The 144179-nt window shown below is 43.4% G+C and overlaps 2 protein-coding genes, 1 non-coding gene and 1 pseudogene across 12 annotated transcripts in view; 1 reads left to right on the top strand and 3 right to left on the bottom strand.

The window, feature by feature from the left end:
* The window catches only part of TC2N (tandem C2 domains, nuclear), a 46929-nt gene extending 14052 nt beyond the window's left edge, over positions 1-32877 (bottom strand). Inside the window, exons 1-8 of one of the 9 annotated variants that reach the window (XM_067027882.1) lie at positions 32824-32877; positions 16820-16942; positions 14795-15028; positions 8326-8493; positions 6545-6636; positions 4949-5024; positions 4310-4410; positions 3468-3584 (exon numbers count right to left, since the gene is read on the bottom strand). In XM_067027882.1, coding sequence (XP_066883983.1) covers positions 3468-3584; positions 4310-4410; positions 4949-5024; positions 6545-6636; positions 8326-8493; positions 14795-15028; positions 16820-16886 — 855 coding nt within the window. In that variant the 5' untranslated portion in view covers positions 16887-16942; positions 32824-32877. Of the gene's footprint in view, positions 1-3467; positions 3585-4309; positions 4411-4948; positions 5025-6544; positions 6637-8325; positions 8494-14794; positions 15029-16819; positions 16943-31994; positions 32480-32550; positions 32761-32823 lie in introns of those variants that run through there. The other 8 variants (XM_059056078.2, XM_067027881.1, XM_067027886.1 and 5 more) reach the window with 8 other exon arrangements.
* LOC131752052 (ribosomal biogenesis factor-like) lies at positions 12914-13623 on the top strand (annotated as a pseudogene).
* A 25568-nt stretch (positions 32878-58445) lies between the features above and the next one.
* On the bottom strand, positions 58446-143948 carry FBLN5 (fibulin 5). Of its 2 annotated transcripts, none has more exons than XM_067027880.1 (11): positions 143408-143948; positions 139860-139914; positions 137647-137698; positions 133340-133594; positions 84527-84649; positions 80665-80781; positions 76986-77105; positions 72818-72940; positions 71593-71719; positions 67577-67772; positions 58446-59410 (listed from the first exon to the last, which is right to left on the bottom strand). In XM_067027880.1, exons 1-11 carry the CDS (start codon positions 143422-143424, stop codon positions 59249-59251), a joined length of 1347 nt encoding a protein of 448 aa, XP_066883981.1. In that variant the 5' UTR covers positions 143425-143948; the 3' UTR covers positions 58446-59248. The 2 variants fall into 2 exon arrangements, with proteins under 2 accessions (XP_066883981.1, XP_058912062.1); XM_059056079.2 differs by lacking the exon at positions 143408-143948 and adding an exon at positions 142880-143391.
* On the bottom strand, positions 109854-109988 carry LOC131754177 (small nucleolar RNA SNORA1). Its single transcript, XR_009335210.1, has one exon. It is a non-coding gene; the product is annotated as a small nucleolar RNA SNORA1 (small nucleolar RNA).
* Positions 143949-144179: the final 231 nt, after the last annotated feature.

The raw sequence follows: 144179 nt of genomic DNA, 5'->3' as shown, positions 1-144179 counted from the left end.
TTCACAAATCCTTTTAATTACTTAGTCAGGAATTTAGTCAATATCAACACCAAGTTCACCAGAATACAGCTTTTCCCCTTTTAAAAAATTAGGTTGCTCTCCATCTTTGGTTCTGGAGTATCATTCCTGCTATTCACCACACTGCTTCAACAGTTAATGAGAGTACTTCAAGAATCTCATGCAAGCTCTCACAGTATGCAAAATCTAATCTGTTCACATTAATAAGAGACTTGAATTATTTCTTTAAAGGAGCTATTCTTTGTCTAATGTTCTTCCCATCTAATTTGGGGTTCATTTTATCTTTTAGTGATGTTTGTTCCACTCTTTCCTATCTGAAAATCGATCTCCTTGATAGAGAAGACAAAGGGAAAAGTGAGTTCCAAGTTCTACCTTCTCTCATAATCTTCCACTCCAGGCAGCAAGTCAGTGTTTTCCATGCCCAGACTATTTTCAAATGTTCTTTATATTACTTTTAATATTTTTAAAACCTTGGCTTACTGTGACCTAACATCTTCTTGACACTAGACTGTTTTTTGCTTATAAACTTCCTAACATCAATATTTTAGATACTGTGCCCAAATGTTCACTTTTACTGTAATCACTTATGTCTCTGTAGTCAGAATTGTGTTTCTGAGAGCCTCCCAACCACCTGAGCTTTCTTTTTCTTTCAATCTCAAGCCATAGATCACATCAATAATACAGTATGCATAAAATGTTTAATTTTTAAACTCAGATGCAGTGAGCTTACAAATGAAGTAAGTGTGCTGGTTTACTTGACATTTTGCCATAATAGGGGACTCCTAAACAACTTGATAAATAATAAATTTTAAAAGATTCAAGCAAGTTTTAATACGAGAACATTTTCCCCTAACTTTTCCTAAGTTAGCTTAGTTTTATTTGAAAATCAAAAAGTGAAAGTGTTTAATTCAGTAAGTATTCATCTGTGAGTATCAGGATTAAAACCAGAGTTAAGATTTATTTCCATCTAGACTTTCTACAATGCATATTTTTGTAAAGTGAGATCCTAATATTTACACATAAATTTTGAGTACTGCTTTTTCACTTATTAAGAACATTTTTCCATGTCCTTAGAAACTCTTCCTAAAATTATTTTTCATGGCTGCCTAGTATTCTATCACATGGTGTTATGGTTTGCATTCTGTCTCCCCCCAAAAAAGATGTGTTGAAGTCCTAATCCCGAGTAACTCAGAATATGGCCTTATTTGGAAATAAAGTCATTGAAGATGTAATTTGTGAAGTTAAGATAAGGTTATACTGGAGTAGGCAGACCCCTAATCCAATGTAACTGATGTCCTTACAAGAAGATAGCCATGTGAAGACACAGACACATGGAGATGAAAGACACATGGCCACGTGAAGATGAAAGCCAATGATTAGAGTGAAGCCAAGGAATGACAGGGATTGCTGGCCATCACCAGAAGCTAGGAGAGAGGCATGGAAGAGATGGAACAGATTCTTCTTCAGAGAAGGAACCAACACTGCTGACACCTTGACTTCAGACTTCCTCTGAAACGGTGAGAGAGAAATATTTGTTGTTCTAAGCTATCCAGTTTGTGTTACTTTGTTAACAGCACCCATAGGAAACAAATACACAAATACATGGTATACCAAGAGTTCTCTCAACCATTCCCCTATGGGAAACATTTAGATACTTTCCAACGTTTTCTCTATGAATAAAACTGCCAAGAATACTTTATATACATTGTGTTTGCATCTTAGATTATTGCCATGAAGTAGATTCCAAGTAGAAACACTATGTTAAAAAGTATAAATATTTTAAGGTTTTATTTCTTTAAAAAAAAAATCATTTATTGAAGTATAGTTGATTCACAATGTTGTATTAGTTTCTGATGTACAGCAAAGTGATTCAGTTATACATATATATATTCTTTTCCATTATGGTTTATTACAGGATATTGAATATAGTTCCCTGTGCTATACAACAGTAGGAACTTGTTGTTTATCTATTTTATATGTAGTGTTTGTATTTGCTAATCCCAAACTCCTAATTTATCCCTCCCACAACCCCTTTTCCCTTTGGTAACCATATGTTTGTTTTCTGTCTGTGAGTCCATTTCTGTTTTGCAAATAATTTCATTTGTATCATAGTTTAGATTCTACGTATGTGATATCATATTATATTTGTCTTTCTCCTTCTGAGTTACTTCACTTAGTCTAACCTTATTTTAAGGTTTTAATGTATATTGTCAAAATAATTTCCAGAAAGTGTTATGGTCTAGAGTGTTTGTAAAATCTTCCTAATTTTAATAAGCAAAAAAAGAAAGAAAAGAGAAAGCAATATGTAATTTAAATTTGTATATCTATGAATACTAGTGAGAGTAAATTTTTTCATGTTTATTAGTCATTTGAATTACCTTATTTTTAAATGATATGCTCTTGTAGAAGTTTCATTTGTATGGAAAAACACTAACCATTCAACCCATATCAGAAGACAAAAATGAAGATATAAAGTGAAATCTAGACTCTATAAAACAAATTCAGGATCATAAGTCTTCCAGTTACGATCACTGAAAGTATTCAAAAGAAATTAACTGCAATCATGCAATTATTTCTCAAAGCAAAAGTGGAGTGAGGAGAGAGAGGATGAAAATATAGACACATACATTTATACAAGAAAAGTAAATACAAGAAAAGTAAACAGTTTCATTAGATATTACTCATATTCTATATATTTTAGTGATTAAGGTTTTCTTTTAATATACAATGGAATATTACTCAGCCATAAAAAGAAACGAAATTGAGTTATTTGTAGTGAGGTGGATGGACCTAGAGTCTGTCATACAGAGTGAAGTAAGTCAGAAAGAGAAAAACAAATACTGTATGCTAACACATATATATGGAATCTGAGAAAAAAGAAAATGGTCATGAAGAACCAAGGGGCAAGATCTGAATAAAGACACAGACCTACTAGAGAATGGACTTGAGGATATGGGGAGGGGGAAGGGTAAGCTGTGACAAAGTGAGAGAGTGGCATGGACATATATACACTACCAAATGTAAAATAGATAGCTAGTGAGAAGCAGCCGCATAGCACAGGGAGGTCAGCTGGGTGCTTTGTGACCACCTAGAGGGGTGGGATAGGGAGGGTGGGAAGGAGGGAGAAGCAAGAGGGAAGAGATATGGGAACATATGTATATGTATAACTGATTCACTTTGTTATAAAGCAGAAACTAACACACCATTGTAAAGCAATTATACTCCAATAAAGATGTTAAAAAAATAAATAAATAAAAAATAAATGCATCTTAATACTGCACAATGAAATATCAAGTATTTCTGAGGCTCAAAACGGTCTTTAAAAAAGCAAGGGGTACATAATTTGTAGTTTCCCAAAAATAAAACACTTTCTTATTCCAATTCTTTGCATGGGTTAAAGTGACAAATAGGAGAAAAACACAAAAAGATAGCCAAACACAAACACTTACATTAGAGCCTTCCTTGACTGAAGATTTGAAATGTACTGGTTTGGGCAATGTTAGTATTCCTTTTATAGAAATAGTAGGATTATCTCCATAACTAGAAGGCCAACTTAAATCTCTGCACTAGAAAGATAAAATAAAAATACAGTTTGAGTTTTACAAAGGACTCTGACAATACAAATATTTGACACATTTCTTGAGTTAATGACTTAAATAAAAACTATAGGGCTTCCCTGGTGGCACAGTGGTTGAGAATACGCCTGCCAATACAGGGGACACGGGTTCAAGCGCTGGTCGGGAAGATCCCACATGCCGCGGAGCAACTAAGCCCGTGAGCCACAACTACTGAGCCCACGTGCTGCAACTACTGAAGCCAGCATGCCTAGAGCCCATGCTCTGCAACAAGAGAAGCCACCACAACTAGAAGCCCACACACCGCAATGAAGATTGGCCCCCGCTTGCTGCAACTAAAGAAAGCTTGTGCATAGCAATGAAGACCCAACACGGCCAAAAATAATAAATAAATAAATTTATAAAAAAACTATAAAAGTAAACTTTAGTCTACTGAGATCTTCTGTTTCATTGACATTAAAATAATCTGACAGTGTTTTAGACATCATATCAATTTCCTTCTTGAGGTTAAAAGCAAACATATTTCCATCATACCTATAGATTTATTTTCTTTAGATCCTTTATTAAATACTATTTTCTGTAAAACACTATAGAACCCTAAATTCCAAAAAAGGTATTGACCCATACCCTAGAAGAGAGCAACAGTAGATGCTTATAATTTATAGTCTAAATATTCAATTATGTAAGAAAAGTTTGTATTAATTGTATTAACTTACCTGTAAAACTGTGATCCAGATCTGCTCTACTGAAGAATTATAAAACATTTTCACATTTAATCTCCCCAAATCTCTTTCATCTCCTGATAGAGTAACTGTATCTGAATTGTAAAAGAACAAAGATGGTTGAATTACTACGCAATCCTTCTAATCCAACTGAGCTTTGATACAACCCAATTTTAAGAACACAACTGAAAACTGCTATAATTACTTTTTACAGTTGTCAATTTATTAAGACAAAAATCACACTTCAATGCTTTTATTGAAGTGCTGGGGGAAGATATACTATAAAAAGTACCTGGCTTAAAAACTTAGCCCAATTATAACTTGAAGAAGTTAAGTTTAAACTAAGAAAATCTTTCCCAAATAACACTGATATGGCCTTAATATTGTATGCTTCTGGAAATTCCCTCACTAACATACTTTAAAACAAACGAAAGATATTTCATTTTAAAGATGCCTTTATGCCTGAACACTAAAAAATGGACCATCTGATCTGAATATTCATATGCAGATAACACTGACAACATAGATATAATCATCTAGACTTTTTTTAACCTTATCATAACTACATTCAAAATACTATTGGGCAGAAATAATTCCCTTAAGAATATAAAAGTAGAATATTTTATTCCTTACCCAGGCTTCTGTTACTCCCCTGAGAATTCTTCCTTGAAGAAGAAGTACTGGGCATACTGGACAATGAGTCATGTCTCTACAAATAAAATTCTTCTTTAGTCAGATGTTGCATATCAGACTTTAAGGATTCTGAAACTGATGCCCCAATACCCACCCTAGTATCAAACTGAGCGCTAATCATTCTGACAGTGTTACTGGTCAGAATCTTTCACTTTTAGATAGTAAAGGGGGAAAAGGTTTTCTGTGTGTGTGTCACCAGGAAAATAGTAAATATCTTACTAGGTAATATATGGGAAAGCCTTTGCTGTTTTTGGTTTGGTTTTGTAATAAGGAGGAAGAGATTACTGTTTATATGTCATACTTGCAAATACTAATGAAAATCAGAATATATTTGGAAGTGCCCTGTTACCTAAAAACCTATAAAGCAGCAGTTATCAAAGCATAGTCCCCTGGGCCAGCAGTATCAGCATCACCTGGGAACTTGCTAGAAATACAAAGTCAGGCCCTGATGCAGAGCTACTGAATCAAAAGCTCTGGGGGGTGGGCTTCCCTGGTGGCGCAGTGGTAGAGAATCTGCCTGCTAATGCAGGGGACACGGGTTCGAGCCTTGGTCTGGGAAGATCCCACATGCTGCGGAGCAACTAGGCCCGTGAGCCACAACTACTAAGCCTGCGCATCTGGAGCCTGTGCTCCGCAACGAGAGGCCCACGCACCGCGATGAAGAGTGGTCCCCACTTGCCACAACTAGAGAAAGCCCTCGCACAGAAACGAAGACCCAACACAGCCAAAATAAATAAATAAATTAAAAAAAAAAAAAAAAAAAAAAAAAAGCTCTGGGGGTGAGGCCTGGCAATCTGTATTTTAACAAGCTCTTCAAACAATTCTGATGCATGGTAAAAAAAAAAAACTGGTGCTATAAAGAATTAATTCTGCAAAAAATTAACTCAACTGAAGATTATTAAGAATACATTTCCATTTAAATGTATGCATATACATTCACATGGAAAAATGTCCACAGGTACATATAACAATATTTTCATAGCACTTTTACTCTCAGTTATAGGAACATAGGTAATTTGTCTTTTTACCTTGCTTAATTCTGGTTTCTACTTTTTAAATAATAATCAGTTTACTTTATTTAAAAAAACATTTTTTAAACATCAAAAAACTCAATTCTATTTCAAAAATAGGAGAACACTGTTAATATTAATGAATAATTAAAGTTCTACATCTCAATAGAAATACTCATTTTTACTAACTAGGTAGTTATGTTCAATAAGGAAAGTCAAATCAATAAGCACTTTTAAGTATAACATTTTAAATTCCAACTGCCTCAAGACTGCCTCATTACATACCATGAGAAAAGTAAGATTCATAAAAGAACAAGAGAAAAACTATTGCCTTTTAGTATTCAACTGAGAGAGCTTCCTGAAATAACACACATGGGAAATGCCAAGCGTTTATTCTTTAGCTATTAGGATAGATACATCTACAAAACATACATAACATGTTGTTCCTAATGTAATTCACACATTTCTGAATTTTTAGCTTGAAAATAAATTACTGCATATAATTCAATTCATATAAATAATTTACCTGAATGAACTGCTGAGATGAACTTGTAAGATCAAACATAGACTTGCTTAGTCCAGGGGAACTGGGAAGTCTATTGGTCCTTAAGTCACAAACTACAAAGGGACACGAGAAAATTACTTACTTTTATAGTAAAGAAAAAGAGACTTCCCTGGACATGCAGTGGTTAAGAATCCTCCTGTCAACGCAGGGGACATGGGTTCGAGCCCTAGTCCAGGAGGATCCCACATGCCGCGGAGCAACTAAGCCCATGTGCCATAACTACTGAGCCTGCACTCTAGAGCCCACAAGCCACAACTACTGAGACTGTGTGCCACAACTACTGAAGCCCACGTGCCTAGAGCCCGTGCTCTGAAACAAAAAGAAGACACCGTAATGAGAAGCCCGTGCACCACAATGAAGAGGAGCCCCCACTCTCCGCAACTAGAGAAAGCCCGCGCACAGCAACGAAGACCCAACACAGCCAAAAATAAACAATAAGTGAATAAATTTTTAAAACACACACACAGTACAAAAAAGGAGAAACACTTAATTCTACTTAATTCTACTTAATTACTATATTTCCATAGGAAATATAGCATGAATATTAATGCAAATCTACTTAAGAGACAAAGCCTTCTAATCAAGTTTAAAAATTGCTTTTCAATTATTTTACTTTTGTTTGAAACAAACCAAACCAAATCAAACAACACATTTTCACATCCACATCAAATATCAAGCAGGAAAAATTCATTCTTTTTGCTTACATTATCCAATTCTTCATCCCAGAAGAATAATCTAAGAGGATATAAATCCTCTGTATTAAATGCAATTCAACTATTTAATGAGCACTTATTACAATACTGAATTCCATGTACTGTTATATTTCTAGTCTGTATATGTAGTTTCCTTCGTAAACTATAAGATCACTGAAGAATAGAATTCTGTGTAATAATTGTATAGTCTAGCACAGCGCTGAAATACATATTTAAATAAGTATTTCTACTTTATTTCTAGTACCTCAGCCTGAATTCAGTGGTTGAGATAGCTATATATTTTTCCTGAATATCAGTGAAAATTTTGTGAATCTGATATGTACAGATAGTCTATAATTGATACAGTTTCAAATATTAAACTAACGAAGATTGGTAATCATTTAGGCATTTTCTATTTTCTTTGTTTACATTTCTAATCTCATCATTAGTTTCTAAATTCATCATTTTCACTGAATAGAGCAGAAAATAGAGCTAGTAAATACTTGTAGAATATGAATGGATAGATGTTATATAAAATATGTGCAAAATCTAAAAATAAAATTTCTTTCAAAAAAGAACAAACAAGCGGGGCTTCCCTGGTGGCGCAGTGGTTGAGAATCCGCCTGCCAATGCAGGGGACACGGGTTCGTGCCCCGGTCTGGGAAGATCCCACATACCGCAGAGCGGCTGGGCCCGTGAGCCATGGCCGCTGAGCCCGTGCGTCTGGAGCCTGTGCTCCGCAATGGGAGAGGCCACAGCAGTGAGAGGCCCGCGTACCACAAAAAGAACAAACAAACAAACAAACAAAAAAGGACAAACAAAATGGAATTTGGAACTACCAATATACATAACTCATTAATCTTTCATTTTTACATTAGATATAAACCACAGAGAAGTTACAATGTTTATCATATCACTTCTGAAGCCTGCTTTTCTCTTTATTTTTAAATTGATTTTCATAAGATGAATCATTTCTTCCAGAATTTAGATTTAATTTGATTTCTACATTTGTTAAAGAGAAAAGACAAAGAGGAAAAATTTTTTTCATACCCGATCCATATCGTTTCGTTGTTTCTGAATGAGGAGGAAAGCGCCGACTCAAATCAGGTGACACGTGCTGATACATATAGAATGGGTTATATACATCATAGCTGGGTCCATGCTGAGATGAACTGGAAAGTTCTAACTTTCTAGCTCCAAAAGATGCTCTGGCAGATCCTGAAAGCAAGTGTTTCTAAAGTTTTACAACACTCTTTTCTTAGAGTTATTAGCCAACAAATGGTGTACCCAAGGCAAAGGGAAAAAAATGTCTCAAGTAATACTAAATCACATGCATTTGACATCTCAAATAATGAGCAGATGTCTATTCAGGTCTAACTGTGTGGAGTATTCTCCCAGAAATCAGCCATGAACCTTGCTCTCAAGAGTCTGATACATGTCTGGCATTCCTCTTTACCCTACAGACAATTCTACATTTTGTGACCGGAGTTTCCTTTATTTTTCTACTGCAGAAAGAACATCTTTTAAGTAAAAAGATAATCATTTTTTTGGAGATGCACTCCTTTCACAAGGACAGAACATTTATAAAAACTAACCACATGCTGAGATACACAGAGCAAGTCTCAATAATTCTGAAAGGACTGAAATCAGAGTATGTTCTATAAGTTAGAAATCAAATAATGAAAAGAATAAAAAATATTTATATGTAAACATAAAGAACCAAGAAACAACCAAAAAATAATCTTTAAGAAGAAAAATAAGACTGAAAGATTTGCTCTACTCAGTATTAAGAATAGAATATTTGAACAATAATAAGATCAATGGAACAGAGTAGAAGGCTCAGAAAGAGAAACCCATTTTATGGACACTTGATTTATAATCAATGTGGCACTGCATAACAGTGGGAAAGAATGGTCTTTTCATTAAAAGGTGATAAGAGTTCCCTGGGGGCCTAGTGGTTAGGATTATGGGCTTTCACTGCCATGGCACGGGTTCAATCCCTGGTGGGGGAAGTTCCCACAAGCCACACAGCGTGGCCAAAAAAAAATTAATAAAAGGTGATAAGACAATTGGATATTGATATAGAAAAAAGAACCCTTCATCCCAACAAAACATATTCACAAAATATAAATTCCATGTGGACTGTAGATCTAAATTAAATGTTAAAGGCAAACCAATAAAACTTCTATATTTAATTAAATTTATAAGAAAGTTCTCACGGCCTTAGACCAGGGAAGCACTTCTTAAATGGAACACAGTATTAACCATAAAAACAATTTTAATAAGCCTAACTACATTACAATTGAAAATTCCCATTTGTCAAAAGACTATTTAAGAGACTGAAAAGGTAACCCACAGAGTGGGAAAAGATATGTGTAACATATATAACTGACAAAGGGCTCATATCCATAATATATGGGGAACTCCCACAAACCAGTAAGAAAAAGACAGGCAAGCCCAAATATAAACTGGCTTAAGACTGAGCAGGTACTTCAGAAGAGAGGCTATCCAAATAGCCAATAAACATAACCTGGTGTTCAATCTCATTAGTCATGAGGGAAATGCAAGTTAAAACTCCAATGAGATACCACTCATTCATAATGTTGAATGAAAGAACTCATATAACAAAAGAATATACACTGAACATGTAATTTCATTTATATAAAGAACCCATAACAAAAGAGTGTATATTGTATATGTAATTTCATTTATATAAAAAACACATAATAAAAGAATATATATTGAATATATAATTTCATTTATATAAAGGTCAGAAAACAGAAAAAAACTAAACCACAACATTTAGAGATATGTGCTTAGGTGGTAAAAAGTAAAAATAGCAAGAAAGTGATGATTATTACAACTGGGATTCTGATTACTCTAGAGTGACTGAAAAGGGGGAAGATGGAAGTTTTTGTTTTACTAGTAACACTCTATTTGAGTGGTGAGCATACACGCATTTTGCTTTGTAGTAAACCACTGGGCTGTAAATTTCTGTTTTGTTCCTTTTTTCTATGTGTATTATATCTCACAATTTTTTTTTTTTTTTTTTATATCTCACAATTTTTAAAGGGTAAAACAATAGATCAAATTCCTTTCAAAGTTAAGACTCACATTAGAAATAATAGACATAAAGTTTTTTAAATGTTTAAATCATCCCCATCTTTTAATTCTTTTTATCCCATTTAAAATAGAAACCATAGTATAAACTAATATTTTCTGAAAAAGCTGAACAATAAAACAGGTGGCTTCACACTGAGTTCAGAAAAGAAAAAGAAAATATGTGGTTATGAAGTGAGATCTTACCCTCACACTCTGGTTCAAATAACTATGTGTACAATCCAAGCCCTGTACAAAGGCAGAGGGATGCCAAGAGGGAGGTATGATACCAGAGAGCCTTATAAGGTGCCTGTACACCTTATAAGCTAACTCTTAAATCATTCAGCACATAAATACTGCTACAAAAGTCTGTTTATGGTAATAAGAGTAGCACTGTCAAGAGCAGTAGCACCAAAGATGACTCTCTACCTTTATAGGCTAGCCCTAAAAATGAATATTCTTATTCCATTTCTCCTTTATAAGTCAGTCAGTAAAGAATTCCAATTTTCCCCTTAAAAAGATATCATTTTTAAAGTTCAAGAGGCATTTCTCTCAATGTATAGAATCACAGTGCTATAAAACTAAATGTAAAGTAGCACAATTGCTTATACCTCTCAAAAGCCCAATTAAAAATTTCAATATTTATTCAAAATGCATTCTCTTAATGGATAGGTAGATAGATATGGGATGAAGCAAACAGAGTAAAATGCTAATAATACAATCTGTTATCAAAGCAGTAAGCTGCAGCTATAATCTGATCCATCAGCAAGTAAGCAATGCAACTTAACAAATTTAAAATATCTGAAACATAATTTTAGTCATTATTGATAGTGGTCTGCTCTACCTTCTCAAAATCTCCATATCAGCCCATCACTCACACATTCATGTAAACATACAAGATACACGTTTGACTTCCATAATTAGGCACCAAGAATACTTTCCTGACTCTAAATAAAATAATTTTCTCTCCAATATACTAAAAATTAGATGGCTTTACCAGGTCTTTATTGAGCCTGTAATTTAAGTGTAAACGAATTTCTCACTCATTCAACTCAAAAAGTAATCTTTTCTAGTGATACAATGAAAAAAAAAAAAAGACAAAAGAAGAACTATAACATATTGCCAGGTAAGTGTTTCTTACTTATCTTCTGATAATGAAAATAATAGACAAAATACCCTACATGTCTAAAAACAGAGAATTTATTAACTAAATTATGGTACAGGCATATGATTTAGTACTATGGAGCCATTAAAAAGCTTCACAATATATGATACGAATAAAACAGATTACAAGACCATTTCTATGGTTTAACCCCAATGTTGTTAACAAGTGCAAGAGAAAGAGAAAGATCAATTGATCAGGGTATCCTGTGAGCCAGAACTTTAAAAAACTGTTTTGGAGAGACACTGCTGATATGTGCAAAACAGGGTGGTAGGCCAGGCTCAGGGTTCATCTTTCCTTGCTTTTTTAAAAAAAAATTATCACTCCTACCAGACCCAACTCTCCTGTAGATAACTACAATAAACTCTAAACCAAAACCAAACCAAAACAAACAAAATACCCTGAAGGTACTAGAGAGTGAACAAAAGTAGTGAGGATTCTGAACACTTGACTCTGGGACAAAGGGGAATGGCCACCTGTTTTTAATGACTTTTAGCCTCTGGGCAGGCCAAAACTGGTACTGTGCAGGGTGGATAAAATTTCAGTAGAAAACCCAGTCTTTCTGGCCTGAAGAACAGAGCGCAGAGTTCAGAGCAACCACAGCTGCTAGGAAGTAAGGTGGGACTCTCGGAAAGGAGAAAACCTCAAATTCTATGACTAAAAGTCTGCTCAAATATCTGGCTGATCCCTGAACCACACATGTGTGGGACAGACTCCAACTAAGGATTAAAAAACTAAGCTCAGATAGCAGCTGCCACCAAAGACACAGAATCTGCAGCACAGTACAACCAAGTTAATTGCCTGCTGAAGTTAGGGAGGGAGGGAGGAAGAGAGGGAAGGGAGGAGGGAGGGAGGAAAGGAAAGAGGGAGGGAGGGAGGGAATGAAGAAAGAAAAAAAAAAACCCATCAGAGTAAGGTAACAGGTTCCAGAGTCTCCACAACATAACATCCAACATCCAGAACACAATCCAAAATTACTCCACACAAAGAAACAGGAAAATGTGACTCATTCTCAAAAAAAGACAATCCAGAGAATCCAAACCTAGATGACCCAGATGTTAGAATAGTAGACAAAGATGTTAAAACTCAAAGACCTAAAAGAAAATAGATTCACAATAATGGGGGTGGTGGGGGGGAAGAAATCACAGAAAAGAAATAGAAACCATAAACAAAGAACTAAATGTAAATATTACAACTGAAAATACATCTAAAATTAAAAACTCACTGGATGGACTTAACAGCTGAATGGAAATAATGGAGCAAAGAGACAGTGAACTTGAAAATAGGTCATTATTATCCAGCCTTAAGAACAGAAAGGAGAGGCATGAACATGGTGTCACCTGGAACTTGAGCAGCTGCATGAGGGTATCAGAGACAATGGCCAAGAACAAAGTAAGAGGGCAGAAGTCCAGGAATGTATTCCACATAGCCAACCAAAAAAGCTTAAAAGGTTGAAACTAAAGCAAAACCAGTTACCACTAATCTTAAGAAGATAAACATTGTGAGTGATGAAAAAGTTAACAGGACTTCCCTGGTGGCACCGTGGTTAAGAATCCGCCTGCCAATGCAGGGGACATGGGTTCAAGCCCTGGTCTGGGAAGATCCCACATGCCGTAAAGCAACTAAGCCTGTGCACCACAACTACTGAGCCTGTGCTCTAGAGCCCACAAGCCACAACTACTGAGACCGCGTGCCACAACTACTGAAGCCCGTGCACCTAGAGCCCATGCTCCGCAACAAGAAAAGCCACCACAGTGAGAGGCCCGTGCACCATAGTAAAGAGTAGCCCCTGCTTGCCACAACTAGAGAAAGCCCACGCACGGCAATGAAGACCCAATGTAGCAAAAATTTAAAAATATAAAATGAATAAATAATCTTTTTTTTTAAAAAAGAAAAAATTAACAGAGTGAATAAAGCTTCTGTAGATATACAAAAGAACTTGCAGCTTCTCAAAAGGCCTTTCCCTTGAACCTCTGTAGAAACAGCTTACTCCTCAGCAGTATCATGAAAATGAACCAGTTAATGCTGATGAAGCTACAAGATTAATGGCTCAGTTGTAATACACTGGTGATGCATCAAATTCCCCAAAAAGATCAATAAATTAAATGTCTTATACAAAAAAAGAAAAAGAACAGAGAGGAGAAAACAAAGTGGAAAAAAAAGAAGCCTCACTGACACATAAGACAATATCAAAAGGTCCAAAATATGTGTAATTGGTATCCCAGAAGGAGAAGAGAGAAAGGATGGGGCAGGAAAAATATTTAGAGAAATACTGTAGATCTTGATAGAAGTTTGGATTACGTTGGTATATCCCTTTGCCAAAGCTCAACAAATACATGCTTAAAATTTGGGCAGTTCACTGTGTTTAAAGTTTATGTCAAAAGAAGAAAACTGTAAACAATTGAACTTTAGTAAATGATATATATGCTTAAGTATTTAGAGGGAAGTGTACTGATGTCTGCAATTTACTGTGAAATGCATTCTCCCCTTCTCCCCTAAAGGATTAATAATGGTTAGAGAAATGGATAGATAGGTATGTAACAAAGTATAATAGTAAAATGTCAATGACAGAATCTATGTGGTGGATATACAGGCATTCACCATTAAGTTCTTTCAACTATTCTGTATGTTTGAAATTTTTCGGGGAATAAACCATTGTGAATGACAGTGTTTCAATGAACTAAAATGAACTATTTCTAAAATACAAGAGTTACATGTTGTTCCCTTTTATCCTTAGTTCATTGGCCTCTACAACATCAGCCAAAATTCAGCCAATGAACCTACCTCATTCAAGTGGCTGTTTAGGCTGGGAAGTGTATTTGAACTGAGAAGTATAATAATAAAGAAAGAAGGCAAGGAAGAAAGAATACTTCATTGCTTCCTTATTTCTCTTTACACTAAATTTTAGAAAATAATAAGACTATTTCCTGTATTTACTGACCTAAAACAGAATAATTCCTCTATTTTTTTCTTTCTAGATGTGTGAAGAATAACTGACATATTACAATTATATTATTCCTTTAATAAGGCCAAATCTACACACAAATGTGTTGATTATGAACAGATTTCATAATGGACTTCAAAAACACTGTACAGTAAGTTCCTCTACAGAAAGAGCAGAACATATAAAAAATGAAATGTAAAATTTGTACATAAAAGATATTTATATCTTTACATATGTAAAAGAGCAAAATAACAGCAATAACAGCATTTAAATGATGCATGTTGATTTTTAAATCCTGCCATTTTACTGTTTACCTTCAAGTTCTTCCAAATGTGAAGGCATTCCTTGCATCCTGGGCTGAATATAAGATAACTTAAACCTGGGCACCACAAATGGTACTTCTTTGCCATCAGATGGTAATTTGGAAAGTAAATAATCCTCAGTACAGCCAACCTGAGGCTTTACAGAAACAGAAGTCAATGGAGGTACACAGATAGCAGTATTCTGACTATTTGATACTGCTGTGTTAAAGTCTCTTTCCACAGATACTGCGTAGAAAAGAAAAGAGAAAAAAAATCACAAATATGTATGTAGATTTATATATAATAATCTAAACCTAACATGCTTTGGTACTTATTTAATCATTTTAAAAGAAACTGCTGATACATAAACTACTCTTGGGTCCTATCAAGCACTCTGGAATCTACATTAATTTTGTCTAGCCAATATTTGAGAAGTTAATATACTACTGCCAAAGTATATTAACTTATCATAATGGTAAAAGCAGTTTTTAAAGAGTCTCATTTCCACAAAAGAGCTCATAGACGGAAAACAAGTTTATATGGTAGTTAATTCCACAATGCTTTCAAATAAGTAATAATCTAGTCATTTAAATAAAAATACTGTCAACAAAACAATTCTTGTTGTCAATACTAGTGGTTAATTTCAGTCTTAAATACCAAAAGTTACTTTGAAAAGAAGCTAAAGGTCTTGAAGTCTACAAAAATCTTTACCAAACCATAAAATAAAATGTACTTTGACCCTAGAATAATATCGACTCTCCCTGTACTAGCTTCTATGACCTATTTTGTCCATTATCTTGAAAGATACGTGATTCCTAAGCTGTGTGACTTAGGATGGGGAGGTAAGGGACACCTAGAGCTAATCTTCATGTTAAGTTAGTACCGTCTATAGACTGAAGGGAAGTACAACTACTATTGTGTTAGAGTTTATGAAATGTTTTCAAAAAAAGAAGCCTTCAGGGCTTCCCTGGTGGCGCAGTGGTTGAGAGTTTGCCTGCCAATGCAGGGGACACGGGTTCATGCCCCAGTCTGGGAAGATCCCACATGCCGCGGAGCGGCTGGGCCCGTGAGCCATGGCTGCTGAGCCCGCGCGTCTGGAGCCTGTGCTCCGCAACGAGAGAAGCCACAACAGTGAGAGGCCCGCGTACCGCAAAAAAAAAAAAAAAAAAAGCCTTCATACTCAAAAACATACTAAGAACCTATGCTTTAGACAAAGAAATATAAGAAAGAGCCAGAGAAAAATAAAGTTCCAGCCATAACCTTGAAGAGCTGAGGAAACCATGCAATAGAAAGCGAAATCTCCAGGAGTCCTTGATAAATGTGGGTGTTGATAAAGTTACAGGTCTCTTCTCTATTGGTTGTTCATTCATTCATGAAAGGCACTTTTTTTTTTTTTTTTTTTGCTGTATGCGGGCCTCTCACTGTTGTGGCTTCTCCCGTTGCGGAGCACACGCTCCGGACGCGCAGGCTCAGCGGCCATGGCTCACGGGCCCAGCAGCTCCGAGGCATGTGGGATCTTACCGGACCGGGGCACGAACCCGTGTCCCCTGCATCAGCAGGCGGATTCTCAACCACTGCGCCACCAGGGAAGCCCGATGAAAGACACTTTTTAATGCATTGTTCGTAAATTGGAAATTCTCTGTATTTAAATTAAAACATTTGCCAGAGTATGTTATCCCCCAAATACTTCTCTCCCTACTTTTGCCCATACTATTTCATCCACCTGTAATACTCATGTCTAATCTTCACCATTTCTTACTCCCTTCTTCCCACTCAGCTTGCTAAAATCCTCTTCAGACTTCCATACCACAGATCATCTTCTTTGTGGTGATGTCCTAGAGCGTCTCCTGAGTTGAATTCATCTCTCTCTCCCCTATGCTCCAAGGTACTTTCATACTGAGCTAGTGTGCCTTATATTTATGTTTCTGCCTCCCCCGTGAAGTTAGGAAACATGTCTCATTTACATTTATATCACAAAATGTCACAAATAAAGAAGACATTAAATAAATGTTGACATCAAAACAAAGCAAAACTCACAGTTGTGATTTTCTGTTCCACCATAGAAACATCCTCTGCAGCAACTCTTTATAAATTCTGTTGCCATTACATTCAATCTCCAATATCCAGCAAAAGATACAAATTTCTAATTTTAATATTAATCTGTTGGTAGAATAGAAAACAAGTTAACATGGTCATGCTTAATGTCATTAGATATCATTAAATAAATCACATTATCTGTCTTTCTAACACATAATGAGGGCTCCAAAGCAAAAATGTTTAGAGCAAAATAGATTTTTGTTCATTTATGCAATTTATATAACCTAGGCTCCTTATAAGCTATTAAAATGACATGCTTAAAATTTACTAAATGAACAATCTTAATGTTAAATCTGAAAAAAAAATCCACTCTCAATTTTCTCTTTCAACTAATATATCTAAATCAATGTCCAAATAAAATTTGCAAGAAAATATGACACTCATAGAAAGTGTGAGAAAATGTTCACTTCCTCCAAATTGATTCTTTTGGTAATCCAAAGGCCCTATAATGAATGAGGGCCAATAAACAAACAACTTCATATTTTATGAGTTAGTTTAATACTGAGAATTACACTCACAGAAAAATCTATCTTAAACTCTCTTTCTCTGTCTCTGTCTCTAAACTCTTTCTCTGTATCTCTCTCTCTCTCACACACGCACACACACACACACCAGCTAACTAAACCACAAATAAGATATAGTGGAAATAAAGAGAGCCTGTTTTAAATTTACCAGGAACATAAAATTGTATAAGCAGCCAATTGCCTACCTTGGCTTCAATGACTTTGTTCCAAATGCACTCTTTTCATTTATGCCTACAACCTGTACATTTTTCATGGGAAATTTCAAATGCATACAAAAGAAGATAGAATAGTATAACAACACCCCTACCACCTAAACAATGATCAACTCAAGGCAAATCTTAATTCATCTTTATCTCTCTACTAACCCTGTCCTTCAGATTATCTTGAAAAATATTCCAATCGCATAATCTCACTCACAAATATTTAAGTAATTATCTCTAAAAGATGTGGCTGAAGGACTCAAGAGTTAACTCCAAGGGGTTCTACTGGCTAAACATGGATCAATCTGAGCATCAAAATAAACAGTAACTGTAATGGGTTGTAACATGTCAAGTATTTCTAAAAGGTATTCTCTTTTAACATAACCATAACATCATCACATCTAAAAAGTTTAAGATAATCAACTACCCAATGTTCAAATTTCCCCTACGGTGAAATATTTTTTTATAGTTGTTTTCTTCAAATCAAGATCAAAATTTGGACTGTTTCCAGTCTTTTGCTGTTAGAAACAGTGACACAGTAACTTTGTACACACATATTTTCAGATATTTCCCCGTATATATCTGTAAGACAGATTTTTAGGACTACTGGGTCAAAAGGTAAATTTATGTGTAATTTTGTTTAATGCTGCTAAATTTCTCTCTAAAGTTGTACCATTCTTCATTCCCAGTAGCAATGTATGAGAGTACCTGTATCTATCACCAAGAGAATATTTGTCAAATGCTGGACTTTTTTGCCAATATGATAGGAAAGGAATTATATCTTGTGCTGTTTTAATTTGCACCTCTTATTATAAATCAGGTTGGGCACCTTTTCATATAAAGGCTAATATGTATTTGTCTCTATGAACTCACTGTTCATTATCTCTTGCCCATCTTTCTATAAAGTTATTGGTCCTTTTCTTCCTCAGTTTTAGAGGAATTTCATACATTTGCGAGATTAATGCAATGTCCATAACGGAAGCGGCAAACGTTATTCCAGTTTGTTGTCCTCTTTTCACTTTGATTTACTAGTGAAATTGATTTACTCTGATGACGATGTTTTCTGCTATGCAAAAAAGGAGGGGGAGTGTGTATTGTATATACAAATATGCATACATACACATATACATATATTTAAGTGTGTGAATACCGTACATCCTGGCACAGTATGAGAAGTGAATCCAATCCTAGCTTTTCTCAATTGACTATCCCAGTATCACAAACACCACTTATTAAAAATTCCTATTTTCTTCATTGATTTTAGGATGCTGCTTTTATTATATAGACTAAATTTCTACATGTCACTGGGTTTTGGTTTTTTAATTAATTCATTCATTTATTTTATTTTTGGCTGTGTTGGGTCTTCGTTGCTGTGCTCGGGCTTTCTCTAGTTGCGGTGATTGGGGGCTACTCTTCGTTGTGGTGCGCATACTTCTCATTGCAGTGGTTTCTCTTGTTGTGGGACACGGGCTCTAGGCATGTGGGCTGCAGTAGTTGTGGCACATGGGCTCAGGAGTTGTTGTGCACAGGCTTAGTTGCTCCGCGGCATGTGGGATCTTCTGGGACCAGGGATCAAACCCCTGTACCCCGCATTAGCAGACGGATTCTTAATCATTGCACCACCAGGGAAGTCCTGCCATTGGGTTTTGGTTTTATATCTTCTATTCAGTTGATCTGTATCCCTGAACCAATACCACATTTTAAAAGTTATTATGGCTTATAATATGTTTCATTACCTAGCAGGGTAGCCTCCCATCCTTACTGTTCTTCAGTTTCAAAGTTCTGCTAGCTATGCTTGCTTATCTGTTTTTACAAATAAACTTTATAATCTGACCAGACCTAGGAGGAAAAAAATCTGATGACATTTTTATTGGGATCATGTTACATTTATAAATTATTTTAGAAACACCTGACATCTTTAGGATGTTAAGTCTTCCTATTCAGAATATTTGTTCAAGTCAAGTTTATGTTTATATCTTTGGGAGGTTTTTATTACAATTTTCCTCATAAATTTTGAACTTTTCTTGTTTAGTGTATGCCTATGAAATTTGTTTGGCTAAATGGCACCTTTTCTTCCATTATACCTTGTAACTGATTTCTGCGGTTTTTAAAATTTATACATTTTTCAAAGGCCCTTTTCAGTCTGTTTAGAGGATGCATTCCCTGACCACCCAGATGATACTAATTTCTCTCATCTTTAAACATCTAGTGAATTAAAAAATAAAAAGTTTTACATTTTTCATGACATTTCATGACACCTGTTCTATCTCCCCTACTAGAATAAAAACTTTTCAGAAACAATGTTGTACTCACTTTCTACTTTAAACTCAGAACCTTGTATGATGCTGGGAATTTAGCAGGAACTCAGCAAATATGTAGTTGATAGATAAGGAAACAAAGTATAATAACTAGCTTATATAAAAACTCCTAACATACTCATCAAACAACATTTCTGACCCCAGTAAGCTTGCAAATACTTAACATTAATCATGAGGGGAATGTGAGAGGACTGGTTAAAAATGATTACTACTTCTGGGGGTAAAGTTTTCAAAGCTGACGGCCTTGAGTCATCCAAAATGAATTGGAGAAGATGGAAGAGGGATGCAGAAAAGGAAACAAGTTTATATAAATAAGAATAAGGGAGCTAGAGTTTGTACAGATTACTGGAGAGTAGAGATGTGTACACAGAGAGAAGCACAGACATCAGGAGAGGGTCCCACTTATGTATTCAGCAGAGTGTTGATCAGAGAATGCATGCAAGAAAACTACACGAGACTGGGGGAAGACCACCAGAAAAGGTTAAAAGACCATAACAACACTCACCAAGGTCAGTAATAATGCCTGTCCCCACCAACAAAACTGGAAAAACCTCACACAGGATACTGAGGAGAGGACTCAGAGAGTCTTGCCTCAGTGGTGGGGAATAAATAGCCCTAAACTAAAGACTAGTCTGACCTAACAAATCTTAAAATCAAGACTCAAAAGGATCAAACTATTTCTAAGAAACTTAACTATGTCCCAAAGCAAAAAATAATTACAGAAATCTAAAAATATATAGCATGCAAGGTAAAATTTACATTGCCTGGTAGCAGCCAATAAAAAATTACCAGACATTCAAAGAAGGGGAAAATAATTATGAGGAGAAAAATCAATCTATTGGAACCAACACAGCAATGAAATGAACAGTTAAGGACATGAAAATAGTTATAAGTGATTCTGTATGTTCAAAAAGTTAAATAGAAACTTGGAAGATACAAAAAAAAGATGCAAACCCAACTTCTAAAGATGAAAACTATAATGTCTGAGATGGAAAATACACTGGATGAGATTAACAGCAGATTAGATATTGCAAAAGAAACAATAAAGTACAGTAATAAGAGACCCAAAATGAAATACAGAGAGAAAAAAAGAATAAAAACAAAATGAAAAGAGCATCTGTGACCCACAGGACAATTTCAAGCAGCCTAATATACATGTAATTGAAATTCATGAAGATGGGGGGAGGCAGAAAAACTGTTTGAAGAAATAATACTAAAATTCTCCAAATATGATACCTACAAAACTCAGGTCTAAGAAACTCAACAAACACTAAGCTCAGGAAGTATGAAGAAAACTATGCCAAGGCACATCATATTAACATGGCTCAAAACCGGTGATGAAGAGGAAATCTTAAGCTGTAAAAAAAAGACATGTTACATACATAGGAAAGTGATAACAACAGCAGCATAGTTATCATTGGGAACAATACAAGTAAGGAAACAGTGGAGCAAAAATCTTTAAAGTATTGAAAGGAAAAAACAAAAAACTATCAACATCTAATTTGATACCTGAAGAAAATCTTTCAAAAAAGGAAGTGACAAGAAGAGTTTTTTGGACATAAAAAATTTAATGAATGCACCACCAGCAGATCCATACTACAAGAAGTGTTCAAGGACATCCTTCAGGTAGAAGAATACCTAATGAAATATAAACCCACACACAAAGAATTGAGAGTACCACAGATAAATATGTAAGATTTATTACAAAAGATTATTGATGCTTAAACAAAAATAATAACATGGTGATGTAGGGTTTATAGCATATGTAAAAGTAAAATGCATGACATCAACAGCACAAAGGCCAGCAGGGAAGAATATTCTATTGTAAAGTCCTTTTAGAAGATGTGATGCGGTATATGCAACACCATTTGAAGGTAGACTGTGGGAAGTTAAAAATATGTACTATAAACTCTATAGTAACCACTGAAGTAAGAAAACAGAGGTGCAATTAATAAGCCAACAAAGGAGATCAAATGGAATCATACCCCTAAAATACTCAATTGATATAAAAGCATAACAAGAAGAAAGGGTAAACAAAGAACAGATGGGATGAACAGAGAAAAAAAGCAAGATGATTGATTTAAACCTAACCACATCAATAACCACACTAAGTATGAATGCTCTACATATGCCAATTAAAAGTTAGAGATTGTTAGATTGGATTAAAAAAAGCATGACCCAAGTATATGCTACTTAAACATACTTTAAATATAAAGACACAAATAAGTTAAAACTAAAAGGGTGAATACTCTTCATGAATATAGACACAAAAATCCTCAACAGAATACTAGCAAACTGAATCCAGCAAATTATAACAAGAATTATATATCATAAACAATTGAGATTTATCCCAGGATTGCAACATTGGTTTAACATCTGAAAATCAATTCACATAATACATTATATTGTAGAATAAGGGACAAAAACTACAAGATCATCTCAATGGATACCAAAAAAAGATTTGAAAATCCAACACTCATTCATGATTTTAAAAAGCTGAGCAAACTAGGAATAGAAGAGAATCTTCTCAGCATAATAAAGAGCATCTATGAAAAATCTACTGCTAACATCATAGTAATTGCTAAAAGACTGAATGCTTTCCCTCTCAACCCAGGCAAAAGATAAGGATCCACTCTCACTTCTGTTCAACACTGTAATAGATATTCTAGCCAGGGCAACTAGGCTAGAAAGATATAAAAGGCATCCATATTGGAAATGAAGGTGTAAAACTCTATTTACAGACCAACATGGTCTTGTAAATAAAAAGAGTCAAAGGAATACACTAAAAACCTACTAGAAGTAATACACAAGTTGAGTACAGTAGCAGGATATAAGATCAATACACAACATCAGTTATGTTTCTATACACTAACAATGAACAGTCTAAAAATGAAATTAAGAAATCCATTCCATTCATAATAACAGGCAAAAAAAAAAAAACCAACCCTAACATACCTAGGAATACTTTAACAAAAGAAATGCAAGACTTGCACACTGAAAACTACAAAACATTACTAAAAGATATTAAAGAAGACATCAATAGGGACTTCCCCAGTGGTCCAGTGGTAAAGAATCCACCTTCCAATGCAGGGGATGCAGGTTCGATTCCTGGTCAAATGCAGGGGATGTGGGTTCGATCCCACATGCCACAGGGCAACTAAGCCCACACACCACAACTACTGAACTCACACACCTCAACTAGAGAGCCCGCATGCTGCAAACTACAGAGCCCACACACTCTGAACCCACACGCCACAACTACAGAGCTCATGTGCCCTGGAGCCCACACGCCACAACCAGAGAGAGAAAACCCACACACAACAACTAGAGAGAAGCCCGTGCGCTGCAACAAGGAGCCCATGCACCACAATGAAAAAGATCCCGCATGCCTCAATGAAGATCCTGGGTGCTGCAACTAAGATCCAACACAGCCAAAAATAATAAAGAAAATTTAAAAAAATAAAATAAAGTCTTCAAAAAAAAAAAAAAAAAAAAGGAAACATCAGTAAATGTAAAGACTTCCATGACAATGGATTGTAAGACATAATATTGTTAAGATGTCAATACTCCCCAAACTGGTCTACAGATTCAACACAATCCATATAAAAATCCCTTCCAGCTCCTTTACAGAAACTGACAAGGTAATCCTAAAACTCACAGAAATGCAAAAGACACAGAATAGCCAAAACAATCTTGAAAAAGAAGAACAAAGTTGCAAGTCATGCTTCCTGCCCTGAAAATTTACTACAAAGCTACAGTAATCAAGACTGGTATCAGCATAAGAACAGACATATAGGTCAATGCAATAAAACTGAGAACCCAGAAATAAATCCTTACAGTATGGTCAGTTGATTTTTACAAAGGTGCCAAAAAACTTTAAGGGGAAAAGAATAGTCTTTTCAAACAAGGGGTGCTGGGACAACTGATATCCACATGTAAAAAAAAAAAAAAAAAAAGAATTTGGACAACTATCTCACACTGTACACAAAACTAAGTAAAAATTGATCCAAATCTATATGTAAGAGCTAAAACTACAAAATTGCTAGAAGAAAACACAGGAGTAATTCTTCTTGAACTTGGCAATGATTTCTTAGATAAGACACCAAAAGCACAAGCAATGAAAGAAAAATTTGAGGGCTTCCCTGGCGGTGCAGTTGTTGAGAATCTGCCTGCCAGTGCAAGGGACACAGGTTTGAGCCCTGGTCTGGGAAGATCCCACATGCTGCAGAGCAACTAATTAAGCCCATGAGCCACGACTACTGAGCCCACATGCAACTACTGAAGCCCGTGCACCTAGAGCCCATGTTCCGCAACAAGAGAAGCCACTGCAAGGAGAAGCCCATGCACCACAATGAAGAGGAGCCTCCGTTTGCTACAACTAGAGAAAGCCCGTGCACAGCAATGAAGACCCAACACAGCCAAAAATAAATAAATAAAATAAATAAATTCATTAAAAAAAAAGAAAAATTTGATATATTAGACTTAATCAAAAGTAAAAATGTTGTGCTTCAAAAGACACCATCAGGCTTCCCTGGTAGTGCAGTGGTTAAGAATCCGCCTGCCAATGCAAGGGACGTGGGTTCGAGCCCTGGTCTGGGAAGATCCCACATGCCACGGAGCAACTAAGCCCACACACCGCAACAAACAGTAGGCCCCACTCGCTGAAACTAGAGAACGCCTGCGTGCAGCAACCAAGACCCAATGCAGCCAAAAAATAAATTTTAAAAATGTTTTAAAATTTTTTTTAAAAAGTGAAAAGACAACTTAGAGTATGGGAGAAAATATGTGCCAATCATACATCCAATAAGGGGCTTATATCCAGAATATGAAAACACTATTACAAAAAAAAAAAAAAAAAACACTATTACAACTCAATAATAAAAAGAAAAATAACACAATTTTAAAAGGATCTGAACAGACACTTCTCCAAGTGGCAAAAAAAGTACATAAAAAGTACATAAAAACATATTCAAAACCATTATTCATTAAGGAAATGCAAATTAAAACTACAATGAGATTAGAAATGATGAAATTGCAAAGGCTGACCATTCTAAGTGTTTACAAGCATGTAGAACTAGTAGAACTCTCATATTCAACTGGTGGGAATATAAAATAGTTTGGCAGTTTAAATTAAACATACACCTACCCTATGATCCAGACATTTCATTCCTAGGTATTTACTCAAGAAAAAATAAATCTTATGTCCATACAAAGACTAGTGCATTAGTGTTCATAGCAACTCTAAGTGCAAAAGCCAAAAACCAGAAACTATCAAATGTCCATCAACAGGTGAATAAACAAATTGTGGTATACCTGAATAACCAATCTGTGATTAGTGTCTTTCCACCTGTACTGGTAATTTTTCAGTACTAAAAAATTCTCATTCATTATCTCTTTAAATATTGCTTTTGCCCATTCTCTATTTCTTTTCTTTCAGGAACTCCACTTACTAGACTTTCTCACTATAACTTCTCATTCTGATCATTCTAATTTTCATGTATCTTCACTGCTTTTACATTTTCCATTTCTGTATCTTTGTGCTGTATTCTGAATTATTTATTCTGATCTATATTCCAGTTAATTCATTCTCTCTTGGGGTTTGTTTAATTGTCTTATCTGTGGTTAAACTTAACAAATGAGTTTTGAGTTTTTATTACTGTATTTTTCATTAATAGAAATTACATTCAGTTCCTCTTTTCAACCAGCTTTGTAACTCTGTCACTTTTCAGACTCCTGCTCCCTGCATATATTTTCAAACGTGCCTTTTACTTACTTATATAGAGCCCATCATGGTTATTTAAATAATAACTAGTAATTACAATACATAAGCCTTTGCAAGTTTTCTTCTAAATGTCTATTGTTTCTGTTGATTCTTGTTCAGGTTGTCTTATTTCCATGTGCACTTGGTTATCTTTGACAAATTATCCATTGACCTCAAAACTTTACTGGTAGGACTTTTTTTAAGCCAAAGATGAAAGTATACTCCTACAGAGAATATTTGCATTTGTTTACTATACCATTTTAAATTCATGCCTTGACATATAACCCAATTTAAAAATGAGCAAAGGGGGCTTCCCTGGTGGTGCAGTGGTTGAGAATCCGCCTGCCAATGCAGGGGACACAGGTTCGTGCCCCGGTCCGGGAAGATCCCATATGCCACGGAGCGGCTAGGCCCGTGAGCCATGGCTGCTAAGCCTGCGTGTCCAGAGCCTGTGCTCTGCAACGGGAGAGGTCGCAACAGTGAGAGGCCCTAAGCCTGCGTGTCCAGAGCCTGTGCTCTGCAACGGGAGAGGTCGCAACAGTGAGAGGCCCGCGTACCACAAAAAAAAAAAAAAAAAAAAAAAAAAAAGAGAGAGCAAAGGATGTGAACAGACATTTCCCCCCACCCAAAAATAGACAATTGGCCAATAAAGACACGAAAAGGTGCTCAACAGCATCAGTTATTAGGGAAATACAAATCAAAACCTCAATGAGATACCACTCCACACACAGTAGGATAGCTATAATCAAAAAGACAGACAAAAATAAATGTTGATGAGGATGGAGAAACTAGAACCCTCATACATTGCTGGTAGGAATGAAAACTGATGTAGCTGCTTTGGAAAACAGTTTGGCAATTCCTCAAAACAAACACAGAATTACCATATGACCCAGCAATTCCATTTGTAGGTAAATGGAGAATGAAAATATATTTCCTATGAAAATGGAAAATACATTTCCATACAAAAACTTGTATGCAAATGTTCATAGCAGCATTATTCGCAATAGCTAAAAAGTGGATATAACCATCAGCTAAGGAAAGGGAAAGCAAAACGTGGTATTAACCATACAATGGAATATTATTCAGCCATTAAAAAGAATGAAGTACTGATTCATGGTAAACATGAATAATCATTGAAAAGATTATGCCAAGAGAAATAAGACACAAGACATGTTGTATGATTTCATTCATATGAAATGCCCAAAATAAGCAAATCATACAAACAAAAGTAGATTAGAGTTTGCCGGGGGTTGAGGGAAAAAGGGGAAATGGGGAAATGACTGTTAATGGGTATAAGGTTTTTTTCTGGGGGTAATAAAAATGTTCTGGAATTAGATAGTAATGATGGTTGTACAACTTTGTGAACATATGAAAACCCACTGAATTATACACTCTCAAGGGTGAATTTTATGGCATATGAATTATATCTAAAGAAAAAAAGATTTTTTAAAATTCTCATCTTGAAATTTTTTTAGACCACCAAGGTGATGTGTACTTCCTTCATGATCTGGTAGTTACGGCTGCCCAAGGACAGATTTTTTTTCCCTTCTGCTTTACTTGGCCTCAAGACAATTTTCCTTGCAGATCCTTGAAGGAGGTTGAGTTTTCATCCTTTCCATGACATCAAAGACCTTTGGGATCCCAGAATTACAGGCAGAAAGTCTCTGTTAGCTAACCTTGAATGAGCCCTGGACTAACTTCTAACTATACCTCCGGTCCTACAAATCTACCAAATTCTTATTCAAATCCAATCAAGTTCCCCCAGTTTAGCAAATACCCTCAAAGCAAATAAGACTTAAGGGCTCCTATAGTCTCTCAGATTTTCGGCTCTTAGATTTTGACATATTAAATCCTAAGTACCTTAAATTTTTTTTAAATTCAGCAATTCTTTTTTAAAATACAGCTATATTCAGTGTGAAGGTTTTTCCAAATGTCTTAACTATATTCCAAAAGTGCAAACCCAATATTTACTTTTCAAGTTGAAGTTAACTCTAGTGAGTTAGGACAGGATTTGCAAAAACTAAAGACAGCCTAATATAATCCACAATAAAGTAGCTTTAGAAGTACTTGTGACCTCGGATGAATACAGTAGATATTTAAGACTTAGATAACATACTCCTGTATATTAAGATGAAAAGTTTACTTTAGAAAAAAATTAAACTTTAATTTGAGTTTTAAAAGAAGCATGGGTGGGTGACCTGTCTCTTAGGTATGGAGGCTCTTTTACAACTAAAGTAAAAGTAAGATTGCAGCAAGGATACACCAAGAGACCAAAGAAAGGACAGCCCAGAAACATGAACATATGTATGGAAACTTGATATATGATACTTATAGATTACTGAGAGGAAAAACAGAATATTCAATAAACTATGCTGAGAAAAACTGACAACCTATATGGAAAAAAATGAAACTGGATCTCCACTTCACACCACACAAAAATCAATTTCACATGGACTAAGGACACAAATATGAAAGGCAACATTTTAAAGCTTTTAGAAGAAAATATCAGACTATATCTTTATGACCTCAGGGAAGGGAAAGATTTGTTAAACAAGACGTCAAAAGAACAAACCATAAGGAAAAGGCTGACATATTCAACTACATCAAACTACAGAATGGGTCTATCAAAAACCACTATAAAGAAAGTGAAAGACAAGCTACTTACTGGGAAAAAGATATTTGTCACATGCATAATTGACAAGGGATTAGTACCCAGAAAAAAAAAAAAGATATATATATATATATATATTCTAGAAATCAATTTCAAAAAGACAAAAAAATTAAGAACGGGAAAAAAATATAAACAGCTATCCCACTGAATAGGAACTATGAAAGGTTCAACATCATCAGTAATTAAAGAAATGTAAATTAAACCCTACCATTTCTCATCTACCAGATTGTTGAAAAGAAAAAATTCAGATAATTACAATTGTACAAATATCTCAAATGTTGTTGAGAAAGGGAACAAAGTGAACACTTAATACGCTGCTTGTGAGAGTATAAACTGGTACAACCACTTTACAAAGCAATTCAGCGTTATCTAGCAAAACTGAAGATCCACAACTCTACTCCTAGGCAAAAAACATAGGAAATTCTTGCACATGGACACAGAGAAACAGATTGGACAGTAATAACAAAACAGCTTTCAATGGCAAAAAGTAAAATTAAATTTTAAAAAAGACTGAAAACACCCTAAATATCCATTAACAGGAGGGTGGATAAACAGCTGTAAATTCATATAACAGAATAGCAGAAAAAGCAAATGAACTATAACACAGCAACACAGGTGAATCTCATAAATATAATTTGTGCCCCAAAAAAGTCATGGAATAAACAAAACTAAACACTACATTACTTATGAATACCTATGTATGTAGTAAAACTCTACAGAAAATCAAGGAGCATGGAAAAAGAAAGACACAATCAGGGAGAAAGATACAATTAGGGCTTCAACAATATTATGTATTATTTCTAACACATGATATAGGTACCGGGCATTTATTTTATTTGTATTCTCTAAATCTGTAGATGTGTCAAAAGTATTATTCTGCACATATGAAATAATTTTTCACTTAAAAATTAAGCAAACACAGTAACAACCTAAATGGGAAAAGAATTTGAATAAGAATAGATACATGTATAACTGAATCACTCTGAAACTATCACAATATTGTTAATCAACTATATGCCAATATAAAATAAAAAGTTAAAAAAATAAATTTAAAAAAATTAAAAATAAAAAGCAAATACATGTTGTGGTAGAAAATATGAAAAATACATAAAACTATATGAAGAAAATTAAAATTATCAATAACCCCATCATCCTGAGATAACTATAATATTTAAAAGAAATAAATATACTTAAATGGTATGTCTTCTTCTACTCTGTACTTTGTTTTAGTTGGGTTTTGGTTTTGGCCTCGGCCGTGCAGCGTCTTAGTTCCCAGACCAGGGATCGAACCCATGCCCCTTGTAGTGGAAGCATGGAATCCTAACCAGCAGACCGCCAGGGAATTCACATTTTACTATTTTTATTTACTCTTTTTTTTTTTTTTTACAGCTTTACTGAGGTACTGACTTACAGTGAATTGCACATATTTAAAATGTACAATTACATGAGTCAGTCATATGTATACAGTGGTGAAAGCATCTTCACAATCAAGAAAACTTGATTCATGTACCAATGAATATATCCACCATCCCTAAAAGTTTCGTCATACCCCCTTTGAATGCATCCCCCTTTTCTTTCCCTTGCCACTCCCCCCCTCAGGTAACCACTTATCTGTCTTCTGTTACTTTAGTTTGCAGTTTCTAGAATTTTTTCAGGTATAGTCTGGGCATAATTTATTCATGTTTCACTTTAGTACATACTGCCACGTATTTACACTTTTACCAGCAGAGGACAAGAGTCCCAGTTGTTCCACATCCTTATCAACACTTGATTGTTTGCCTTTTCCATTTTTAGCCATTCTTTTCATATCCTAAGGAACATACAGATAAAACTACTGCCTGAACGACAACAACAAAAATTAAACTCTCAATGAAGACTGGAGTGAAACTCATAAAGAAATTTTCATCTAAGAGCATTTTCCCTTAAATGCATAATAATAATAATTGAAGCAATTATTAACTGATGTATGCCTCATGAATTCTGATTTAGTCAAAATGTCCGATACCTACATAAGATTGTTAGAAGAGTCACTGAGATACACACTAGAAAAATCACATGACAAAAGTAAGTTGGAAGTATCTAAGTATCTGGAACTCAGGTGAAATACAATCCAACAGTTTGTTAAAGTGTGACTTTGACACTGATAAAAACACCTGAACCCAACAGATCGAAATACCACTAAAATAGTGTTCATAATTTGAATTGGGGAGATTAAACACTTATAGTTCTAGTCAATATGCGCAGCAACTTGCTGTCAGCTTCCTATGCTGGGTGATGCACGTTAACATAAAAGTATTCTATTGGCCTTATATTCTTTCCAATCTGACTATACACTCCCCTATCACTCTACCACCCTATCACTGCTCCTTCAAATCTTTGTGTCTCAAAATAAGGATTCTACACTGACTACCTTTATTTCTTCACCCTCTACTTACTCCTCAAAGTCCTTCAAATTTGGCTTCCTTCCTTATCATTTTACTTAAATGTTTGTTGAGTTCAATGACATACTCTTAACTACCAAAACCAATAGGCACTTTATCAGCCCCAATCTTCCTGATTCCTCTGATTCATTTGACCCCAAAATAGATTTCTAGCCTTATGAAAACTCTTCCATCTCCTGGCTTCTAGGACACCACTGTCTGTTAGTTTGCTTCCTTCTTTCCTGAATGTTCCGCCTTGGTCTCCTTGGCTGTCTCTACCCATCACTTAAGTCCTGGTGTTTTCCATCCTTGGTCTTCCTCTCTTCTTACTCTACTTACTGGAATGTTTTCTTCCACTCTCACAAGATTAACTATCACAAATCCATGGGTGGTTCCAACATTCACAACTCTGATCCTGACTTCAGAAAATCCCCCTACCAACATATCTAACTGCCAACTAGGCACCTCAGCCAGAGGCCCTACAAGAAGCACAAACTCATTTTTTCTCAACCTGAATTAGCCCTTCAATTTGTTAGTTTTTATTTGTGAATACACAATTATAACTCAAGTGGAGCCAACAAAATACAAGAGGAACTTAAAATGTTTTCTTCTTCAGGGTTAAAAAAAAAAAGCAAATTATTATGAAGCCTTTTTCCTCCAGTTATGAAGACACTCAAAGTCATCAGCAAAAACTATAAAATACAAAATATATGATAAAAACCCAAATCTCCTCGAATCCCAGCTCTCAAAGGCAAGCAATATAAATCTCTCCTTCCAGAAAGAGCAATCTTTAGCCATGATAAAGTTCCATATTGAAATATTAAGTTGGTAAGTAGGCGGTGGTGTTGCTATTAACTCTTAATATTTCCAGGCTATTTAATTATAACAGTATCAATCAGGGAAAACACCTCTAATAACTGCCTACCTAGAGTGAGAATCAGTATATTTTAAATACGAAAGCAGTCCTTTTACATGCTGTATTTTAAGCACTCTAAAGGAATCAATGTTTTTGGCTTGGCATCTATCTTACCTATACCTGCACGTCCACCTGTGTGCGACATACCCACGATTCATGCACAGTACTTCCTTGATTTAAAGAAAACCATAGTAAAGAAGGAAGAAGGAAAAAAAAATTGGAGGAGATAGATACAAACCAAATCTAAAAACCTAGCTGGGTAGATAATTCATGTTTTGCAAAAACCAAAACAAAGTGATGTTTACCAGCCCTTCGCCGCTTCAAAAAGTTTCAGAAACTTCACAGATAAAAACCATCCGCTAACCGGTTCTCATCAGACTCTCCACGCAAAGGAAATGCGTTCGCTTTCCTCTCAACGCAGACGCCAGAGCCCACCTGGGGCCGGCGGTCGCAAGCGCGCGCTCAGGGCGGGGAGCACGGCGCGCGGCCCTCCCCGCCGGGGCTGGGGTCTCCCCTCCGTCCGACCCGCGGGTCCCAACAAGCGGACCGGTGAACCCAGCGGACCTACAGCCCACCGTACTCCCACAGAGCGAGTATCTGCCCTCCCGGCCTCGGAGATCGCGGCTGTCGAGGGGCCCCAAACCTCCCTCAGGCCTCCAGAGAGCAGGCGTCGCTGAGGAGACTCGGCCCCGCGAGGCTGGGGGCAACGAGGCTACTGTGCCGCCCACGAGTCCTACCGTGAGGGCAGGCAAGCGGCCGCTCGAGGCCCGCGCCACGCTGCTCGCCCGGGGAAGCACCCACACCTGAGCCCCTCTCACCCCCGGCTCCCTCCCCCGCCGTGTCCCCGGGGTCTCCACGCACCGCTCTCGGGGAGCTCCCGCCTCACACAGCGGTGAGGGGGCCAGTTACCTGCTCGAGGCAGTGAGCGTCCTGGCGTTCCCGCCCGCGGGAACCGCGATCCGGTCACCTCGCGCGGCCGCGCCCCGAGGCCCCGCCCCCTCTCCAGGTTTTTCGCCCCCCCCGCCCCCACCAGGTCCGCTCCGCCAGATCTGCCCCGCCCTCCCCAGGTCCGCCCCGCCCGTCGGGAGGTGCAAGCCGAGGGGCGGGACGGGGAGGGGCCTCCGGTCAGTGTACCTGAGCGCCAGGCGCCTGCGCCCTCGTTTCCTCGCCTCCTCGGCTCTCCCAGCCGCAATACTCGGGTGCTCCCTCTAGAAGGGAATAAAATGATGAACATCCTTGAATAGGGAAGGAAGGAGCAGTTTCTCTTGCCAGAAGATAGTTCTGCACGCAGAGAAACTTCTTGGAAGCAGAGAAACTTCTTGGAAGCAGAGAAACTTTTCTTAGTTGTGTTACTGGTCTTTAGTGTTTACATCCTAATGATAAAGTCTTTGAGAATCAGCTCGCAACTCTTCACTTTTGTGACTTTACATTTCCTACTGCTTTGCTAGCAGCAGGTACGTTGGAAGGAATCCCAAAGGTATCCACTACCTGCCCCACCCCCACTGTGTGCTGGAATCCCCTCTGGCACCCTGGCAAGGAGTTGACTGGCCCTTTTTTGCCTTCCTTGCTGGAAATCTCAACACTGTACTTGGAAAGCTGTTGAGTGAATTCCTAGGTTATCTGTTGATGAATGGCTAACCTTTTGAGAGGCTGCTGGATTGTAAATTGAAGGTGATAATTTTCTTCCTGGAGAGTCGTCTTTCCCAAAATGGGTTCTGTTAATCTCCAGGCCCTAGATGCTGGAGTGAGGGTTAGGGTGGTTGGCGGGTGGAGAGGAGGCCTAGATCCCGAGAACAAATTAATCTGGGGAAAGAGGCACAATATAGTTACTCCTTGAGCTGATAAGGCATTCAAGGCCTAAAAACTGTGTTTTACTTTGTATCATCCTCTATTTCTCAAATTTACTGAACCTGAGGAGTGACAGAATATGCCACCCCAAAATATGCCACTTTGGCATAAAGATTATTTTGAGCTAAAGGCACTTGAGAATCAGATGGAAGAAGGACCTCTGATCTTCCTTTTTCTTCCCCAAAGCAGGAGATGGAACTCCCAAGTGAACGATGTCCCCCCGCTACCCTGAGGAAAGAAACAGTCTTATCACCAGAGATGAGAGTCCAGGATGAGGGAAATCTATACAAACAAACCTTGTTAAACTAACCCTTATCTTCATAGCCACTTCTCCACTATTAACTGCCCTAGCTCAAGCCCCTTTGTTTTGTCCCATTTTCACTACTTACTACTTTGTCCAACTTAGTATGTGTTCGGCTCTAACTGCTTCTTTGGTCTTCATTGTCTTGTGGGTGCTCCCATGTACATGTAAAAAATCTTTATGCGTTGCTGCTATTAATCTGTCTATGTCAATTTATTTTATTTTATTTTTTTTTTGCGGTATGCGGGCCTCTCACTGCTGTGGCTTCTCCCGCCGCGGAGCACAGGCTCCGGACGCGCAGGCCCAGCGGCCATGGCTCACGGGCTCAGTTGCTCCGCGGCACGTGGGATCCTCCCGGACCGGGGCACGAACCCGTGTCCCCTGCATCGGCAGGCGGACTCTCAACCACTGCGCCACCAGGGAAGCCCTGTCTATGTCAATTTAATTCTCAGTTCCAGGCAGAAACCCTAAGAGGGTTAAGTTTTTGCCTCTCCTCCAGACCATACAACTCTCTTCTTGAGAAATGCCAGTTACCATCCTGGGGCCTTAATGTTTCAACTAACACACTTTGATAAACACTGCTTTAAGTCCTAGTATATTCACGTTCAATAATTTTTCACAGTATTACAAATGTTTGCAAAGTTCTGTACTGTTTACACAAAGCTTTCACATGAGTCATCTCATTTAAGCCTCACAATTGTGATGTAGTTGTTATTATCCTCATTTTACAGTTGAAAATATTGAGGGTCAAACAAACAGTGGTTACCCAAGTATAGAATCAAGATTGACTCTGGACTTAAGACTCCAAGACTTTAAAAATATATATTATATAAAGTATGTAGATAATGTACTTTATTTAAGGGTCAAATGACTCTGTGATATATATATATATATATATATATATATATATATATATATATATATATATATATATATATATATATAACCGAGTCCAAGCTTGCTCTGCTCGCCACAGGACAGGCCAATAAATCGGAGATGAGGTGTTGAGACAAGGAATACGACTTTATTCGAAAGCCCGCACACCGAGAAGATGGCAGTCTAAAGTCTCAAAATAACCATCTTACTGGGGTTTGGGTGCCAGTTTCTTTTATAGCACAGAGAGGGGAAGGAGATGAGGAAGTAAAGTAAAAGGGCCATAAATTTTGCAAATATCCCCTGGAATGGCCAGCCTCGGGGAGGGGATGTGTTAATTTCTTCTTTTGTGTAGCCATTCACAGGTGGACAGGGTCTGGATGGTTCCCTCAGGCTGAGGGGCAGGGTTCCCCTAGGCAGGCCGTTATGTATAGACAGTATCCTTTTAGTGAACAAAAGCAGCGGAATGCAAAGGTTAAAGTAAAAGAAACAGATCCAACATGTAGTCTGATTTGGCTCTTCCCTGTTACATATATATATATATATATATATACTTTCTCTCTCTCTCATTTGACCCTTAAGTACAGCACATCCTTGGTTAGAAACCTCTAGATTCCTGTATTGTTTCTCCAGCGCAAGGACCTTTGCCTATCTTTTACTCCCTGCAGCACCTGACATCATAGTGTAGGGCACAAACGTGTCACTCAGATGCGCTGGGTGAACAGAGTGAATGAACGCTCAAGAGTCCTTATTGAACTGGACTGGGTGCTTGGTTCCCTGACTGAACAGCCTTAACAACCTGCTCACTGATGCAGAAGTCCCCAAACAAGAGCTTCCCAAATTGTTCCTAATTTTCTTCCATCTAAAAAGGCTTCTTGGACTTCCCTGGTGGAGCAGTGGTTAAGAATCCGCCTGTCGATGCAGGGGACACGGGTTCGAGCTCTGGTCCGGGAAGATCCCAAATAGCGCGGAGCAACTAAGTCCGTGTGCCGCAACGACTGAGCCTGCGCTCTAGAGCCCGCGAGCCAGAACTACTGAAGCAAGCACACGTCGAGCCTGTGCTCCACAACAAGAGAAGCCACCGCGATGAGAAGCCCGCGGCACCGCAATGAAGAGTAGCCCCCGCTCACTGAAACTAGAGAAAGCACGCGCGCAGCAACAAAGACCCAACACAGCCGAAAATAAATAAATAAATTTATTTTTAAAAAAAGAATCCAGACAAAAAGGAGCCAATAAATAAATAAACAAATATTTAAAAAATAAAAAGAAGTAGATTCTTAGAAGAATCTACTCTGCTGACAGATATAGTTCTTTGAAAACAATGAAACCACTTCCTTTGTTTTCTTCGAAATGTCCCTCCTTCCTGTTCCACTTTCAGAGACAAGGCTACATTGATACAAATGGAGGGTACTGTGCACCTTTCTTTGTGCCCTTGTGTTCCCTTTTCCCATAGAATGATGGTTGTTGCAACATGCTGAGTGGGTTTTTGTTTATTGTTTGTTTTTTAATGTTAAACATTAGTGTTTTTAATGTTTAGTGTCATTATTTGAGGCAGATCTAAGGAGAAAAAGAAATTTGGGTTGATGTGGGTAACACTGCTGCTTAGATTTTGCCGTGTGTATTATTTCATTTGATGGAGACAAATAACTTAATCCCTGTCCTAATCCCTTTTCATTCTTCCTTCATTTAGAACAGTTTGTAAATGCGTTGTGACTTATCCAGCCCTACCTCTCCAGCCTCCCCTGCAACTACCCACCACCACACATTTTTGACCTTCTGAATTAATTGCAATTCCCAAAGGTGCCAAATTTGCACTACTGGTCTCTTTACCTCCATTTTATGCGTATCAACTGGCAAGTCCATGTTCATTCAGCTGCAGTATCACCTCTTCTGGAAGATGAAACTTCACAACACCCAGCTGAAAGTGAATGAGGTGCTCTTCCTCAGTATTCCTGCCATAATCCACCCATATCTCCATCATGGCACCTACTCAATAACTGCGATTATTGGCTTTTTTTCCCTCTTTCTACTAAACTCATTCCGTGTGAGTTACCAATAAATAGGAATTATGACTTCCACCTGTTCTCTGAGCACATACCATAGCCCCTGACATGTAGCAGCACTCAAATATTTGTTGAATGAACGAAAAACAAATCTTTAAAAGAATACGAATTCCTGGAGTGCTTGTGAAATAATTTTACAAATATATATGGTCCTATGAACACAGTGGGTGTGGCATACAGATTTCAGCTTCCCTCCAAATGATTTCCTTCTCATTTCCTGCCTTAGAAAAACAGGACAGCAGAAGCCTATACATAGGCATTCATTCAATCATTTATTCACCTGTTCAACAAAATTTTTGAGTGCCTATAGTACATCAAGCACTTGCTCAGAGAGAAAGTGACATTTCAGCAGAGTCATGGATGCCCACCAAATCTTAATTCTTTTTTCTGGCCTCAAAGCTAAACTACATTGTCCATTCCCCTTGTATCTAGGTAAAGCTGTGGGACCAGTTCTCATCAGTGGAATATGAGTATGAGTAGAGTTTCACTTCTGGACCTATGCAGTTAAAAACTTGGAGTCTCTCGCCCTCTTCCCATTCCTTGACCACCTTGGACCATTGCTAAACCGTTGTTAACCATTGCTAAAGCTAAGAATGCAACCAGATGGAAAAAGTCCTGGTTTCTGATTGACTTCACCCACCACCCACTAATCTTGATTGGATTGTGTTGTGAGTGAAAAACAAACTTTTTTGTGTAAACTACTAATATTGGGGCATTTTCTTCCCCAACAGCTAGCTTTACTTACCTTGATTAACATTGCCGTAAGTGATGACATAGAGATTACACAAAACGCTAGAAAACATCTTCTCTGCTCTAGGCATTGCATGGGAAACATGAAACATGAAAATTGATCAGAGAAAGTATTAAGATCATAGAGACTTTAAGTTTGTCCCAAAGGGATAACGAAAAATCTTTATGGATATGCAGCTCTTTTCTCTCTCTCTGATGGCCACCCGATCCAAATGCTGACATCTTGACATGAAAACAAGCATGGCGTCACCATCACATCATCATCATCTTTATCAGCCCTTGTCAGTCACCTTCATGCGCTCTGAAGGGTTTCCCTGTGAGCCTCAGGAAGTTCAGTGTTACTCAGAGTATGTACTAAGGAGTGATGGAAGATAGGAATACAAAGATAGGCTCTGAAGGCTCTTGAATATCTTACCAAGGAGACTGTATATTAATCTACAGGACACATAGTTGAATAAACTAGGGAATATTTGTGGCAGGATGAGTTTTTTTCTTTTTTTCTCCTTTACTTCCCAGTTTCTCCCATAATTCTGTGAGATCTTATTCCCATATCAATAATATCTAGCGGTTCTGCTCCCCTGATTGAAGCCCTCTGGTTCACCATGCATGTGCTTGGCTGCCCAACAGGAGGATTATGTGAATTGGACCTCTCTTTCCTTCCATTATTAAAAGCAAAGTGCTGGGGTTATATGTAGGAACTACGGATATCTGGGCAAAAAATTACACCATGGTAGAAGTGTCCCCAAAAAGGTTGTTACTTGCCCACTGGTTTCATAGTGTGAATTTATCATAGTATGGAAACTGACTTTCAGCTTTTCAAGCTCAGAAACTTGTTTCTCTTCCCCTGCAGCTTACTAAGTTAAACTCTGTTAAAGAGGAAAACTCAGCCAGGCTCACTAGAGGTTGTACTAGACAATAGGGCCTATTAATATTAATAGGGCCTGTCTATTAAAATAACATAAGAAATAGAATTATTCTAGGTCCCAGACATTTGTATCTAAAGGTGAAAATATGACACCCTGCAGAAACAGCCATACAGGAATCTAAATGATAATCAGAATGTTCTCTGGGGAGGGATATGGAACCAAAATTAGAAGAGTTAGGAGGAATACTGATTGATTAATAGCATCAAGTTATGATTGCCATCATCAATACCACAGAACAGAGTGGTCTGTCACAGTTGCAGATAAGCTGTGTGATTCCACTCACCAAGTGTACAGTCAGAGTCACAGGCCTTCTTCTCTGTAGTAGATTACAGTACTGGCTTCAGCCCTCACTGTATCCATACTCTTTGCCATGACTTTGAAGTCCCTTCCACTCAAGGAGTGGAATATATTTCCCTACCCCTTGATTATGGGTTCAGCCATGTCACTTGCTTTGACCAATAAAATGAGATTGAATAGTGTTCAAGTTCTGAGCCTAGGCCTAAAGAGGCCTCAGATGTTTCTGCTTGCCTTCTTGTGCTTCTGCCAATGCTGTGAGAAGGTTTTGCCTGGGCCAGCCAGCTGGTCCAAGGAGGGTGAGGGACACAGAGCATCCGAGATAAGCCCAGACTAGAGGAGCTAATCCCTAGCGGACAAGTAGACAGGTGAGAAATAATAGATGATTGTCATTTTATATTATGTCATTTGGGGACTATTGGTAACACAGCAATAATTGCCTGACATACCCTCCAGCTGTGATTTTCTGGGATGGAGTGGAGGAGGTGCTTTTACCCCACTGTGGCCCCAGAGTTCCAGACCAGCATGCCCAGGATTCCCCTCCCAAGTCACTTGGGGTCACCAACTGGACCAATGGTAAGTCAGAGGATTCAGTTTCCCAGCCTCAGTAAAATCCTGTTTGACTTTTTCTGTTCTTCTGGTTAGATGTAAAATCTAAATATTTGCCACAGCAGAGGAGAGAAAGATTTTTAACTCTTCAGAAGGCTACTTCTGAATATTACTGGTTGTTTACAAATGCAACTCAAAATCATTATTTGAAATAAAATTGAAAACCTATCATTTGTGAGTTTGCTTTCATCAGAGTTTTAGGAAAACTCATACGCCCAGCAAAATCCCCAGGCAGCTTAGAATGCCAAGACTTTCTTCCCCTCTCTTTAAATCCGCTCCAAGTCCATAAGGAGACTTCATGAATAAACGTGGTTGGCAGAGGAACCATATTTTTATGATAATTTCCATTTAATCTGTTAGTTTGAAATATGCATTAGTCTTTATACGAATTAGTAGTGTGTGTGTGTGGGGGGGGGGGTCTCAAAACACTTTACAATCCCATTTTTTTCAGACATTCCTTCCTCCCCCACTACTCCCTGCCTTTCTAGTGAAAGGCACCCTGCTAGTTTATGATGGAACTGAAAATGTTGGGATGTTTTTTGAGGAAATGTGGGAAGTCGGCAATCCATTTCCTACTTGATGCGGGTTTCATTTACCAGAAGGAGAAACAACAATAGCAATGCAAGCGCACTTCCAGCACAGCTGGACAGCAGCTCCATGCACTGGCTTTTAAAGAGTTATCCTATCGCCCCGTGAGGTGACAGCACTCAGGGGACAGGACAGGATCTGTGAAGGCCAGTGAAGCATACCCTTCCATTCCCGAAAAACATCCCCTCAGGAAACAACTTGGCGTTTCCTGCAAAACATGAACTTGCTTGGCAGCCTGACCAACTCATCGCCCCTGTTCATCACATACTGCCTGTCTGATTAATAACAATAACTAGTCCAAGAACAGAGTGACTACATTTTCAATAGGAAAGGGGGAAACAGGAGATAAACAGTGCCGTCGCCAAACAAACACATGTGCACACAGGCTCACACACCCCCCCCCCCCAAACATAGAAAGTCACTTTAAAAATGTCGAGAAATACAAAATGACTCAATCAAAACCACTTTACGTTACTGGAAACAAGGTTGAAAATTACTTCTCATCTCCCATCCAAATATGTTTGGAATGATACTGGCTGCCATTCTTCATTGACTTATCATGTGCCAAGCACTGTGTTAATGGTTCATATACATACACTTTTAAAAATTCTTGTAAAAACCCCGCAGAGAAGATCTCTAAACTTTACAGATAAATAACCTTTCCAAGATCACAAAGAAGTGATCAAGGAGCCAGGATTTAACCCAAGGTTGTGTGTGACGCTAAAAGTCAAGCTTATTTTATGAAATCACAGGCTTGATTGGTAAACTGTGAAACCCAGGCCTAGTTGTTTTCACATAAACCCAAGCCATTCCTCGAGGCCCATGGAAATTACCACCTCATCTATAAATACTTGACTTGTTCTAGACAAAGCTCTGATGGGTATAAGTAATAGAAATCCACTCAAATTCATTCAACTGAAAGTGTTTGGGATCCTAGTCCCAGCCCTATCCTGGTAAGAGAACAATGGAAACGTATAGGAATTAAGGATCTGAACAAATGGACCTCAGAAAGGTCAGGACCTGAAGCAGCCCAACACCCTCCAGCCCCTCGCCTCAAGGAGACTGCTTCTCTCTCACACCTACACATCCTGTCCAGCTTCTCTGAGTCTCCAGTCCCTCCAAGCTGCAGTCTGCACACAATTCCACGATCACTTCCTTGTTGGAAAATCTACCAGGTCTTTGAGCTCAGGGCCTACCACCTAAGACAAGTAACTGCTTCTCCTTTTCCAGATTCCTGGGAGGGGAATCTGATGGGCCCAGCTCATATTTTCCAGCCAGTTTCCACACAAGGCACAGGTTATTGGCTGGTCTCTGGTTGGGCATCCCTGGGTCAAATGTTCACCCTGGTCTAGTCATAGCTGGCTGAGGAAGGGAGGACCAAGTGATCTGGGACTGTACCTTTTGATAGGGAAGCACCCTGAAATCCAGTAAATGCTCGGCTCTTCTTCACTCCCTTTTTCTTTATAAAGCTGGTTTACACACCTGGTTTAGCACTTAATTTTAAATAGCCTCCTCATGCTCTCCAATTGCCTTCTATTTATTTTCTAGGTTTCTAGAAAACCACATCTTATCATCATTATATCTGCAACGCCTAGCAGAGTGCTAAGAACACAGTGGACACTTAAAAATGATTTGTTTTATTAGAGTTCATTGTGGGGTAGAACAATGCAGATGATCAAGAAGAATTCCTGAGGGAGGGAGACGCAAGAGGGAAGAGATATGGGAACATATGTATATGTATAACTGATTCACTTTGTTGTAAAGCAGAAACTAACACACCATTGTAAAGCAATTATACTCCAATAAAGATGTTAAAAAAAAAAAGAATTCCTTTATTCCTTCCTTTGCCCACAAAAAGATCTTTGGAATTAGAAAGAGAATATCAAACGTGATCCTGAGTCTTGAACCTCACTGGCTTAGCTACAGCATATGCAGAGAAGGAAATGAATTTGACCCTTTAGTACACAAACTCCAAATCTCCTTCCAAATCTTGCTCAAAGAGTCATCTAGGCCAATAGCTCTCAACCTGGAGTAATGCTCCCATGAACTATATCCTTGCTCTGATGCCATCCTCTTATCACCCATTCAGAGAAGTCTACTAGAATTAAAATAAATGACTCTTACACTATTATAGTGATAAGCTTGATTCTGCTCTGCTTTGCAAAAAAAAATTAGCTTCAAAACCTAAGTATTAAATTACTAGTAACTAATTATTAGTAAACATATTACAATTGGTATTGTGATTGAGAGTGGTTAATGTAAGACATTCTGCTGCCCACAGCTGAGATGACACTAATTCTATCAATAAGAATGTTTTCTGCCATTAATAACAGAAAACCCAACTTGAATAGTCATAAACATAAGGAAATGTATTGGCTGGTGTGGTGGCTTGAATCATGCTCGTAATTCTTTGAAATTCCTCTCATCAAGGTTGGGATCCTCTCCCTATGTCTAGGGTAACCATAGTGACTGATTGATAAAGAGACTACTGTGGAAATGACAGAATGTGGAGATAACAGAATATGACATCCAAGGCTAGGTCATAAAAGCAATACAATTTCTGCTTGGTTCTCTCTGTTCGCTTACTCTTGGAATCCAGCCACCATGATTTGAGGAAGCCCAAGCAGTTTGTGGAGAGGTCCACTTGACAAGGGCCATGACTCTCACATTGACTGAGCCAGCACCAACTCTCCAGCTATGCGGGTGAGCCATCTAGAAGTGGATTCTCCAGCCCCTAGTTGAGCTGCTCCAGCTGATACCTCACAGAGCAGAGACAAACCTTCCCCACTGAGCCCAGCTGACATTGCAGATTCATGAACTAAATAATGATAACATGTTATTTTAAGTCATTAAGTTTGGGGAAGGTTTGTTACACAGCAATAGGTAATTGATATGTCTAACCTAAAAGGAAGCCCAAAGGTAGATCAGATTTCAGAGTCATTGATTCAACAATTCAATCATTTATTATTGACTGTTTTTTTTTTCCCTTTTGTCTGTTCTAGATTATGTGAACATCATCCTAAATCTAGTTCCCTCATGTTTATAGAATGGCTGCCAGGAACAGTTAGACCTTCCTCTTTTTTAAAAAAAAAAAATTATTTAATTAATTAATTTATTTATGGCTGCTTTGGACCTTTGCTGCACGTGGGCTTTCTCTAGTTGCAGCAAATGGGGCTACTCTTCGTTGCGGTGCATGGGCTTCTCATTGCATTGGATTCTCTTGTTGTGGAGCACGGGCTCTAGGCACACGGGCTTCAGTAGTTGTGGCTCACAGGCTCTAGAGCACTGGCTCAGTAGTTGTGGAGCATGGGCTTACTTGCTCCGCGGCACATGGCCTCTTCCCAGACCAGGGCTTGAACCCATGTACGCTGCATTGGCAGATGGATTCTTAACCACTGCACCACCAGGGAAGCCCTTGCTTAGCCCTTCTTGGTCACTATCTCCCCATCCTTCACTAGTTTCCTTTCACTGGTCTGGACCATCTCCAGATTCCACCTTACTTCTTCACTTCCTGGACTGGCTAAAAGTAATGAGGACTCAACTTTTCTACCTGGCATTTTCCTGCTCATCACTTTTGACATTGTGCTGACCCCTTTAAACACAGCACAACATTGTGATGGAGTTCAGCAAATATTTCATTTCCCAAAATTAAATAGGATAGTTCTGTAAAAAAAAATAACTAGGTGGATTAAGTTTAGGATGTCCAGAGTGGACAGCTATTCAGAGTCTGATCATGAGAACCACACCTCCTCCTACTCCAAACTTGTACTCCTAGGAGAAGCTACTATATCTTCCCATGATTTCACTCCCCTAATCAGTTGATTGGTTCATGAGAAGGCATCTCACTTGAGCAGTGTCAATCACAATCTTTCTCTAGAATCTTTTTTTCAAACTATAGCCAGGAAAAAACAGTTAGTCTTCTCTTTTTTTTGGCGGTACGCGGGCCTCTCACTGTTGTGGCCTCTCCCGTTGCGGAGCACAGGCTCCGGACGCACAGGCTCAGCGGCCATGGCTCACGGGCCCAGCCGCTCCACGGCACGTGGGATCCTCCCGGACCGGAGCACGAACCCGTGTCCCCCGCATCAGCAGGCGGACTCTCAACCACTGTGCCACCAGGGAAGCCCACAGTCTTCTTTTTAGAAATAGAAGACACTTCGGTGGCCATGTCTCCTAGGAAGAAGTCATTATATAATAAAAGAAAGTGAAGTTGATATGCTTCCAAAGGCATTAGACTTCTTGGTTCCATTCAGTCCTGAGGGAAGATGCACCCTGTTCTTCCTTGTACTAGTACATAAGCCACATCAGTTATAAACCCATAAATGGCATCTTTTGCCTAAGTTAATGCATGTTTAGTTGCTGACCCTTAAACACAAGAGACTTGATATGAGTTCTCAAAAAACTAGGTCCCTGCAAGATTCTTTGAAACTGGGTCTTTGGCATTTTCATCCCATTGTGATTTGCATACATTTTCATTTGCTTTAAGTGCTCACCTCTTAGTATTTTGTTTATGACATGGAGTACTGGAAAAAAAAGTATGGTCTTTAGAGACAGAAAATCTGAGTTTAAATTCTGGCTTTAACCCTTTTTTGTGATAGTGCAAGGGCCTCTCTGAGCCTCAATCTCTTTTCTATAAAGTGGGGATAAAAATAATCTTTGCCCTAGCAATATCTTGGGGTCATTATGAGGATCAAAATTAGAAACGAGGAGGGATGGGGCCATACTCATCTTTGCACTCCTAATGTCTACCATAAGGCATGGAACAGTGGTGTGGATACTGAACAAATACTTGATGAACAAAAGAAAAAAAAAATGAAAGCATTTTGTACATTTCAAAATACTATTTAAATTAATATGATTAAGACCACAACAGTGGAGTATATATATAAATATTTTCATTGGCAGGTTGAGTTGATCTTGGGCTGAATGACAATTTCAGTGTTGTGAACAAAACTTCCTATAAACAAGATGTGAAGTGAATGGAACTTTTGTCCACCATCCCTCCATCCCCTCCCTCTTTGGTTATGCTCCCTCTGGCCCAGATAATGTGTCAGAGTGTCTCTGATGCCAAGTTCTAAAAGTAGCCAATGCTCTGCAGCTGCTGGATGCTGTTGCAGAAGCATCAAGATGGAGGCGATGGCAAAAAAAGAGGTTATTAAAATGATCTAAGGCCCTTTCACTTATAATTAGCACATAACCTTACTTCTCCATTTAAAGCAGAAACACAGCTAAGACTCCCACAAAAGTCTCAGGATGCAAATTGCCCATTTGTGACTCCTTTTTCCCTTCCTAATCACCCATGTAGAACTTTACAAAGAAGACACAGGGACTCAAGAAGCACAGTTGCCCGGGGCCATTCAGTATACGGACAAACAGACCTACACACTGTATTATAATACAGCAAAGTGTAGTCACCAAGGTTTATAATGATAATTCTGAATCATCATCAAGTAAAACTTTAAACAGGCAAGGAAGTGGTCAATACTTCATTTTAAAAATCCATCAACATGACTAAAATTATTTTAAAGGTTTATTGCTTCAGAAAGTATGTTCGGAATTATCTGAAACACATTGACAAAATGATTCATTTTCCAATTATTCAAAAGAACCTTAGTTTTTGGAGATCACTGTTTATCCAATGGTTCAGTAAGTTAATTGTAAGCATTAGATGCCCATAACATAAAAATCCCAACCCTTCATGTTGTACAGTAGGTGAAAATGAACAATCTCCCAACAATAATAAGTATATTTGATTGGGATAAAAATGTTTTGCCTCACTAACCTTGACTTTTAATTTGTAAGGGAAATCTGTCTTTGGTCAAATTTCCTACAGTTAAAGATTGTTGAAAAAACTGAATTATCATGGGCTTTGGGTTTTTCTTTTATCCCCACCAATAGATCACTAAATTGTTGTTAATTGTTTGAAACAAATCATCTCCCACTTTCCTACCTTAATAGATGTAATATAATATGTAAGCCATACAAAGAAATGCATGTTTGCATTTCTCACTGTTCTCTCAGAACAGTGAGAGGGCCAGAGGGACTGGGTGAGAGAAGAGCAGAAGAAGGGTAGAAACTGGGGACAGAGGAATATGGGGTGGGATTCGGGGTAAAGGAGATAGTGTGGGCCATTGTAAAGACATTTGCTTTTACTCTGAATAGACTGAGAAGCCATTGGAGGATTTGGAGTAGAGGAATGACATGAACTGATTTAACATTTATATAGATCAGCTGCTGGCTTGAGAGTAGGCTGTAGAGAGCAGGAGGAGATGTGGAAGCACAGAAACTGCTAGCTGATGAACTACAATAGAGGTGAGGGAGATGGGTCGCTGGGACCAAGGTGGTAATATGGCAGTAGTGAAGATGTGAGGATTAAATGATATAACACATACACAGAAAACAGCATCATGATTGGCACAATCAGTGCCCAGTAGACACTGGCTAGTATTACATCATTCTGAACCCCAAGACTCATCAGTAAATGGTCGGTTGATTGAATGGCAGAGCCAGGTGAGTGATTACAAATTAGAGGGTCAATAGCAGGATTAGAAAAGGAACTTTTTTTTTTTTAACATTTCGGCATAGATCAACCAAAATGAAGTGGAATTGAATCAAACCTAAAGAATTCATGCTCCCCCTCATTGAACTATCTGCTTGGATTGTTTTTTTAAATTACATACACACACACACGTGAAAAATCAAAAAATCTGTAGTCAAAATTGTTGTTGAATTGCTGTCATTGCCCAGAATCCAGCCTGACCTTGCAGCACTCCTAGATATTAAAAATCCTTTCCATGGTCTTACATTTTTTGGTTTAACAAGCATAAGAGGCCATGAACTCCCAATATCTGAAGCAAACGTGTTAAACATCTGGGCTCTGGCACAAGTTTCGCCTGTGGGATGCTTTGTTTGGGCAAACTTTTATTGAATTGAAAAATAAGTAAGGACTGAGTTTCAAAATATTCGTGTAACCTAGTAAAACTATTTCTCTGAAGCCCGAGTCAAAATACAGAGTTCTTCAAACCAACTAATAAACTTAATTTAAAATCAGGCTAGAAATCAGTTCTTAAAACACAGAGTGATGTCTAAAGGGAATCAAGCTGACATATCCAGAACTCTTGCTCCAACAAGAAGATGACTAGTCTGAATTAAGTGGATTTTTCTAGACTAAAGGCTGCAGTTCACAACCACTCGAAGAAAGTCCATGACACTTGCAGGAAGGGCACCAGTCTGCAGTTTGGGGCAAGCTCTGTCACTTAAACACAGATGATCTTGGGCAATTTACTTTACCTCTAGACTTAAGTTTCCTGTATATCCTATAAAAATGGGAAAGAACAACTGCCCCATGGGTCTTAGAAATTTACAAGCATAAAAAAATAGAATAATACGGGTGACAGAACATTTAAAAGCTCTATACGTATAGGTACACAGGAGAAGAGGAAATATTGGGAGGAGGAAATAGAATGCAAGAGATTATTATTAGAAGATGGGAGAGATCAAACAAGCTGTACAAAGCTTTTAAAGAAGAGAAGCCAAGGGTGGTCTTCCGGAGTGTTCTTCAGGGCTGGCTTGTATTCTTTTAGTATCTCCCCGAAGTGCCAGGGCAGCATCCACTAACTGACAGACAAACACATCCCTCTCAGCTTCCACCATCTACAGCCTGACATTCTAAAGGGTGGGGTGACGGTTAGGGTTAAGGCCAACAACCTACCCCATTGTGTCTGGCAGGCAGAAAGATGGAAGTAAAGCAGGAACATGTCTTCTGAAAGGGGGACAGAAATCATTTTTAAAACCCACCTTTCCCTTTTAAGAGGGACCGCTAGTCCCTGCAAAGTATTTTGTGCAGCTGAGCATCTGGAGGGGTTTTGGCCTGAATGGTGAGCTGGGAGCTGAGTTTGAGAGTACGCATTCTGCATCCTAGAGCCAGATGAATTTGGAGTTTGTGGACTTCATGGGAAGGAGGGACAAAGAGGCAAGTTGAATGGAAGAGGAAGAATGGCAGAGGACCTACTGAAACAGCAGGGATGGAGAGCTGAAATGTAAATTACTCTCTGTCCCAGCCTCCACTCTCAAACCCTCAGTAGATGTTGACTCCATGCACAAATGAAAACAGCGTTTGTGTTAGTTTCCTAGGACTGCTATAACAAAGTACCACAAACTGGGTGGCTTAAAACAACAGAAATTTATTCTCTCCCAAGTCTGAAGGCTAGAATTCCCAAATCAAGGTTTCAGCAGGACCATGCTCCTCTGAGGCTCTAGGGAAGAATCCTTCCTTGCCTCTCTCCCAGCTTCTGGTGGCTCCTGGACATCCTTGACATTCCTTGCCTTACAGCTACATCACTACACTTCTGCCTCCATATTCACGTGGTCTTTTTCTCTCTGTATATCTTTGATATGCCCTCTCCTCTTCATATAAGGACGTTAGTCATTGGATTTGGGGCTCACCCTACTCCAGTGTGACCTCATCTTAATTTGATTGATTATCTGTGCAAAGACCCTATTTCCAAATAAGGCCAACTCTGATGTTCTGGATGGGTATGAATTTGGGAGGGGACACTATTCAATCCACTACAGTGTTGTTTCATCTTTTTCTGTGTAAAAATCAGAGTTTCATGTCAGAATCAACTGGCAAGGGACTGGGGGTCGGGGGACCGTGTTGGCGGTGAAGTGGCCCATGAAGCAAGTAAATTCAGAGAAGTTCAGAGTTTGAAGTCAGAGGTGACCACCTCCCATGAGAGTGTTCAGAAATCTGGAAAGCCTTTGGAATTCTACAGGGCTTGGAATGAGGAGTTCAAGGCAATATTATCTATATCTCATGGACCAGGAGACCACAGCTGACTTCCGGGTTATCAATGAAAGAAAGATACCCGAAAGAGGGGAAAACAAGTGGAAGAGAAGGAAGAAGAGGAAAAAAGGTGGGGAGATGAATAAGAAAGACAGATGCGTTTTTAAAGGGAGACCAAAGAAAAAGAAAGCAGGGTTAAGGAGCTAATGTAAGATCTGGTGTATTAAAAGTGCTCAAGATAAGTTTGGAGAAGAAAGAAAAGGAGAAAGAGAGGGAGGGAGGAGGAGATGTGCATGGGAGGCCTCATACAGTGTCACCAAAATTGCCTCCACTGTCACCCAGAGCTGTCCATATCGTGGTGGCTTGCTCATGACCCTGATCAATTTCAAAGACGAGAGCACCATATGGGAACCCTTATCGCTTCTCTCTCTGTATCAGTGTTCTGTGGACTAAAGAGGTCGCAGTGCATTTTCCATCCAAGGGCCCTGAAGTCTTTTTTTCCGATAATGCGTATTCTGTCTCAACTCTAATTTGGGTTGCTGCATACTTGTGGATTTTGCTGTCCCTCACTGTGCCACAGTTTACCTTACTGAATTCCCATGAAAGGACATGACAGTGGTCTAAATTAGTGAGTGTCCTTCAGCACAGAAGGGCAAGGAGAACCCTTGTGGATATAGCAAATAGCTTTCAGATCACTTGAGATACAAACAGTTTAAATAGCTCAGGATTGGAAAGATTCTGTGGCTTAGGGGAAAGAGAACTACTAGACCAGGAATCAGGAGACCTATAAGCCAATCTACCACCAGGTTACCTGGAGCAAGTCAATCCCCTATTCTCAGCCTCGGAATCTTCATTATAAGGCAACTGGACCTCATGACATGATTTCTAGATCCTTTCGGCTGTCATGGTCTATATGGAAGCATTATCAATAAAATCCAATTAAAATGACCTCCTTAGGACATCAACAGTGTATTGGAAGAGTGAAAATGTTGCTGGAAACCACATTCCCACTTTGTACAAAGTTGAGATGAAATGGACCTGATTTCAAGTTGAAATGAAATGAGAAGGAAACTGCTAAGAGTATGCTGAGAGAAGTGAGGGCACTTTGGTCCTTCAGGTTCCAAGAACTGTTTATAAACTGAGTCGTTGCTCGGGTGAATGGCTTGGATATTTGGAATATTTGAGGTGAAGAAAGGCATGGGGCAATTGCTGCTTGCTAGGATAATAGGGAAGAAAATCACCAAGCATTTCCACATACATCATCTTATTTCTCAAAATAACAAGGAGGTGAGTACCATTAACCCCATTTCACAGATGAGGAAAGTAAGGCTCAGAGAACCCAGGCAACTTATTCCAGGTCACAAACTGATAAGTGGCAGAACTGGGACCCAAACCCAGGTCTATTCAACTCCAATCCCAGTGTTCCCTCTGCCTCCCCAGATTGACACTGTTATACCCAGTTGTCTGAGCCAGAACAAAATTCCTGTAAAGAACCTGAGTTGTGCATACATCACTTTTTCATCCTCTAGTGTAAAGAACACAGGCATGCTTTCGAATTGAGAGTGATGGCTATCTGGCCAGAGGCCAGAGCAAAGAACTGTTTGAGCAGGGATTCTTAAGCAGGTCAAATCCAAGAACAGAGTAGAAACTTGAAAAATATTTGTTGAGGAGTCAAGTGAATACAGGGTTCAGGGTTAACATTTTTTCAGGTTACAAGGAAAATCTGAGGCTCAGAGAGGCCAAGGGTCTTGCCCTAGGTCAAGAGAGACCTAGAAAAGTTCTCTCTTTTTCCAGAGAGAGCTGGAAAAAGAACCAAAGGTGTCTAGACTTCCAGACTAGAGATATTCCCACCACATCACCATAACTCCTAAGGCCAATAGAATTTTTCCTATACATTTAATTAAATGCAGTATACTTTAGGGGGAAGTGAATGCTAACCTCCAGCCAAGAACATTTATTTGCCTAATGGGTTATTAAGAAAATGACTCTGCTGTTTCGGAAGCTAATAGATGGCATGGTTAATGTAATTTTCAGTTTTGATATTGGTTCATGAGTCATTTTTGTTTATCTTAGCATTCTTTCCTCAGGTATGGTATGTACCGACCATAATTACTGGGAATAGGAGCCCCGTCACTCACTCAGGAAGCAATTGACGGACTCTCAGGGAGCAGATGACTGCTTTCATGAGTGTATTTGGTCTTTTAGATCAAAAAATGGATCCTTGGGTTTCTCATCCTCAAGGAGCCACCTCATCTGCATCTCCGGGACCACTTCTCAAAGGACCCCAGAACTCAACCTCTAGCGTCAAACTCTCTCCTCCAACACATACTTCTGACCATCTTCAGAATACTTCCACCTGCATATATTACAGCCACCTCAAAGCCAGCAGATTCTACCTGTCCAAGGCTATCTAACTGTGCAATTAAGACCTATGCACTTCCCTGTATGTAAATTATACCTCCACACAAAAATTAAAATAACGGAGCAAGTTTAAAATGGAGTTCATCCTCCCCTACTTCCCAAACCCCTCCTCCTGAGGTATTTCTGGGCTTGGTTCAGGGTGTGCCTTAGCTCCATAAGCCTCCACACCCAGTACATCAGCAAGACCTACTGATTCTGTCTACTACAGTTCTCCTGATTCTTTCCCCTTCTCTCCATTTTCTCTTGACAATTCCCATCATCATATTCACTTGAATGACCCTGACCCCCTACTTTGTGCCAGGTGCTATGCTAGCCCTTAAACCTACAGTGATGGCAACATATAAATGGTGTCTTAAGGAGTTTGCATTTTAGAACTCTGCACGGTCATCACAACCACAGGAACACAGGTAACAGGAGTGTTTCATTCTACACAGGAGTAGAGGGTGGAGTTGGCAGTGTAGTTGCAGGGTTTCAGGGATGGGTCTGGAAAGCTCAGAGAGGAGCTGACCTCTGAGGGGAATACTGACAGATGAAGAGGCATCTGGCAAGTGGACAAAGAGAAGCGCTGCCAATGAGAGGAGCTCTAGCAAGAGCAGCTGGAGGGAATACATAAGCCTTTCCGATTGGCGGAGAGGGGTGTTGTTTGTTTGAGAATTTGTTATGGAGGGGAAAGTGATTGGAGATGGAACTGGAGAAGAAGGCAAGAACCAGAACATGGAAGGCTTTGTCAATCACGTTCAGGAGTTTGAACTTTACCCCATGGGCAGAGGGGGGCTGGGTGTCAGTAAAGACTTTTAAGCAAGGAGCTCATCAGCCTTCTCTTCAGAAAGATCAACTTAGAGGTAATGATCTTTTATGTGAACAACCTGCAGTGTTTTGCTTGACTCCCATTTCTCCCATCTCCATACACCACTTCCAAAGTGATCTTCCTAAAAATAAGACCATGTCCCTTTCCTAATTAAAAAGCAAAACAAAATAAAATACAAACCCTACCATAGTCCCCCGCATAGCAGATAGCAGCAATTCCCAAACTCTAAGGAAAATCATTGCTGGAGATGTTGATAGTTGTTCTGGGGAAAAACACATTTCCCTTCCGAAAAAGTTTGATTCGCCTTTATACAAAAATTAACCAGGTTTCCTTTTCATTGTAGGACTTCTCAGAGGCTTTGATTTTCTAATATCAATTGTGAATCTTTCAAAAAGGGACTCAGAATTCAGATTCCCCAGTCTAGTAAACAAGCGAACTCTTCAGTCTTGGAGCACTCGTTAGCATCTTGGTGGGCTAGTGTTCTGTGAAATTCTGGTCTCTACAACAAAGTCCAAACTCATTTAGATGAAGAGGGCCATCCATAATGTAAAGATTCCATTGCTCCCTGCCGTACACACACCCTTGAATCCTCTGCTCCACCACATCGGTCTTCTCAGCGTCCTTTCCTTCCTATGCTTGAGGACTTCATGGTCATCCTTTAAGTCGCAGCTAAACCTCAATTCCACTGTGAAAAAGGGGTGTACGGGTGAAGGTTGCCAAGATATAGGTGGATCTGAGTAAAGGTTACTATCCATAAAACCACAGTATGTTCTATTAGGGAATAGTTTGGATGAATAATTCTATAATCTGTGAATTTATGAAAAGTGTTAGACTACATTTTACAAAGAAAGGTAAGGGTGATTTGTTACTGGTAGAGAAACCCTGGTCTTTAGAGACCGTGCACGGTCCTGAGTTTAAACGGACTCCAGTTTTTCCCAGCCTCTGCTCCAGATTACCCGAGGACCATAGGCACCGTGTCAGGCTGCTAGATGCCACGATGGACTAGGGACAAAGGGTATTGGAAAGATTTTTGAAAGTGCATTTCTGGTAATGAGTGGGGGTAGCCTGGCTCCTGACGAAGGGGTGTTGGAACGAAGGAAGTCGAGCCTGGAAAGGAGAGACTGGAGGTCAGAAAGGACTCTGAGAGTGAGTCCTCAGGAAGGACAGCCACAGGGAAGACCCAGGGGCAGAACGCTGGGTAATGATTCTTTCTTTTTTGAGCAGGGATGACAGGAGAAAAATGAGAAAAGGGAAGTCGTGTCTTTGCTCAGGAAGGGATGTTCTGGAGACTGGGGAGAGGTTCTGTGTGCTTGGGAAAGAAGAGGAGAGGAGGTGGAGGGAGAAGAGGTCAAAATGCATCCATAGTCTTGTACTTTGCCCCTCAGACCCAGCTGTGCTTTCACGGGACGGGACCCGACCACCAACTCGCAACTTCGGGATGGAGATCAGGCAGTAGGGGTCAGGGGACAGTGAAGAAAAGGAAAGAAGAGAGAGAAGAGAATAAAGGGAAGAAATGAGAGGAGGAAGAGGAGGAGAAGGAAGGAGGCTCCTAACCCCAAGCCCACAACCTTACTCAGAAGTAAAGCAAGGAAACGGAGTTCACATTCCTGAGGAGGAACAAGCGAAGCTCCATCTCTATCCTCGTCCTTTTCTTTCCCACCTCAGCCTTCAGCAGGTTGTTGAGGAATCAACAAAGGAATGGGGTGGGGCTAAGTGAAATCTGGTGAAAATTAAGAACCAGAGTAGCCTTGAGGCAATCTCCCAAGATGGAAGCTTGCAGCTGGAGGGAATGAGTGTGAAGAGCAGAATATTTATTAGCTGAGTATTAGCAGAGTACTGGCTCAGTATTAGCTGGAGGAAGCAACCTCCTTTCCTTCCAGAGCCCTTCTCTACAGCTGCTCCAAATGAGGCAACCAGCTCCTTTTCCACTCGCCTTATCGTCACAAAATTCTTGCAGTACACCTGGGAGCTCTTCACCACCTACTTGAGAAAAGTCCTGGCTTTTATGATGGAAAATGATGCCACAGTCTTTTAAAAGTTGTTCTGAGGGCCCTAAGAGGTTATACATTGAAAGTTCTAACAGGAAAAAAGCAGGAAGCGAGAGGGCCTAGCCCTCCCCCAGTGTGCATAGATTCTGAGCTGAAAGGATCCTCTTGACTAACTGCGGTTTTACTGAAAAAAGTCAATTAAGATTTCAATAGTGCCTTTGCACTTAAAAACGCTGCCTTTGCAGCAGTGTTATTGGCCCACATATCTGCTTTTCCGAAAGACTGGGAAAATGCTGTGTGGAAGTGCCAAGCTTGGAGTGGACATCTCTGTGGGGTTCTTTTTCAAAGTGGAATCAGAAGAAAATGAAACAAAATAAGACAACACAAAATTGTAAGACTAGAGAATCACTGTAAAGAGCTAAGTTATTTGCAAACACCACAGCTTGGTTTCAATAACTTTTTTTTTTTTTTTTTGGTAAAACTTTTAAGAGCAGAGGATGGAGGACGTTAACAAATATAAGAGCAATCCATGCTCCTCTTTAAGGACAAATTGTAAGTGGTTTGTACATTAAAGCTCAGAAGAACTCAAGGCATGTGTTTGAAGTATAGTAGCTACCTTGTGATAGAAGCCAGTTCTGCAACATCAAATGCATTATCAGTAGAAAGTAGGATAGCAAGAATTGGAAAAAAGGCTAGGTAGAAACCAAAACAATCCTCCCCAAACAAAAACTACTTTTAAGTGTCATCCAGCTATCCAATGACTCTCTGGTAGCCCTAAATCAGCATTAAATTAAAAACATCAAATCTTGATAAATAGGTATCATAAGGACCTTGGTGTTTGCATCCATGCACAATTTACTCCTACATTCATCTTACATTATTGCTCAAGAACACTCCAAATTCCTGAAAAAAATGTTGCTAGTCACTGCCTGTCAACATGTCATTGCCTCTTTGAGAGAACACCAACAATGACAATATAATCGATCATTCCTGTGTTGACACCTATTTTCTTACCCTAATGGTCTGTTTCACTGATTGATGCTGGTGAAGACTCATTACTAGGAAGCATTAGCAAGTCAAAGATTCTAATTGGATGCTGTCACTTCCCCCGCCTCCCCCCCACCCCCCCGGCAAAAAAAACCCTACCAAAGTGATAAACCTTACCTCAGTGCACTCCTTTTTGTCCTGAAACTTCTTGATTATTTTTTTAAAACACATCTTTTAGGGCTTCCCTGGTGGCGCAGTGGTTGAGAACCCGCCTGCCGATGCAGGGGACACGGGATCATGCCCCGGTCTGGGAGGATCCCACTGTGCGGCGGAGCGGCTGGGCCCGTGAGCCAGGGCCGCTGAGCCTGCGCGTCCGGAGCCTGCGCGTCCGGAGCCTGCGCTCCGCAACGGGAGAGGCCCCAACAGTGAGAAGCCCGCGTAACGCAAAAAAAAAAAAAAAAAAAAAAAAAAAATCTTTTAGTTACTTATGTTAGGGATTCTAATGAAGCTATCAGCCATCTGCTAAGTAAAGGCACTAAGAAACTTGAGAACAAAAATATCAACAAGAAAGAACAATCTGTATATCTGTATGATAGTTGATGAGCATTGGCCAATTTCAAAATAATGAAGAGCTTTACTAAAATTTTGCTTTTCTTTTTCCATAGAGATTAAAACATTGCATTTCAAGGTACACACAAACAGTATCCAAAAGAAAGAAAATTTTTAACTAACATTGATTTTGTGTTTCCTTTCAGTGTATTAAGTAAGCCTAAGCAGAGACATCTTATTCTAAATTTCAAACATGTTTCTGAGGATGTTCATAAGAATTTTTGTTGTATGAAATAGACATTCAATAATTATGAAAATCTAACCAAAATCATTGTGTTCACACTGCTAAAATGCACCCACCACGCTGTATTCCAGTTTTGTCTCAGAAGCTACATAAACCCTTAGATAAATGTCTGATCAGGGGCTTGTATCTATCTTGTTCATCTCTCTGAATCCAGAAACTGGCCCAACCAAAGTGGGGTGGGTAGGTGCTGAACCAAAGTGTGCTCTCCTCTTACAATGAAAACCTTCTACAAACAGGATTTCATGCGCTGAGAGGAGAGAAAAGAATAGTTGCTCCTTTATCGTGTCATCTCTCTCTGGTGACCCTGTTGGCTCACCCAGATGAAGAGTTTGTACATATTACAGTAAACACTCAGTCCACAAGAATACATTGAAACCACCGAAAATGAAGTAATCAGACCCGCTGAAATGTTTTTACCATCTGGGAAAATAACACCCCAAGGGCCAAGACAGTTACCTAAGAAAATTTCGAAGTACGTTTTCCAGGCCTGAGAGGCTACAGGTAGGTGGATTCTGTGCCAGTTAGAAAGTGTTATGATTGGCAAATGGCTGTGAAACTCTCAAATTGCAGTTTAATGGAAATGTTGGCTGTCATCCCCAAAGAACATTTCAAGAAATCACAAAACTTTAGAATTAAAGGCAGCTGAATGGAAGGTTTCATCCACATTGAACCCAGAAGATTAGGTGGTAACACAAGAACTTTTGCAGGTGTCCCAGCTCTTAATCTGGCACCTCTTCTACCAGAGTCCTTCATTCTTCCAGCCCTGATGGAACAGAACGGAGCGGGGTTCATGTGACAAGCTCTCAGCCCAGCTCGGAGATGGGGCAATGCTGATGAGGGGGGACAGGTGCGGAACGGCCTGACACCTCAGGGTCTAAGGGGACAGCCAGCCCCGGCAGACTCCAGCGGAGGGGGCACAATGCTGAGATTTGAAGAGCAGGCTTATCCCCAGTCTTGTGAAAATAGTAACACCCGACTATTCCCAAGGGGTGGCCGAAGGCAACAGCTTTCCGGGTTCTGGGAGCCTCTGTATCTGTTTCCCAAATGTCTGGGGTTTGGCCCTCCAGTACATACACGCTTAGCCCCAGGGCATTTTTCCCTTAAGTTTTTAGTTTAGGGTATTTTAAGGTAAATTGATCCCACATGCTTCTGATTCATTTACACTGAACTCATCAGACTATGTTTGGAAAGAACGATCTGCAGGCCAAGAAGCCCTTTGAGGCTGCTTTTATGAGTCTTTCTGTGCCCTTTTTCTTAGAAGTAGGAAGCCACGTCCTGACATGAACAAATAAAATGCAAGTCCTAGAGACTCAGGTCTGGTTCCAAATGTGGCACCTCTGAAACCCATGGGTCCTCAAATCACCAAGACAAGGCTGCCCTCCTTCTTTTTCAGAAGTTAAAGGAAACCTTACCCTCGAGTCTTGTTGAGCCTGAGTCAGTCATTTGGAGCGGCTCAGTGCAGAGCTCACATAAGCCTTCAGCATTCTAACTCCACACCCAGTCGCTGACACCTAAGCCTCCCCACCCAGGGGGAGCCCTGGGCTCAGGGCCACCTCTGCTCTCTGCTCTGTGGATCTGGGTCCGCACACTGGCAAGTCTGTAGGAAATTGTCCTTTCTCTTCTGAGCTATGAAACTGGGGCAGTGTGTAGTTGATTTGTTGCTGGTGTTACTGTTAATATCACTTGAACCTGACGGAGAGGGCACAGTGGGAAATGGTTTGGGAGAGCTTTGTTTTAGGAAGGAAGAATTAACATATCCCCTCTGGAGGCTGACTGGAACCAGGAAATGTTTGACTTTACTCCTTCCCCTTTCAGTATAAAAGAAGCCTGAGGTCTAACTCAAGCAAGATGGTTCTTCAGGACATGAGTCCACTGTCTTCTCAGTCTGCTGGCTTTCCAAATAAAGTTGCTGTTCCTTGCCTCAACTATTAGTTGCTCAATTTATTGGCCTGTCATGCAGCGAGCAGTACAAGCTTGGACTCGGTAACAGGGCTGACTCCTGGGATGGGACACAAAGATAGTTGTCCCCACCTGTTCTCCCATCTGTGACTTGCACTGTTGACTCTCTCTGTCCCTGCCTGGGGTACCAAGGTTGAAGGGAATTCAGGTCCCTGACCAGGAAAAGAAAAATGAACCCTACACGTAAGAAAAGATGTTGAGGGCAAGGTGACCAGGGCTTGGGCCACATTTGTCTCCCTCTCTTTATGCAATGAGCTCTCAACTCCACCTATGTATGAAAGGTTTTAAGATTCCCCATGCCTGGGCCCTTACCTAAGACTGACTAAATCAGAATATCTGGGGGCGAGGCCCAGGAAGTCAGGTTTTTTTCTAGAAAGCTCCACTGGTTATCTACTACTCAGTCAGGGATGACGGCCACTGATTTAAAGTAACTTGATACATTCCTATTCCGGAAAATTACCTGGAAATAATCTACATCAAGGGGCATTGTTTGTTATCTTCCAATTGAAGGGAATAAGATTCAGGCTTGATGCTCTCCCCTCCCTCCTCCACCACCATTTCTCTCCCCACCCTCACTCCTTATCATGTTGTTGATGATCTCACTCTCCAGAGAGCTTTTCAAGCCAGTACACAATAAACTAAACAGAACGAGAACCAACCCCAAATGCTGAATCATCTATGATGCCAAAATGAACCAAACACAAGATCTCTTCAAATATTTAATCAGTTTGGAGACCTCTGCCTTCCAACCCAGTTGTGTAAAAATGCTAAAGAAAGCATGATGAAGGGGTCCTCAAAGAAAAAGTTGGGCTAAAATGCAGAGGAGACTGGGTTTGGGAAGACAGAACATAACATGTGCCTTAAGGCCTTTTGAAGGAATTCTACCGCGGATTAAAAAAATACTCAAATGAACAAGAAAGGATTAAACAGTTATACAGATTTAAGGACAACTAAAACTTCTTTTATGGCTGAAAATACCAGACATGGTTTTGAAATAGACTCTTTAAAAACCCTTAGATCCTGTTGTGGTTTCTTTCCATAGCCTTCTCTGTACACGCAAGAAGCAAGCGAGCTACACCCAGCATTCCCAGGAACATTTTGGGCCTTGGCAAAGAAGCAATCAGCGGGAGATAGAAAGAAGGCCTGGAGGAGTGAGAGGAAGAGGTTCACAGTTTTTGAACGTGGACTCAGACCCCAGCCAACCTTATCTACTTTCTTTGAAAAATATGGAAATAAACTGAAGGCCTTGAAAAATCACCGTGGATCTCAGGTTAGGGTGCCAATGATAATGCTTTTTGATAACTGTCATAGCAACTGGGGAAGCATGTCCTTCAAAGTGACGGGGTTTATAATAATACAGGCGTGGTCGGGACTCGGGGCTGACTCCCCAGGAGACGTTCAGCAGGAAGGGCGTCACGTCTTTCTCGCTCTCATTCTCTCTCTGGTTTCTTCGCTTCTCCTGTCCCTTGGTGCTGTTGAGAGGCAGTGTCAGAGGCTCCAGCCCAGGGCTCAGAATGGGTACTGAGACACGTATATCCGCAGTCGGATCACGGAGCTGCCTCTGAAGTTGATGACGGTGTTGACAGTGATCATTTCCAAGTCCAGCTGTATGTCCCGGGGCCCTTTGATGGGGCGTGTCATCACCAGGGTGGCACTGATGGGGCCTGTTTGCTGTGGACGGAACCGGGGATACCAGTTAGAGAAAGTCCGACTGGCTTAAGGAACCAGGGTGAGCTTGACCCCAGAAGCTGTTAAACAACGGCAGAGAGGGTGGGGAAAGCTGTCCGTCAGGAGACGTGGCCTCCGGGACAGTCACCAAAGCAGAAGGCCAGGTGGTCTGGCCACAGCCCGCCTCTGCAGCCCCAACCGGGGCGCTCCTCTTTGCCCACTGCCGGCAGACAGCCATCCCTCGATGCCATGCTCTTCCTCCAACTTTGCTCACTCTCCACCTGGCTTCTGCCTGCTGTCCCTTCAGGTCTCACCTGAAATATCACCTCCTCGGAGGAGCTTCTGTGCTTTCCCCAATCTAATTCAGGTCCCTATGACCCTCTGCCAGTGCACCCTCTACGGCGCCTCGGAAGGAAGGTATTCGTTACCATGTGTCATCGTCCACCCTATTTACTTGGTCCACGTTAGACTATGAACTCTGTAAGAGCAAGGACCGGGGGCAGGTTTTCCACCCCTGAACCCCCCAGCACCCAGCACGGTGTCTAGCATGTGGTAAGTGTTCAGTGACTGTATCCTGAATGATAGAATGAATAATTGTCCAAACTAACTACGTGACTCAGGCTGTCACTTCACTTCTCTGTGCCTCCTCTCTAAAATGAGGGTTTGTACCAGATCAGTAGTTTCCGAGTAAACAGCTCCAAAGCACCTGGGACACTTTTTAAACTAACAATTCCAGGGGCCAATTCCAAGATTTTCTGCTTCAGCGGATTTTTCGATGATGCCTGGAGAAGTGTGACTTGTTTACCAGCCTCTAGGCGGCTCTGAGCGTAGCCCCTGCTGGAGGTTCCGCTGGACACTCTGCAGTCACCGACAGCTTCGTCACTCTGTGACCCTATCGCTGTGGTCCTGATAACTTCATGTGAGCTTTTTTCCTCCTCTGAATCTTTTTCTAAAGCTTTCGAGGAGGTAAGGAGAGAGGACTGACGTAGTAACTGAGCTTCCGCCATGTGTGAGGCGCTCTTCCGGCCACTTGTATGTATATGTGCTTTATTTAATCCCCATAAAAGCTCAGAGAGGCCTGGCGACTCAAAGTGTGGTCCCTGGACCAGCAGCATCAGCCTCATGAGGGTGCTTATGAGAAATGCAGGATCTCAGGCCCCCCTAAGACCTACTGAGCCAGAATCTGGAGCTTAACACAATCTGCAGGGGATTCATGGGCACATTAACAATTGAAAGGTGCTCATCTAAAAGCACAGGACCCAGTCTGGGGAACCTAACTGCCATACTAAAGGTAGGTCTCATTATTTTTTTCCCCTGTTCCTTGTGAACTGAGGCTCAATGAGTTAAGTCATTGCTTGGGGTCACTAGACCAGTCAGGGGCAGAGACAAGGGATACCATTCCGGTGCTTTTGTCTGACCCCAACCCCCAGGGCTTTTTTACTGCACAACAATTATCAGAAAAGACTGATGTGTGCTGTACTACTTCCTAGCACTGCCCTGAAGGTCAGATGCTCGGGGGTCAGTGTAAGGCCAGAGAGTGGGTCCCTGGAAAGGAAATAGCATAAAGGGAGCAGGACATGCTGGATAATCCCTTCCTACAAGCTGCAGAGTCCAGTGCTGTGCCCAGAAACCGAAAGCAACAAGCTCTGCAAAATCAAGAAACTTGGCTTGTTTAAAACCACACCAGGCATTTTATCTGTCTCCTTGAAGGGAGGGCTCCCCATAAAGTTCTGGACATCCCCAACAGCTGCCACAGGTAGGACAAGGGCGGGGCAGGCAGACAGGTGCCACCCAGGTAGTGGGACACCCCCCCCCCCCCGCCCCAGTCCTCTGGGGTATCAGCAGCTTTATAGACACGCTATTTCCTCTTGGCATCAGCTCCCTCCATTCCCGTCAGCATCCACGCAATTGACGCCCTCTCACGCAGAGGATCGCTAACACTTCCTTGTCAACTATTACAAAACCTCCAAGCCCTGGGCCAGGACTTCAGAGGGTACAGCCAAACAAGGAAATGCCCAGGGCATTTACATATACAAATATCTCACCAGCTTTCACTGTTTGCATGAACAAAGGCCAGGAGCTGAGGACAGGCCTCTGGAGGGAGAGCTGCAGAGGCTGGGACGGGGAACGGAACGGTTGGAAACTTCCCAGTTGTCCCTTTGGGCTGTCCTTGTAAATGTCTCCAGAGTGTGAGAGCATCGCTGCCTCTCCTATTTGGAAGTAATCTTAGAGCTCAGACAGTCTGATCCCCACCAGGGTCAGATCTACAGCAGCCTGAGAAAGGCCTGCCCACAAGCACACAGAGGACTCAAGTGCCTGCCAAGAGAGCTAAGGACCGACATCTCCACTCCTCACTGGGCTTTTAGGGCAGAGCCAGGGCATTAATGAAATAGGCCTCCCAAGAAGCTCTCGTCATTGGTGGACTTGGTGGTCACTGGTACAAAATGATGTTGGTGACGGTGATGGTGGTTGATACTAGGCATTTGGTTATGACCTTGCATACATCCCTTATTTAATCCTCATAACCCTACAAAGTAAGTAGGTTAAGTACACGAGCACATGGTACTAGAGCATCTGACTCCAAAAATCAAGCTTCTAGCCACTAAGCCATACGATAAGGTCTCAAGTATCTCTCAATTTCCTGACGTCCCATGGCACTTACTCTAGTGGAGACTCACTCCTTTGCACTGTAAACGTTTGCCTGGTTGTTTCCCCCTCCCTACCATAGTGCGGATTCCTGGGGTCAGAGGCCACATCCTGTTTGTCCCTGAACTCACAATGCCTGACTCAGAGCTGCATATACAGTGGTGCTGAATTAACCTCCATGACAGAAGAAGGAGTGAGTGACTGAATGCCTGTGAAGCTGCCCGCATGGGAGTAGCTTGCAAACACCCCACCCGCTGTCTGGCTGTCCGTCTTCGTGGCCCTGCTCCTACAAACGCTCGGGTCTGTTCTGAGTCAACTCGCGGGATGGCATTGTCTGACATGGGGCAAACAGCCAGGCCACAGCAAGTCAGCTTCCCTTGGCCCGGCCACGTGATCCCCGTGCACTTGGCTACAGTCTGTACCCTGTGACCGTGCTCCTTCTTCTGGCCCTACTTGTGTCCCTAAGTCACCTGGCCAAAGCCAATCACCAGTCCTCTGTCCAGGGCTCAGTGTGAGACAGATGGCCAACGGGGCTCATGAAAGGGACATGCGCCTGCGTATGTGTGCATTTGTGACAACGTGTGTGCATACGTGTGCACGTGTGTGCATACGTGTGCGTACCTGTACCTATGCATACAAGCAAGTGTGTGCATGTGAGTGTGTGTGTGCATGAGTGAGTGTGCATTTGGTGGGTGCGGCTGTGCATACCTGTGTGTGTGTGCATGCGTGTGCATACATGTGTGGGTTTGTATGCACGTGGCTTGCCTGCTGTGTAAAATGAAGCTCTTCCCAGGTGCTCGTAATACAGTCAGTGACTCTCAGGGTGGCAGAGCCTGAAGAGCCATCAAGCCCCACCCCTCACAGGATGCTCCAGTCCCTTGAGCACCTCTGACCTCTCCAGGACCCAGCAGCCCACAAACTCAACAACAGTAGCAGCAGCAGCAGAAACGATGCTATCGATACAAGCATAACTAATGCTTACTGGACACTTTCTATTGTGATTAGATGTTAAGGTAGACTTTTCTTGTTATCTCAATCTTGGCTGAGACCCCAGAGCTAGAAAAGTAGGTGAAAATACCCTGCATCCTGAAGAGAAATGTGAGAGTATGTACAGACACTGGTGGTAGACTGCCTGGGTTCGAATCCTGCTCTGGGGCTTCCTAGCTGTGAGATCTCCGGCAAGTTACTTCGCCTCCCTGTGCCTCACTGTTCTCATCTGTAAAGCCGGGAAGGTCAAGCGGGCCCCAGAGCACAGGATTGCGGTGAAGATGAAAGGAGTGATACATGACAAGTACTTGGCATATGCCCAGCACCGTATAGGATTTGCTGCCAGTGCTGTCTGTGTAGTTCCTACTGCTGTTGTTATACGATATAAGTGTATTAAACACACTTACCAGGCCCGAAATCAAGCAAGAGGGGCTTTCAGTGTGGGTCCCTTGACGTTAAAAGATGCAGAGAGCAGCACCGGACTTTCCTGGAGAAGTCTAGGGAAGAGAGCCCCAGAGCTGCCTTGCACCACAGGGAGGAGACGGGGCTGCAGGGGAGCTGGCTGTTGGTGTCCTGAAGGCCCAGTGTACGGTCTGCCCGCCAGGGTGAGGCAACACACACACACACACACACACACAGACTTTCTGAGAGAGAGGTTTGTGGTGACAAGCGGCCAACTAGAGGCCCTCGCCCACATCTGGGAATGGTCAGTGCAAAGTCCTCAGGGAAATCTCCAAAGAACCCACAAAGCATCCCATGAAAGCAAGAGCATTTGGGCTCTGCCCCAGACAGAGCAAGACGGCCTGCCTACAATGGCAACGATCTCGAGTAAGCCCCATCCCTCCTAACCACTCCCCTTCCACCACCTGCATCCCCCAAACCCCGGAGGAGGAGCCAGGGCAGCACCTTCAGTGTGGGGAGGAGAAGAGGAAGGCAGTGCAGAGGCCAAGGTGGTGCTGGGGGTGCGGGGGCAGGGTGGAACTTTACACTGAAGGAGAGACTGGGCAGTTGAAGTTTCCACGTAAAGCAGCTGGGACTTCTGATACGGGGAAAAAAGACAATTCAATAGTAACTGAAAGTGCCTGCGAATCTGATGGGATCCGCCTGAGAGCGCATCCAGGTGTGTGCAGGTTCAAGACAGCAGAGTGAGAAAAAGAAAGTTATTGAATGTTCCATCCTGCTGGTTTGATAAAAACAGCCATTCTGTGCTCCAGGCACTGCGCTAAGTAGATGATCTCATCCAATCCTAAAGTAGATACTGTCATTATCCCCTCTTTACAGATGAGGAAACTGAGGCCCAGAGAAGTTAGGTAACCTGCCCAAGGTCATACGGTTGGTAAGTTATAGAATGCAAACGAGGCAGGTCAGCCTGTCTCCAGAGCCAACATTGGAATGAGTCCATGGGGCCTCCTGAGGACGGCACTGCAGCTTTGCACAGCTTGGAAAGGGAAAGCCCTGCTTCCTCCAACAGATTTCTGTCTTCCTGGCCCCATGCCCTGTGGCTTCACAGGGCCCCTACATGGAGCCTGTTTTCTCTTCCCAGGGGCAGCCTTCGAGATCTTTCCAGCCAGGATCCACCTCCCCATCCCTAAGTTCCTTCAGCCATTCCCAGGGCAGGTCTATGTTCCCTCACCCCCTTCGTGTCCTGACATCCTCATCTGAATAAATACTAAAGAATAAGGGCCCTTCTCAATGTTCTCAGAGAGAAAGCAAACCACATACAGCTCAAAGTTTTGTGAGTTTCAAGGGTCTCCTAGTCGCTGTGACAATCCAGGCAGTAGAGGAAGCTGCCAGGAAGGGGCCCTCCCACGTGCTCACTCCACCTGGAGAAGAAGACAATCTTCTTCCCACACCTCCCACCCCGCCTCCCCCACCATTGCAGGGTAGCTCTTACAAGTCAGCCTCACAGGGAACATTTGGGTCTAGGGGATTTTAGGAGGTGGTGACCTGGGAGTGAAATCTTGCCAAGACAAGGCCACTTTCTGCAGATCTTCTATTCTGCTGGGGTGGCGGGGGGAGGGTAACCTGAAGCAGGTAATGTGGGTGATGGTATTTTAAATCCCCAAGAGGGCCACCTCTGTGCCCTGTGATTGGGACCCACTGTGTCTGTACCGATGACAGAGGGCAGATTGGAGAATCCTGGTGGGCTAGGCTTATGTTCGGGGTGTGTGGGGGGGTGTTGGGGGGTGGAAAGCCCCCAGAGGCTCAGGCAGGTGGGCTGTGCTGGGTGGCTATAGCTTATGGGTTTGGAGAAAGGACTGACAGAGGCGCAGCTCATCTTTGTCATCTTGAGAAGTTCCTCTACCCTCAACTCTTTCCATCTTCTTCCAAAGCCCTTGACCTCACTACACTGATCTACAGAGGCTGGGTCCCCAGATATGTTATCACATGACCCAGCCCTGTTAGGGTCTTGCCAAAAAACGTATTAGTGAGGAAACAGGCGATACCAGCTCCTGAGGCCTTTTCTAATCTGTTCTAATCCTGCTTCTGAGACCTCTCTGTTTTCAGACAGTCCCAGCACCAGAGGCAAGGACTGGAAGATTCTGCCCAGGGCTGGGGAGAGGGCAGGGAAAGAGCTCAGATATATGGTTCCCTCACAGGCCAGTGGGCTGTGTCCCATGAAAGTGTGTAAACTTCTGAGTCTAGCGCCCCACAAGGACCCTGGAAGACCACATACTGTATTCGTTAGTAATGCAGATTCCTAGGCTGAATCATGGCCCCCAAAAGTATCAGGTCTTAATCCCTGGAACCTGTAAATGTTACCTTATAAGGAAAAGGGATCTTTGCAGACATGATTAAGTTAAGGATCTGGTCACGGGGAGATTATCCTGGATTACCTGGATAGGCCCTAAATCCAATCACGTGTCAACTCGAAGAGACAGAGGGAGACTTGATACACACAGAAGAGGAGGAGGTTCTGTCACAATGTGACAAGGATGCAGATTGGAGTGATGTGGTCACGAGCCAAGAAATGCTGGCACTCACCAGAAACTGGAAGAGATGAGGAATGGATTCTCCCCTGGAGCTTCCAGAGGGAGCACAGCCCTGCTGACATCTTGATTTCAGGGTAGTAAAAATGATTTCAGACTTTTGGCTTCCAGAATAAATTTCTGTTGTCTTAAGCCACCAAGTTAATGGCAATCTGTTACAGCAGTCACTGGAAACCGATACACTAGGCCTTAGCTACCATCTTCTGAAATAGATTCTCTACAGAGGATGCTCTGGAATTCATTTTTTCAACAAGTACCTAAATTCACACTGAAATGTGAAAAACATTGCTCTAAGCCAGGGGGCTCTAAAGACATGTGATCACCCCAGAGGTTGCAGGAGATGAAGCTCAATCTCAATAATAGAAATGGTACAGTATTGAGTGTATGTAATTTACAAAGAAGCAAATATATATATATATACATATATATATATATATATATATTTTTTTTTTTTTTTTTTTTTTTTTTTTTTTTTTGCAGTACGCGGGCCTCTCACTGTTGTGGCCTCTCTTGTTGCGGAGCTCAGGCTCCGGACGCGCAGGCTCAGCGGCCATGGCTCACGGGCCCAGCCGCTCCGCCGCATGTGGGATCCTCCCGGACCAGGGCATGAACCCGCGTCCCCTGCATCGGCAGGCGGACTCTCAACCACTGCGCCACCACGGAAGCCCAGAAGCAAATATATTTTAGGATGTGTGCTCTAAATTTTTTTCCCGATATGGATAAGCTGGTGCTGTCCAATCAAACTTTCTATGATGACAGAATTATTCTATATCTGCGCTAATACAGCAGCCACATGTGGCTACTGAGCCCTTGAAATGTGGATAGTGCAACAGAAGAACCTAATTTTTAATTTTACTTCATTTTCATTAGTTTAAATTTAAAGAGCCACGAGGCTACTGTGTTGGACAACAGAGGTTAGAGCCCACTTCTGTGAGGAGTGCCTTTAAGTTCACTGCCATGTATGTGCCATGAGGGCAGGGATTCAGGACTGTTTTGTTCACTAGAAGACCTTCTAGTTTCTAGAAGGCCATAGTAGGTACTTGATGAGTATTTGTTAAATGAGTGGATGGAAAAAATGGATATGTGAATACCTCTCCCACAGGATTGCAGGAGGAATCTGAAGAAGAATATACAAATGCAGATAGATACAGATACAGGTATAGATATGTCTATATAAATATAACTGAATCTCTTTGCTGTACACCTGAAAATAACACAATATTGTAAATTAACTATACTACAATTTTTTTAAATGGTTTAAAAAAAAAGAAGAAGGATTGCAGGAGGAAAGACCTACAATTGCATCTTGGCCTGATTTCTCACTGCAGTTGAGGATTCTGAGGCTCACAGAGGAGAAGCAACTTGCGCAAGACACACAAAGTGAGAGGAACCAGGACGTTGGAGTCTGACTCGCATCCACTTCCCTCTCCTGCCTTACACCTGCCACTCCTGGCTGCACTCTGGCCTATTTCTAGAAGCATGTTCCAGGCTAGACAACAGAACACCTTGTTGAAGGTGGTGACCATCACTCAGCACCCCCTCTTACCCGCATATAGAATTCTCTGCCCTCATTCCCAGACTTGATCTGGAAAATGTAGTAAGCCCCAGGGTAGCGGGTCGTTGCCTGCATTTGGAAGATGTCGGCAGGAACAGAGCGTCCAGACACCACGTCCATATCCCGGTACAAGATGGTGAAGGGCTGGTCTCTGCAGCCAGGATTCTCAGCGGGACACATACAGCGGCTGTCGGAAAGGGAAATCATGTGAGAACTCGGGAAATCCTTTCCAGATGCTGGATGTACCTACTTCCTCGCTTAAAACACTGAAAAGGAGGTCACCCCATTTTTACCATCCAAATGCTGTAACTTTAGAGGCTCTCTACTCCCGGATCCGGTCTAAAAGCTCTCCAGCATGTAGGTGAGCTCCCTGTTTCCTAGAGAATGGCCTGTTGTGGCCAGTCAGCTATTCTTGCTACTAGAGCATAAACGTGAGATGTCTAGTTTTCAGAACACTGGGGACATCCTCTAATGCACTTCACATTTGTCGCATATTTTGTCAGAAAACTGTGCTGCATAGCCCTTCACTTCCCCAGCCATCCATACTCATTGAGAAATTTTAAAAGTGAGAAAGTACATTAGACTGACAGGTCTTGAGCGGTCACTCTACATTTTCTATTGCACTTACCCCAGTCTGTGTGGAATATAGTTCAATATTTTCTTTCTCTAAACAAGCACTCAGAACTCACTATGTATAAGATACAACATTAGGACATGACTTTAAGATGTTAGGACATTAATTGCAACAATAAATAAGATCCTGATCTTAAATTCACTCTCTAACAGGCGAAATAAATCACAGACACAAATATCTCTCATACAAAGCATCTAATTTGAAACAATAGTAATAGCATTATCAGAGTATGAAGTTGACTCATTACCAAGGTATGCCTGTTATAGACACCCCTTGATTTATCCCTAAGCACCCCCATCTCTCACCTCATCCTTGAGACTCCCCCTAGGAGGTCAGAGTGTATAACAAGATGAGAACATCTGTTGATCTATGCCTTGGTGGCCAAACCTGGGAGTAAGCATTGCTGTGCTTCTGTCACTTTCCCTAACTTCCAATCTATATTCGAAACCTATCAGTTCTACTTCTAAAACGTAGTCCAAATTCAACCACTCCATCTCCATTGTCAGTGCACTGTCTCACTCACTGTCTTACCTGGACCTCTGTGACGGCGTCCTGTGATGGAGTAGAGGGCACTCCCACTCCAATCTATTACACCACAGGCAGAGTGCTCCTTGCGGAACATAAATCAGGTTATGTCTCTATCCTGCTTCAAGGTTCTACGGTGGCACCCATCACAACTTGGACAAAAACGAAACACCCATTTTAGCCTCTAAAACCTCACGGGGTCTGGTCTCTGTAGTTTCTCTAACCTCCTCTTGGGTCACTGTCCATGTCGTTTATGAGGTTGCAGTTTCCTCTGATCCCTGAAGACGTCAAGGTCACTCTTGTCTCATAGTCTTTGCACACACTGTTCTCTTTGCTCATCCACCCTCTGTTAAAATCGACTCACCTTTCCATTCCAGCCCGAGTCACTTCCTCGGAGGGGCTTTCGGATTATCCAGGCTAGACCAGGTCCAGCCTACTCTCTCATTTTGTAAATTTCTGTTCTTCCTGTTCACAGCCCCTATTACCATCTATGATCATGGATTCATTAAATGACAATTTGTTTACTGTCTCCTCCTCCACTAGTATAAGAGCAAACACCACAGCACCCAGGAGCAGATGTGGCACAGAACAGGAGCTCAACGAACATTTCATAAGTGAATGTATAAAAAGAATTTTTAGAGTTTTGGTTTTTAAGGCTCCATCAAAATATCCAAGTCAAAATGTCCCGGGTGCCAAAACGGCCGCATTAAAGTGTCACGTGTCACACAGAAAAGAATTGTTTCCTAAAAGAAGCTTGAAGGAGGGAGAGATGGCTCCTAGCTGAAGAGGATCACAGATAGCTGGGAGAGGTGACACTGGAGCTCAGATCTGAAAGATGGGGCAAAGCTGTCCATGTGGCAATGGCAGGAATGCCTTCCATATGACAGAAAATGTGGGCATGGAAGCCAGAAGGCTGGACATTCTGCGGCATGGGTGAAGGTGAGAGCAGGTCCTGTTCAGGTTGGCAGGAGTGCAGGACACCTGAACGAGGAAATGAGCTGGATGGGGGTGGCTGGAGTGAAACTGGAATGGGGCCTGGAGACAGGGAGTCTCTCAGGTTTCTCAGTGGCTAGTTGGGGACCTCGCCAGTAACACCAGCTCAGTGCTGCAAGCTGCACCGGGTCAGGTCCCCACCACAGACAAGAGTGGCCTGGACAAACCCAGGGAGAACCAGGAATGGGAGCTGATGAGGGCAGCCTGAAGCTCTGCTCTGCTGCAAAGGGCCCTGGAACCAGAAATCAAAGAACCCTATTCTAAAGGCTACTTAGAAGCACAGCTCTTAGCAACAAGTGAAGACATCTCTAAGGGACCAGCTTGTCCCTGCTTTGTCCTCTTCTGTCCATCTTAAAAAAAATTTTTTTTGGGGGGGGGTTCATTAATTAATTAATTTTATTTTTGCTGTGTTGGGTCTTCGTTTCTGTGCGAGGGCTTTCTCTAGTTGTGGCGAGCGGGGGCCACTCTTCATAGCGGTGCGCGGGCCTCTCACTATCGCGGCCTCTCTTGTTGTGGAGCACAGGCTCCAGACGCGCAGGCTCAGCAGTTGTGGCTCATTGGGCCTAGTTGCTCCGCGGCATGTGGGATCCTCCCAGACCAGGGCTTGAACCCGTGTCCCCTGCATTAGCAGGCAGATTCTCAACCACTGCGCCACCAGGGAAGCCCCTGTCCAGCTTTTGATCAGAGCAGGAAACACACTGGTAAGCTGTGGATTTCTCTTAGAAACTGCCTCCCTAGAGGGCATGAATGATAGGCATGTCCATTCATCCCTTTATCTCCAGTGGGAGGGCTGGGTGATGCTCAGGGCATTTGATTGGAAGAGAGAAGGGTAGAAGACATCCCTGCATGTGTGCGTGCGTGTGTGTGTGTGTGTGTGTGTGTGTGTGTGTGCGCGCGCACGTGCACACGTGGGCTGAGGAGGAACTCAGATGGTTAAATAGGAGCTAAAGAGAAGGAAAAGGAATTCCTAATACACCAGGGGCAGAAAAACACTGTCCTGGGGCATTCACCTTGTAGAGGTTGTCTTCAGTTTAGTTCTCTCCTCAACCCTAATATTTGCCATCTGGTGACTTTGTAAAATCACTATTGTGGGACTTCCCTGGTGGTGCAGTGGTTAAGAATCCACCTGCCAATGCAGGTTTGATCCCTGGTCCAGGAAGATCCCACAGGCCGCGGAGCAACTAAGCCCATGTGCCACAACTACCGAGCCTGTGTGCTGCAACTACTGAAGCCCGCGTGCCTAGAGCCCGTGCTCTGCAACGAGAGAAGCCACTGCAATGAGAAGCCCACACACTGCCACTAGAGAAAGCCCACGCGCAGCAACAAAAAAACCAACTCAACCATAAATAAATAAATAAATTTTAAAAACCACTATTGTGATATCAAAAACTTGATTAGAGCAAGCTAGGTACCCTTGGTTACTGAGAATTCTCTAGCGACCTCTCTAACCCCTCACGACTCCCAGCAAGGTCCAGGGAGACTGGAAGCATCCATTTCACCTGGGGGCTTGTCTGCAAGGGTGAGTCTCGCATCACCCCAGGCCCACAGAATCAGAATCTGCCTGCTAACAAGATCCTGGGTGGTTCCTATGCACGTGACCTTTGAGAAGTCCAGCTCTAAAAGACCCTGTGTATCCAGAACAAAGTCACTAAAGAGAAAAGGAGGTTCATGAACCCTGCCTCTCCTTTTGTTTAGCTTTCTAGAAAATCTTGAGTGGGGGAATGGTAGAGAACAGTGTGTGTGTGTGTGTGTGTGTGTGTGTGTGTGTGTGTGTGTGTCCTTCACACCACACTGGTAGCCTTCTGAACCAGGGCCCTCACCATGTTCCCATTTCCCAGGGGAAGCCATGACTTACTTATCGCTGATCCGCAGATAAGGCTCCTCGCAGCGGATGGGGTCAATGCACTTGAAGCCCCCTTGCAAATTGTAGCAAGTCTGCTGCAGGATGCACGTGTGGTTTCTGTGCTCACATTCGTTGATGTCTGAAATGCACAGTAGACAAGAGGCTGAAGCCAGGCAGCGCTTCCAAGGTGATGGTCACAGGCCAGATGGGTGGGAATGGGCAGGGGGGGGCGCTGCCTGGTGTTTCAATAGAGCTATGCTAGCCAATATGGCAGCCACTGGCCACACGCGGTCATGGAGCCCTTGAAATGTGGCTAGTCCAAACCGAGATGTGCTGTTAAGTGGAAACTATATACCAGATTTTGACGACTTCGTAAAACCAAAGAATGTAAAATATCTTACCAATCATTTTAATATTGAGTACATAGTGGAATGGTAATATTTTGGATATATTGCATAAATAAAATATGTTCTTAAAATTACTTTTACCTGTTTCTCTTTACGGTTTTAATGTGACTAGGACATGTTACTAGGACATTTTAAATTACACATGTGGCTCACATTTGTAGCTCACAATATCCTTCTACTGACTGGCACTGCTGTGTGGAGAATTCTTGCTTAGTGTTTGGGTTAGGCAGGTTCAAGGAGCTGAAAATGAGTCTGCTGCTCAGCTACCAGCCTTCTCCACTTGCCCCAGTGTGTGGAGCATGGGAGGGAAATCATCTCAAACAGCCAATCTGGAGGAGACCCACCCCTTTCACAGCCTGGGGTCCTGACCCTTGGTGGGATACAGCAGTCGGAGGTGAGAGGTATCCCCAGCATCCTTTCTCTAGGAAGCCAGTAGAGAAAAGCTGACCAGGCTTCCCTGCAGGGGCCATGAGAAAACCTGCTCATGGACCAGGGCCAGGCCATAAGACGTCCTGGTCGGGTCTGGAGCAGTCCTCAGAGGGGCCGCAGACATCTGCCTGGGAAGGCATGACCAGCCACCTGTATCTCCAGAGTTCATTCCAGAAGCGAGAGTGGCCTTGTCCTTTCTGAGGCCAAAGGATGGATTGCAGGGCAGGAAGGCACCAGCCCAGGCATACTGCCCAGAGCCTGCCACTCTGGGAGTCACCAGCACCCACTCACACCCTCACCGCTGCCACCTTCCCCTGGTGAAGACATCCAGGTGACCCCCCCAAGCCAACCCCACCACACACCTCCCCTCTGAACAGCCAGGCCTCTCTGAACAGCCTTACCCTGGCAGCTTCGGTTGTCATCCAGCAGGATGTAGCCAGCTGGGCAGGAACAGAAGTACGTGCCAGGCTGGTTCACACACTCATGTTGGCAGAGGAACTCAGAGAAGCTGCACTCGTCCATATCTGGGAGAGACAAGTTACACCTGCTGTTTATAATCACAGACTACCCAGGGATGGGAGCTTAGTGCTATTCCAGCTTTATTTATTCCAGCTTCCACACTCTCCTGACACATAGGATAGCTTTACTGCCAAGAAGTTGCTAATTCACTTCTTGAACACTTCTGGTGATGGGGAGCTCACTACCTATCAAGGCTGCCCATTGATATTTGGACAGCTCTAATTGTTAGAAAATCCCCTCCTACATGGAGCTGAAATCTGTCTCCAACAAGCTTCTAACACCCTTTGCCTCTGGCTCAGCTACATCATCTACTCATCACTGGCTCATTTTTGCTGTATAGGTGAATCCACCCTCCACCTCTGGAGGTGAGATTTGTTTGCCTGCTGGAGTTTTCTGGGTGCAGAGCTCTTCCCCCAGACCTAAAAACATTCACTGGCCCCAGTCTTCTGAAAGGGCAATTCTACCAGGGCTAACTCCTTTCTAATCTCCTGCAAGTTGAGAAACAATATTATTCCTAAAATCACAACTAAAAGGGACATCTCCAGAAGGCCAGGGGGTGTGAATTATATTAAAACTTCAGGGACTTCCCTGGTGGTCCAGTGGTTAAGCCTTCGCCTTCCAATGCAGGGGGTACGGGTTTGATCCCTGGTCGGGGAGCTAAGATCCCACATGCCTCCTGGCCAAAAAAACAAAACATAAAAAACCAAAACATAAAACAGAAGCAATATTGTAACAAATTCAATAAAGACTTTAGAAATGGTCCACATCAAAAAAGTCTTTTAAAAAAGCAAACAAAAAACCAACCAAACAAAAACAACTTCATTGTGTCCAAAAACCTCCTTGAAAGAGAAAACTGGAGTGGCATGGGGTGGCCCTCCTGCCTCAGGTGATCCCTGGGACGTGGGACCTGGCGCTGGGCAACTCTCCAGTCGCAGAGGTGGGGACGTGGGGGGGAGCCATTGAACTTTTAGACTGTGGCCGCTGGTGCAGAAGCAGATGTTCCAGAAAAGCCAACTGTTCATCACACACAGCGTTTGGCAAACAGAGCCCCCGTTTGAACCTCATGAGCTAAGTACTCCAAAGAAAACATGTTTTTCTTTCATTTGTTGTTTCCCGAAAACTTGCTTTCTCTGTTTTCCCCATGTGACATGCCCTCGGATCGCTCTCTGGAATCACCCAGAGAGGGTGTCAGTGCACGTGAGGCTCCTTCTCCACCATCTGATAATTCCAGGTGTTACGTGCCTGATGTCTCTCACATTCGAGAGGGAAAAACTCCTCCCCTTTTCTCCCAGGGGCCTTTGGGCGACAGGTTATGAGCCAGCAGAACTGGGAGGCTGATTTGAAAATTTAAATGATAGGGAGGGTGGGAGGGAGACGCAAGAGGGAGGAGATGCGGGGATATATGTATAGCTGATTCACTTTGTGATACAGCAGAAACTAACACAACATTGTAAAGCAATTATACTCCAATATAGATGCTAAAACAAAGCAACCACACTCAGTGAGTCAGATCTGCTCTGTCCTGCCCGCCTCCTGCTCCCCGGGGGGCCTCAGAGAGTCTGGTCTTGGCCCCAGCCAACCTAACAGAGAGTGTCCTGCTTATTTCTGTTAAACTTGTAGATTCCATTCATACCTTTAGTAGAAGCAGTGGTAAAACCTGTCATTTCCTGAGAGCTCACTATATACCAAGCTGTGGGTTAGATACTTTACATGCCTCATTTTATTTAATCCTCACCTCAGCCCTAGAAGGAGGTGCAATTACTAACCACACCTTACAGAGAGAAAATGGAGGCTCACAGAAGTTAGGTAACTTAACTAAATTTCCTGATACTGAGTAAGCAGTAAAGCTGGGATCTGAACCCGACCAGCGACCCTCCCGATCCTACACTCAGGACTTCAAACTGGTGGATCTGGGGAGTCCTCGGGTTGGGAAATCCCCTGAGTGGGGCTAGGCCCAGTGCAGATGGAGAGGGTAGCACCCACCTCCACCTAACAGACCCGCTCAGTTGATCTCGGTCACAATCCCCAGACTTTACTAAGGGCTGTGGCTCCGTCCTCCACTTGAAATACAAAAGCTGAAATACAAGGCTGGTTCTGGCAGGGAGCCCACATGAGGCCATTTTCACGCATCCACATGAGAACCCACCATGGTTTCCAGGGTCAGCTCACTTAGCAAATCTCTAAGGGACACGGCTAGGAAGGGTCTGGGGCTGCACGGAGGGGGCCCACCAGCTGGGATAACACAGTGAAGGCAACAGTTCCTGGGGGTGAAACAAGCAGCACAGAAAGGCAGTAAGTCGGAGGGGACATACAGCAAACTCCCTGAAAACATCCCTGCCTACTCTCGGGCCAGCCCTAAAGCCCACAGTGGACAAGAAAGCGGGCATTGTGGTGAACGTGGAGAAGATGGCCATTTTGGTTAAAGTGAGTCAACTGAAAATCTTGCCAAACCACCAAGGATGGCTTCTTGAAAAGCCAAAAAGTCTCTTACACCTACACTTAGAGAAAGTAAGTTAACACATAATGACACTTAGTTACTACCGCTCATTTAACCTTTATGAGCACCCTGTGAAGGTGTGTGTTTGTTGGTTTGTTTTGTAACAAATGGGGAAACTGAGGCTCAGGAAGTGACTTGGCCAGGGAAAGTACCAAACAGGAGAACCAGACTTTGAACTTGGCTCCGTCAGACTCCCCAGTCGCTCTCCCATACCTCCTGCGCAGGTGGCCAATAGCCATCTGTGGATGGGCAGACAATTCTCCCAAAACGAACGATCCCATCTCATAACACTCAACTTCCCACCTTTTAGTTCCTTGGCCCAGATTCCCCAAAAGAGTGCCACGGCAGGAGGAAGGCGGGGCGGTGAAATCTAGGAAGAAAGTAGCTTTTCATGACTGAGGGTATTTTATGGCTGTTTCTGGGACTGACATTTAATTGATCTAAGGCTCTCTGTAACTGCTTACTTGCAGCTCTGGCTTTCCTGGCCCCGGGGAGAAGTGTTCATTTGTTTCAGAGAATTCTGTCCCTAGAACACTCCAGTCCTAAGTGAAGCTATTACACAAGTCCCATTCATGAAACCCAGGATTCGGAAACTTTCCATTCTGGAGGACGAAAAGATTTTCACACCCTCGGGTATGGCCCACTCATTTTGAAAAATACAGGGAAGCATCATTAATTTGTACTGTGCTCGTTTACAATCGCTGACGATGCTAAAAGTGGATGGAATAGAGTTTAGTTCAACGTTTACAAAAAATAGGGAAAGAAAGAAAAGAAGGAAAAATTAAGCAAAGGATGAGCTGTACATGGCTCTGTGCAGGATGCTACAGGAACAAATATGAGTAAGATGCTGTCTCTATTCTCAAGGAGTTTACAAGAGTTTACACGTTTCTAAGAAAGTTATAATATGTCCATACGCTACCCTGGGCAGAGTCATAGCTTCGTGGGCTTGGAAGGCATTTGTGAAAGGTCAACTGAGCCATCTATGTTTTCACGACAAATTAAGATTTTACTCATTCAACATCCAATCATTCATTAGTTGATTTGCAAACTAGTTATTGCATGCTCGCAGTGTGCCAGGCCTGGAGCTAGGCACTGACTGGAAAGATTTTAATAGTTTACATACACAGTCTCATTCATTCAACACTCCCCCTCCCAACCCTACCCTGTGAGACTTGCTCTTCTTCCTGCTCTTATTCTATTAGTACTATCTGCACTATCCCCAAGACTTGACTCAGTGCTGGGTGAGGACAGATAACTCAACCCAACATGCAATATTAGGCAACTCCTTTTCCTCTTCAACGTCATGTCAGACCCTAAAAGGTAGTTCCACTGATTTTTGCACTAAGGGTCAACTGACAAGGACATGGGACTGGACTCCACCTTTCGGGAAGTGACTCATCTCTGTTTTGTGTGGTTGTGACCCACTGCACTGGAAAATGTCCCAAACTGGAGATGTGTCCGGGAAATGAGAGGAAACACCTGTGAAGAAAGCCCCCCCCCCCGCCCCTGTGCCCCCTAGTACAGGTGGAAGTCTCCAACGCCAAGCCCATTACCACTGCAATGAACTCCATCATCCTCAAGTTCATATCCTGGGTCGCAGCGGCAGATGAAAGAGCCATAGGTGTTGACGCAGGTTTGCACGCAGGGGTTCTCAGTTGCACACTCGTTCACGTCTGTGGAAAACCAAAGCACATCACTGACCATTCCCACAACAGAACATTTGCACTAACTAGGCAATAACATGCACCAGCAACAAAATTACTACCACTAGGAGACCAGATCCACAGGCACCAAGGATCTCCATCTAGGACCAATCAGATGGAGAGCTCAGAGCCCAAAGTGTTCACTGAAGAGCCAGGGCCTCCATTCATACGTCCCTTCTGGGGCTGCAAGCTGGGAAGGGTGGAAATGGCATGTATACATGTCATATACGTGTATACACATGTACACGTATACACCTCCTAGGAAGTCCACTCTCCAAGGCTCACCAACAGGAATTTCTAGGCAACATCTGCTCTTTCCCATCACCGATTGAATTCATTCCCAGTTAGCTCTTCCCTCACCTCCACTGACTTTGAAGTTTCAGGTAAATAATCATGACAATTTAAATAATAACTCTATTCATTATTGCTGTGGACTGAGTTGTGTCCCCTCCAAAATTCATATGCTGAAACCCACACCCCCAAATGTGATGATATTTGGAGATGGGGCCTTGAGGAGGTAATTTAGGTTAAATGAACTCATAGGGTGGGGCCCTCATGATGGGATTAGTGCCCTTATAAAAATGAAGCACCAGAGAGCTTGCTCTTGTTCTTTCTGCCATGGGAGACAGAGGGAGAAGGCGGCCACCTACAAGCCAGGAAGAGAAGCCCCACAAGCACCCAACCATGCTGGCACCTTAACCTTGGACTTTCAGCCTTCCCACCTGTGAGAAAATAAATTTCTGTTGTTTAAGCCACCCAGTTTATGGTATTTTGTCATGGCAGCCTGAGCTAAGACAGTTAGACAGAAATAATGGCACTGATTATTACAAAAGGATCTCACACTCACGGGCTACTTACAGCCCTGTTTCGGGACCATCACCCCCACCCCATGTTACAAGTTCAGTAGAATAAGGAGAAGACCACAAAGGGGCACAAGGAAACTTTAAGGAGTGATGGAATATTCATTATCTTGAGTTGGTGATAGTTTCGTGGGGGTATACATAAGTCAAAGTGCATGAGATCATGTACCTTTAACAGTGCAGTTCATTTTACGTCAATTATACGTCAACAAAGATGTTTACCTCTGTTTTGAGGTTGAGAGATGTGCCCCAGTCCCCAAGCTAACAAGGGCACAGTTGAAACTGGGACATAAGTCAGGGGTCTTTCCACAATACCCGAGATTCATTCCGCACAGCTCGGAGAAGGCAGAGGGAAGGAGGGAGCCCCTTGGTACGATGGCATCAGCTGACCCGTTCTGAGCTCCCCCGTCCTGCGGCCACGCTCCACAGGGCAATGACCAAAGTTCCAGCTGAGAGAATTTCTATCCCCTTCAAAGTCCAGGTTAACCTCTGAAGACTCTTAACAGAGATTTGAGGGCTTTCAGAGCTAAAAGGTAAGTGACTTGAGAAGTTTTTCTTAAAGAAGAGGGCGATCCCATGCCCACACAGCTCCTGCCTCCCGGCATCTTTGAAACTTCCAGGGGGGAGAGAAAAAACAGATGACCATGCATGGAGGGTCCAGTGAGATACCAGTCTCCACTGGTGCCCAATGGGAGTCTATCCACCCAGGAGGCCAGGAAAATGTCGTGGCGCCAGGCGGTCGAGTGCAAGTTCAGGCAGAACAGCACAAGTGAGCATGAGGGGCTGCAGTCCTCAGCCTCCGGCCGGGTGCTGACCATACAAGGCAAACGAGCTTACAGCCATCCTCTCACAGCTCTCAGCTGCTTGTGCTTCTGCCTGCTGGGCCCTGGCTGTCCTCTCCTGCCAGCCCTGGCAGGCACACGTGCCCAGATGCCCTTTGGAGTCCTTTGGGAGAAGACCGCATCCCACTCCGACTTGCTGGACAGGAAGGCTGGACCCTTGGGTCTACACTCATCTCTGCCACCACCTAGCTGTGTGACTCTGGCCAAGTTGCTTAACCTTTCTGAGCCTCGATTTCCTCATCTGTCCTGCCTACCTCATAAGGTTCTTGTTGGAGTTCAGTGAAATGAACAAACGTGACAATGCTTTGAAGAGGGAGGGCAAAGCACTCTTCCTTGCTTGAGGTATTAGGAATACAAAAGCTCACTGTAGTATGTAACATCCTGTGTTGCCGTGGGCCCTGCTGATGCAATATCCCAGTGGCCACGTGCCCAGTGTCTAGGCCTGGATGCCGTGCCTGCTGCTTTATCACATGGCTGGACTTGGCACTGCCAGGTATGTTAAGTGTTCCTCGTCAAAGGCCGGTCCCTGAAGGACACATAGGCCTTCTGGCTCTTCTGTGCGTGGCTGTTCCTCAGGGGGCGCTGGGGGAAAACCTGGGCTGGCAACTCGAGCATCCAGCCCTGGCACAGAGAAACCTGCATCTGCTCTAAACTGCTTATCGCAGCAGCAAAGGGGCCAGGCGCCTGCTCCCTGCTCTATCAGCTCCCTCAAGCTCCCAGCCCAGGCTCTGCTCTCAAAAGAAAATGAGTTCTCCTGGCGAGACGAACACAGTCGAGACTTCTTGGAACAAGCAGCAGAACCAACTTTGGAAGAGAGACTTAGAAGGAATCCAGGATCCAACTCTTTAACGCTGATGTCTTCCTGTTTACCCAATGATTTAGATACGATTAAACTAATGGAGACATACTATCCTCCAAGTAGCTGGCCAGGAGCCTTCCAGCTAGACCTCGAATGGTGTGACAAGGAAATGGATCCTGCAGAACCTGGTGACAGGCTCCAAACAAAGACCTCATTCTGAGTCTCCGGTGCTGCCTCCACCCTGGATGGGGCAGCTGCCAGGGCCTGGAGGCCTGGGCAGCGGGCTGGGAGCTTGAGGCAAGGCAGGACTTGCACTAACTCTTGGGTCTTAAGTCCCCCACTCCCTTCCTGAGCAGAAGAAGCCTTCAGATGGAGGTAATAGGCCTGGAACTTGTTTTTCTTACTTATCAGTACTTGAAGCGATCACGTGAAAGTCAGAAAATGCCCTTGTGTCTTTCATTCTGTTACTGCGGGGAATGCTGGGTTGTAGGGGAAGTTACCACCACCTCCGGACGCTCTGCTAAATAACAGGCCCTCCTAACACGGGTGAGGGGAAACTGTAGGGAGACGCGTCAAAGCTGCCCTTGAAAACCCTGCAGAGAGTGTACCTGAGTATTTCGCGGTTCATCAAGCATCAGGAGCCCTCTCTCCTCATCTCTCTTTGGGCCTCAGGAATTGAACTCAGGCTACAGGACATGTGAGAACATTTCTGGTTGGCCAAAAAAGCTGGCAAGGCTACTTGTGGATAGCAGGTACATAGAGAGAAGCAAATCCATGAAATCATAAGCTCCCAGCTGGTGGGTAACTGTGGTTCTAATTTCAGCAGCACTCAGAGTACGTTCTGACATGTTTCACAGAACCTCAGTTAGGATCTCGGGTTTCCGTAAACAATGGGGTGGGCAGGCAGTGACAATGAGTGGGAATACACTTTAACAACAGTGTTTCCCACCAACGTAAACTGTCAGACTCTGAAGAAGACAGCATCTAGGGTTTCACATTGTGTTCAAGTTATCAGTCACATTACATACCTTGGCAAGACCTTCCATCCTCATTGAGGGTGAAACCGGGGTTGCACGTACAGGAATAAGATCCAGGAACATTCGCACACAGCTGCTGGCAGTAGCCATAGCGACATTCATCAATGTCTGGAAACAGAATCGCAAGCCAGGTGAGATCGTTTTTCTTCTCAATCACCAATGCCACCCCAGCATCCTTACTGCCTGTGTCTTCTGGAGCAGGATCACAAAGCGAAGCATAGGGGAACTAACACAACAACAGCACCTACTAAGCGTCAGGGATGGTGACACCCTCTGGATTCCCGGCTCAATCTCTCTACCATCCTACCTGACCCATCTCAGTGCTAGGAACACCTGAACCTATATTGAAAGCTGTAGAAGAAATGTCTGCTTAGAGTGGAACATCGGTCAAGATGGTCTCTAAGATTTTATGCAAATCTGAGATTTAATGCTAAGGTTTATCCAGCACCAAGAGTCACTCTAAGATCCTACTTAAGGGCTTCCCTGGTGGCGCAGTGGTTGAGAGTCCGCCTGCCGATGCAGGAGACACGGGTTCGTGCCCTGGTCCGGGAAGATCCCACATGCCGCGGAGCGACTGGGCCCGTGAGCCATGGCCGCTGGGCCTGCGCGTCTGGAGCCTGTGCTCCGCGGCGGGAGAGGCCACAGCAGTGAGAGGCCCGCATACCGCAAAAAAAAAAAAAAAAAAAAAGATCCTACTTAAACGTGTCAGGAGCCCTGGAAAGGGACAAGTTGGCTTAAAGTGTAAGAGGAATCCATAGCCTGGCTCCCGTAGGCTCTTTGCCGGCTCCACTAATAATGACTATGTCCAGCTGTCAGGAACAAGAGTGAGTGTAGGCCAGGTCAAGCTGGGTAGCCCTGTGGTCTGGAGACCTATGAATCCAGGAACACAAGGATGCCGGAGTTGGCCTTAGATCTCCTCCTTGTAGCAGAGTGAACATAAAACTCTGGATAAACACACCTCTTCCAAGCCATGCTTGGCCTTTCCTGAGCAAGCAGCTATGTGGGTGAATGGTTCCTTTTAGCAGAGCCAGGCTGACATGTACCAGGCAACGGGGAGGCTGACGTCATTGGGAAAGCACTTCTCAATACCCCAAGCTGATGGGCTGACGGGCTGACAGCTGGAGAATTCACTCCTGCAGGACAGGGTGTTTCGAATGAAGCCTCCAGGTGGGGACCAAGTCTCACCTGACTATAGCTATAACTGGGCCTTATTTCATCCTCTCCTCCCCCTAAACGTTCCCCCTCTGGTACCCCACTTCCTTTGGAACCAGGGTCCACCAAGGGCTCTGAAGTCCAGCTCAGAACTTGTCTCTGTGCCTGGTTTCTATCACCTACTGCCAAAAAGGACCCCATCTCCACCTTACCCATTGTTCAGCCCTCCTCAGAAACTGTGCCCTGCCCTTGTCATTCTGTTTTGTCTCTGAGTCGCAGCTACTTCTAACCTGGCTCATCCCATGGCCCGCCAAGTGCCATGCAGCTCCTGCTTATAAAGCACAAATTGACTTGTGCAGTTGCTGATCCTGACCTCTTACGTGGGTGCAGTTGGGCCCGTCCCCAAGCCAGGGAGGCGGCAGGGGGAAAAGAGGGCATCTTCTGCCTAGGGGTACCTTGGAAGAAAGGCGATTCCCAGCCCCTTATTTTTCTGCAAAAGCAATGCCTCCAAAGTCGCACAGAGTGGGTGGTGGACGGCTATGGCATTTGCATTTTGAAAGAGAAAGAAGAGTTTGGCTGAGAGAAGGCATGAGTTTAGCCCATACTGAGGAAAGGTCCTCACTTTGGATGTAAAGTGTAAGCAGGTCGTGCATGCGGCACCACGTTAGGCCTCCAGGAGCATCCCTCCCAAAGCTTCATGCTCTGTGGAAGAGAACAACCCCCCCGCCCCCCCCCCGGTAGAGGAATGTCCCAATTACTGCCCCCACTCAGATGGGGAGAGGTTTCCTGGCCCCAAGGTCTCTGTAATCTGGCCTGTATGTCCTGGTCACCTGGTTCTCTCTAGCACCTTCTTGTGGTGGAAAAAACTGGACTGAGAAGCAGAGACAGATTTTAGACCAACTCACTCTGACTTTGTCCAACACGTTCCTCTTCTTTGAGTCTCAGTTTCCAACTCTATAAAAGTTGGATGACATAATATCTAACATCCCTTCCAGTTCTGAAATTCTACATACTGACTTCCCATACAAATAACTCACACTGGTCTGCTTATGTTCAAATCAGTGGCATCAAATTTTCCATAATAGCTGAGGTTGGTTAAAATGCAAAGCAATCATCATATTTACAAATGCCCATGTGCAGCCAGCTCTTTGGTGCCTGGAAAGGAGAACCAAGTCAAGTCGAGGCTGGCTTGTCAGACCCCAGGATGCTTTGGACAGGGCTCTAGAGGAGACCTCAGCTCAGTCTCAATCAAGAAAGACCTGGAAAGAAGAAACTTTTTGTTTGTTTGTTTCCATGATGTTGTTTGGATTCGTGTCTCAGCCCCTCCAGCGCTGACTCTCGGGCGACAGAATAGTGTCGTAGAGAATTTAAACTAGTGGGGCCTTTCCAAGAAAACAGCAAAGAAATCTCACGCTACAAAGAGAAACTGAAGTGACAGCTAGCGATTGCTATGAATTCACTTGGCTAAACCAAAAACTAGAGGAGAAGAAAGGAAAACAGCCCTCCAGCAAAAATAAACGGAGAGAACATATGGCCGATGCCAACCGCAAGGGACAAAATTCTCAACTGGTGCTGACTGACTCCTTAAAAAAAGACCACAGCTAGTGGGGTGGGGGCTGTGATGGGCTATGAGGAGGAGATGATATTAGACCAGAATCCGCTGATCCACATTTGAGACTTGGGACATTTCTGTGACTAAGCAAGAATTCCCTTCTCTTGGTATGATTTCTAATTGGGACAGAATAACCCTCACTTCTATCACTTCCTGCCTTGGTTATCAATTTCCTAAAGGCAGAAAGAAGGTCTAAGTAGAATCAAACATGAATCCTTAAAAAGTACATTCAACATGTTAACGACTATATTATTTAAATCAGAACTTGGTAAACTTTTTCTGTAAAGGGTCAGATAGTAAGTACTTAGGCTTTGTAATCCCCATTGCAACGACTCAACTCTGCTGTTATAATACAAAAGCAGCCAGACACAATACATGAACTAACAGGCGTAGCTGTGTTCTGATAAAACTTTATTTACAAAAACAAGCAAGCAACTGGATTTGACCCATGGACTGTAGTTTGCCAACCCCTGATCAAAATGGTGCATATATGGATATTCACTATATAATTCTTTCAATTTTTCTGTATCTTTTAAAGATTTTATAATAAAATGTTTTGGGGAAAAATATGTGTATGAATTATCCAAAGGTTTTAACTACTATGCAAATGTTTAAATATTAAAAGCTTATATATTGTCCCCCCCCCACCAAAAAAAAGTACATTCAAAAACCCTGATGATTGGGCTTCCCTGGTGGCGCAGTGGTTGAGAGTCTGCCTGCTGATTCAGGGGACACGGGTTCGTGCCCCGGTCCAGAAAGATCCCACTTGCCACAGAGCGGCTGGGCCCGTGAGCCATGGCCGCTGAGCCTGCGCGTCCGGAGCCTGTGCTCCGCAACGGGAGAGGCCACAACAGTGAGAGGTCCGCGTACCGGAAAAAAAAAAAAAAAAAAAGAAACAACTCTGATGACGACATGCAGTGGTGCGGTGATGGTGACAACTGACTTTAAAGGGTGGTACTACATAAGCTCAACAGCCTTCTGCCTCCCCCGCCCCCAAAGAAAAGCCCGTTGCCCTTAGACCACCAGCCACGCCCACATTTCACAAGCATTAACTCTCAAGAGTTTCTGTGTAGCCCACAGAGCTGTTACCTAAGCACTGGCCTTCGAGCAGCCAATAGCCGTCAGTGCAGGAGCAGGTATACCCTCCTTCGGTGTTGATGCAAATCTGGGTAGGGTTGCACTGGTGGGAATCCGCTGCACACTCGTCCACATCTGTAACACAGACATATGCCAAAGAATGTCACTTACACATTTAAAGCCCTGCAGCCACCAGAGGTGCCAGCTGCTTGCTTGTCTGGCTGGGAGGCAGTTGATAATGTCCCTGGGTTATATCCAAGGAGACGGAAGCACCTCCCTAACAGGTCGCACTAGGAGACCCTGACCTTTTCAGAGGGGGGCAGAGCTACTCTGCTCCCTGGAAATCCACAAGGGAAACGGCCAAAAAGAGAACACACATCCTTAAGCACTTTTCTGCCATCCTAGCCCACCATTCTCTGAAAGCAAGTTCAACCACTACTTGGTTTAGAAATGCATTTTGTATTAGGCTTACCCATTCACATATTAAACCGGTCTGTTGTGTACCTGCTGTGTGCACAGAGCTATGATAAACACCACTGAGAACATAACAGAAGGAAAAGAAACGTCTCTCGCCAGCGGAATCTTGTAGTCAAGTCACTTGATTGCATCCATGCCCGAAAATCTTTCACCGTAGAGCTCCCTGTTCCTTTCATGAAGCTTCCCAGAGCCCTCCAGTCTTCCTTCCACTCCAGAGCTCCGAGGGCCGATCTCTTGCTGCCCTCTGCTTACACTGGGTTTCTCCAAGCTGCTGCGTCCCCATCTGTCTGCCAGTGTGCAGGTACTTATGTCCAAGTGGGTCGGTCCCGTTTCCTTCACTGGGAGCTCAGAGCACGGAGACCAAGGTACTTCCATGGCCACATTTCTCATCTGGTGCACACATCACTCAGAACTGTTTCAGCTGAAAAGAACCCTTCTTCCTTTCTCCCCGCACTGCACTTTAGAAAGAGTGCTCCATCCTATCAGCGGTCCTCCTGACACCACCCTCTCACTTTGACCTAAAGGACACGACCCCCTAAACCTTTGACTGTGAAAGGATTCACCCAGCGCCCTGGATCCTCCTGGCCAGGCCCCACCTCTCCTCATCACTCCTGCCCTCACCTGCCTGCACTTCAGGGCTCCTGCCTTTTGCCCCCTCCTCACTGCAGGCAGGGTTTGCTCATCTACCCCTTCTCCCCGCCTCTCCAGAACGGACTGTCGTGCCATCGGAAATAACATTAAGAACGGCACTTCACTGAGCCTGCGCAGTGCGCCCGACTCCTCATTTTTTCTCACAATCGCTCCATGCGGTGAGCTGGTGACCCCCACGTACAGATGGGAAAACGGTGCTGAAGATGCTGAATCACCAAGGCCAGAGCCCAGTCCAGGCTTCCCTGCCTGCCTGCCTCCCAAGCCCCTCTGTGCAGGAGTGACAGAGGTCACACTGCGTGGCCCAGGCAGGTCAAGCAGAGGAGAGAGGGCTGAGCTTTTGCTGCCTTTTCCTGCCCCACCTGGAAAACTGTCTGCCTCTTGACATCACAGATGGCAGACTGCGGTGGGGCTGGGGGGCACCTAGGATTCCAAAGTGTAAGCTCCTTGGGTAACACAGGTGTTCACTCAGGAAGCAAGCACAGCTGGTCCAGCAAAACGTTCAGCCAGGTAAGCGATGGTCTCCAGGCTCCAAGCGACACCACCACAATCCACCACCATCTGCATCACTGGTCAACACCAACGACACTGGTCGGTTCCCATCTCACCCCCAATGACCAGGTGTCTGGACATCGTGTGGAACCAGGCTCCAGCCCGCAAAACACGGACCACCTCCAAGAACCCTCTTCCAGGGCGGCAGTAGCCTCTGCTCCAGCCTGACACGTGACGACGTGCAGCCTTGGTGGCAAAGACCCGCCGCCGTGCTCAGCTGCGAGAGCTCCTGCCTTTGCCCGGGGCCTCGTTTCCAGCTCCAGGTGTGCCCACCCAGCAAAGCCTCCCAGGGGAACCGGCGAATAATGCTTGGCCGGCAGCCTCTCCTGCTCAAATCCATATTGAAGCCTATGATAACAAATAACACCGCTAGTGGCCAGCACATATTTACATTTTTTCAGCGGGAAGTGATAGATGGCAATTGTACCCTGGGAACAACATTGCCTTAGGAATTTGTGCTCTTTTTCCTGCTTCAGGGGGAACGCAGGGTGAGGGAGACTTAAGGGGCAACAGAGCTGTTAGAGAGACTTGGTGACAGCAAGTTCCCAAGGCTCTGTGTTTGTGTAAACTGGGTGCACACGGCGTGCCCCTAAAGCCCTGCACAGAGGAACCAAACGCTCACGAGGGGACCAGACTGGGCTCAGAAGGGCACGTGAGGTCTAAATGTGTTTGCACATGTGTACACACAGGCACGTGCAAACTATTCAAATCCAGAAACAAAATCTCTAAAGTTTAAAAAACCCCACAAAACTCTACTGCTTTTACTGAGTTAAAGAATTAACTCAGTTATACCACATTTCTGCTGATGTACGTTCAAAAAAACTACTTGAATTGATTGACTGAATGGGTTGAATCAATCAACTGACATTGGATTGTCAACATAAATATATTTTGAGAACTCAATAAGTTTGGAGTCTTTGGGGGATGTATGTCCCATCTTTATATCCTCAAAACATACCTGGGGCTTCCCTGGTGGTGCAGTGGTTAAGAATCCACCTGCCGATGCAGGGGACACGGGTTCAAGCCCTGGTCTGGGAAGATCCCACATGCCGTGGAGCAACTAAGCCCGTGAGCCACAACTACTGAGCCTGTGCTCTAGAACCCATGAGCCACAACTACTGAAGCCCGTGTACCACAACTACTGAAGTCCGTGCGCCTAGAGCCCGTGCTCTGCAACAAGAAGTCACTGCAATGAGAAGCCCACGCACCATGACGAACGGTAGCCCCCGCGCGCAGCGACAAAGACCCAACACAGCCCAAAATTTAAAATTAAAAACAAACCTGGTTTAACCTGGGTCCATGGTAAATGTTTAATAACGATTTGGTGAATGAATGAATGAATGAATGGACACATGGGCAACAAACATTAAGGCCTTTGAGCCCCCAGACAAGCTTTTCCCAGCCAACTTGCTGACAAGTGCGTGGACTTTGAAAGCCACCGCCCCACAGAAAACCCCCATTAGCTTGCACACCTGTGGGGCTGAAACTGGGAAAGTTCATGCTGTGGGTTCCACACGAGGCTAAACGACTCACCACACATTCCAGCTCACAGCTGAATTGCTTACATTAAATATATTTGACTTAAATAACAGAAGGAAAAGTACGTCGAACACTCCAAGGAGATTCTTTGGCAAAGGGGCCTTTTCTGCATCAGTGGAAAAGTACAAGTTACGGCAACCTGAGTAAGTGTCATTATCCTTGGACGCAAACCATGCCTGTTACTCCTTTCCTTTTCTGTGGGATGTTTAGGAAACGTCCCTTAAGGGAAAAGAATGCTGGGTTCATTCAATCATTCATGTACTCATTCACATATTAATTCTTTATGTTCCACTGCGTGTGTGTGTGTGTGTGTGTGTGTGTGTGTGTGTGTGTGTGTGTCCTCCTACATTTCTAGGCCACTGGGAGAGCTGGTGTCGAGAGAAGTCCCTCTAGCTATATGGTTCCCGGAAGCAGAGGGTCCCTCCAGGGGGTTGTGGCCCTGGGAAGCTGCCTGGGCCCTTCGAGGATTCCAGCACAGCAGCCACGGCTCGTCTCTCCCCAGCTGGGACCACATCCCGCCACTGTCCAGGCGACCAGCACCCTGGCAACTGAAGGAAAGTGCTCACTGACATCTCCAAAACCAGATCAAAGCCCAGCACTGTGCCTACCCAGGAAAAACTCAGCTCCGCTGCCCCACGCAGCTCTGAGCTGTCACCCCTTCCTTCAGACACCCCCAGGGTGGACTTCAATTACGCTCTCAATCTCAAACAACAACTGCTCACTTAGGAAAGTCCTCAAGGCAGCCAACCTCATTTCCTTGACACCCTTCCAGAAGGCAGAAGTGAGCTCCCGGCCTTGGGACAGCAGCCTGCACGGCAGCGATACTCATTTAGGATGTCATACCGATAGCTGTGTCCCATGTCCCCAGCAGGTGTGCTAAGGCAGTGTGAGTGAAGAACATCCTTCCAGTCCAGTCAAGATCTCACAGGGGTGCCAGATGGAGGAACTGGGCTCAGACTTCAGAATACACCTGCCCAACAAACTGGAACAACAAAAGGAACAGAATCTTCCAGGCTGAGACCTTAATAGACATTTCTCCAAAGAAGACATACAGATGGCCAGTAGGCACATGAAAAGATGCTCAACATCACTAATTATTAGAGAAATGCAAATCAAAACTACAATTTGGTACCACCTCACAGGAATCAGAATGGACATCATTAAAAAGTCACAAATAACAAATGCTGGACAGGGTGTGGAGAAAAGGGAACACTTCCACACTGTTGGTGGCAATGTAAGTTGGTGCAGCCACTATGGAGAACAGTGTGGACGTTCCTCAGAAAACTAAAAACAGAATTAGCATATGACCCAGCAATCCCACTCTCGGGCATATACCCAGACCAAACTATAATTCAAAAAGATACATGCACCCCTATGTTCATAGCAGCACTATTCACAATAGCTAAAACATGGAAACAACCTAAATGTCCATCGACAGATGAACGGGTAAAGAAGATGTGGTACCTATATACAATGGAATACTACGCAGCCATAAAAAAGAATGAAAAAATGCCATTTGCAGCAACATGGATGCAACTACAGATGATCATACTAAGTGAAGTCAGAAAGAGTAAGACAAATACCATGTGAGATCACTTACATGTGAAATCTAAACTATGGCACAAATGAACCTATCTACAAAACAGAGACAGACTCACAGACATAGAGAACAGACTTGTGGTTGCCAAGGGGCAGGGGGGTGGGGGAGGGAAGGGCCAGGGGGGTGGGGTGAGCAGATGCAGATTAGCATATATAGGATGGATAAACAACAAGGTCCTACTGCTTAGCACTGGGAACTATATTCAATATCCTGTGATAAACCATAATGGAAAAGAAAATTTTAAAAAAGGAATGTCTATATGCGTATAACTGAGTCACTCTGCTGTACAGCAGAGATGGGCACAACACTGTAAATCAACTACAGTAAAAAAAATAAAATTAGAATTAAAAAAAAATTTTTTAATTTTATTTTTTTTACACAGCAGGTTCTTATTCGTTATCTATTTTCTACACGTTAGTGTATACATGTCAATCCCAATCTCCCAGTTCATCCCCCCACCCCCCCACCCCCCACTGCCACTTTCCAGGCTGACTTAAGGGACAGCATGAGAAAAGGCCACAGCCTACAGAGCTGCTAGAAGGTTTAGCCCTTGGAGCAGGAGTCTGTGATGGAGGCAAGTGGTGACCCGGCAGGTTCCCCCTCTCTCTTGTCAGACGGAGTTCTCACAGGGCATCGTGACTGTCATGCTATTGGTTTATGCCTTATGCCTATTATATGTCCTTCCTTGGGAGTGGGTTAGTTCTCAGCATACAACCCACTTTTCTGTCCCCCGTAAAACTAATGGTTCCAAGTATGATCTTAGGGTTAACTCACAGGTTGTTATATAAAAATCTCTACTGGCAGGTATAATGGACAACGTACTGCTATAAATATGCATGAATATGTTTGAATACAAATAATATGCATATGTATGCCAGCTACTTATTCTATTTGAATGTACATATGATATACCTACATGCATTTACATTTCAGCATTCCTAAAAGTTCAAGGGAAAATAGTTAAACTGTTTTCATAACACAAATTCTCATTGGAATAAATATCCTTTAAAAATGGTAAAACAAAGCAAAACAAAACAAAAACTAATGGTTCCCCCATGCCCACAGGGAGAACATTTCCTAAGCCATTCTGCCAGCACTAAAGCTTAAGAGAAAAATAGACCAAAGGGCTGAGACTTCCCCAGAAAGGGCTACTGGGTAAAAAAAAATAAGAACTCTGAGAGGCAGGCAGAGCTGGGTGTGAATCCAGGCTCCTGCACTTAATAACTGAATATTACTGACAAGTTGATTGATCTCAGGGATGCTCAGATGCTCTGCAAAACAGAGCTGCAGCAGCCTGCCTCCTAGGCTGCCATGAGAGTTCACAAATCAACGCGTTCGCAGGTCCCATTGCCATTGCCTGGCACATAGGAGGTGCCCGGGAAATTATAGTTCCCTTCCCCAGTGAGGTGCTGTTTCTAACAGCTGAGAAAGACAGGGGAAGCTTGGTTTCTGCCTGCTGCAGGCTTTGTCCTGGGATTCAGAAGACACCACAATGACAGCACTCAGTGGGCCGTGAGACATGGTTAGTTCTACGGTTCCAACACAGTTAGAGCCTTCTCCCCCCCAGAGCCCGGGACACGTGACCGGAGGTTGAGACAAGAGGTGAAAAGAGGAGGGTACATTCCATTGTGGGGTCTCAGGCTCCGCCTACTCACTTTGGCATCTATAAATCCAGCTATGATTCTGTAATTGTAGACGTCCGAAAGCCTAAGGGTACGTGTGTCTTCCTGAATTCCACAGTCAAATGCAATCAACCTCAACACCGTGATTCTTCCCTCCTCCTGTGTCTTCTCTTCTCCAATACTGTCAATAAGGCAGGGCTGACTCTGTGAGCCTGTGTACACACCCTTGGCTGAATGTCTCCATTCTTGAGTGAGAACGGCCATCAGCCAAAGGGAAACATTCTCATTGGGTGACACTGGGAGAAACTGTCGAAAAACGTTTGGAAGACTGCACCTTTCCAAAGGCCTGCAAGAGTCCTTTTTTGGACACGGCCGAATCACTTCCTTGGTAGTAAATTTTTACCCAGTGAAACAACATGTTTTCCCAGCCCGTTTTTGTTCCTTCCTCACTCAAGCTAATGGGGCTTGATAAGAAAGAAGAAAATAACAAGGCACATTCCAATGCCTCCAACTGAAGCCAGTTTTAGGCCTGCTGCTGGGCTGGATCTGGGCCAATTTTCAGCAAGACGACCTCAGTGAAGGCTGGAAGCTTCGCAGACAGGACAGACTTCCCAAACACCTGCTTAATTAAAGATCTCAGCATTTGAGAACTTGCTTGTTGAATTCCAGGACATCTGCATTCCATGTGTCTTATGGGTCCTGGGAAGTCATCAGGAGCCAGATTTTTCTGTGTTTACAGCATTTTTCCCAATCCTTGATATCAAGCTTAGAATACAAAGCTTGCTCATTTTGTGCCTCTAATTAGGCAACAAATATGTGGTCCATTTTCCAAACAATTAAAAATCCTCTCCTTCTGGATGAAACCAGCTGGACTGTAGCTTCCAACCTCTCCATGGATTCTATTTTTCTATCCATAAAGCAAGAACTTGGAGGAGAGCTCTGAAAGACCCTTCTAGCTGTGACCTTCTACAGAAACAAAGTATGCAGCTAATGGGGGTCACATTGTTTGGTTCTTGGGTAATTATTTTCATCCAGAGTGCTTGGTAAACATCAGCTGACTTTAGCCGCTTTCAAACTTGGCAGGGAATTGGCTAAGCTCATTCAACTTTTTTTTTTTTAAGTTTTTTGCTCATTCAACTTTTGACAACGTATGAATTGTCACTGCAGTTCCAGGGGTGGGGTGGGAGTGAGGGGTTAGTGACATATGTGTTCCTTCTTGAGCATCATGCATCAAATTGTCCTGAGAGTAAGGGGACAAGGCTGCTTATTGCCAATGTAGACATGGTATTTTTTTAAAGGGCATGAGGCTTTAGCCATTATTGTGATTATAAACCAGACAAACATGGAGCTCAAACTAGATTGCCATTTATCAAAAGTCCTGCCATTTGTCCATCAACAGAGAAGGATTTTTGAAACTATACAAGTCAGTGGTTCCCAAACCTAGCTACACAAGAGAATCGCTGGGCTAAATCAGAAAGTCTAGGGTGGAGGCTTGGAAAGCTGTTTAAAGTTACCTAAATGATTCCAATGTGAAACCATATCTGGAACTTGCTGTGTCAGACCAGTACTTCTTAAACTTTAATGTGCATATGAATCAGTGGGGATCTTGTTGAAATGCAGACACTAATTTGGTCAGTTCCGCATTTCTAAGTTCCAAGTCTGCTGGCCCAGGAACCACACTTTGAGAGGCAAGGTGCTAGATTATTGTGGGCGATGTTTGGTTCTGTATCCATGCAACTTACTCAGAGTTTAAGAAGCTGTTCAGGAGAGTCAAGGAGGGAATTAAGTGTTCAAAAATCAAGTTGGCAATCCCCAACCAGATTCTTCTCTAAGATCAAACCTGCTGGTTACAATAGTATTGTGATTTTTAGAGTCTTATTCAAGAAGTTCTCAGCACAGCCTAAACCACAGTCTAAAAAATGCTTTCCTGGGGCTACAGACCCAGCCATTACTCATGTCCACCTGCAGTGGCTGGGCCCAGAGCAATGTGTACCTTCAGAAGGTTCTCCTCCTTTCAGTTTGCTGGTGGTGTTTTGATTTCCTAAGAGTTAACTCCGTTCCCTGAATCTTAACTAAGTTCTTCGCAATACTGCCCCCAAAGTAATGACGAAAAGTGCAAAAGGATTCCAATTAGGAGCAAAGGCAATGTTTTTCCTTCAATACAGACCATCCCTTGTTCAGGAACGCAGTCTATAAATACTATAGCTCTTAAATCACGTCATCTCCACCGCATCTCCCCATAGGCTCTGGCTCCCCATTCCCTCTGAGCACATTCCTCCCCCATACCCTTCTCTCCTGATGCTGTCTCACCGTTTTACTGAACCTGGGGCTAGAAAGCTCAGCCATCCTTAAGCCCTCCCCCCCCCAACCCCTACTCTCACACAATTCGCCTTCTGGAAATTTTGCAAATTCTTTCTTTCCATCCCTTACCCCCCAGTATTCCAAGGCCTTGCTGTCTTTTCTCTAAACGGTTGGAATAACTCCGTACTAGTCTGCCGGCCTCCAGGCTCTCCCGCTGGAAGCAAGTGAAACACAACTTCCAGAATCATCCAAGACATGGAAACGAGCATGGGGCCCCACTGCTCAACACTTCACTCCCCTCCTTAGAAAACACACGGCTGTCTTTTTACACCTCGGCAACATCAAGCCTACTTTTACACTCACACATGTGCCAATTAAACACATCTGGTTTTACAGCATTTCACACTGTATGACAGAATTAGTTGTGCAGGGCTCCACCTCCCTCCACCAAACCGCAAATTCCTGGAAAACAAGAAATGGGTCTCATTCACATTTGTGTCCTAAGCACCTAACATAGCGCCTGGTGTGATGGACAGCGTGGAAGTGAATGATGCTGGAAATGAAGATACTTTGTCCTTGGGCTTTTCTGAAGGCAAGAGGGGGAAGTCAGTTACACCACAGGACAGGAGAGGAAGCCAGTTGGGCCAACCACCTACTCGGTGGCCCCATGTCTCACGCCGTGGGATGATGTCTGGGAACAGCACCTGCCCAGCAGAGCCTCAGGCCCCCACCTGTAGTGCCCGGGGCCTCATCCTCATCCCAGTGTTTTCCCAGGGCTGAGGTGAGAGTGTCCTCAACTTCCAGAGGCTTTCACACGCCATGTGCTTGGCCTGATGGAGAGAGTTATGTTTCCTCCTTCCTCCTAAAGAGCCATACATCTCAGACGAGGAAGAAGTTTATTCTCAACAATCACAGGAGGGAGGAACGTGAGAGGAGAGAAAAAACACACCTTTTCCTGGCCTGGAAATGGGCACCAGCAGGACCCCTTAGGGCACAACCAGCCCAATCCATTTTGCAGGCTCAGGACCAAACCCTTGGCCTGGTGCGGGCTGTGAGATTACCCGGGTATGCAAATTCACCCCAGGGAATCAACCAGCCTGTCCTCAGCAGCAAACACTCCCTGCCAGGCCCTCTCAGAGCACGAGAACGGAATCTGCAAGTGTTCTCCTCCCCACGCCGGGGTCAGAGACCCTGCTACCACTTCTGACTCCATCACTAACTAACCAAGGCACCCATGTATATGTCACTGGCCTGCATTTGCTTCCCTGCCTCTGAAATGGGGCCACCATCACCTGCCCTCCTAGGACTTGCAGGCTAGTGGGGAAGGCAGGCGGTGAACAGAAACCAGCGTGGAGGGCACTGCAGAGGGCTATGGGAACACATAACAGCGAGTGTCCCACATCTGGGAGGTGAGGCCAGGTCTTGACCATGGACAGTGACATAGAGGAACACTTCCCTCACATACACCCATTCCTGGAACCCTAGGACAAGGGAGGGGAGTGACAGTTGGCTCTTTCAACATAACAAGTTACAAGCAGCAGGCCAGCAGGTGATTAAGAATATAAATATTTCAAGAGACCTTCCAGATGGTAGAGGAATAAGACATGGAGATCACCTTCCTCCCCACAAATACATCAGAAATACATCTACACGTGGAACAGCTCCTACAGAACACCCACTGAACGCTGGGAGAAGACCTCAGACTTCCCAAAAGGCAAGAAACTCCCCACGTACTTGAGTAGGGCAAAAAAAAAAGGAAAAAACACAGACAAAGGATAGAAACGGGACCTGCACCAGTGGGAGGGAGCTGTGAAGGAGGAAAGGTTTCCACACACTAGGAAGCCCCTTCACTGGCGGAGATGGGGGAGGGGTGGGCAGGGGGGAAGCTTTAGAGCCGCGGAGGAGAGCGCAGCCACAGGGATGCGGAGGGCAAAGCGGCGAGATTCCCCGCACAGAGGATCCATGCCGACCGGCACTCACCAGCCCGAGGCGCTTGTCTGTTCACCCGCCAGGGCGGGTGGGGGCTGGGAGCCGAGGCTCGGGCTTAGGTCGGATCCCAGGGAGAAGACTGGGGTTGGCGGCATGAACGCAGCCTGAAGGGGTTAGTGCACCATGGCTAGCTGGGAGGGAGTCCGGGAAAAAGTCTGGACCTGCCAAAGAGACAAGAGACCATTGCTTCGGGGTGCACAAGGAGAGGGGATTCAGAGCACCACCTAAACGAGCTCCAGAGATGGGCGCGAGCTGCGGCTATCAGCGCGGACCCCAGAGACGGGCATGAGATGCTAAGGCCGCTGCTGCCGCCACCAAGAAGCCTGTGTGCGAGCACAGGTCACTCTCCTCCCCTCCCCTCCCGGGAGCCCGTGCAGCCCGCCACTGCCGGGGTCCCGTGATCCAGGGACAACTTCCCCGGGAGAGCGCACGGCACGCATCAGGCTGGTGCAACGTCACGCCGGCCTCTGCCACCGCAGGCTCGCCCCGCATCCGTACCCCTCCCTCCCCCCGGCCTGAGTGAGTCTAAGCCCCCGAATCAGCTGCTCCTTTAACCCCGTCCTGTCTGAGAGAAGAACTGATGCCCTCAGGCGACCTACATGCAGAGGCGGGTCCAAATCCAAAGCTGAACCCTGGGAGCTGTGCTAACAAAGAAGAGAAAAGGAAATCTCTCCCAGCAGCCTCAGGAGCAGTGGATTAAATCTCCACAATGAACTTGATGTACCTGCATCTGTGGAACACCTGAAGAGACGACAAATCATCCCAAATGGAGGAGGTGGGCTTTGGGAGCAACTGTAGACTTGGGGTTTGCTTTTTGCATCGAATTTGTTTCTGGTTTTATGTTTATCGTAGTTTAGTATTTAGAGTTTATTATCACTGGTAGATTTGATTATTGATTTGGGTGCTCTTTTCCTTTTTTTAAATGTATAGATATATATATATTTTTTTCCTATTTCTCTTTCTGTGAGTGTGTAAGTGTATGCTTCTTTGTGTGATTTTGTCTGTACAGCTGTGCTTTTACCATTTTTCCTAGAGTTCTGTCTGTCCATTTTTGTTTTGTTTTAGTATAGTTTTTACCACTTGTTATCATCAGTAGATTAGCTTTTTGGTTTGGTTGCTCTCTTCTTTCTTTTTTTATTTTTCTTTTTATAATTACTTCTTAATTATTTTTATTTTTAATAATTTTTTATTTTTTATTTTAATAACTTCATTTTATTTTTTCTTTCTTTCTTTCCTTTTTTCTCCCTCTTCTGAGCCATGTGGTGGACAGAGTCTTGGTAATATGGCTGGGTGTCAGGCCTGTGCCCCTGAGGTGGGAGAGACGAGTTCAGGACTTTGGTCCACAAGAGACCTCCCAGCTCCATATAATATCAAACAGCAAAATCTATCCCAGAGATCTCCATCTAAACGCTAAGACCCAGCTCCACTCAATGACCAGCAAGCTATAGTGCTGGACACCCTATGCCAAACAAGTAGCAGGAGAGAAATACAACCCCACCCATTAGCAGAGAAGCTGCCTAAAATCATAATTAGGTCACAGACACCCCAAAACAAACCACTGAACATGGTCCTGCCCACCAGAAAGACAAGATCCAGCCTCATCCACCAGAACACAGGCACCAGCCCCCTCTACCAGGAAGCCTACACAACCCACTGAACCAACCTTACCCACTGGGGGCAGACACCAAAAACAACAGGAACTACAAACATGCAGCCTGCGAAACGGAGCTCCCAAACACAGTAAGTTAAGCAAAATGAGAAGAAAGAGGAATACACAGCAGATGAAGGAGCAAGGTAAAAACCCACAAGACCAAACAAATGAAGAGGAAATAGGCAGTCTACATGAAAAATAATTCAGAGTAATGATGGTAAAGATGATCCAAAATCTTGGAAATAGAATGGAGAAAACACAAGAAACATTTAACAAGGCCCCAGAAGAACTAAAGAGCACACATACAATGGTGAACAACACAATAAATGAAATTTAAAATTCTCTAGAAGGAATCAATAGCAGAATAACTGAGCCAGAAGAATGGATAAGTGACCTGGAAGATAAAATAGTGGAGATAACTACAGCAGAGCAGAATAAAGAAAAAAGAATAAAAAGAATTGAGGACAGTCTTAGAGAACTCTGGGACAACATTAAATGCACCAACATTTGAATTATAGGGGTCCCAGAAGAAGAAGAGAAAAAGAAAGGGATTGAGAAAATATTTGAAGAGATTATAGTTGAAAACTTCCCTAATATGGGAAAGGAAATAGCTAATCAAGTCCAGGAAGCACAGAGAGTCCCAGACAGGATAAATCCAAGGAGAAACACGCCAAGACACATATTAATCAAACTATCAAAAATTAAATACAAAGAAAAAATATTAAAAGCAGCAAGGGAAAAACAACAAATAGCATACAAAGGAATTCCCATAAGGTTAACAGCTGATCTCTCAGCAAAAACTCTGCAAGCCAGAAGGGAGTGGCAGGACATATTTAAAGTGATGAAGGGGAAAAACCTACAACCAAGATTACTCTACCCAAAAAGGATCTCATCCAGATTTGACGGAGAAATTAAAACGTTTACAGACAAGCAAAAGCTAAGAGAATTCAGCACCACCAAAATAGCTTTACAACAAATGCTAAAGGAATTTCTCTAGGCAGGAAACACAAGAGAAGGAAAAGACCTACAATAACAAACCCAAAACAATTAAGAAAATGGTAATAGGAACATACATACTGATAATTACCTTAAATGTAAATGGATTAAATGTTCCAACCAAAAGACATAGCCTGGTTGAATGGACACAAAAACAAGACCCATATATATGCTGTCTACAAGAGACCCACTTCAGACCTAGAGACACATACAGACTGAAAGTGAGGGGATGGAAAAAGATACTCCATGCAAATGGAAATCAAAAGAAAGATGGAGCAGCAATTCTCACATCAGACAAAATAGACTTTAAAATAAAGACTATTACAAGAGACAAAGAAGGACACTACATAACGATCAAGGGATCAACCCAAGAAGAATATATAACAATTGTAAATATTTATGCACCCAACATAGGAGCACCTCAATACATAAAGCAAATGCTAACAGCCATAAAAGGGGAAAATTGACAGTAACACAATCATAGTAGGGGACTTTAGCACCCCACTTTCACCAATGGACAGATCATCCAAAATGAAAATAAATAAGGAAACACAAGCTATAAATGACATATTAAACAAGATGGACAAAATTGATATTTATAGGACATTCCATCCAAAAACAACAGAATACACTTTCTTCTCAAGTGCTCATGGAACATTCTCCAGGATAGATCATATCTTGGGTCACAAATCTAGCCTTGGTAAATTTAAGAAAATTGAATCATATCAAGTATCTTTTCCAACCACAACACTATGAGACTAAATATAATTACAGGAAAAAAACTGTAAAAACCAAACACATGGAGGCTAAACAATACACCACTAAAGAACCAAGAGATCACTGAAGAAATCAAAGAGGAAATCAAAAAATACTTAGAAACAAATGACAGTGCAAACACAACGACCAAAAACCTATGGGATGCAGCAAAAGCAGTTCTAAGAGGGAAGTTTATAGAAATACAATCCTACTTCAAGAAACAGAGACATCTCAGATAAACAACCTAAACTGACACCTAAAGCAATTAGAGAAAGAAGAACAAAAAAAACCCTAAAGTTAGCAGAAGGAAAGAAATCATAAAGATCAGATCAGAAATAAATGAAAAAGGAATGAAGGAAACAATAGCAAAGATCAATAAAACTAAAAGCTGATTCTTTGACAAGATAAACAAAATTGATAAACCATTAGCTAGACTCATCAAGAAAAAGAGGGAGAAGACTCAAATCAATAGAATTAGAAATGAAAAAGGGGAAGTAGTAACCGACACTGCAGAAATACAAAGGATCATGAGAGATTACTACAACAACTATATGCCAATAAAATGGACAGCCTGGAAGAAATAGACAAATTCTTAGAAAAGCACAACCTTCTGAGACTGAACCAGGAAGAAATAGAAAATATAAACAGACCAATCACAAGCATCGAAATTGAGACTGTGGTTAAAAATCTTCCAAGAATCAAAAGCCCAGGACCAGATGGCTTCACAGGTGAATTCTATCAAACATTTAGAGAAGAGCTAACACCTATCCTTCTCAAACTCTTCCAAAATATAGCAGAGGGAGGAACACTCCCAAATTCATTTTATGAGGCCACCATCACCCTGATACCAAAACCAGACAAAGATGTCACAAAGAATACAGGCCAATATCGCTGATGAACATAGATGCAAAAATCCTCAACAAAATACTAGCAAACAGAATCCAACAACACATTAAAAGGATCATACACCATGATCAAGTAGGGTTTATCCCAGGGATGCAAGGATTTTTCAATATATGCAAATCAATCAATGTGATACACCATATTAACAAATTGAAAGAGAAAAACCATATGATCATCTCAATAGATGCAGAAAAAGTTTCTGACAAAATTCAATACCCATTTATGAAAAAAAAACCCTCCAGAAAGTAGGCATACAGGGAACTTACCTCAACATAATAAAGGTCATATATGACAAGCCCACAGCCAACCTTGTTCTCAATGGTGAAAAACTGAAACCATTTCCTCAAGATCAGGAACAAGACAAGGTTGTCCACTCTCACCATTATTATTCAACACAGTTTTGGAAGTTTTAGCCACAGCAATAAGAAAAGAAAAAGAAATAAAAGGAATCCAAATCAGAAAAGAAGAAGTAAAGCTGTCACTGTTTGCAGATGACACGATACTATACATAGAGAATCCTAAAGATGCTACCAGAAAACTACTAGAGATAATCAATGATTTTGGTAAAGTAGCAGGATACAAAATTAATGCACAGAAATCTCTTGCATTCCTCTACACTAATGATGAAAAATCTGAAAGAGAAATTAAGGAAACACTCCCATTTACCACTGCAACAAAAAGAATAAAATGCCTAGGAATAAACCTACCTAAGGAGACAAAAGACCTGTATGCAGAAAACTATAAGACACTGATGAAAGAAATTAAAGATGATATAAACAGATGGAGAGATATACCATGTTCTTGGATTGGAAGAATCAACATTGTGGAAATGACTCTACTACCCAAAGCAATCTACAGATTCAATGCAATCCCTATCGAACTACCAATGGCGTTTTTCATAGAACTAGAACCAAAAATTGCACAATTTGTATGGAAACACAAAAGACCCTGAATAGCCAAAGCAGTCTTGAGAACAAAAAGTGGAGCTGGAGGAATCAGGCTCCCAGACTTCAGACTATACTACAAAGCTACAGTAATCAAGACACTATGGGTCTGGCACAAAAACAGAAATATAGATCAATGGAACAGGATAGAAAACCCAAAGATAAACCTATGCACATATGGTCACCTTATTTTTGATAAAGGAGGCAAAAGTATACAATGGAGAAAAGACAGCCTCTTCAATAAGTGGTGCTGGGAAAACTGGACAGCTACATGTAAAAGAATGAAAGTAGAACACTTCCTAACACCATACACAAAAATAAACTCAAATGGATTAAAAGTCCTAAATATAAGACCAGCCACTATAAAACTCTTAGAGGAAAACATAGGCAGAACACTCTACGTTATAAATCACAGCAAGATCCTTTTTGACCCACCTCCTAGAGAAATGGAAATAAAAACAAAAATAAACAAATGGGACCTAATGAAACTTAAAAGCTTTTGCACAGCAAAGGAAACCATAAACAAGACAAAAAGACAACCCTCAGAATGGGAGAAAATATTTTCAAATGAAGCAACTGACAAAGGATTAATCTGCAAAACTTACAAGCAGCTCATGCAGCTCAATACCTGAAAACCAAACAACCCAATCCAAAAATGGGCAGAAGACCTAAATAGACATTTCTCCAAAGAAGATATATAGATTGCCAACAAACACATGAAAGGATGCTCAATATCACTAATCATTAGAGAAATGCAAATGAAAACTACAATGAGGTATCCCCTCACACCAGTCAGAATGGCCATCATCCAAAAAACTATAAACAATAAATGCTGGAGAGGGCGTGGAGAAAAGGGAACCCTCTTGCACTGTTGGTGTGAATGTAAATTCATACAGCCACTATGGAGAAAAGTATGGAGTTTTCTTAAAAAACTAAAAATAGAACTACCATACATAAGAGGCAGCAATGCCACTACTGGTCATATACCCTGAGAAGACCTTAATTCATTTTTTTTTCTTTTTTTTTTTGCAGTACGTGGACCTCTCACTGTTGTGGCCTTTCCCGTTGCGGAGCACAGGCTCCGGACGCACAGGCTCCGCGGCATGTGGGATCTTCCCAGACCGGGGCACGAACCCGTGTTCCCTGCATTGACAGGCGGATTCTCAACCACTGCACCACCAGGGAAGCCCAAGACCTTAATTCAAAAAGAGACATGTACCATAATGTTCACTGCAGCTCTATTTACAATAGCCAGGACATGGAAGCAACCTAAGTGTCCATCGAGAGATGAATGGATAAAGAAGATGTGGCACATATATACAATGAAGTATTACTGTCAATGGAATATAGTCTCTCATACAGAGGAGTGAAGGAAGTCAGAAAGAGAAACACAGACACCGTATGCTAACACATATATATGGAATCTAAAAAGAAAAAGAACCTAGGGGCAGGACAGGAATAAAGACACAGACGTAGAGAAGGGACTTGAGGACACAGGGAGGGGGAAGGGTAAGCTGGGATGAAGTGAGAGAGTGGCATGGAAATATATATACTACCAAATGTAAAATAGATAGCTAGTGGGAAGGAGCTGCATAGCACAGGGAGATCAGCTCGGTGCTTTGTGACCACCTAGAGGGGTGGGAGGGAGACATAAGAGGGAGGAGATATTGGGATATATGTATACATATGGCTGATTCACTTTCTTATACAGCAGAAACTAACACAACGTTGTAAAGCAATTATACGCCAATAAAGATGTTAAAAATAAAATAAAATGGTCAAAAAAAAAAGAATGTAGATATTTCATCCTGAGACCAACACCCTCTGCTGGTCTCCTCTCCTGCCCCCTATCCCTCTATGGTCCAAAGCTTCCTGCTCCCCATCACTAGCCGATGACCTAGCATATCAGAGAATAACTGTTGAGGATACCACTGAAGAGGAGGTGAAACTTCAGGGGATGGGAGGAAGAGGGGAAAAGCAGGTAGGGACCCTGAAGGTAGGGGAGAGGTTGCCAGAGACAGAGAGTCTGAGGGATACTGTCTGCTGGCTGAGGGGGCCACATGTCCTGAGAGTCTGGAAGTGAGGGCCCCACCCCAAACAGCACAGGATTGAAAGAGCCACATATGCTCTTCACCACTCTTTGGACTTGGTAAGAGTTGGATTGTATCACTTAAACCTAAAATAAATATTTGAACTGATTAAACACTTTTCAGGACTGCATGTTTATCTAGCTGATGGAGTAGGGGCTGCCCTCTTCCATCCCCCACTCTGTGGTCACTAGCAGACATCTGGATTTCTCTAGTTCAGATGGCAGGGAGATGAAGGAGCTACATGTGGGGCCAGCCAACTAGCTGACCGACCAATCTAGCTCTCCCTCCCACCATGATGAGCATAGAGCCCAAATCCCAGGGCCAATAACACAGCTATTCAGGATTCATTTACACCACACCCATTCACTGGGAGTCAACACTGCGGTAGGTACTAGGGATTCAAAGATAAATGACACGTGGGTCATGTCTGTTTACAGTCTAGCAGGCAACAGATAAGGGCCCAGATAATTCCAATTCAGTATGGTAAGTGTCACCTGGAGAAAAGAATGAGGTCACTTCCAGGAAGAAGAGACTTTCTGGAATAGAAGATATTTGGGTGAATCTAGATAGATGATGTGGCAGAGGCTGCCACAATTGGATATTGCCCCCCAATATCCATTCTCCCAACTAAAGACTGCATTTTTCAGCTTCCCTTACAGTGAAGTGTGGCTATGTGACTAAATTCTGGCCAGTGGGATGTAAGTAAAAATAATGTGTTACAACTTCTGGGTCATGCTTTAAAAGGATGACTGTGTGGTTCCCTTGTCACTTCTCTCCTCCCTCTGGCTGGGATGTAGGTGTGATGGTGAGAGCTGGAGCAGCTATCTTGGATCCAGAGGTGAGAGCCACACATTGAGTTTGGTCTAGTCAACCTACCATCCCTGAACCACCTGCCTCTGGACTGTACCATGAGGGAGAATTTTAATTCTCTCCTATCTAAACCAGTGTGTTGAAGGTCTCTTTGTTATAGTAGCTTAGCTTGCACCCTAATACAAATGAGTAGGAGTTAGCCAAAACAAGTAGGTTGGGAGTGGCATGTGCAAAGGCACTGAGGCATGAGAGGCATAGCACATTCAGGGAGCCAACAGCAGTTAACACAAGCAGACATATGTGAGTGAGTGAAGGGGAGGGAATGAGGCATAGGAGCCCATTTGTAAAAGGATCATGTATCAAGCTAAGGATGCTGGAGGAAGAAGAAGAGAAGGGGAGCAGAAAGAACAGGAAAGGGGAAAGGAAAAGAAAAAAATGAAGAGATGATGAGGAGGGCAAAGGAGGAGAGAGGGAAAGATAAATCCAGTCATCCTCTTCTGCATGTGGGAACTTATATTGGTTCTTAGTCAATCCCCACAAAAGTCCTAGCCCTTTGCAGTTCTGCAGCAATTAGCATCAAGTTTTATGTCTTGATGAGCTGAGTTAGCTTTGATCAGAAAATTTTAATGTACATATTTTTTTAAAGCCACAATAAGCTGAGCCCCATTGCCCCCCACCAAAAAAAATTTAGTTTCTGATGCTAAATGGTTGGGTCAAGAGCCTGCTCAGTTGGGTTCTTTTTTTAAAAAAATTGGAATATAGTTGATTTACAATGTTGTATTAGTTTCCACTGTACAGAAAAGTGAATCAGTTATACATATATAAATATCTCCTCTCCTTTTTAGATTCTTTTCCCATATAGGCCATTACAGAGTACTGAGTAGACTTCCCTGTGCTATACAGTAGGTTCTTATTAGTTATCTATTTTATATATAGTAGTGTGTCTATGTCAATCCCAATCTCCCAGTTTATCGCTCCCGCCAACTTTCCCCCTTAGTAACCATAAGTTTGTTTCCTACATCTGTGACTCAATTTCTGTTTTGTAAGTAGGTTCATTTGTACCATTTTTTAAAGATTCCACATATAAACGATATTATATGATATTTGTCTTTGTCTGACTTACTCCACTCAGTATGACAATCTCTAGGTCCATCCATGTCGCTGCAAATGGGATTATTTCATTCTTTTTTACAGCTGAGTAATATTCCATTGTATATATGTACCACATCTTCTTTATCCATTCCTCCGTCGATGGACATTTAGGTTGTTTCCATGTCTTGGCTATTATAAATACTGCCGCAATGAACATTGGGGTGCATATATCCTTTCAAATTATGGTTTTCTCCTGATATATGCCCAGGAGTGGGATTCCCGGATCATATGGTAGCCTTATTTTTAGTTTTTTAAGGAACCTCCATACTTTCTCCGTAGTGCCTGTACCAATTTACATTCCCACCAACAGTGTAGGAGGGTTCCCTTTTCTCCATGCCCTCTCCAGCATTTATTGTTTGTAGATTTTTTGATGATGGTCATTCTAACCTCTGTGAGGTGATACCTCATTATAGTTTTGATTTGCATTTCTCTAATAATTAGTGATGTTGAGCATCTTTTTATGTGCCTCTCAGCCATCTGTATGTTTTCTTTGGAGAAATGTCTATTTAGATCTTCTGCCCATTTTTTGATTGGATTGTTTATTTTTTGGATATTGAGCTGCATGAGATGTTTGTATATTTTGGAGATGAACCCCTTGTTGGTTGCTTCATTTGCAAATATTTTCTCCCATTCTGTGGGTTTTCTTCAACTGCATTCTTAATCAGGTTTTTTGATAAGAGTTAGTAGCAGTAGTGGAGGAAGTGCTAACAAAAAATAATGAAAACAAATGGCCCAGTGTAACTCTCCCCATAACCACCGCATTTTTCTGGGCCCTTCTGCCACAGACTTCCTGGAATTAGTTGTCTACAGTCGCTGCTCTGCCTCCACACCTCACACTCTCTCTTTAACCTGCTTCAATCAGACTTCCATCCCTTTGATTTTACTAAAGCGTCTCTTGTCAAGGTCACCAATGATTTCCACAAGGTCAAATCCAATGGTTTAGTCTTTATCCTTTGTTACTTAGCAGCATTTGGTGCAGTCACCCTCTCCCTTCTTCTTTAAAGACTTCTTCATTAGGCTTCCATGATCCCACCCTCCCCTGGTTTGGGGTCTTCCCTAAGGGTATCCTGGTAGTCAGTATGGGTGGGTCAGGACACATTATGGATAGTCATTATGGGTGGGTGGTTACAGCATTATTCATAGTACCCAAGAAGTGGAAGCAACCCTACTGTCCATTGATGTATGAATGAATAAACAAAATGTAGTCTACACATACAATGGAATATTATTCAGCATTTAAAAGGAAAGAAGTTCTGACACGTGCCACAACATGAAAGACCCTTGAAGACATTATACTAAGTGAAATAAGCCAGTCACAAAAAGACAAATATTGATGATTTCACTGATATGAAGTATCTAAATGTAGTCTAATTCATAGAAAACAGAAGGCAGAATGGTGGTTACCAGGGGTTGAGGGGAGTGGTAAAAAGGGAGTTAGTGTTTAATGGGTATAGAGTTCTAGATTTGCAAGATGAAAAAGTTCTGGCGTTCTGTTTCACAACAATATGAATATACTTAACACCATTCAACTATACACTTAAAAATGGTTAAGATGGTAAATTTCATGTTATGTATTTTTACCTCAATAAAGTTAATATCTGTAAATCAAAGCATATTCATTGAATTCCATTCTAAATTTTATCAATGTTTCCTACCTGAAGACATACTTGACCTGTGATCTGAAATAAAATCTCAGGGAATATGCATATGGCAGCATCCTGTGCTTCTGAGGAGCTTAACTCTCTGCCCAAACAGCCCACATCCCCTTTGTAGCTCCCTGCTCCACAACGGAATTAAGACTTGAGTGTCCCTGGATGGGAGTAGAGAATCAGGAGAACAAGGGTGGAGGGGGAGAAAGATGAAGGCATAGAGAGATGGGGAGGGAAGTAGGGAAGCAGGAAAAAAGAGGTCTGGACTACGACGTGGGCCATCTCATACTTCTATGAACTAGGTTCAAAGGACAACAGAGGTTGGTGAGAATATGGGCTTTGGAGTCAGACCTGTTTCAAATCCTGCCACCCCCAGCTTTTTAGCTGTGTGATTTTTAACAAGTCTTTTCCTTGTTTTTTGCTTGTTTATTTCTTAGCACCTAAAAGCCTTGGTTTCCTCATTTGTAAAAGGAGCTAGTGATGATACGTTAACTCAAGGGGTTTTGTGAGGATCCTATGTAAGTAAAACCTGTAAATCAGTGCCCGACACAGAAATGGCCCTCAGTCAAGGTTGATTGCTCCAGCTTCATGTCAAAAAGTAGGAGGTAGAAGAAGGGGAGGAGAGGGATGGGAGAAGGGAGCCCACCTCCTAAAAGAAGAGAAAAAACTAGGAATTCAAAGCCAGGTCCTAGTCCAGAACTTTCCACTAGCTTAATGGTGGTCCCAGGCAAGTTCTTCTCATCCTGTTTCCTCCTCTGAAAAACAAGGTCTGAGGTCCCTTCCATCTGGAAAGGTTGATAAATCTGAGTCCTCTCTGCTCCAGACGAGTTTCCTACTCTCATCGCTCACTGTCTATACCTCTTACCTATGCAGGGCTGCGGAGGCCCTCTGGAGGATGCAAGAGGAAAAGACGTAAACGTGGCCAGGAGCTGCTCACAATTTGACTCAGCATACAAAATGAGGACATGACCTTGTAGAACAGACTATTACAAAGTAGGGAGAAAACATAGGGTAAGAGAGTAGCCTAAATGTGGAAGGGCTTCTTATCTGATGCTCTTGGGGAGCACAACTGAGTTATCTTCTACTTTCTGTTTGGCCCCATGTCAAGTGTCTATTACAATATATAAACATTATTATCATGTATGACTATTATTATAGCATATGAACATTATCATAATATGATGTAGATATTGTTACGATATAAGAATGCTCATGTAATGTATAAACATTGCCATCTTTCCTGAGATTTACCCTGAAATAAGGATGTTCTCATATTTCCCTCTGGACCTCTTTCAAGACCTGTTGAATAGGCATCTTCAAAAGGCCTTTCTCAGGGGCTTAGGAAAAGACAGAGAAGCTGTTAATTAATTATTTTCTCCTTCATATGCCAGCTTCACCACTAACTGGGTTTATGTCAGTTTTCCCTTTTTTTTAAATGGGGGTATCATGCCTAACTACTTTCAGGGACTCAATGAGATAGGAGTTTCCTTTGGAGGAAATGCCACCTTACACATATTTTAAACTATTACCATTATAGAAGACATATTTTTCTCTAGAAATATGTGCAAAGCAATTATCTAATTCTATTACATTTAAGACTTGGTCTGATAGTCTCACACTATCAGTTTTGCAAGCAACCTCTCACCCAGCCACTCAGTGTCTGCTTCTAGGGCCAAAGGAGGAAGGGTGTGAGCAGGATAGAAGACAATTTTGGCGGGTCATTATATTCCTAGTGTGCATTTGCAAGGGTATTTTGGAATAAGATGTAGCTGGCAGGATTGGACATCTTGGCTGAGTATAAAGAGATAATTCCTCTAATGCCTGGTCACTAGACATTGATTCATCTGTCATTCATTAGATCGGCATTTACCAAACAATTTCCACATTCTTGGCATTATGCTAGGTATTGTGGATACAAAGTGAATAAATCATGTTCCAGACAAATTTCACAGAACCAGTATCACACAAATCATATTCCCTGATGACAATGCAATTAAGTAGAAATCAACAACAACAAAAAAGATAAACCCCCATAAATATGTAAAATTTAAAAACTCATCACTAAATAAATCATGGACCACAAGAAGTGGTCACAATAAATCAGAAAATCCTTAGAACTTAATAGCAATGAAAACACTACATATCTAAATTTGCAAAACACAAAGAAAAATATATAGTCTTAAATATTAGGAAAGAAGAAAGGTTTAAAATTAATGAGCTAAGCACCCAGCATAAGAAATTAGAAAAGGAACAAAGAAATTTAAAAAAATTAAAAAGAAGATAATAAAGATACGAGCAGAAATTAATGAAATAAAAAGCAAAAAGTAAAAAAAAAGAAATAAAGATCAACAAAGCCAAAAACTGGTTCTCCGAAAATAATAAAATAGATATAACTTTAGCATATTTTTAAAGAGTACAAAAATATTAGGAATGAGAACAGCAATAGAACTACAGATTCAGTAGAGATTTAAAAGATAATGCAAAGAATGCTATGAAAAAGCTCATGCAAATTAATTTGAAAACTTAAATGGACAAATTCCAAGAAAAATATAACTTTGCAAAACTGACTTAAGAAGGGGTAAAACGTCCTAACAGTCCATAACTGTCAAAGAAATTATATCAGTAGCTAAAAATCTTCTCTCTCTCTGTCACACACACACACACACACACACAAAATCAGACCTCAATGATCTTACAGAAAGATTACAATAAACTTTCCATGAATAGATCATTCTAGCCTTCCAGAGAATAGAAAAGGAAGAATATCTCACTGTATCAAGCTAATATGTTGATACCAAACCCAGCAAGAGTAATTTTAAAAAAGAAAAGTGACATGTCATTTTAATATATAGACAGTGATGAAAAAAATTCTAAACAAAATATGAGCCAAACAAATCTAGCAGTTTACTTTAAACAAATTACACTATATCATGACTAAGTCAGTTATACTAGGAATGAATGAAAGGTGGTTTAATAAGAAAATCCATCATTGTGATTCCCCACAAAAGCAGATTTTTAAAGCCTATAATTATCTCATAGCTGTAGAAAAGCATTTGATAAAATTCAATACCCATTAATTATTTAAAAAAAAAAGAAAACTCAGCAAAACTCATTCTTAGTGAGGAAACATTAGACACAGTCTTTTTTCCACCAGAAAAGAGACAAGGATTCCACTGTCAACACCTATATTCAACATATTTGTAAAGGTACCAGCCAGTGCTGTAAGACATGAAAAATAAATAAAAGGTATAAAAATTAGAGAAGAAAAGAAACAAAATTCTCATTATTCACAGACAGTGTGTTTGTCAGAATCACCCAAAAGACTCTACAAAGTATTGGAAAGAATATGAGAATTTCACAAGCCATCTAGATATAAGCTCAATATATTAAAATAAGTTGTGTTTCTGTATACTAGCAACAAAAGAAACACTGAATTTTTAAAGATATCATAAAAATAGCAAATATATATATATATATATATATACATATATACACACTTCCTAGGAATGAATCTAGACAAAGATGTGCAAAAAGGGAAGAGATTTAATGTCCATGGATAAAAAGATTCAATAAAATGAAGATGTTGGTTCTCTTCAAATTTATCTAAAAACTCACTGAACTGCAACCAAAATTTCAACAAGTTTTTTCTTTAAAAAATAAAAAAGTTACAGGTCTCACTGTCACCACTGCAATAATATTACAGTGATGGAAGCAAAACCTGTGTTCTCAATGTAGCCACATTAACAATTTATGGGACTCACGAACAACAGTGCCCATTTTCAACACAATGAGGCTTCAACAATTTTTTTTAAGGCACTGGCCCAGAATAGCCAAGACACTCCTGAAAAAGAAAGTAAAAGGAGTCTGTCTTATTATATAATAAGACTTATTAATGAGCTATAATAATAAACACTGAGGAATATTGGTGTAAAAACTAACAATGGAAGAGAGTAGCAAGAACACAGATACAACACAGGTGTAGACACTTGATAAGTAAATGAGGGGACATTACAGAGCAATGGGGAGGGGAGGAGCTACTCAATAAAGGGTGTTAGGGTAGGTGATTGTCCATATGGAGAAAAGTGAAACTGGATCTACACTTTTCACCATATATACAAATAAATTCCAAATAGATTCAAGAGCTATATGTGAAAAGCAAGGTCTTAAACCTTTTAAAAGGCAATATAAGAAAACATATTTATGATCTTAGGGTAGCAAAGGATTTTTCAAGCAAGCCTCCACAAAAACATTCAACTACATTAAAATTGGGAATGTCTGTAGCTCAAAAAACACCATGAAGGTACTGAAAAGATAAGCCATACATTGGGAGAAGATCTTTGCAACCCATACACCTGAAAAAGGATTAGTATCTAGATATATAAAGAAATTCCTACAAATCCCAAGTACAAAAAGGAAAGAAAATTCAGTAGGAAAACAGGCAAAAGATATGATCAGACAATTTCACAAAAGAGGAAACACACATGGCCAATAAATATATTAAAATATGATTATCCTCATTAGTAACCTGGGAAATGCAATTAAGAACACGAAAACTACCATTTTACAACTACTGGATTGGCAAAAAATTAAGAAGTCTATCAGTACCAAGTGTTGGTGAGACTGAAGATCAACAGGAAATCTTAATCACTGCTTAAGTGTGTAAACCAGTATAACTATTTTGGGAAACAACAAAGCATTGTTTTGTAAAGTTGAAATTTCCATACCTTACAGCACAGGTGTATGGCACTCAGAAGAATATTCATAGTATCATCCTTTGTAATAACAAAAACTAAAAACAACCCAAATGTTTTTTAATGAAAGAATTAATTAATAAACTGTGATACAGTAGAGTCTCAGTGTGGAAAAGTATACAAAAGCAAAAAATGAACTGCAGCTACACGCAACAACATGGATGGGAATCTTAGAAATATAACATTGAATGAAATAAGCAAGTCTCAGAAGACCTTGAAAGGAGATCCAAGGTGTGATGGTGGAGAAGCCCACAGGTTCTTAGGTTGGGTGCTGGGTTCTCCCATATGCATAGTTAATAAACATCTGGCTTACATATGTTACATATAATTTTGTGTGTATATCAAATATTGCATAAGTCCTTTCCCAGTTTAGTTCACGGTTTACTGAGACAGCATGACAACAAGTACACTGCATTCTGATAAATATAATGGAGCAAGTTATTTTAATGCTGTGGAAACAATTCTGCAGATTTTATAGGAACTAAAGGCTCTACTGCATCACTAATAGTGCTGTGAGGTAGAGAGGTCAGGAATTATTATCCCCATTTTACAGAAGAGAAAACTGAGATTCAGAGAGTTGAAGACACATATCCAAGGTCACACAGCTAGTGAAAGGCAGAACTGGAATCATGTCCAGATATCCTGGCCCTGAGGTCTTCTTATGGATGCTTCTCCATTAAACACTTGGAGGGAATATTCTAGTCTATTTCTGACATCTCAGTACTATGCCCTAAGCATAACTCTGGTCCTTTTCCAGAAAAGCATTATTCAATTTCTTCAGATTTTCCTTCTTGGTTATGGGGCAGTGGTGCATCCCTGGGCCATCATTCTAGTTCAAAAGCTCTTAGAAGCTATACGCACTTTGTAAGTGACCAGTGGGGCTTTTCTTTAAGGGCAGAAGTTAATTACTGTAATGAAGCATGTCTTAGGGAACATATGGCTACATATAGCTATGCATCTTACTTATTTTAACATCATGTGCTTTATATATATTCTTTTAATCCTCATGGAAAAACTTATGAGATAGGTATTATCCTCATTTTATAGATAAGAAAACCAAGGCCATTGCCAGGATTTACTATGATAAGGGGCCAGGAGATAAAAGAATGACCAACAGCTCTGCACATGTGAGTGCTGGCAGTTACCATACATGACCAATTAACGTATCACCGCCATTAAAATAAAAATGGAATCAGAGACACATAGGTGCTTTGATGTGCGATGGTGAAGACGATGGTGATGGTTATACACAGTACTAATCTACCATGCTTTGTTTTTTTATTGTTTGTTTTTCCTAAGGGCAGGATAAGAAAGACAATAGCACAATTGATTCAAGCAAGGTACTAGGCATTTCTTCTTGGCTCAAAAAATTATAACAGCCTGATATTTCTATAAAGAGACTTCATGGTATTATCTCCCTGACAATTTTTAATGAACAAGAGAGTTAGTTGTCCCTGAGGGACAGTGTGGATAGCTGCCTACATGAGGACAGATGGGTAGCATAAATAACAGTCCCGGGCCCCTGCCTTCTTTACTGGCGGCCATCCCCCAGTGTCACAGAAGAGTGCATGTATGAAGGACACTGAATCAGCTGGGGAGCGCATTCTCCATTATCTGTTACTGTTGGCTCAGAACAAACTAGAGTCCTTCCATTTCCTCTGTTCCCACGTGGAAGCTGGGATCCCAGGTACAGCTCTTGCCCACTCAACATCCAAACTCCCTTCAGGAGGTAACAGCATTCCGATTTTCCTTTGAGAAACCATCTTTCCTCACCTTGAGTGTGGAAAGTGTGTTCCAGATAGCTTTCCATCCACTACTGGCTCCGGCATTGGACCTGTGATGCAGGTTTGGTAAATCAAAACCCCACATATTTCTGGTCACAGTGATGAGTTTAGGAATTGGCATGTGACCCAAACTAGATAACAGAGTCTGACGTCATCCTTTTAAAAGAGCTCTAAAGATTGAGGCAATCTCTCTGTGTTGCTAACCTCCTAAGAGAAAAGCCTGCAGCTGCCAGGGGCTACCTCTTGAGAGAGCCTGCCCTGAGAATGAAGAAGCCTTTGTATTGGAGATAAGAGATGGAGAGAGAAAAAAACCAAGTCCAAATGATATGATCCAGTCATCCAGGGCTCATTCTACTCGTGGACTTCTCAGTTATGAAAAAACAAATTATAGGGTCATGCAGTTGTGTTTGTGTGTGTGTTACTGTTGTTTTATTTATTTTTTTGCTTAAGCCACTCGGAGCTGGGTTTCCATTACTTGCAACCACAAGAGTCCAGATGATTAATACATTGAATGTAATCAAATTTCCCTACAACTTTACTGAACCACAGAGTCCTAATATTGGCATTAATTTTGTCCAAAGCCAGAGCACCAAGAGTAATAAGTGAATGTGTTTCATTTTAAAAGGTAAATATTGGGGGCTTCCCTGGTGGTGCAGTGGTTAGGAATCTGCCTGCCAATGCGGGGGACATGGGTTCGAGCCCCGGTCTGGGGAGATCCCACATGCCATGGGGCAGCTGGGCATGTGCGCCACAACTACTGAAGCCTGCATGCCTGGAGCCTGTGCTCTGCAACAGGAGAAGCCACCGCAATGAGAGGCCCACGCACAGCAACAAAGAGTAGCCCTGCTATCCACAACTAGAGAAAACCCGCAAGCAGCAACGAAGACCCAACGCAGTCAAAAATAAATAAAATAAAGTTATTAAAAAATAAAATAAAAAAAAATAAAAGGTAAATATTGAGAAACCTGCTCTGTGATCCTAGAAATCTCTGCAGAATACATCAGTCTAAAGCAGTCCTCCCCAACCTTTTCCATTTGGAGGCACACACAGAAAATTCTAGAAGTGTGTAAGGCACAATGGAGAAAGCAAAGGCAACTGGCCCAAGGACTCAAGCATCCCAAGCCCTTGCCAACCATCCCAAGAGCCGAAGGGACCGATCCCCAGGCACACCTACCTCCCAGGGACCAGGTGGGAAGCTTTACTAGAAGAAAGTAAAGGTAGGAAGTGAGGGAAAGTCAAGGTAGGGATTTCAGAGCAAATCCTCAAATGAGTCTTCTCTTAACAAGATGGGTGACCTGCCTTATCTAACAGTACATTCTTCATCCTCCATACACCATTCTGAAACAAAGTGATTTTCAATTATTAGCATTGTTTTTCAAAATCAGCCTGCCAAAACCCAGCTGTTTCCGCACAGTCAGGCTTTCTGGGCTGTGTGGCTCTGGATTCATGGGAAGGACCCTCGCTCTGATGAAACTGCCTCTGCTCTCTACAGCAGACCCAGACGTTCAGCCAAGAAACAAGGGGACAGAAGGTCACTGGACTGGGGGTGGAAGGAGGAGTATCCATAGAGCCGGGCCAAAAGAACGCCATTATTCAAGAAATTGATTGAAGAGTTTCTTCAAGACTGGCCAGAGGAGTCATCCTCTTTGAACTCTGGGAGTTTAAGAACGCTGATCTCCCAGTTGGCAGACCCTTCCGCTGACCCTTTAGGTCAAACAAGGTTAGAAGGGTGGAAGGAGCTTCTTTCCTTTATAAATCCAGGGGCTTGACTTCGTCCGCGAGTGCAAAGACTCTAAGGAAAGGCACGTTGCTGTTGCTGTTTTATTAATAGCTGCATCTTCCTGTTTATCCAGCACTTATTACCCAACTTTCTTGGACAGCCGGTCCATCAACAAGCCAACAAATATTATCAAACCTGCTCTATATGCAAGACAGGAGGCAGGGGATATGAGAGAGACACAAAGATGTCTGAGACATGTGGCTTCAATAAGTCAGGAGCATAGACACATTTCTAATTAAGTCTAAGGTAGATGATGATAAATGCCCCAATAGAGGTGCCAGCTAAGCGTTTGGAGAACGCAAGGGGAGGTGGGGAGGGAGTCCAATGGGCTTGGACAGGGTGGTAAAGATCTAAGAAGTCTTCCTTGGGGAAATCACCTAAGGCCTGGGTCGTTAAGGATAAGAGCAAAAAATGGCATTCCCAGTGGCTTCTGATGTCACATGGGTCCCCCTCCCGGAGGAAAAGGGACTGTGTCCTGTGTTTTGGGATGAATTGTGTCCCCCCAAAATTTATATGTTGAAGTCAAACTGTGTCCCTTAAAATTCATATGTAGAAGTTTTAACCTCCAGTACCTCAGAATGTGACTGTCTTTGAAGATAGGGTCTTTAAAAGTGATTCAGTTACACTGAAGTCATTAGGGTGGATCTGAATCCAACGTGACTGTCATCCTCATAAGACGTGGGAGTTTGGACACAGAGATACACATAGAAGGAAGACGATGTGAAGATGACTTTTTCTAAGCCAAGGAGAGAAGCCTAGAACAGACCCCTCCCTTGAGGCCCTCAGCAGGATCCAACTTTGCCTACACCTTGACCTTGGACTTCCAGCCTTCGGAACTGTGAGAAAATAGATGTCTGTTGCTCTAGCCCCCTAGTCTGTGGTACTTGCTATGGCAACCCGAGTACACTCGGACTTTCCGTGTGCTTCGCCCTGGCCCTGAACACCTCTCACCCTGGAGACTGTCCCCAGCCTCCCAGAGGGTCATGACCGGCTCGCCCTCCTCCCTCCCCCACCCGGTCTCAGGGTTCTTAGCGTGGCTGTGGCTCGCTGGGCTCAACTCTGGAACCGCACACATTCTTCCTCAGGGTCAGTAGGCTGCCCTGGAATGCGATCCTGGTAAGCCTGTGCTCCTCAGGACAGCTAAAAGCCCAGTCCACTATCTCCTACTGTCTTAATCACTTTCTATTTTATTAACCCTTCTGTGATCCGTCCACTTCTGAAGTACCAGGCTCTCCTGCCTCCTTTTAGTTTTTTTTTTTTATCTTCAGAGGGAGATCATGCGAACAGCCAAATTTATTCCATTTACAACTCTTTATGGAGCTTGAACGTGGAAAGAACAGAGCTGTATGACCAACAAAGCAGATTTGGCTCGGCCTGCCCATGCAGCTGGGTTGGGGCAGAATTCTTGTGAAACCAAACTCTAGTGAAAGGAACTAAGGCTGATGCAATGAGCCTACTTTAGAAAGACAGTTCAATTTAATGCCCTGACTCACCTTATCCCGACAAACACTAGCCTGACCAAACTGCTTGGAATATAAAAGTTAACACGGGCACCAGAATCAGAGCTCCCGCAATTGTCTACCTGAGATCCTGTGTTGTTCATTTGTTAAACCCGCAATGAGTGAGTGCACCTAACTAATCCTACAGATCATGCTCCTCTGTGAGGCCCACGGAGAAGAAGGGACTTGTTCAAGGTCGCTCAGCTTCCAAATCCAGTCTCTTTCCACAGCACAACACAGTTTCCTGGGATTAGGAGTCCTGCGACTTTGGGCTTTATCTCAGCTCTGCAAATGACAGGCAAGGTGACTTTGGACAAATTACTTCCCATCCCTGGTCTCCAGATTCCCAACTCAACTATGACCATCCCATCGCTGGGTAGACTTCCCTGACTCTCTTGGGCAGAGGCAGTTGTCCCCACAATACTTAATCCAGGGCAGCCATGTGGTGGCCTCCAAAAGAGTTGGCAACCCCCCATCCCATGGACACACACACACACACACACACACACACACACACACACACTCCATTTCCCTTGGGTCCTCAAAGGAGCCCCGCCCCCAACTAAAGGGCAAAGTGTGGGCCAGCTTGGCCCTAGCCCACCCTCAGCACTCCCCCAGCCACAGTGCTACGTTGGGAAGATCCATAAACACCTCAGACCTCATCTTCAACTCCCCTTAGACAGGGAAGATCAAATTTTACATTTAAAACCCAGTTCCAAATGAAAAATAGATAGCTAGTGGGAAGCAGCCGCATAGCACAGGGAGATCAGCTCGGTGCTTTGTGACCACCTAGAGGGGTGGGATAGGGAGGGTGGGAGGGAGGGAGACGCAAGAGGGAAGAGGTATGGGAACATGTGTATATGTATAACTGATTCACTTTGTTGTAAAGCAGAAACTAACACACCATTGTAAAGCAATTATACTCCAATAAAAATGTCAAAAATAAAATAAAATGCACTAGTGAAAAAAAAAACAAAAAAACCCCAATTCCAGGCTGGCAAAATTTCAACTTTGTTCTTTTGAAACCTCAGGGTAGGAGAGGCGTCAGACACTTGAAGGTTCTGAAAGTACCACTTTGGGAGTTAGGAGAAGTGTTCTACGCAAGCCAGTCATAAAATTCGAATTCATTTACCCAGAAAGTTCGCAAGAGGTTTACGGCTGTGGCATCTGGGCTGGGTTGCAGTTTGAACAAAGTGCTGACAAGCCCAAGATCCAGGCTTCTTCCCTTAGTGCCAATCTGCTCATCACAAAGGGAAAAGCCTGAGTCATAGCCCCTCCCACCCCAGTCACAGCTGGCTCGCCGGTAATCTGTCCCAAGGGGGAAGAGTGAGGACGTGTGGGCTCTTCCCCACCTGCTGACAGGTGAGGTGAGTATCAAGGTTTAAGTACAGCACAGAGACATGGCAGACTCAGGGAGCCACACTTGGCCGGATGCCCTATGGCTCGGTTGGATTTTGGACAACCCTCCTTGAACCCAGACAGCGCAATTCATTGGAATTTTATAAAAATCGTCCATGAAGGGGTTTCCCTGGTGGCGCAGTGGTTGAGAGTCCACCTGCCGGTGCCGGGGACACGGGTTCGTGCCCCGGTCTGGGAGGATCCCACATGCTGCAGAGTGGCTGGGCCCGTGAGCCATGGCCGCTGGGCCTGCGCGTCCGGAGCCTGTGCTCCGCGACGGGAGAGGCCACAGCAGTGAGAGGCCCGCGTACCACAAAAAAAAAAAAAAAAAAAAAATTCATCCATGAAATCTATACATAAATTTAATAATGACCCTTAGAACAACAAACTAGTGAACATAACAAAAAAAGAAACAGACGCACAGATATAAAGAGCAAACTAGTGGTTACCAGTGGGGAGAGGGAAGGGCAAATGCAAGATAGGGATGGGGGTCAAGAGGTACAAACTATTATGTATAAAATAAACTATAAAAGTATATTGTACAACACAGGGAATATAGCCAATATTTTATAATAATTATAAATGGAGTATAACCTTTAAAGTTGTAAATCACTGTGTTGTACGCCTGTAACATATAATTTTGTACATCAACTATACTTCAATTAAAAAAAATAATAATGACCCTTAGAAAAAACTTGAGTGTGAAAAAAGTTAAAGAAAAAGGTAATGGGGAGAAGAGATCAGACCAAATAACTCCCTGTGTTCCTGTCAATGTTTGACCTTCCTTCTTAGGTGTGGGATGATTATAAAGCAAGGAGTCCGATTGTGTTTTCAGTCAATACTCATTTGACAAATACAAATGATGGACCAGGCACTAGGGATAGAGCAGAAACAAGATAAGAGATGGAATAGACAACAAACAAATAAGTACAGCCAAGATATGGAAACAACCCACATGTCCATCTGTGGATGAATGGATAAAGAACATGTGGTATATACATAATATAGAATATTATTCAGCCATACAAAAGGGAAATCTTGGGCTTCCCCGGTGGCGCAGTGGTTAAGAATCTGCCTGCCAGTGCAGGGGACACGGGTTCGAGCCCTGGTTCAGGGAGATCCCACATTCCACGGAGCAACTAAGTCCGTGCACCACATCTACTGAGCCTGCGCTCTAGACCCACAAGCCACAACTACTGAGCCCACGTGCCACAATTACTGAAGCCTCCACGCCTAGAGCCCATGCTCTGCAATAAAAGAAGCCACCGCAATGAGAAACCTGCGCACTGCCATGAAGAGTAGCCCCCGCTCGCCGCAACTAAAGGAAAGCCCGTGCCCAGCAACGAGGACCCAACGCAGCCAAAAATAAATAAATAAAACAAATAAATTAAAAGAAAAAAGGGGGGGTAATCTTTCTATTTGCTACAACATGGGTGGACCTTGAGGGCATTATGCTAAATGAAATAAGTCAGAGAAAGATCAGTTCCTCAGACCTCACTTATATGTGGAATCTTAAGGGAAAAAAAGCTCATAGATACAGAGAACAGATAGGTGGTTGCCAGAGGTAGGGGTGGACAAAATGGGTGAAGTGACTCAAAAGGAACAAATACCCAGTTATAAAATATGTAAGTCATAGGGATGTAATATACCTCATGGTGACTATAGTTAATAATACTGTATTTCGGGCTTCCCTGGTGGCGCAGTGGTTGAGAGTCCGCCTGCCGATGCAGGGGACACGGGTTCATGCCCCGGTCCGGGAGGATCCCACGTGCCGCGGAGCGGCTGGGCCCATGAGCCATGGCCGCTGAGCCTGCGCGTCCGGAGTCTGTGCTCCGCAACGGGAGAGGCCACAATGGTGAGAGGCCCGCGTACCGCAAAAAAAAAAAAAAAAAAAAAATACTGTATTTCATGTTTTAAGGTTGTTGAGAGTAGATCTTAAAAGTTCTCATCCCAAGAAAAAAAATTTTTTTAACTATGTATGGTGATGGATGTTAACTAGACTTATTGTGGGGATACGATATATACATTGAATCATTATACTGTACACCTGAAACTAATATAATGTTACATGTCAATTATGCCTCAATAAAACTAATTAATTAAAAGATAGTCATCAATCAGTGGTTCTCAAAGTAAGGTCCCGGACCAGAAGGATTAGCATCACTTGAAAGCCCAGGCCTCACGCCAGACCTACTGAATCAGAAATTCTGAGGGTGGGAGCCAGCAATCTGTGTTTGAAGCTCTCCAGATGATTTTACACACTCTCAAGTTCTGAACAAGTAATAATGATACGAGCTGTGATGGAGAATGATTGCAGGGTGACTTTGGACAGGTTGGTCAGGGACGGGCTCTTTAAGAAGGTATCATCTACTGAGCTGAAGCCTGAAAGAGGAGAATGAACCAGAGAGAGTTCCAAACAGAGGGACTTGAAAGTGCAAAGGCCCTGGGGTAGGGATGCTCTGTTTGAGAAGACAAAGGAGGCCAGTGTAGCCTGTGATCAGTAAGGAGCATCTGGCCCATCTTACGGGAGGAGGAGGGTCTGAAGGTCAGCAAGTCTACACTCTGGTCGGCCTCTCCCACGGACGAACTGTGGGATATTGGGACAGTCACAGAGCCCTTCCAAGTACTCTATAAAATGGGGAAAACGATCCTGAGCCTGCCTACTGGGCTGTTTGAGAATTCAGTGGATGCAAAAGCATTTGGAAAAGCGAGAGGCAGTGTTCAAGTGGGAATTATTATAATTAAGGGAGTCCCTTAATGATGTAACTATAGGATCCAGCTTCCCACAGTGAGTAGCCATCAGACCACAGGCCAGCGCCACCTGGTCCTGGGCCAGCTCCTGCTCTCTAGAGCTAAATGAGATTGAGAGGATCCTTTAAAAAGGGTCTGTTTAGAAGGTCTGAGGTGGGGGATTTCCCAGAAAGGTCTGATTGTGGAACTCTTACATTCTTAGCCCGTTGGTCAATCTAAGAAGATTCTTGGCTTCGCAAGGAATTTGTGTTTTGCTCCAGCTGCTTGCAAACTCTCCCCAGGTGTTATAAAGGCAATGCCAGATTTCTTACAGGACGAGGCCATGTGCTATCATCACAGTCGGAGCTAATTTCATCGCCATCCACTGATGCCCCTTTCCTGGAGGGGCTCAAAAAAGGGCTCAAGAAAAAAAAAAAAAAGGGCTCATCTCTGCCTCAAGCTTTAAAGAAGGCTCCAACCAGGACTCTTAGAGAGTATGGAGGCGATATCATTGGAGGTGGTCCAATCATTAGTTTAGACTTACTGCAAAATCACTGCCTCCAGTGAAAAGATACTATCTCTAGAATCTACCTGCCTCCAGAAGGTACCCTCACCTAGTTGTCACAAGCATGTCCACATCCTGACTCGTTGCAGTGATGAGATTAAATCAAGACGCCAGTCGTGATTTAATTCCTGGGCTCCTAAACCAGGAATCTTCTTCAAAAGGACGTCAAGACACCACTTAAAAACCAGTGTGTACAGAACAGAGCCCAAGAGATTGGCATGGCATTCAAGGCCATGCCAAGTTCCAGCCAAGTTCCTTAGCCTCATCTCTCACTGTGTGGCTGCCCTGACCCCACCCCACGTCCATGCTGCAGCCATGCACTGGCTGTCGTAAATGGGCAGGTGACCAATGGGTTCATGACCGAGGCTGGTCCTCATCAGTTAGTCCTCAATGTGCCGTGAAGCTTCTGGCCTCCCTGTCTTTGCCCGGGCTGTTCCCTCAACCCAGAAAGCCCTTCCCCACCTCCCACATGAAAATTCTACTCAAGCCTCCAAACATCGACGTAGAGGCCATCATACCCATTGCCAGAGCAGAATCCCTATCCCTTGCGGGCCCCCCTCCAGCACCCAGCCATACTGCTCTCACCACCCCTCACACTCCGGCTCATGTAAAGAGACTGATGAGTTATGTGCACCCACCCTTCCTCAGCTCCCACTCACATCTGCTCAGCTGTGAGATCCTGAAGGCAGGGACCAACTCTTATTCATCTTTAGGTCCCCTCCCAGCACTTGGCAGGGTCTGACACAGAGACGTGCTCAGTGAATATGTGTATAATCAAATGGCTGCACAGATGTGTAACACCTGTCCTTATGGAAGGATGCTGTGATCACCCCAGCCAGGGCCAACAGAGAGCCTCGTACCTGCTTTGGCTGCTGTCCCATTACCTTGGGCTATAACTATGCGTGTGTTGGGTACCCTACGTCCTACCAACCTACCTCAACTCCTGGCAGGACAGTGTGAATTCCCAAAGGTAGTGACGATGCCTGATTTATCTTTGTGTGCACAGCACAGACCCCAGCATGGAAATGATAAATGAATGAAGTCCATTAATGATAATAAATTAATCTATGTGGACAACTATACCTGAGATATAATCAGTTTCTCTCACTCGTTTGAACACTACACATACAATTCACCGCATGTTGCTTTTCTGCTTGTTCAACAAATATTTATCAGGTGCTAAAAATACAACGGTGAACAAGACAGAAAGTTCCTGCTGGACAGAGAGAGATTAAATAAATAATCACAAATGTCTATTTATCACAGTTACAGAGCATGCAGCAGAGGACACAGTACAGGATGCTGTGGCCACTGCTAGGCTGGCTCTGAGTTCACCGCCCACCCTAGCGCCCCCATCCCATCATGCTTCACTGTGGTCACAGTGGTTTCAGCAGAAATGGCCACCCCTCATACAGCTCAGATGCAGAAAACAGATGACTTGTCTTTCTCCCCAACGGGAATGAAGCAGAGCCCACGTTTTTTGTGTCTTTACAATATTGAATATAATCTCCCTTAAATTATTATCCCTTGCTTCCCATGGGAACTGTTGAAGATGCCAATTTCATACTGATTCCGGATGCAAAGTCTGTTCTGTCTGACCTCATTGATTCCTGGGGGATGCGTTAAGACCTGTGAAATATGTGGGGCTATAAATCAACTCTGGCCAGGTTTCTGCAAATGTTTTAGCTTGAAGGAAAGTCGCTTCACACTGACAAGTCCCCCACGCCTCACCGCCTCCCAGCCCTGATCCGTCTGCGTCCCCTGGAGCCTGTGGATGCTGGCTGCCTGGGGCAGGGCCCGGCGCTGGCTGTCCCCATCTCCCCTCTGGCCCGGCTCCGACAAGCTGAGGGGAATGGGAGGTCAGTCCTTAACATCCAGTCTGATGTCTGAGTCCCTCTGGAGGGAAGGAATCCTGTGAATGTCCTTTCCCTGCCAGCCCCCAAGGAGATGGCCTGGGGACCCTTCCCCAAGCATGCACCTCTGTTTCCAAGACAAACAGGAGCCTCCTGCTGGTTGCTGGGCTCCAGGGGATGCCAACAGCATGTCATACAATTGAACGGCGCCCCTTGGAGTTTTGCGAGGAGCTGACCTTGGCTGGAGGCGGATCCCTGAGAGCCAATCCCTCCCATGGCAGAGAAACAAAGTCTCAGGTCCAAGGTGGAAAGAACATAGCCTACCACAGACTTCCCCTGTGGCACAGCCCAAAGCGGAAAGGATGGTGGAGGTAGGTCTCTTTGTAAATCAGTCTGAACAGATGGTTCTTCACAAGCATCTTTTCCCATCAGTCCCTCAGCTACAGTGTAAATTCAATTCACTTCAACACCCACTGAGTGCCGGTGGTCCAAGGAAGCATGCCCGGCGCGGGGGCACACACAGTAACCACGGCCCTGGCATTCAAGGAACAGAGAGACGCTTGGTCATCTTGGTCCTCCCTCGGCACCCAGCACAGCGGGGGCCGGTCGGGGTGTGGGCTTTGAGGGGTGATGAGAGACTGAGTGTGGAAGTGAGCGAAGGTACCCCCACTAGCCTGAGTTGAACGGTGCCCACACTCTCCTTCCATTCATCCTTTCCCTCATTCATTCATTAGTTGTCAATAGCTTATGGAGCATTCACGCTGCCAGATGCTGAGGATAAACAGTGGATGCTGGCGCAGTGGCTGCAACTAAGGAACCCTCCCGCCACAGTCCCAACTCCCAACACCCACGCCCTGGTGACAGCACGTGGGCACCTGCCTGCCCTCTGTCACACACCTGGGGGCTGCCAGGAAGCCGCGGCCTTTCTGCCCCCAAGCGGGAGACCAGCCAGATGGCTTGGGGGTCATCTGACTCAGGGGTCTCTCTGATGACGGGTCAGACCAGCCCAGCAGCACTTCCCAGTCACTGCCTGCCCGGCCAGCGTGGCCTGGAGTCTGTCTTTCTGTCTGTCTGCGTGTCCATGTGTCCAGAGAGGCTAGCAGCCAAAGGAAGAGAATGAATGTACCCATCTGCCTCCTAGGCACCCCCAGGGGTAAGAGGGCCCCAGAGAACAGCTCAAAGGCAGGCCCTCTGGCTGAGTGGGGCCGGGGAGCAGAGTCAGCAAGTGGTAGCAAATCCAAAGGCGGTGCCTTTCCCTCGCCGCCTTTTTTTTTTTTTGGCCACACCGCTTGGCATGCGGGATCTTAGTTCCCTGACCAGGGATCGAACCCGTGGCCCCTGCAGTGGAAGCACAGAGTCCTCACCACTGGGCCGCCAGGGGATTCCTCCCCTTTCCCTCTCCCTCCTCAAACCTCCCCACCTGGGAGAAGCTGCCAGCAAGCTCCTGCCCCCAGTCTGCCCCCGTGGCTGGGCAGGGATTGGTAAGATATGACGCAGCAGAGTTGCTGCCCCTCCGGGAAGGGGTAGGGAGAGTGACAGCAGCAATTGCTTAGGGGTTGCAGACAGGACTATCAGACACTCAGCACATCCTTTGCCAAAAACAACCCCGCAAGGTAAGTACTATCATCCCATCTGGCAGATAGGCAACTCAAAGGGTTTACCAGGCACCTGTGCGGGGATGGGGTTCGAACCCCAGCATCTCTGAATCGAGAGCCCACGCTCTCCCCACGCATCCAACTGCCTTCCGCTGCTCCCTGGCCTAGTCACCGACTCCCTCCAGGCCTTTGAGAAAACAAAGATCCCCTTTCTTTGGGTAACAGCAGATATTATAACTTGGGCCTCACAGACAATATTTGCTTGAGGCTGTTGTTGGCAACATTAAATATGATTCCTAATTTATGGTTTTAATCAGTTTCATGCTGATTTTGAAACTGACCATGCTGATCAGTTTCGTGTGGATTTCAATCAGTGCGCATGCACACACTCTCCATAGGATTGAATGGCGCCCTTGGAGTTTGGCGAGGAGCTGACCCTAGCTGGAGGGGTCATACTTTGCTTTCATATGGTATTTTTACTTCTTTATTTCATTTAATCCTTTCCTAATAGCACAGAGAGTTCCCAAATCACTCTGTTTCCTGCATCACGCTGGGGTGGGAGCAGGCGCCACAGACACCGTGCACGCACGCAGATCAGAGCCATGCAGAGCTCCTGCAGAAGCTGCCAAGGCAGGCACAGAACCTATGCGAGCAGTTCTGCTCTCAAGTTTGCCAGTGGTGTGCTCACCCCCCTCTGTCAAAAGGATCTTTGAAAAGAAATCTACAACCAGTCTCAACGACAAAGGAGGAGGTACAGACACCTTCCCACACATCCAGAACCACCGTGCCTCTTCGAGAAGCATCATAACATGCACCTCCCACTAATTTCAAGCCCGTGTGGCTGAACGGGCTGCAATGGTCCTCCAGCAGGGGCTCTCGGGAGATCTGGCCTCAACACCTGCCTTCACCAGAACCAGCAAAAGCAAAGCTGGGTCGCGTCGCTGCTCTGAGTTCCCACTTCTCCATCCTCTTGCAATACCCACACTTGCTCTTCACACACAACTGGCTAATCCCAGAATGGAACATACTGAAAAGGAACACGACCAGACCAAGGAACATAAGGTGAGAGCCAAGAAAAAGTTGTGGTTCATGGAGAAAGTTGCCACGCTAGGCAGCGGGGAAGTGCCTATTCCACACACAAAGGCACCCAGGGCCGGGCGTGCCCCACAGTGGGTGCCCACCCAGCGCGGAGGCTGGCCAGTGCCCTGGACCTCACTGCAGGCTGGGGCCAGTCCCCGTGGGCGGCTCCAACTGTGGGTGGTTCGGGCTTCCTCATAAATGGAGGACTGACATGGTCCTAGCGGAAGATGTCACCAAGCGCGTGGGCTGGTTGAAACACACAAGTAGAGAAGGACCACATCACTAGTGATCCAGGTGAGAACGAGTTAACAGAAAATCCAGGCTGTCTGGACACAAACGTTATCTTTCCTAAGGACTGGGAATTGAAGAAATCATCTGGTCTAGGGAATGAGTTTTGCAGACCGATGAAGCCATGGACCCTTTCTCAGAATAATGCTTTTAATTGCATACATTAAATTCACAGGATTATGAAAGAACCCAATTACACTGAAAGTTATCAAAATATTTTTTAAACAGATGTGTAATATGTATAGTGATATACACGCTTCTTTTATCAGTGACAAAAATTAGAAATGACAAGACTGGACAGCAGATCTAATATCTCCTACAAATTTGAAGGAACGGTAAGTGAGAATACTTCAAAATAATATTTCAAAATACATCAAAAACTTCAAAATATGTCAGAATAACTGGTACAGCTGTAATGTGATGTATAAATAGCTGTGTTTCTCTTGTTAATACTGACACAGGTATTGCTAAGAGTCCTGTGGCTTACTGCCTCTATAAAGAAAATAATACTAAATTTCATTAGAAGTTAGTAGAGAAAAAAGATGAAAATGGATCCCCTAAATTCCATCCACAGACCCCCTATTAAGACGCCTAATCCCTTCTTTTTACAGATAATACACTTTAGGCCAGAGAAGCCAAGTGACTTTCTTAATGTCACACAGCTACTCTGGGATCAGAGTGCAGCTCTTACCGATGTCCTGTCTTTACCACTACTGCATGCTGCCTCATTTTAGGCTTTAAAAACATTTCTTTTGGATTTTTTGTTTTTTGTTTTCAAACAAAAGTAATACATTCTTCTAACAGATTCATATAATATGGGAATTTCATTTAAAAAATAAAGTTTCTACCTTTCTTTAAATGCAGGCCTATCTAAGAGTAGACAGATGGACAAGAGCCTTCCTGGACCAGCAGCATCACATCATCCAGGAGCTTCTGCAAAATGAAGAACCTCGGGCCCCAGACCAGACCTGCAGAGTCAGATTCTGCATTTTTCCCCAGGTGACTCGGGCACATTCACGTCTAAGAAGAGCAGCTCTGAACAACCTCCTGGAGCCCCTTCTCTGCTGCATTCTCCTTGGAAGCACAAGTAACCCCAACCCCTGCCACTGAAAGTGGCAAGAATTCAACCCTCAACCCTCTAAAAGCCTTGCATTCTTAAGTCTAATTCCCAGAGGAAAGAATAAACAATAACAGAATAACAGAACTAGGGGTTCGGAGTAGGAGAAGTCATCATGGAATGATGAGATCTGACACAGTAAAAATAACATTTTAACAACTAACTGTTATTAACCCTTACTGAGAGCCAGCCTACATACTAGACCAGGCACAGGCACTATCTCACTGAACTCTCACAAATATCCTACACTAATAGTTAATGCTGTCATCCCTATTTACAGATGGAAAAACTGAGGTTCAGAGAGGCTGAGCTGCTTGCTCACCGTCCCAGCCAATGATCGGGAGAGACCTGAAGCAAGATGGGACAATCTGAGTGGGGGGGCCGCATGTGAACAGGTTTGCTGAGGCCCAGTTCACAAGGACATCTGAGCAAACCTGACTGTGTCCCACCTCAATCCTGGGTCCCCCTCCTCACCAGGCCTGCCTGGTCCCGATGCCTTTAGCAGCTAAAGAACCGAGTGGTTTCTGCTTCCTGTACTCTCTTTCCGGTCTCATCTGGAGGACTTGGTTTCAAACCTGTATTAAAAAAGTAAGAAGAAAAGCCTGCAGGCTGCTGCCCCATCCAAGCACTCTTGCCCTTGTCTTACCTGCTGCGTAGTTAATTGTTTTGTTCCACAATTAAATAAACCTAGCCTTTGCCGGCATCTGGAAGCATCTGACTGAAGTCTCATTAAGCACTGAACTGGGCAAAGCCCAGCAAGGTCTGCAAGGTGGGTGAGTACCACACCCGGACACAAGAGGGAAGAGATATGGGGACATGTGTACACTATAACTGATTCACTTTGTTGTAAGGCAGAAACTAACACACCATTGTAAAGCAATTATACTCCAATAAAGATGTTAAAAAAAAAAAAGAAAAAAGAAAAAAAATAAATAAAAGTTTTCAAGAACTAGGCCCTCAATACGTTTTCAGACTCGATGACTCTCTACAGGTTATCTCAAGACCCTAGGATCTTTCTCAATTAACATATATACAATGGAATATTACTCAGCCATAAAAAGAAATGAAACTGAGTTATTTGTAATGAGGTGGATAGACCTGGAATCTGTCATACAGAGTGAAGTAAGTCAGAAGGATAAAAACAAATACCGTTTGCTAACACATATACATGGAATCTAAAAAAAAAAAAAAATGTCATGAAGAGATTAGTGGTAGGATGGGAATAAAACACAGACCTACTAGAGCATGGACTTGAGGATATGGGGAGGGGGAAGGGTAAGCTGTGACGATGTGAGAGAGTGGCAGGGACATATACACACTACCAAATGTAAAATAGATAGCTAGTGGGAAGCTGCAGCATAGCACAGGGAGTTCACCTCTGTGCTTTGTGACCACCTAGAGGGGTGGGATAGGGAGGGTAGGAGGGAGGGTGACACAAGAGGGAAGAGTTATGGGAACATATGTATATGTATAACTGATTCACTTTGTTGTAAAGGAGAAACTAACACACTATTGTAAAACAGTTATACTCAAATAAAGATGTTAAAAAAAAAAACAAAAAACATTTACCACGTGATACTCCGTGCAGACACCAGGCAAGATATTTTCACATGTTATCTGTGAGGTAGGCATTGTTGTACCCATTTTACAGATGAGGAAACCGAGGCTCCAGTCTCACAGCCAGGAAGTGGCCAAACCAAGGTGAGAATCAAGGCCTGGCTGGCTTCCCAGTTCCAGCCCTCTCCATTCCAGCACACACAACCTTCCCATCTCTGCCTTCTCTTCGAACTTCTCAGGAATCAATCAGAGGCCGCCTAGTAGTTCAGCTGCTTGTTCTGTGACTAATCTCCCTCCCTTGACGGTAAGCTCTGAAGACAGCCCCACGGCTGTGCCCAGACTCCCTGCCCCCTCAGTGCCTAAGCCAGAGCCTGGCACCAAAGAAGTGCTCTATAAACAGTGACTGAATACACATTGGCTGGCTTTCAGGAAAAATAACTCAAGAGAAAGGCTCAGGCCAATGCCATTCATCTTCCAAAAGGATCCCTTTGTGTTCCTCTCTGCCCACTCAGGCGCTTTGATCAATGAGAAAACCCCGGGCCAGGAAGGAGTATAACGATATTGCTTGTAACTTCACAAATGACCGGAGGAATTCCTTCAGTCCCTGGGGTAGCGCGGCTCTAGTAAAAGCCTGCTTTCTCAGTTGTGAAACATTTCACGAGCATTAGTTATTGGTGGAGTCCCTAGATTTGACACTGAGCCAAGCTGATTAGCAAAGCCAGGACGAAGAATGTCCACCCAGAGTGGTGACAAGTTGAGCCCCAAACAGGACAAATACGCATAAACAAGTGGCATCAACATTCAGGGACCCTATCCAAAGGTCCTATTCTCAGAGGCAGTATGATGATAGAAAGGTTCCTTAACGGGGGTTCAAAGCCCAGGTGCCCAATCACTCAGCTCACCCCTCCCTGAGTCTTCAGCACCAACACCGTTAACTCCACAGCATCCTGCCTTTCCTGCATCAGCCCTTTCCTCCTTGCCAGTAACCATGTCTGTCTGGCTCTCCATCCTCTGAGATGCTGACCACCAGATCTCCCAAGGGGCCGGCATCTGGGGGACACAGTCTAACCAGCCACGAGTCTACCACCCCCGTGGAAGTTGCCCTGGTGCTGAGCACACCCAGGCCAAGATGCCAGTTTTCTTGATGACGAAAACTTTCTTGGTTCCTGAGCTGTAATTCTTGGATTACTGCCTGCCTGCATCACTCTGCTTGCAAAGGTCCTGAGTGATCCAGATTTACATCTTGGGGCTTATGGACTCAAATCTGAGGCCAAACTTTGTTCCAGAAAGAGCAGGGTCTAGTCACCTCCCAAGTGGCACACCAAACAGAGAGGTCAAGAAGGAAGCTCAGGGCTTCAGGGGACCCGGGCTCTGAGGCTGGCCCTGCCCAGCCTGCAGAGGCAGGGGACAAGGCAGGAAATTGCTGCCTTGAAAGTAGGTCCAAAACCCAGAAAGAGTAAGCCTCAGTGAAAAGTGTCCACTTGCTTTTTTAAGGCAGACTTAGCAGTTTATGGGAAGAAACCAGGGCATGGAAAGGACAAAAGAGCAAGGGCAATACGTAGGAAACAGTTGGCCCCAAAATTTAAACTTCAATTGGATCAAGTCTCTAGATTTAACTATTAGCAGTTTACGGAGAAATAGAGGACTTGAAGGAATACGTTAAACACCACCCCGAGAACACAAGCAGCAATATCCCAAATGTAGGAAATTCTACAGGAAAAACGACTCAGCCTCTTCAACAAATATGTGGTAAGAGAGACAAAGAAGGTTAAGAGATAGTTAAGAGATTTGTCAACCAAATGCAATCTGTAGACCTTGTTTGGATCTGATTCTAAACGAAAACAACAGAAAGGGGACATTTATGAAATGACCAAGGAAAGTTGAATCCCACCCAGATATTTAATGATAAAAAGGAATTATTATTGATTTTTGTAGGTTTGATAACGGTATTGTGACTATGATTTTTTAAAGAAGCTTTATCTCCTGGAGATACACTCTGAAGTATTTAAGGATAAAATGATTTGATGCCTGAGATTTGCTTTAAATTGATCCACTGGGTCAGAGTAAAGAAGAAATGAGAGCGGGTCTGGATGAGAATTACCAAACTGGGTGAAAAGTAGACAAGTGCTCATTATGATCTCTCTGCTTCTGTCTAGGTTCAAAGTTTTACAGAACAAAAATTTATTTACAAAAAAAAAAAGAAGGCAAGAGAAGGCCCTAGTTTTTCATCATGGCTCCAGGACTGACTCTTGAGGGGCTTGAACAAACTTTTACCTCGCTGAGCCTCAGTTTCCTCATCCAGAGCCTGAATGGGTTCAAATCCTGGCTCGGCCCTCATTTGCTGTGTGACTTTGGACAGATTCTTAACCTCTCTGTGCTTCAGGGCCAACAGGAACAACAATAGTCCTGCCGCAGGGATTGTGGTGAGGATTCAACATGTTCATTCAGGTAAGGATCCTGGCACGCAGCACTGCATGTTTGGTTTTATTCCTACGGCTGCCATCATTACTGTTGTTGATTATTTTCTACATTGAGGAGGAGGAGGAGGAGGAGGAGAAGGCCCCCTGGAGATGTGGCCCTCCTCTCGCAGAGCACCCAAGTTTTAGAAGTGTTTCCCAATTCTCCCCATCACACTGGAGCTGCTCACTCCAGCCTCCTCCCCAGGATCAGAGCTACATTCTGGGAAACAGGGACACTCCTTCTCTGGCAGTGACACCCCCAATCACCTCCTTCTCCTTTCAACAATGTCCCCCTCTCAGTTCCTTTGGTTCCTCCCCCCTCCTCCCCGGTCTCTGAGCCCTGCTTCCCTGTGGCCTGTTCCCAGGCCTGCCCCTCTCATCCCTGTTTCCGTCCTTCTGGGGCCCCCTCCCCATGACTTCCCCTCTCATAATGCCCAGAAGGACCTGTGTAAACCAGAAAAGGCAGGGTGGGGTGAAGGGAGGTTGGAAGGAACCAGGGACTTATGAATGCATAAGGCTGAACTTTTTGGAAGTGGACGGGCCGGGTGCCAGTCCTCCTAGGGTTCCTGGATCGTATTCTCCTTACAAAAGGGCCATTATGGAGACTCCACATCTCCTGTGTGGCAGGTTGGGGGCCTGTAAAAGTGCATGACGTCACAGGGATCAGGAGAGGAACAGGGTTCCCAGCCGCGTCTAATTCTCGAGGGCACTGAGATCCTGGAAAGAGGGCTCTGGGAGGGAGGGGGGTGCTTCAGAGAGCCCCGTAGCCATTGCAGGCTGTTCCCCAAAAGGGGCCTGCGGGACTGCCCAAGACATCAGGGAGCCCTACAGCCACCCGAAGCCCCTCCCGAAACCCTGGAGTGACTCGGCGGGTCACTCCACCCCCTTCCTCACTTCATGACGTCCACATGGTCGCTCAGCTTATCCAGCCCCACAGGACATCGTGGAAGAGCATCACCCCACCCCCAACCTCTCTTTCTCTGCATTTGCCTCGGGATCATTTCTTTTCTACCAAACGAGACAGGTCACACGGGCGAGTTAGGAAAATGTAGGCTGGTTGTCAGGAGAGCTGGACTCCCATGGGTCCACATTCCCTTTTTTATAAAAGGAAGAGGCTGCAGTTAAAGATTGTTAAAGTCCCTGCCAGTTACAGCGGTCTATTGTTCTACTGGTTATAAGGGAGTACGTTACTATCTTCCCCACCAGTGCTTCAGTCCACGGCTTGATTCAGTCTACTCTTTCGCATGAACACTTATCTATGTTCAAAGTGACCATCGGCCAGCTCCTCACCCACCCCACCCCGCCCCCTCTCACACACACACACACACACACACACACACACACACACACACACACACCCCTCGAGACCAGTAAGAATAGAGAAGTTTAGTTAAGGTGTATCCAATTTTCCCTTTTAGCTCTGAAAGATACTTGTTTGCATATTATTTCCATGTAGACAAATGGAAATGCACTCATTTGCATGAACATATAGAAGGCATTACAAAATCACCAACACAGCCTCTCTAACAGTGGGGTACAGCTCAACACTTCAGAGCCCTGAAATGGAACCAACAAAAATCTCACTAAGTAGACTGATGGTCTCCCAAACTTTCAGGGTATAGGAAGGAAATCTTAGAATTTCAATTCATATTTATTTTGATCACATCCTTTAAATTTTTCTATTTCTTACATATACTTTACACTCCTCCAACCATATTAGAATAACAGGAAATGCATGTAATGTATAAACATGCATATAGTAAGGGTCCAGGCTCAGAAAGATTTTGCAGGTGGGGTGCATGATCAAAAAACTTTGGAGCCAGCATCACTCTAGACCATCTCCCAAAGCTGGAGACAGTTGCAAAGTTTTGGTCCAACCAAAGCTGAAGCAACGAGGGAGGATCCCAGGTAAACCTCCACCAAGGCCACACTGGCCAACAGAGCGCCAGTGCACCTGTCACACCACTTGCCAACAGCCTGGGGACATCATGGCATATGGCATCTCCTTCCTCCCCAAGGTCCACTCTTGCTATGAGCTCCCATTAGCGAGGCTCCTTTTGGTCAAAAGAACCCTGGTCCCCACCCAAGGAACCCACTTTCTTTCCAGAACAGTTGGCCTTGACCCTCAAGGCTACTTTTGTTTCAGGAGCAAACGTTCCATTCAAGGGTGAGTGATGCTGAAGACCTTAGAAAGCTGGTCCTTTCTAGATCTTCTCTCTGGGATTCACTTACTGCATCTGACCAGATATATTTGTTATCGAAGAGAGAAAACAGAACCTTGGTCTTCAAACAGATAGATGATAGAAATGATCTAAAGGCAGCTAGACAGATACATAGATGAATGATTGATAGACAGATAGATAGAAACAGATAGATGACAGATAGATGATAGATGATAGGTAGATAGATCGATAGATAGATACATAGATGATAGACAGATAGATAGACGAAAATAAAGAAAAAACAAATCGGCTTTCTGGAGGACTATCAATAAGACAGCAAACTAAACTCCTCCCTAGGTGGGAGGGTACCCAGAGACACAGGCTGCTAAGAGTGAAAGAACCATGGACCACATAGGTTGTTTCACTGGTTCATTGCATGGGAACTGACTTCCCATTTGGGGTTGGCCTGCTAGACTAGGACAATGCCTTCACCAATGGAGAGGACGCCTAGGACGCTGGGCTACTCACCTACACACTGGTTGCCTTCATCCATCTGGTATCCAAGGCGACACATGAGAGGCCTCGAAATCGTGGGGTAGTTTGGAGCTGACAGCGGGGGTGCAGCTGCTGGGTACGGACCTGAGTAGGGGTTGGAGTAGGGGTTGGAGTAGGGCCCTCGATACACTGGGTTTGTTCGGGGGATGCATAAATACCCGCCGTTTTGGTTAACACACATCATGTCTCCTCGGCAGGCCTCGGGGATGGTCCGGCACTCATCAATATCTGTAAGGGCCACAGAAAGGACAGGCGTTAGTGGCCCCTTGGCCACATTGTGCAAATTTCAGCAGAGCTCTGTACCAAGAAAGCCATGAAGGACCCCAAAATACTCTTTACCAGCATCTGCTCCCAAACATGTAGGGCTGTGCCTGGCAGCTACTCCCCAAATATTGGCTGAATTGAATCAAATTGACAAGTGTCACCCAAACATCAGCCATCAAATACCATCATCATGATGTTTGGGCCGTAGCTACCAAAACCTGTACTGTCACATGCTTAATACTTTTCTCTTAAATGAACCCACATTGAAAATCCAAGTCGGGACTTCCCTGACGGTCCAGTGGTTAAGATATCGCCTTCCAATGCAGGGGGTGTGGGTTTGCATCCATGGTCAGGGAGCTAAGATCCCACAGGCCTCGGGGCCCAAAAACCAAAACATAAAACAGAAGCAATATTGTAACAAATTCCATAAAGACTTTAAAAATGGGCCACATAAAAAAAAAGAAAAAGAAAACCCAGGTAAACATATTTTTTCATCTTACGTCACAACAGCATATGAAAAAAACCCTAGCAATGATCAAAAATAGAAGGTAAGTAAAAATAAATACATAACTATTAAAATAAAGATTGTTTACCTGTGGGTGTATCACTTAAAAACATCTCAGGTATTCTTTTGTGTCCGTATGATACTCGGGAAACGCTGGGATGGACCTAATAATTGTACCTACTTCTACTCCAAATAACAGCCGGGCGGGGAGAAAGAGTCCGCTGAATCCAGAAAGACAAGGCTTGGCCGAGAGCTAGTTTCTTATTAGGAAAGCAGAGACTTACTTGAGAGTTCGGCTCACACCGTGCCAACAAACAGGGCCCGTTTCCAGCCAGGCTGGTGGTGCTCTGTTTGTTGTGTCTAGAGCAGGGTGTGGGAGTGGCGGGGGGGTAGGTTCCCTAGAAAATCAGCCTTGCGGGGCCAGGGACAGGGGAGGCCTGAACTGAGGCACCAGCATGAGCAGCTGCCCTGACCCCCTGCACCGGGGCCTCCCACCAGCCTTGGGGTCTGCTCCCTGTGGGGCTGGAGGCCGGGAGAGAGAGGCCTGAACCCTGACCGCTCACTCCAGCCAGCCACCTCATCTGAGAGACTGGTGCCAACTCCCGCCTCGGGAAGGGGAAGCGTGGAGTACCGTTTTCTAGCTGTAAGCCTGAAAGCGTCGTTAAAACCGGTGCGCTACAAAGGACGGCTGCCGCCCTTCTCTGCATCCCTTGGCACGTTCTCAACCCCCTTCACCTTAAGTCAAAGTGCGAGCCTAGAGCTTCCAAGGCGAGGCTTTTTTCCCCCACCACCCATCATTCTTTTCAACCCTACCTAAGCTCAGAGACTACAAATGATTTGGCCTAAATCAAATATCATTAAAAAGGTAAATATATCCCCAAGGGGAGAGCCTTATTCCTTTTTTATACCCTATGCTCCATTCACAACAAACTAGTCTGTACCCTGAATGTCTTTTCAATGCCCTGGTCTTTGCTTATGCTGTTCCCACTACCTGGGATGCTATTTCTCAGGATCCTATTCATCCTACAATACCCAATTCAAATGTGACCTCCGTGAAGGCTTTCTTTATTTTTATTATTTTATTTATTTTATTTTATTTTATCTTATTTATTTATTTACTTTTGCGGTACGTGGGCCTCTCACTGTTGTGGCCTCTCCTGCCGCAGAGCACAGGCTCCGGATGCGCAGGCTCAGCAGCCATGGCTCACGGGCCCAGCCACTCCACAGCATGTGGGATCCTCCTGGACCAGGGCACGAACCCATGTCCCCTGCATCGGCAGGCGGACTCTCAACCACTGCGCCACCAGGGAAACCCCAAGGCTTTCTTTATTGACCTCAGACATAAGGCATCACTCTCTCCCCTACTTCTGCAGGGCTGATTGCTTTTACCTCATCTTGACAGTGACTTTATTCTACCCTGTATGTACAGTTTACTCCATCTAGACCTACCTCTCCCACTAGATGGAGCACTAGGAGAACAGCCCCAAAATGTCTGTCCTCTTTCTTGGAACCTGTGGCTACATTAGGTTACATGGCAAAGGGGAATAAGGCATGGATGGAATGGAATTAAAGTTGCTAATCAGAAGACCTTAAGATGGGGACTTCCCTGGTGGCACAGTGGTTAAGAATCCTCCTGCCAATGCAGGGGACATGGGTTGGAGCCCTGGTCCGGGAAGATCCCACCTGCCATGAAGCGACTAAGCCCGTGCACCACAACTACAGTGCCTGTGCTCTAGAGCCCGTGAGCCACAACTATGAGCCTGCGTGCCGCATCTACTGAAGCCCGTGCTCCGCAACAAGAAGCCACCGCACTGAGAAGCCCGCGCACTGCGACAAAGATTAGCCACAACTAGAGAAAGCCAGTGGGCTGCAACGAAGACCCAACATAGCCAAAAGTAAATAAAATTTTTTTAAAAAGGGTTCTCTTAAAAATAATAATAATAATCTTTTAAAAAAAAAGAAGAGCTTGAGATGGGGGAATTATCTGGGATTATCTGAGTGGGCACAGTGAAATCACACAAATCCTTAAAAGTAGAAGAGGCAGAAGGACTGGTCAGAGAGATGAGACAACAGAAACATGTGAGGGACTTAACTTGCTGGCTTTGAAGATGGAGGAGGGGGCCATGAGCCAAGGAAGAGCGTGGCCTCTAGAAACTGCGAAAGGCCTTCAGCCGACAGCCAGTAAGGAACCAGGGGCCTCAGTCCTACAACCACAAGAAACTGAATTCTGTGGGAATGTAAATCCATGCAGCCACTATGGAAGACAGTGTGGAGGTCCCTCCAAAAATGAAACCTAGAAATACCATATGATCCAGCAATTCCACTTCTGGGTATATATCCAAAGGAAATGAAAACAGAATCTTGAAGGGATATCTGTACTGCCATGTTGATTGAAGCACTATTCACAATAGCCAAAATATGGAAACAACCTAAATGTGCATCAGTGGATAAAGATTTGGGATGGATAGATAGATAGACAGACAGATGTGATATTATTAATATTATCATATGAATAATATAATATTAATAACAAGCATATGAATATTACTCAGCTACGAGAAAGAAGGAAAACCTGCCATTTGCAGCAACACAGAAGGACCTTGAGGGCATTATGCTACGTGAAATAAGGCAGACAGAGAAAGACAAATGCTACATGATATCACTTATGTGTGGAATCCAAAAAGCCAAACTTACAGAAATAGAGAATGGAATGGTGGTTATCAGGGGCTGGGGGGTGGGGGAAATGGGGAGATGTAAAGGGTACAAACCTTCCAGTTAGAAGATAACTTCTAAGGAAATAATGCACAGTATTGTGATTACAATGAACAACACTGTATTGCATACTTGAAAAATGCTAAGGGAGTAAATCCTGAATGTTCTCACCACAAAAAAGAAATGGTAATTATGTGATGTGAGGGAGGTGTGAGCTAAGCTACGGTGGTCATCACATTGTAATATATAAGTGTATCAAGTCAACACATTGCACACCTTAAACTTACATAATGTTGTATGTCAATTACATCTCAATTTTTAAAAAACAGAAACTGAATTCTGCCAACAATATGCATGAGCAAGAAAATGGATTCTTCCCTCAAGCCTCCAGAAAAGAACACCGCCCTGCCATCACCTCAGTGTTGGCCTGGTAGAACTCCCATCGGGCTTCTGACCTATGCACCTGTGAGATCATAGATTTGTGCTGTTTAAGCCACTAAGGCTTGTGGCGATTTGTAAAGGCATCCCTAGGAAACAGATACGGATGGAGAGCTCCTTGAGGCCGGGGATCAATTCTTCCTCATCTCTGCCCTGTCGCAGGGCTTACCCAGTGCCAGGCACAAAGAAGGTGATCAATGGAAGGGTGTCGTTGCTTTCAGCCATCCCGTGGCGCTGTTTTCTTCCATGGGCAAGGCTGATACAGGTTTGACAATACTGAATGACGGTTGAGACAGAAGTGGTCCTGTGATCGGGCTGCCCCTGCACCCCACCCAGAGAAGGATCTTCACTGGCCTCTTACCTAAACACTGTCCCGATGAGCGGTCCAGGTCAAAGCCGTTAGTGCATTGTTGCTGCAGGAAGGGAGAGAGAGAAACAGGAGAGGTCATTTTTGCTTACTTACCTTTTTATTTTTTCTTTCACGGTAAAAGTATTCTAACTGCATCACAGGAGGTACGGAAAATGGGTAAAGAAACAAGGCATTTATAATACCAACATCTGTGTTATAACCTCTATTTGTCCCTTTTTTGGGGTGTTTTCTTACAATCATTTTACACTTTAGCATTACTTTTTAAGCCCCTGCATCATTGCTTCAAAACACCCATTTTTAGCAGATGGTTATGGGGAATTCTTCCTGCTCTGGTCATGAAGAGCAATATTAATCTCATCTGATCCGCCCAGTGAGGCTTGCCCTGTGCTCAGCCCTTTCTGAGAGAGGATAGGACTGCTTTTAAGGGCAAACACTCTCTTACTTTGGGTGCTATTTAACCCCTTTTCAGCGCCCGGCATGAATTCTTTGCTCCCTATGAAAACCTCGACCTGATTATGAGGTCTGTGTATAAAATAAATCTGCAGTGATGTAGTCAGTTTTCTAAGAAAAATAGAATTGGGGAAATTTTTTCCATTTTAACCTCAGGAAGACAATGACACAAAGATGAGATGCTTCCAGAGACCACCAGGTCTCAAAAGTTCCTGAGGGCTGCAGGCTTCACATGCAACTTGAGTTACAACTTCATGCATTTAGAAAAATCTCATGGGATCGACAATCGCCCCTAGAGCTGGCATGTTATAGGAATAAGTCAAGGAGGTGTGGTTTTGCCTGTGGGGGTCCCTTCCCTGGCCTTCCCTATGGTTTATGGGGTTCAGCTTCCCTGAGATATGCGCTGGTTTGTGGAGATGATAGATTTAGCCTGCATTCCTGGGAGTGGGTTCAGGCACCTTAGGGCCTCGGGGCAAAAGAAATGGAGCGGATGAGCCACGAGGTGGTGCCATAAAGTTCAGGAAACCAAGAGACTGGAGTTGCAGCCCTGGCTCGCCAACTAAGTGCAGGTGTGGGTTCAAGTCCGTTGCCTGGCTTCAAATTCTCACTCTAGCCCCTATTCACTAACTTTTCTATGCCTCAGCTTCCTCATCTGTAAAACGGAGAGGATACTACTTACTTGTGAGTGGTTGTGAGGACTAAATTGTTAGTGCATGTCAAGTGCCTATAGTGCAATAAACACTATACTATAACCTGCGCCCTCTCTGGACCTAGATGTTAACTGTCACCACAGAGCTAGATCAGAGGACACCAAGGTCCTGCCAAGGTCTAAAAGTCTTTGGTACTCTTCCCAAGATTCTTTCCACCTCCAAGGAAATATATTTCAAAAAACATTTAAAGGGTGTGATCAAAATAAATATGAATTGAAATTCTAAGATTTCCCTCCTATACCCTGAAAGTTTGGGAGACCATCAGTCTACTTAGTGAGATTTTTGTTGGTTCCATTTCAGGGCTCTGAACTGTTGAGCTGTAACCCACTGTTAGAGAGGCTGTGTTGGTGACTTTGTAATGTCTTCTATATGTTCATGCAAATGAATGGGCATTTCCATTTGACTACATGGCCCCTCAGCCCTGCTCAGAGGTGGGGCTTCTCTCATTTCCCAGCTAGAGATGTGGAGGGGCTGCCCTGAGCTCTGCAGGAGGGATCTGTCCACCTTTCTCAAGGGCTGACACAACCGTCACTTTATAAAGTCAGGGATGGTGCAGGCTTCTCTGCACAGCCAACCAGGAGCCCAAGCTCCCCACTACACACTCCTCCCAGGGGTCCGGGCCAGAGGTGGGTCCTCACCGGTTGGGCGCTGAGATGCCTCACAACTGCATGTTGGTCACACCCACCCACCCACCCACGTGGGCCACACGCAGGCACCGAAGGGGCACCACTGCCCAGAAACACCAGAACACACTTGACTTTTTAACACTTACACTAAGTCAAGACCCCCAGCCCCACCAAAGGGACAGAAACTAGGCAGCATGATCTGATTATAAGAGTCTTGGATTGGGAACCAGGACACCGAGGTCCAGCCCTGCCACTTACATACTACGTCATCTGGGGCAAGTCTCAACTTCCCTGAGCCCCGGCTTTAATCTCTGTACGATGAAGAGCTCGGTTTAGGTAAACGACACGATGCGTGGCTGGACACCCTCGCCCTGGTTTTTAACGCACTTCCTGATAAGTAACAAAATAAAAGTCTTACCTGTGCATTCCCAGGACTTGGAAGACAGAGAGCCAGAATGGTCACAGTGAGTATCCTGGGGAGGAGCAAGAAGTCAACATAAATGCTCAGGACGCTCCCAGGACCCAGGTCTGGGGTAACCTGTGCCTCTCGCGCTGCCTGTGTGTTTACGACGATGACTTCACCTCGTGCTTGTCTTTGGACAGGGGGTTGGGGGGGGCGATGCTCCAGAGAGGCCGGGGAAACTCCAGATGCCCCAACCACCCCAAACAGAACCGTGCCCCCTCCACTGGTTTCATATGTTGGGATAATGTGTTCGGTGGCATTTTTTTAAAATAAAGGGTCTTGCTGCTTCGAAGGACAAATCTAACACCCACCGCCATGGTATTAACGATGCATTCACCAGCTGCTCGGCCTTTACTCCTGACACAAGGGGACCTGCCCGAGTTTTGAACGTCTTCATTCTGAAATGACTACAGTGCGAAGGAGCCGTTGTGCCCTCGGATGATGAGAGGAAAGGAAAGTACAAAGGAGAAGCACGTGAGCGCCACGGAACAGAGGTGTCACGGGGAAGGAACGCACGTGCTCCCAGAGCACGCCTCACACAGACCCTGATGGAGGAGAGGACGCGGGGACCTGGGCAGCCCCAAGGAGGAGCACAGCTGACACTGAGGAGGAGGTGTCAATAAACTTTGTTTCTGCATAAGCCACCGACCCCTGAACCTGCGATTTCTACTCTTCATCGTTCACAAGCTGCTATCCAACAAAATCGTGGTCGCCAATTAGCTTTAAAGATAAAAAAATCAATACCACCTCACATCCAACAGGATGGCTCCAACCAAAAAAGCCAAAAGCTGGTGAGGGTGTGGAGAAACTGGAACCCTTGTGCACTGTTGGTGGGAATGTACGTTGGTGCAGCCACTATGGAAAACAGTCTGGAGGTTCCTCAAAAAATTAAAAATGGAACTACTATATGATCCAGCAATCCCACTTCTGGGTATATATACAAAAGAATTGAAAACAGGGTCTCAAAGAGATATTTGTACACCCATGTTCATAGCAGCATTATTCACAATAGCCAAAGGGTGGAAGCAACCCAAGTGTCCCTCAACAAATGAATAAACAATGTGTTACATACATGCAATGGAATACTATTCGGCCTTAAAAAGGAAAGAAACTCTGACAAGTGCTACAACATGGATGAACCTTGAGGACATTATGCTAAGTGAAATAAGCCAGCCACAGAAAGACAGATACTGTTTGATTCCACTTATATGAAGGGCTGACAGCAATCAAAATTACAGACAGAAAGCAGAATGGTGGGTGTCAGGGGCAGGAGGAGGAGGGGTTAGGGAGGTGTTTATGGGTGTATAGAATTTCAGTTTTTCAAGATGAAAAGAGTTCTGGAGATTGATTGAGCAACACTGTGAATATACTTAACGCTACTGAACTGGACACTTGAAAATTGTTAAGGTGGTTAAAAAAATCTATGCAAATACAGAGCTTTATTTGGTGCCGTTATGACTGAGTCCAACAGGGGTTTATCTGAGTAATTACTAGCTGCGAGCATGGACCCTAGGTAGGCAGAAAAACTACAAAACTATGACCCAGATGCTGCCCTGGAGAGCTGGTGGGGGAGCCACGTGAACCAATAATGTCTACACCCTTTGGTTAGGGCACTGATAGAAATGCCCACTGAGTGCCAGGAGAGCCAGGCTGTGGGTAGGGAATGGAAGGTCAAGGAAGGCTTCCTGGAGGAAGTGATCTCAAAGGCTTCTTCAGTAACTCAGTGGACCTGGCACCTGGCTGGATTTAGTGACCTGATACTGTCAATGTACACCTTCACTTTACAATCCCTCCCTTCAGAAAAAGAGCGTTCAATAGACTGCAAAACTCACTCAATCCATGACAGAAGGCTTATATGAATCAGCAACGCTGGGGTACTTGGAGGGCCCCAGAATTAAGGTGGCAACCAGAGGAAACAGGACCCTAATGTGGTGTTGGGAGAGGCAAGCCCACTTCCTTCATCTAGTCCTCAATCCAAAGAATAAAGGCCCTGGAAGCCCACAAGTTTTCCTTTCATCTGAGTGCCTGCATGAGCCAGATTCTAGAACACTGGAGACAGCTCTGACCTTATAAAGTGCAGAGCCAAATCCCAGGGCTTTTTGATATTCGCAACAGCCAGATTTATATCTGGAAGGAATGAAAGAACAATAACAAATTTATTTTCCAGGCTGTATATTATGAATTTCAACGTTTTCCTGTTTCTTCATATGAAGTTTCCTTTCGGTTGGTTATAAAACCCTGTCTCGTTTTTGTTGGAGACAGGACAAGCTGACTGAACGCAGTGGACTTCAAGACCAAGTGGAAAAGGCATGCTAACCCATTTCTCCCCATACCCTGCTCCCCTACTCCCTTTGGCTAGAGGGCAGTCCTGGGACAGGTCTCCTCTGAGAAAGCCCATCTCAAGCCTGGCCTCCTGCAAGGGCCACAGCTGGGGCCTGAGGGCCAAGTAAGCTCCAGGCTTAACTGAGACGGTTTCCTGAAAATGACAACATCCAAGCGTTGCTGCTCTCACAGCGTCACCCATAGCCGCACTTTGTCATGAAAAACTCTAGAAAACTCCAAAGTAAATTAACTACAAGAATTTTGGGGATCCTTTGATGCTCATAACTGGTCCCCGGAACTTTCAAAAGCAGGTGGGTCCACCTATTTTGGGCTCCAACCTCAAGTGGGAGGAAAGCTGGGCGGGGTGGACATGGGGATGGAGGTGGGGGACCAACTGGATCTCAGGGCTGTCTGTCAAAGAAGTGCTGGTCCCCGATCCAGGGAGACAGGATTACAGCTTCGTTTTCAGCACACACACACACACACACACACACACACACTCACGCACACACACACTTTGTCTAAAGCAGCTACGTTTTCAAGAGTGCTCTTGATAAAAACTGCAGATGTAATCTAGATAAAATTCTTCAAGCTTTAACAATCACTTGACTGGAACTTCAATTTCCTTAAGGAATATCAAAATGTTTGCTTACATGCATTTCTGTCTGCAGTCCCCACTTTTCATTGGCTCGAGACTTCTGGGTCGCATGCCCTTTGAGAATCCCACACAGACATAGAGCAAATCCAGCCCCGGGATGTGCAGCTAGCCCGTTCGCTTGTCCAACAGCCGATGCAGCAAAATAATTGCTAGTGAACTAGTAATTGATCTCTCAAATTAAAAAAACAAAAACAAAAAACTTCAAAAAAAATTTAAACGGCACACAAATTTGCTGCCCTTTCGGAAAAGAAAGAAAGAATCAGGCTCTGAGATTTTTGCCGACCTCTGTCGGATGCTGGCTTCTGAAACTGTCTTATAAAATACCCACTCCCAAAAGAAGGCTTCAAGATGGAAATTACAGAGGCGCAGCTTTTTACAATTAACGATATCATTGCATCACTAGCTAATGCCTTTTCCAACATCCTGACACAGCCTGAATCACGGCCATAGCCATTTTCCACCCATCGGGTTTTCAGTAAGGTTTCCAGACCCTGGAGGAAAAAGTCCGGAGCAGAGAACGTACCTTTTTAATCCTGGCATGTCCAAGATGCGTGGGCAGGAGAAGCAAGGGGGAAAAGATGGAGAGCTCTCAGCGCGGGACCCTCGGAGCAGTTCCTGAACTTCGGCGTCCTCTGGGCCTGTGGGGCTCGCCGATACTTTTATTCCAGGGGGGACGAGCGAGGCGAGGAGAGGACAAGGGGAGAGTCTGGGTCCTGCGAGACACTGGAGAGCTGACAGAGAAAGCACCTGGTTTTGCTTAGCCCTCTTCAGTAATTCAGCATTAAACCAATTGGAGGAGGAATGTTAAAAATGAACACTTCATTTTCTAAGTATGTTAAACAATGCAAATGGGGCCTCAGTCTGGACACAGCTGGTTCAGATTACAGCACTCACCAACTGGCTAGACGCCTCACAACAATCTTGGGGCGTCTGCCAGGACCAAGTGCTCAGTGCTGGGAGGAGAGCCCTTTCCCGGGCGGCAGCGCAGCCACACTCAGGCTCCCAGCATCTCTACGGGAGGCGATTGGCGGGCAAGTGCAGGAGGGTGGGGTGCGCGGGTGGGGGCCGCTGGGAGGACCTGTTGGCCCTTTACTTCCCACCCGGGGAGGAGGTCCCCAGGCTGGGCGGTCGTGGCTGAGGCGGGGGCGGGGATCCAGAGCATCTGCACTTGGTCGTGGCATTGGGACACCCATGAAAGTTATTCCCCTCTGGGAGGGGAAGAACTTTAACTCGTGACAAACACAGCGACAGGGACTAGAGTCTTTTGATTTATTGGGAAACCAGACCCAATGAAG

Source organism: Kogia breviceps, chromosome 3, assembly GCF_026419965.1.
Source record: "Kogia breviceps isolate mKogBre1 chromosome 3, mKogBre1 haplotype 1, whole genome shotgun sequence".
Lineage (NCBI taxonomy): Eukaryota > Metazoa > Chordata > Mammalia > Artiodactyla > Physeteridae > Kogia > Kogia breviceps.
The sequence above is the reverse complement of the archived record's forward strand: the minus strand, read 5'-3'. Positions and strand labels throughout refer to the sequence as shown.

Coding starts and splice junctions, on each gene's coding strand:
- FBLN5 (XM_059056079.2), bottom strand. CDS start 142,935: ATGCGACCCAGAAGTCTCGAGCCAATGAAAAGTGGGGACTGCAGACAG. Junction 133,595..137,646: donor CTCATCGGGACAGTGTTTAG/GTAAGAGGCCAG, acceptor TGGCCCTTACAG/ATATTGATGAGTGCCGGACC. Junction 80,782..84,526: donor GCTCGAAGGCCAGTGCTTAG/GTAACAGCTCTG, acceptor TTCTGTTTCCAG/ACATTGATGAATGTCGCTAT.